The 144,179-nt window shown below is 34.9% G+C and overlaps 3 protein-coding genes across 6 annotated transcripts in view; 1 reads left to right on the top strand and 2 right to left on the bottom strand.

The window, feature by feature from the left end:
• PARPBP (PARP1 binding protein) overlaps nucleotides 1-25,845 on the top strand; it is a 54,256-nt gene extending 28,411 nt beyond the window's left edge. For 2 of the 4 annotated variants that reach the window (XM_032207383.1, XM_032207387.1), the window contains exons 7-11: nucleotides 4,614-4,797; nucleotides 8,769-8,977; nucleotides 12,686-12,767; nucleotides 23,380-23,515; nucleotides 24,189-25,845. In XM_032207383.1, coding sequence (XP_032063274.1) covers nucleotides 4,614-4,797; nucleotides 8,769-8,977; nucleotides 12,686-12,767; nucleotides 23,380-23,515; nucleotides 24,189-24,523 — 946 coding nt within the window. In that variant the 3' untranslated portion in view covers nucleotides 24,524-25,845. The remainder of the gene's footprint in view (nucleotides 1-4,613; nucleotides 4,798-8,768; nucleotides 8,978-12,685; nucleotides 12,768-23,379; nucleotides 23,516-24,188) is intronic. The other 2 variants (XM_032207385.1, XM_032207386.1) reach the window with 2 other exon arrangements.
• On the bottom strand, nucleotides 24,895-26,156 carry PMCH (pro-melanin concentrating hormone). The gene is made up of 3 exons (XM_032207391.1): nucleotides 25,911-26,156; nucleotides 25,209-25,410; nucleotides 24,895-24,944 (listed from the first exon to the last, which is right to left on the bottom strand). The coding sequence occupies exons 1-3, from the start codon at nucleotides 26,154-26,156 to the stop codon at nucleotides 24,895-24,897; spliced, it is 498 nt and encodes a 165-aa protein (XP_032063282.1).
• Nucleotides 26,157-72,532: 46,376 nt separating this feature from the next.
• Nucleotides 72,533-125,751, bottom strand: IGF1 (insulin like growth factor 1). The gene is made up of 4 exons (XM_032196378.1): nucleotides 125,472-125,751; nucleotides 120,966-121,122; nucleotides 84,782-84,963; nucleotides 72,533-73,629 (listed from the first exon to the last, which is right to left on the bottom strand). The coding sequence occupies exons 1-4, from the start codon at nucleotides 125,532-125,534 to the stop codon at nucleotides 73,570-73,572; spliced, it is 462 nt and encodes a 153-aa protein (XP_032052269.1). The 5' UTR covers nucleotides 125,535-125,751; the 3' UTR covers nucleotides 72,533-73,569.
• Nucleotides 125,752-144,179: the final 18,428 nt, after the last annotated feature.

The raw sequence follows: 144,179 nt of genomic DNA, 5'->3' as shown, positions 1-144,179 counted from the left end.
TTAGTGCTGAGGGAAATAAAACAGTTTGGCAAGAAGCATCGGGAGACTTGGCTAGAGTTCTTGTATGCATCTCTGAGGCAGAACTTTCTTCAGCAATGCTCTCTTCTTACCTCTTGACAACTTGCACTGAATGATTTTTTTTTTCCTCTTGAACTTTTCATTCTCTTGTGGTTAGACTGAACTGTGTTTTTTGGAGCAGAGGTACACCACCATCTTTTTTCCTTTTCTCTCTCTCTTTTATTTTTGTAAACTATCCTTTTTAAGATCTGGATGGTTCTTGACCCGTGTGCAGAGAAACTTCACATGGTGACTTTCCTTTGGCTAAGTGCATACGTTGTGCTTGAACTTCTGGAAAGCAAAAGTTTATCTGTTTAACCAAGCCTGCAAATCTAATGTGAACTGAATAATCTTTAATCTGTAAAAGTTCAAGCTGAGAATTGTGTAGAAATATCTGTTTCTGACCTGGAGAAAAGCCAAAAATGTTTCACATGAACTTCAGGGCTTCCAAGTTATTTACCAGGAGTCTTGTTAAGCCAGAATAATCCAAAACAGCAAGGTCTCTGGCACCATTCCCTCCATGTATTTTAACAGAAATCAATATAAACAAACTGGTTTTCCTCTGGTTTAGTCCTTGTTCTTCTCAAGCCCAACCCACTTATTTTATATTTTGGATCATGAATCTAGACAGGCAGAATTTCATTTGATGGAGGTGCTCCCAGCACGAAGAGGAATTCTAGAATTCCACTTCAGAATTTAATGTGTAGAAAACATAGTTGTCTTTGAGTTTGCAAGGTATCCTTTTAGGAGAATTAAGCAGGAGCTAATAAGCGTGGAGGAAGTTGAAAAGTTAGCCATCACCTCACTCTTGGCAAGGGCATGCAGAGTATCAAAGGTGTTGGCATTGCTTTGTGGTTTTTGGCAGAGGTGTGGTTTGCAGCATCATAGATGTATCTACAATTTCTACCACAGGTGCCAATAGTAGTTCAGACTTCAGGATGTATGAATAAATATGGAGTCATTTTGTACAGCCCATGGTATAGTAAAACCAAAACTGTCTGACCTAGATAATGTTAGGCTACACTTAATACGGTGCATTTCTACTTTGATTTGGACTGTAAACCTAACTCTTAAAAATAAATAAATAAAACTAAAACTTTAGTAAGTCTTTTGTTGAAGGCAAGATTTAATGGCCTATATGAGCCAGCAGTGTGCTCAGGTGGCCAAGAAGGCCAACGGCATCCTGGCTTGTATTAGGAACAGCGTGACCAGCAGGGCTAGGGAGGTGATCGTCCCCCTGTACTCAGCTCTGGTGAGGCCGCACCTCGAGTACTGTGTCCAGTTTTGGGCCCCTCGCTACAAGAAGGACATCGAGGTGCTTGAGCGGGTGCAGAGAAGGGCGACGAAGCTGGTGAGGGGCCTGGAGAACAAGTCCTACGAGGAGCGGCTGAGGGAGCTGGGCTTGTTCAGCCTGGAGAAGAGGAGGCTCAGGGGCGACCTTATCGCTCTGTATAGGTACCTCAAGGGAGGCTGTAGCGAGGTGGGGGTTGGCCTGTTCTCCCACGTGCCTGGTGACAGGACGAGGGGGAATGGGTTTAAGTTTAGCCAGGGGAGTTTTAGGCTAGATGTTAGGAAGAACTTCTTCACTGAAAGGGTTGTGAGGCATTGGAACAGGCTGCCCAGGGAAGTGGTGGAGTCACCATCCTTGGAAGTCTTCAAAAGACGTTTAGATGTAGAGCTTAGGGATATGGTTTAGTGGAGGGCTGTTAGCGTTAGGTTGGAGGTTGGACTCGATGACCTTGAGGTCTCTTCCAACCTAGAAAATTCTGTGATTCTGTGATTCTGTGATTCTGTGATATTTTTCATTAGGTTTGGCCATAGTATACAATTATTAGATGTAAAGTAGCTAATGTTTCTTTAATTCCAAAAAAAGAAACTGTAGGTTATTTGGAAAAGGAAGATGGATTACTGCAATAGATCTTGAAGTAGAGAGACTGTAGAGGAAAAAATCGTAGAGCAGAGTTCAGAATGAACAGAATTGCTTTTGGTGCCTGACATACTTCGGTTTTACAAAACTGGTTTAAAAAAAAAAACAACACAACACACACACACACAAAAACCTTCTGACAGGAAATCAGTCTCATAACTGAACTTAGCATCACAAACATCTCTAACTTCATTGGAAAGTTTTTGTCACAAATGTGACTGGAATGCTGGTTTTTTTGCTTGTTTTCATTACATTTTTTGAGAGTCACTGCTGTCACTGAAGAGAATTTACATGTTTTTAAGGATATAAAATTTGAATATACTTCTTCAAAAGAAGGATTCACAAGCACAGGGTCTTGTTTCCAACAGCGATAATAAATTAAATGCCCTGTAAGGACAAAGCACACGTATATGACACTTCCTGAGCGCTGTCTCAATCTCTAATTTCAGTTCAGGTATCTTCTGAACACAGTCTTCTGCCTGTTTTTTTCTGGGAATGAGATTTTTAAAGAATGAATCCTTTGGGCCTCTTGTTATGATGTTATTTCTTCCTTTTTATTACGTGTGTATCAGCTGGTGCTCAAGGGTGAAAGTAACTCTGTAAATGAAAAAGTAAAAGGACAGGGAATCAATGAACACATAAATTAGAGATAAAATAAAGTACAGAGTACCAGATACTGAAAAGGTTGAGAAAACAAACAGAAAGGGAATGAAATCAAAAACCAAGTGTCATGGGAAAATAATGAAGCCCTTAGATATAGGGGATATTAAACAGAAGATAAATGATTGCTTAGTGGGTTGAGGGGAATCTTTATTATAATCAACTTTGTCAGACCGGATGATGTGTTCCTGTTTTGAGTAGGCTGTAGAATTGATGATAAAGTTTCCAAACAGCAAGCAACTTCAAAGAGCTTTGGGAAAGAGATGCATTAGGGTGTAGGTGAGCTGATGATTCTTGCATTGCTTTTTATTTGCCCAAACTCAAGTAATGGTAAAAACATAGTCTCTCACTTAATTTGAATGTTTTACACCTCTGGAGATCTTTTTAGATTTTTTGAAACATTAATTTAATGTTTGAGTTTTGTTGTAATCAATGATTAAAATATAGTCATCATTAGTGTAATTACTGGAAAAAATTAAGCTTTAAGCTCAAGAGATTTAATCTGTCTTTCACTTCCTTATTATCTAATTAAAGTAGTCAAGACAAATTTGGTGTCTTTATATTGTTTGTGATCTCTGAGACAAGATCTGTCATCCCCAACTCATTTGCTTAGCCTGCTTCATAGGCATCATTCGTGGTAGTGGAATCCTATCTTCATATCTCTATATGGCTTTTGCACCTATTCACTACACTTTACACTTGCACACTGAACAATTCACGACTCCTAACACTTAGATTTTCCATTCTTGTGATGTGACTGACTATACTCACTCTTGTTGATTTATTAAGTTTGAGCAGTATTGTTCAGGGCAGCACTTCCAATACCTGAGAGGAAAGATGTGCTTATAAATGGCCAGTGAAGTTCTTGGAATTATAACTGCTTTTCCTCATTCACCAAGTCAGAGATAATTCAAGGCACACTCTTACAAGAGCCTTGGATCCCGTAGCCATTCTGTAGACTCCAAGATCTTTGGGTATTCTTGTGATTATTCCAGAACTGTTTTTTTTTTTTTTGTCGTTTGTTTGTTTTTTGCATACTCAGGATAATACATGTATGCTTTACCTGGGAGCCTGCTATATTTCCATTGTTATAGACATTGTTATATGTCTTGCAAGTCTGAAGACCGAAACATGGTGAAGTTCTCTCTATACTGCCTATTGGATCATCCTCTGTTAATAGCTCAAGAGTTTTGATGGAGAGACCTGGTAGTTCTAATCCAAAAGCAATCCCCAAAGTAGTCTATGCATGCAGTGTGGATGGTTCAAGCTACAGGACAATGAAATAACAAGGAACAGTCTCAACCTATAGTATAGGTGTACTCATAAGATGAGAAGGTGTTTTCCAAAAGAATTGTTGAAATACAGCTCCTATATCCATCATATTAAATTATTTGTATTTTTGATGTTGGATATTGCATAATTAAAATAGTACATTATTTTCTGTAGGTATTTTTTCTCTTGATGAAAAAGAGGATTAATATTGTATGCATTATGGCAAAAAATAATGTTCATCTAGTCTAATTACTATCTACTTAAATGTAATTGAAAGCATGTTGATGTTTTAGAGCACTTCCATGAAGCACAAAACTCTCAAAAACATAATATGATGTTAAATTGGAATCTATGTTCCAGCGAATCATTTTGTTCACACTTAACAGTTTATGAGCAAAACAGAAATTGTAGGTTTAAAGAAAGTACTTTTCTTTGAACTTCATGGAAAAGTTAGTTTTGTATTGCAGCTCAGAGTATTACAAATGCTGAATTCATTACCTTTTCTTATAATCTCTATTTTTCTTAAGCAAGCTATTATGTGTTGGACAATACTACTACACTGCTGTTTGATTTAAAAGATCAAAGCTGTTCTCTGAAGAGTTTTGATTAACTGTGAAGACTGGCTATGTTCAACACTAATAGGTATACTAAAGTGCTGCCAAGATTAATGTGGAGATGACCTCGTGCCTATTTTCAGAATCGCAGGGGGGCGAATTCTGTCAACAGTGAAGATGCATTTGATAAAAGGCCGAAGCAATGGGGATCCTTTCTGTCAGGCAGTAGAGGAAGTTGTACAAGATTTGGATTTGAAGATTAAAAATATTATCGATTCACAACATGAAGTCTTGACTGCCAGCACCACTGGAGTTAGTCCAACACGGGTAATGGGACTTCTTTTGTTCTTCTTACTATTTAACTTTACAAGAAAGCAAATGTCCGTCTCCTGTTTTGTTTCTTTTTATTTTTAAAAGACTTTTATATAGAACATTATCTCTTTTCCTGGTCATTTCTTCTGCGCTGTGGTTTTTAAATTCCTGAAAGACTTATACTTAAGGATTACGGTGTGGATTTCAAAAAGATGTTTTATTTAAACTTCCTACATCAAAATTGTAAATCAAGTACTCTTCAAAATTTAATTTGTTCTTGCAGCAGTTCTGAATGTAAATACTTATAACTATTAAATTTCACTGAAATTTAAAGGCAGTAGAGCTATTATGTTTCCAGGCAAAAACAGTGCTAATGAAAGTGTAATTAAGATTTGAGAACATGTCAATAATTTTGATTAAAATACACAGATTTTAATTAGCTCAGAGTCAAGTATTATTAACGGTAAGAAACTTAAAATAAGGTTAAATACCTTATTTTCTGTACTTTGTATCAACTCAGGTTTATATTAGAATATTTTTTTAATGAAGATGTCAACTACCTGTATTTTATATAACGGTTACTCAAAATATTGTTTAACATCATGTATTTTTGTCTAGGAAACTTTTTGAAACTTCTGGACTTTTTGATTGTGTGTATATTCTTAGTATGCTTTGTATTGTCAAATCACTGGAATTACCCCACAGTAACAGGATTTCTAACAGATTTTTATCAGACTCCCCAATATGCTTTTGCTTCTTAGTAAGAAATAAAATAGCCAGAGACTAGTGAGTAGTTCAATTGGTTTAAATATGTATTTCCACTGAACAGCATCCTCATTTTTCTGAATCTATCATTTCCCATTTTCCCTTTGGTGTCTTTGTGTTTTTCTCTATCTGTGTGATCTGAAAAATTGACCGCCATATTATTTCTCTTTGTCTTCACCTGACTACCTGGATGCTTGATAAATTTTTCTGAAAAGGATTTGGGTTGTATGGCTGTTCTGATAAGACTTCATTTCTTCAGAAAGATTTACCAACAATACCAAAAGTGGTTCATGTTTCTTATTGTTCTGCATAGGTCAAGTTTGTAGTCTAATAAGTGTGTAGAATTGTTTACCAGTATCCTTGTAGGGGCAGAAGATAGATGATTGTATCCTGATGCCAGGAAACATGGAATTACTTAATTCCATTAAGAACAGAATGAAGCTAACATTTTCACAAAATGGGCAACTGCGGGCAGCTTATGAACTTTATGTTAATGTGAGTCTGTGGTTTTATGTTGAAATTTTTCACAATTGTTGGAACAATCTATCTGCTTGTGAATGGGAAGATTCTACTATAGCTCTTCTCTGTGAAGAAACTTGAGTATACAACAGAGGATGATGGGCTTTAAGCTAATCTTTTTCACCATATTCACCACAGTATATCTGTATGCAACATACATGTAGTATAACTGAGAGCTGTCACAGATGACTGTGGTCTGGATATGACCGGTATGCTGGTTGGCTTGAGAAATCTAGTATTCTCTCGAAGCATAGACAAAAGTTAAGCTATTATATCAAATTGCAGACTTTATTGGAGCTTTCTGTAGATGGACATTGTACTAATATAGATTGCCATTGTTGATTTTGAAATGAAAAATTTCCTTAAGTTTTCCAAATGAATTTGAGCCATATAGGAAAACTGGAACATCTGTATAGTTTCATTAAGATCTCAGGACAGCAAAGATTAATACTCTCTGCTGAGCTTTCTATATACCGTTTTGTTTTGTTTAACAAGAATGTTACAATTTTCACAAAACTCATTCTGTATTCAGAATAAGTTATTTTTTTGATTGGGTATTTTTTTTGTATATCAGAGGTTGACTTATTACTTTGAGAACAAATTACATCAGTGCTCAGTTTTCCTGCATATATCTGTTTTATAAGAACGTAGAGCTATAGAAAAAGTCAGTATTTCATGCAGAACGAAGCACAACTTTGTGTTGAAGCCTTCATAAGTGACTAATAGGAATTGTGATTAATTTCTTCCTGAAAAACTCACTGCTGCAAATGGAATCCAGTTGGCATTTCTGGAACTAGACAGAATAGTCTGAAGTAGATAACTGTTACTACCCTTGAAAGATGAATAATAATTTTATTGAAAAATATTTTGAACCATGATTTTTAATAACAAACAAGATTTTTGTGGCAGAGAATGTTGTTTTGCCTAAAGTTCTATTGTATTTGGACAATTGAATTTTAGTCCATGGTAAGTATACCAAGCTATTGTTGTAGTACAACGTGAGATTTTTGAAGGTCATCATTTGGCAGTTAGGAGGTTATGCTATACTCTCAAGATTATTATTATATTTTCTTTGTGTATAATCAGTCAAGCTGATTCCAAACTCATACTTTTTTTATAAAGACAAATTTACCATGACACTCATGACATTTTATAAAAATCTGTGATGTGGTGATGTAATGAAGAAGTTCAGAATAAATTTTGAGGAAATTAAATGTTACTGAAATAAGCCAAATTTGAAAAACCAAGTATAACAACCATTTCTGTAATTGCTATTTCTAGCTATTGATTATAACTTATAGTAACTGACTGACATGTGTTGCTATGGTTTCTTGAAAACTACATACATAATTGATGTAATCAAATAGGCAGAGAAATAGAATTTGATCTTTTCAAGACTGTGTTTAAAAGCAGTTAACTGATTAGATAAATGCAGTTTGTTGCCTGTCCTGTCCTGAACAAAGTCAGGCTACTATATGTTTCTGTGTATTGGTAAATAAGAAAGCCAGTAGTTTTTAAAACCTACTACTGTGTATTTAGCACTAAATTTCCTTACAGAACTCCTAGAAATTTTAAAGAGAAGTGCTGCAAACGTGCAATTCTTGCAGTCCCATTGTGGCTATGAAGTTCTATATCTACCGGCTGTAGTGTTGAACACTTCCAGATGTGGATTATTATTTTCTTTAAGGACTTCTTGATTCTTGTGGAAAACTGAGGAATTCATTCTGTTCCAAACAATAGGGGATTGTGCCTCTTGTCAAATCTTGGTGGAAATCTCACTTTTAACCAACTACTTTTGCAGATTCAGTTACAGGAGCTGGACTTCTCTAGTAAGTTTGTGTGCCCCACAGCACTCAAATTGGTTGTGAGGAAATAATACATTAATTTCTGCTGTATGGTTTCATTACAGATTTGAAAATTTGTGTGACATGCTCTTCAGTGTATGCCTCCAGCTGGCAATGACCTAAACTCTAATAGTTGCTTGGGATGAAGGAGAATCTTCCCTGTAGTCAGGTTACTCCATAAATGCTTCCTGGGAAAGGGGAGGAGATCACAGAATCACAGAATCGTCTAGGTTGGAAGAGACCTCCATGATCACAGAGTCCAACCTCTGACCTAACACTAACCAGACTTCCACTAAACCATATCACTAAGCTCTACATCTAAACGTCTTTTAAAGACCTCCAGGGATGGTGAGTCCACCACTTCCCTGGGCAGCCCGTTCCAATGCCTAACAACCCTTTCGGTAAAGAAGTTCTTCCTAATATCCAACCTAAACCTCCCCTGGAGCAGCTTTAGCCCATTCCCCCTCGTCCTGTCGCCAGGCACGTGGGAGAATAGATGAACACCCACCTCGCTCCAGCATCCTTTAATGTACCTGTAGAGAGCAATAAGGTCACCCCTGAGCCTCCTCTTCTCCAGGCTGAACAATCCCAGCTCCCTCAGCCACTCCTTGTATGACTTGTTCTCCAGACCCCTCATCAGCTTCGTTGCCCTTCTCTGGACTCTCTCGAGCACCTCGATGTCCTTCTTGTAGTGAGGGGCCCAAAACTGAACACAGTACTTGAGGTGCGGCCTCACCAGAGCTGAAAGATTCTCCCGTCTTCTGCTGATACAGGTTACTTTTGGGGCTGATATACTATCTGTGTTTTTTTTTTATTATTTTCTTTCTTTCTTTCTTTTTTTTTTTTTCTTTTCAATAGTATGTTTTCTTTAATTTCATTTACTTTCAGCCAAAGCTGCATTCCATAAACCATGGCACTGTGTATTGTGGCAGAGATACTGTAAAGGTCTTACTAGTTCTTCTGGATGAAGAAGCAGTCAGTGCTCCTACCGAGAACAAAGAATTATTATTATGTGAAGATGAAAACTTAAATATGTTTGGAATCACCTCTGTTTTGACACTCTTCAGGTGAGTAATACAAGGTTTTTGTTTGTTTGTTTGAAGAAAAGATCTTACATTGAGTGACCTAATAAAAAACTGACATTACTTACACTAAGCTAGTGACTAAATTGCAGTCTCTTGTGAGGGTAGGTGTGAAAGGTAAGCGTTCTTAGGACAGTTTCCAGTTCTTGGAAGTATTCTACCTCCTCGTTATTTTCAGCGTGGTTTTGTAATATGGACTTTCTGGGCTATTACCTTTCTGGGCTGCACAAAACCCATAAAGAGTATCCTTTGCAACAAGTCTTCCAAATATTCATCTATATTCTTAAGTTCAAATAATGTGTGTTTGGTAGCTGATTGCATTTATATTCAGTTTGAAGATTCCTCCTTTGTCTAGGTATGGTACAAAAGATTTTTGAATGATATCCTGTTTTCTTCCTACATAGTCATTATTTTGCAGTGAAAATTTTAAAATAGTTAAATAGATTTTCATATCGTGACCCACCAGTCAGGATAGTTTCACACAAAGCATGTTGAAACAAATCCATATGCATGAAGATTTATTGGTAGGGGCTGTAGCTGATAGAATATGGTACTCTGATGGTGAAATTTATTTTGGGGGAAGAATAAAACTGAGAGTGAGAGGATAAGAAATAAAACTCTCCTCAGTTACCAGCCAGGGTTCCCATACAAGCATCTCCTACAATACAGCAGCTGGTTCCCCAGTAATACTTTTCCCATGATAACTATATTGTTTTCATAAGGACCTCCTAAACCCCACTGCTTATTGTACCTGCTTTTTGATGATACTAGCAGTGACTGGAGCATCTACTCATCAGGGCTGGGGCTACACAGCTTTTAAGCTGTGTGCTTACACATTTTTTGGTCCCTTAGCATTAAAAAGAAACAAGAAAAAAAAAAGGCAACCATGAAAGAGTAGGAAAAGTGGGGAATTAGGAGTGTTTCTTATGCTGGTGGACAGCAAAGTTGTCCACCAGCATAAAACATTACGTTCCATGAGAACCCCCTATAGCAACACTATCAGAGTGTGCAGTTGCAAGGTCATGAGGAAAACAGGAAAGGAAGAGAATAACAAGTAATTAGAAAGGAAGAGAATAACAAGAATAACAAATAATGCCACAGAGAAAACTCTGCCCTAGCAGCCTGGGTGAAAAGATGCAGAGCTGTGAGTGGAAAGCAAGCACTAGACTTCCAGATATAAGGCCCTTAGCAATACAGAAGGCAAAGGTCTAAGACACTGTGCAACTCTAGGTTACTGATGTTTTTGTTTGTTTGTTTGTTTTTATATAAGAACTGTATCACCTTTGTCTGTTAGTCCTGAATTGGACAATGGATGATCCTAAATTTAGGACAATTTAAGGGTTCCATTAGATTTATAGTTCCACCTTCTTCACGAAACCAACCAAACAAGCACAGTCTAATAAAATTTAGAAAAAAATAGTTTCATTAATAAAAATTCTGATTAACCCTGTAATATTTTTTTTAATATAGAAGGCAGACTGGAACAACATATTTACATATTTTTCACTGCTCAGATATCTAGAGCTGTGTACATTACTATTGCATTAAGGAACATGTTTAAAATAACCAATATTTAAGTCTCTTATTTTTCCATTATTTCTGATTCAGGAAAATTGATCCACATTTTAACATTTAAAGTTGTTTCATTAAATTGATAAACCCTAACTGGGATGTATTTTTATCAAAATAAAAAGAGCTTAATCTGATTTTAGAATAATGCTCAAGGCCTGACTGAATTCTTCTTCCAAATAAATGTTGCTATTATTCAAAGCTAGGTCTTGATTTGTTTTCTTGAACAACTCTTTTTAATTTAAAATGAAATTAAAACCACCTATATCTGAATAAGAGTGCCTACTGAGTTTCACTTACCACATTTGATTTTTCAGCTAAATTGCCTTTCTTGATTTTTTCTCCAAAAGTTTAAGGCATTTGTTTGACTTGAAATCTTCTTATTGGTGTAAGGAGGTGCTGCTATCTGGAAATTTATATTGTAACCTACACAAAATTATTGTGTTTTCCTTAATATTTCCTAGTGGACAATTTGCTTTAGATTTTATTTTCCAGTGGGCAGTTTTGTGTAGTCATTTTAAGAGAACACTGCTGCTTTCAGATGAAGGCTGAAATTAAATGAGAGCATCTCATTTTTAAAACTTGAACATTTCAGGATTTTTACTTTCTTTGATTTACTGTTTTTTAATAAACTGTGAGATTAAATTAAATGGGTAGATTTATCTGTCTGTTTTGAAATCCTGATAAAAAACACTATTGCTGAAAAGCAGATATTGTGTGTTGTTTAACTGCTTTGTTGGTTTTATTTAACTGGAAAATATATTTTTGTAATTCTGTGGAATACATGAATATTTCAGAAGTGGAAATGTAAGCAATGATGATACATCCTTGATATTTTGGAACATCCAAACCAAGCTGAAGTTTTTCTTACTTAATGAGTCTTTCAGTGTACACCTCAAATATTTTCCCGTCATAAGGACCACATTTCAATCTTCTTGAAAATATTCCTGTTAGGTATGCATTATAGAAGTGCAAATAAAATTTTCTTCTTTTTTGATGTTTTTAGTTCTTATTTTATTTCAAGGCTGCATGCAAGGCAAGTGTGACTAAAGCCAGTCATTATTACTTGCTCATTTTTTTCCTTGCTTTTTTATTTCTATATAGAGAAGGAAAGTTAACATGTTGACCTGGTTCACAAAGCAACAGATCTCTTGGAAACTGATTTTGTAGGTTCTGAAAAGGAAGCTCACATATCCATGCAGTGGAGAAGCAGTGATAATTTAACCAACCACTTATCCTGAGGAAGCATCAGGTGTTGGAAAAGTGGGACACTGAGGATTTTGTCGCTATGGGTTACAAGGAGGGCTCATGAGCCGTAAAAACAGAGTAGATGGGAGCTTGCCAAAGCTACATATCTTGGCAATTTAAATGGCAAATATATTGTAAGGGCATCCAGAAATTTTGCACCACAGAAAAATGGAAATAAAAGAAAGTGAACTAAACACTAAATTTTATTTATGGAATAAATAATAGAATAATTGAATAGAATGAGGTAAATAAATTAAATAAAGAATGAGTTCTTCTGAAACTAAACAACTGTCTTCATATGCACAGGCCTGCCATGAGCTTAAACCGAGAATTATTTACATATGCACAGATTTCTTTTTTTTTCCAAGAGCAAACAAAAGTCCCTCTTATATGCATCATCTTTTTGCATTTTATACCTCAATTTTTTTCATTAACTTATGTACCTATACATATACATACTAGTACTTCACAAGAAGTGAATATACTTAAGAGTACTTCATACACAGAGGTGTATGGTGAAAAGCATGTAAAAAGGAGGAAAGTTATTCTGGATGTCAGCAATATGCTGCTCAAAGACATGGAAGTAGAATGCTAGGTTGGTAACCCACCATTACATTACCAATAACACTGTTGTTGCAGAGCTATTGTAAATTTACTGCAAAAGGATACCAGAAATTGCAACTGTAGGTTTGATTTCATTATGCAGTCTTTAGTTGTCATGGTACATGTAGTTACTCGGGAAGGAAGAAAACAAAGTAAGGTTTGGAGAGAGAAAATGTTTGGCTTTCTGCTTCTGAGGAGCTTGCTATGGTAATTATTTTTCTTAACTAATTGCATGCATATGTTCTGAATACTTGCTATTTCTTTTTAATATAGATCTCCAGCACAGTCTGATGGATCTTCCCCAAAACCTCTTAGACAGCGTATTCAGAAATCTATGGATGAAAAAATAATTAAGGTACTTCATAAGAATCATTATGCACAGACGGATACACTGAAATAATAATGCTAAAATGAGAAGAATAGTGTTAAAAATCTCAAACACTTGTCTGAAAGGTAGTCCATAGCTAAAGAAGTGATTACCTAATAGTTAGTGGCCTAACTCAAACAGTACTGCAATATTAAAATGAAAACATCTAACACTCTGGAAGATAGAGGCTTTAAACTTAAAAATACTTCCTCATGAAGAAGATATCTTAATGGCAATTTGCTGAGTTAGACTATATTTCTTCATTTAACCATCTATGTATGTCAGGACTATGGAATTAAAACAGGTTATGTGAAAGCAAAAATAATGTTGAACATAAGGACCTGATTTCAGTTCTGAAACAATAATTATTTTTCATTATATTTTTTTCAGAACACTTAAAAAAAAACAAACAATCCATGCTATTTTGTAGATGAAATTGAGCATTACAACAATATGTTGATATTGTGAGTGTTTGTAATGAAAAGACCAACTTCAGTGTTTCTGAATATTGCGGGCTTTCTAAAATCGCATTTTACATAGTCTTTTTTTCTCAAAACTGTCAAATGTTAATGTTAGGACTTTGGAAAGAGAGCTTGTATCTTCCACAGGATTTCAACAGAGCGCTAAATGTGAAAGTAGTGACTTAGTATTCTTTACAAACTTTATTCTGACAACAGATGAAAGCACAAATATAATTAGTATGTAGGAAGGCAACAGAGGTTTTATAGGCCATCAGAATTAGTTTTGGAACAGCATAATGAAACATACGTCTCTGCCACTGAAGATGAAGGGAATTTTAATATATTACGTGTATGAGAAATAGAAAGTCATTAAAAAGAATTAAAATGAAAAGTACTGTCAATATTTCCAGCATGTGTTTTAAGCATACTCCAATTCCATACAGACTGTGTTTTTTTTAGAGGGGTAAATAGGAGGACGGGTGGTTTGGATACATGCACTAATTAAGGTGAAATTTAGCTTAAAACTAGTAGGATAACATTTGAAAAGACTGGAGCTGATAAAAAAATCTTCATGATAATTTCGCTATAAATAGCATATTTAAATTGCAGCTCTATTCATCAAATAGCAAAAAAATGTGATATTCTGTTTGCGTAATACATTGAAATAATTTTCTCATCTAAACAGAGGTTTTGTAATTCGATTCATGAACAGCTCTATTCAACATCCAAAATATCTACAATTAATTTATCATGATTTACTGGAAACATACAAAGTTTTTTATACAAATTGTGAAAAATATGAGACTTGAGATTGATTCATATTATGAAATCATTTTCACTTTTTGAAAAATATGTTTTTGCTAATCAAAAACATGAGATTAGCTACCATGGAGAATTGCTGTGCAAATAATAGTTCTCATCAAAAGTCTCTGATATGACAATCTCTTGTGCTGCTTTTGCTGATCCTAACAAGTTTGCTGTGACTTCTATGCCCCTTGTTAACGTAGTACAAGAGTCTATTTTTCTCTAGGACTTTTGTCTTAGCCTTGATTTCACCATGACACTGAATATGCCTGTAGCAATAGAATTAAGTATCTAGTGTTTTTAGCCAATAATTTTTGAGGTCTTTCAATCCACTTCTAAATCCAATTTTGATACTCATAAAGTGCCTATTATAAATGGGGAAGGCTATATTGAAATATAAACTTTTATCTTATAAGATCTTTCATCTTAAGAAAAGCAAAATTAAGAGGGAACAAGCGACATGTCTAAAGTCTATGGTTTGCCCTTCTAGACTTTATTTGGTGTCTTGGACTGTAAAGTTTGCTTATAGTGTTACCTTTTGTAGATTATATATGTGATGGTTGACACTCTTTACATACTTTAGCAATGTGGATGATAAGGTGTGTGTTACTAATGTTAACATAAATGGCCACTTGGATCTACAAAACTAAAGTGTTTCAGAGCAACATTGGGGCTGCTAAACTGACTCTAGTAATTATAAGCATTCTTCATGGCTTTCTTCCAGTGTATCACTATTATATGAGAAAGAAAATGTACAGCTTGGAACTGAGGCCAAATATCTCACAATGTTTTTCCATATTAAAAAAGTGAAAATAAAAATCATACAGTTCAAAATGTAAATAGTCTGTAAATATGTATGAGTATAGACTCAAATTCTTACTCTGGTTGTGATACCTGAATGTTTCACATTGTTTGCAATTGCTCTTTTCTGTGTATCAGCCAAACATTGCCATCCAAACTACATTGTATGCTTGCGAAGTCGACAGTTATTCTCCTGCTATTCTTATGCTCACTTCAGGCTTACTTCTTGCAGTCAACTGAAATTACTGTTGCCAAAACATCTACTGACTTTTCTAACTGAAACTCAGAGATAGTTCACTGCCCTTTGTCATTGATCTCCATTCTCTCACAGAAAATCCTGCTTTCCTTCTTGAAACATTATTCATCTTTTATTTTGTCTTTTCTTGCTTGTCTTTTTACCATTCTAACATTTTTACAGGGTTTCTTCTGCATGTTTTTTCTCCTTTCTTTTCTTCCTTTTATTGTGAAGACTTACAGGATCCTGTCTTTCCCTTTTCTCTTTCTGTACCTTCTTTGTGGAATGATGTATCTACAAACAGAAGTTCAAGTATCATCCTGTTCATAAATCTACACTTAATCTAAGTATATCTTTTGTCAAAACTAAAGATTTTGTAACTTTTTCTATAGCGTCCTGTGAATCAACACCTGTTGATGTTGAAGTGGTATGTCTGTTTGTCTTCATATATTTAACACTGGGGACAGTATCCTTTCTATTACTTTTTTTGTGCCCTAACAGCTCTGGAATGTATTAATTCATAAGCTCTATCCATACATCCAGTCAGCTATAATATATTAAAAATTCATCTTGCTTTTTGACCACGGTGGTATATTTTTCTTGGAATTGATAGATGCAGCTTTGGCCTGTCTTCACTGAGATTGACAACCGAACAGCAAAGTGGCTAGATGCTAAATGCCATTCTTCTGTTTGTGTATCAGTCTATTTCTTTAAGTTGTAGTAGATACAAGCTACTTGGTTTAACCCATCCCAGCCACATTGATTATTTCTGATTTGCTGCCCCGAGATAACTGTTTTTACTTACGTTCAGCCTACAATACTAGTTTTCACTGTTGGTTTGTTAATTTTGAGACTAACTCTTCCAGCTGTCTTGTTTTATATTTTTTCTTATGGCTGAAGAGATTTCCTGTGGATATCTGCAAAACTCATTATCCTCATTTAAAGTTTTTTTAGTACCTTTAAATCAGCCTCTCCTCAATACTTAGCAGTTTTATGTATTGAGATGGATGCCTATTACAGTGACTAATTTGGGTTCCTTTCCTTATGAATCCATATATTTCTTGTCTTAGATTGTAATGTCTCTTGGTAGAAATAATTTTTGTTCTGTCTTTACTGTGCAGCACATAACACAATACGTTCCTTGTCCATAACCACAGATTTCAAGTGTTGTCGTAGTATTTATCACCTTTTTATGCTGAAAGTCAGTTTTCATAATTATTTCATACAACTGTCTGAGAATGTGTACAGGTTGCTTGTAAAATTCACACTTCTAAATTTTATTATGTATGGTGCACTAATTTTAACAATTGACTCAGAAGAGATGCTGTACATATATTCTGAATAAGGAAAGTAGAAACATGATGTTTCTTCTTGTTGTTAGTGATTCTTTTGAGAAATTTCTTATTCAGTGTATGTGATGGTAGTGTTTGTTCCATAAAATTGTCCTAAGGACCCTTTGTCCAGACTGCCTCTGGCATGTGATTAAATTCCTAGTCTATTAACTATAGGATTTGTCCCATAGAAATCTCTTTTTCCATGATATATGAGAGAGGAAGAAAAATTCAGTAGTGAGTACCCAGAGTAGTAGAAAAACACGGTAGCTTGGTTCTGTGCTGAGTCCCATCAAGAAGCATGAATAAAGAAGTTTAGGAAAAACTAGTAAATGAAGGAAGAAAGGGACACTTCACTAAATTAAAAAAATATATAAAAAATAAAAATTATACCCTGTCCTTCTGTAAGAGGAAGTGATTTCTCACATCTGCAGAATTACGCGGAGAACTGCAGATCGATACTATTTAAACCTATGGCATAATATCATGAACATATTTTTAGTATCTAAAAATATGGAGAGTGGAAAAATAAACAGGTAGCTATGAATTGGAATTTGTATTTAAAAATAAGATAAACCTATGATTTTTTCCATTGTACCAAAACCAACTCCTGGCAACAATGAAAGAAACAAGGAAATATTTCATCTTGCAATCATTAAATACTGAAACAGATGCAAAAAGCTCACCTAACTATATGGGCATTTGTATGCCACCACTTTGTCCTTTGAAGAAGGAGAAATTTGGGGAATTAGTGTGTTGTACTTTTTCATTCCCTCCAGCAGAAGTAAGAAAGAGAAATAATAAGAAACTCAATCTTCTCATAGGGTGAAGAAATCAGTTGTGTTTCAAGGTTGCTATCTGTTGTTAAAGGGAAGTGTCTTAATGGGGAGTGGTGTATTGTGGAAGGAGTTATACTTTCATTAATGTAAAACCCCATTATTTGGTTATTGATTTTGCTGAATGCAAGCAGTACTTACTGTTGTGTGATTTTGTTATGCAAGCAGTACTTACTGTTGTGTGAGAGGAATGGAATGACTGTCACAATCATCTCCTTTAATTAGGTTAAAGATCAACTTAAGGCAATAAACAGGTTGTATAATAAAGATTTTAGTCTTTCTTTTGCACCTGAAAAGATTAACTGGAGTTTCAAGCTGTAGGGAAAGTATTATAATAGAGCTAATGAGGTTGGGTGAAGCTGAGAACACTAGCAGTTAAGAAGGAAGGAATTAAAACATATTAGGCTGTGAGTATATAATATGTGAGAGTAACTATTTTATTTTATTTTATTTTATTTTATTTTATTTTATTTTATTTTATTTTATTTTATTTTATTTTATTTTATTTTATTTTATTTTTTAACTCAGGATTGTTTTTGGCCTTTTGGTGCATTGTTTTAGAAATCTTGCTGCATTGTTAACACATTTACTCCACAACAGCTGCAAGAGCTTTCAGTAGTTTGGCATGTTTTTTTTTCTTCCTAATGTAACTGTAGATAACTTTTCCTATATGAGGCACTATTTTCTTCCAATTGGGAACATAACTGTAGTTTTAGTTTTAAAAGAATTTGTGGCTAAAGAACTCTAGCAAATCTTGGCATGTTTTAAGTTCATTGTAATTTTACTGTGTATAGAAATCCTTCCAAAGAAAAAGCTCCACAAAGCAAAAAAATTACAGTCTGCCTTTCTCATGTGACTTGTTCATGCTTATGTAAAATGACTTAATATCTAGCTTCATCCATTTCTGTTATTCTTCATTGCTTAGTTCCCTAAATGCTGTTACTTGAGAAAATTGTTTTTGCCTATTTGTGATTCCAGTAAAAATAAACTGTGACCTGGAAAACCATCAACAGGAAGTTATCAAGAGTTTTCTGTATGCCCACTATAACTGTGAAGAGAAAATTCATAGCAACAGAGAAAATAATCCTGCTTAGGTAGTTCTCTCATCTGTAGTAGCAAGAAATTTTCTGACTGGAATATGAGTATCAGGAACACTAAACTCATTAGTTTCTATGGGTATGAAGTTTGCCAAAAAGATGAGTACCTGGAGGAGAAAGGGGAAGGGGAGACAAAGGTTATGTCTGCACAAAATCCGAAGAAAGTTTTTATTACTTGTGTCGAAAATACCATTTTTGTTTCTACAAGACCCCTAGACTACTTTCCAAGGATCCCTGCCTGTGAATTTTGAGTACTCTCAAAACCCAATAATGATGTGATTTGTGGCTGTTCTCAAATCAGTAGTGAGTTAATTTAGGATAGCAAAAAGCTGGCATAACGTCGCACTAAAAAAAAAAAAAAAAAAAAAAAAAAAAAAAGATGGATTTGGCAAAATCATAGTTTAAGCCATTGCTCCTTGTCCTATCACTGTACTCTCTGACAAGTGTCCCTCCCCAGCTTTCCCCCCTTGAGGGGGGAAAGTTTTTTCCCCCCCTTGCGGGGGGAAAGCTGGGGAGGGACACTTATCAGAGAGTACAGTGATAGGCCCCCGCAAGGTCTCCCCAGAGCCTTCTCTTCTCCAGACTGAACAACCCCAACTCCCTCAGCCAGTCTTCATAGGAGAGGCGCTCCAACCCCTTGATCATCTTTGTGGCCCTCCTCTGGACTCATTGTAATAGGTCCATGCCTTTCTTATAAGGGGACACTAGAGCCAAACACAGCCCTCCAGGTGGGGTCTAATGAGAGCAGATTAGAGGGACAGAATCACCTCCCTCCACCTGCTGGCCATGCTTCTTTTGTTGTAGTCCAGAATACAATTGACTTTCTGGGCTGCAAGCACACATTGTTGGCTCATGCCAAGCTTCTTGTCAACCAACACCCCCCAGGTCCTTCTCATCAGAGCTGCTTTCAATCCATTCTCTGCCCAGCCTGTATTTGTATTTGGGATTGCCCTGACCCAGATGCAGGACCTTGAACTTGGCCTTGTTGAACCTCATGAGGCCCACCTCTCAAGCCTGTCAAGGTCCCTCTGGATAGCACCCCTTCCATGTCTGCCACAACACACAGCTTGGTGTCATTGGCAAACTTGTTGAGGGTGACCTCAGTCCCACTGTCCATGTTACCAACAGTATGAAATGCTTTGCACAAGTCCAGATAGGTGATATCTGTTGCTCTTCCTCTACCTACCAATGCTGCAACCCCGTTGTAGAAGGCCACCAGATTTGTCAGGCACAATCAGTCCTTAGTGAAGCCATGTCGGCTGTCACCAATCATCTCCTTATTTTCCATGTGCCTTAGCGTAGTTTTCAGGAGGATCTGCTCCATGATCTTGCCAGGCACGGAGGTGAGACTGATTGGTCTGTAGTTTCCTGTTTCTTCCTTTTTTCTCTTTTTAAAAATGGGGGTTATGTTTCCCTTCTTCCAGTCAGCAGGAACTTTGCTGAATTGCCACAACTTCTCTAATGTAATAGCAGCTTAATAAGCAATAAAAGCTAGCTATTAGGTAATTAGCTATGAGGAGACTTTTTCATGTTTGTATAACATGATGCTTTGCTTTGGTGAGGACATTTACCATTTATTCTTTTCATTCTCTTCCCTTTGCACTCTCTTTTTTCAATTTACCTTTACTACTTTTTCTCAAATAACAAGGGTAAGGGTGCAGAGAATACATTTTCTCTTCCTTTTTATCTCTCTTTTCCTCTTCCAAATAGTACTCTAATTGTTTGGCTGGAAAATAAAAACATGTGTTTGTTGTTACTGATGTAGGTTTTCAAATTCTATTATGCTATTCCAGTGTATAAAAAACAAATCTCAACATTCTTACTGACTAACTATTGGCAGTACTGTCTGTATGCAGATGGTGGAAGGAGATCTGGAATAGATTATCAACTAACTTTTAGAAATAAATAGAGCATGCACCATTAATATTTTGTATAAATGTGAATGTTTTATGTTGGCATCTCAAGGAATTGAAATGTTCCTTTAGGTACAGAAGTCAAGGTGGGAGAATGTGTTACATATTCTGTTCATTAGGACTACTAACTGACCTACATGTGCTGAACACAGCATGTCTTATATTCTGTTTTACTTTTTTCCCACTGAACAATAGTAACAGTAAACCCCATTATATGAAATGCAACAGAATTTCTTTATCCATATAAGTACAACAATAACATCCTTCTTGCTTGTGAAAAGGAACAGGGACACTGAGTATGAGTTAATTGCACACAACTTATGCGCAACTACTTGATTAGCAAGTTGAGCTCTCAACATCCTTTCACTCTCCCAGAGCTGTGGGTTACTGGGATGGTGACGTGAGTGGAGTTCAGAGAATTTAATGTGCAAAACTTCTCATTTTTAGGGCTATTTCAGGTTGTTGAAAGGCTTCATTTTGTGTTTTTCAATCAAATTCTAAGTTGCTCTTTTTTCTTTAAAAACTTTCCAGAAAAGCTTTACATTTTATTTCAACGCTACACTAGTGCTCTTTTGTTCTGCCTTCAAGCTATTAAAATTTGCTTGTTGCTAACTCAATGTAATGCAGTTGGCAGATATACATTCCTAGACCAGAAGGAAAGTTTGACTGTTTCAACAAGTCTGGTTTTGCACTCCTAATTCATATAAATCCTCTAGGTTAGTAGTAGCATCAGCTGAAACAGTTATATTTGAGCTTTGTATAATGTTTGTAAATGACTAAATGGCATGCAATATGATACAGAATGAAGTTTTGAAGCATATTTCAAGCTTCAGTGCAGTTGAAATGAAGACAGATGAGTTTGTGAAATTTTTCAGTATTTGATCTTTACTTCAGTCCTTTAAAGCCACATATTCTAGTCCCTGCAAACTAAATTAGTAAAGTGTCAGGTGAGAGTGGTAAAAAGAAACCCTGATACCCCGAAAAACAACTGAATTTGTTGTTTATAGAACAGTAACTATCGAGCTTTCTTTGGTATTTTTTTTGTGCTGCATATATTATATCTTCATCAGCTCAGAATAAATTGTAGCTTATTTGCCTTTTGCAATAAGGATATGTGATAGAATTCTGTGCAAGATATTGTTGCATAAATTTTGATTTGTGTCATTTACTGAACAATAATTGAGGATTGAGTGGATTTAGAAGGATTATGATGAAGTATTGAAGAAAAATAGCAAGCCCAGAGGAATTAAAATTATGTTTTAATATTTCTATTAATATTAATTCTTAAACTAAACAAAATTTAAGCCCCTTATATTCTGATTAAAATAATCATATAAATTAGGATGTTAAATTTAATCAAACAAGATTAGAGTTGTTTTTATAATTATTTCAAATTATCTTTCTGATTATTTGGGTATAGTTGCTCTATTCTTCTGTACTGAGTTTATGTGGTAAGGTAGAAGGCCTACGGTTGTGGCTTCTATGAGAAGAGATCAAGAGCTACCCCTATGTTGGTCAGAGCCAGTTCCAGCTGGCTCCAAAAGGGACCCACCACTGGCCAAAACTGAGCCCATCAGTGATGCTGGTGGCACCTCTGTGATGATAACATATTTAAGAAAGGGTAAAAACAAAACAAACAAACAAACAAAACAAAACAAAACAAAGAAGACAAAAAAAAAAAAAAAAAAACACTGAATGGTAGCAGTAAGAAAGGAGTGAGAAAAATGAGAGAAACAGCTCTGCAGACACCAACATCAGTAAAGAAGGAGGAGAAGATGCTCAAGGTGCCAGACTAAAGATTCCCCTACAGCCCATGGCAAAGCTTTAAGTAAGACTACATGGGTCTTATTAAATCAGAAAAAAATGTTTCTTTAAAAACAACAACAATGGCAACAACAAAAACCTGCACTATCGTGGATACTTAGGCTGCATCTCAGTGGTAAAAAGCTGGAGTCTGTTGGTTTATGTGGATAAAAGCAGTATCTGACCAGACTGGCATAAACTGTGACTGAATTTTGTGGATGAAGGCCCCTGTGAAAGGAGGTTTCTGGCAATGTATTCTTTTCTGTTCTGTCTAAATTTGAAATTTTGAGTGTGAACTAAAACGTCTGTAGGGCTGAAACTTGAACTCGAAGAAGAAAAGTGGAGTTGTGTAATGCAAACTTTTAAACCTGAAAAGTAGCTGTAAACTTCCTATTCACCAAATCCAGTCCAAAAAAAAATAGTATTCCTTTTGTGACATTTCTTGCATTTTCTTTTTTTGCTGATATTTCTATTGCATCACTTATGCAGTTCACATTTACTTGAATTTACCTGTGCTATTGTAATTATTAGCTAAAACTCCTAATCCATGCCGTACCTTTCAATATATTTTATATAATTCAGTAGAACTTCAAATGGTAGTGAGGACACAATTTGTCTTGCAGAGTATGTAGAATTTGTGATAAATTGACCAGAAAGTACAAAGCTTGACCCTGAAATTCTAAATGATAGACAAACTGTAGGCTAACCATAAACTGAGGAAGGTTGACTGGGAACCACTGCTTCCAGTAAATATAGATATATTGACTCTATTAAAATTTCTGTACAATTTTTTGTAGATAAACCATATATTTTTATTTGTTTGTGCTATAGAGCTAGGTTACCTGCTTCCAGGACTAGAAGGAAGACATGGACATGCAGAACCAGATACAGCAGCGTTCTTCAATATTGTAGATTTCTGTCAATTTAGGGTGTGTGGGTATGTTTTGCAAATATGGATTTGGGCATAGGCATTCAATATAGAAATGCCTTTATTCTGTGATTAAATGGAAAATCTGAAATTTACTAAAGAAAGATGTGAAATAATACTGTATACTGAAGTTTTAGGTACAAGTATATTGAAGCTTAATTTATATTAGCTGTCATTCTTTTTTCAGTGTTACTGTTGTAAGTATTCTTGAAAGGCTATATACTTTGTAAATGAGTACTTCATATGAACATTTTTGATGTGAGTATACTCATTTTTCTAGTATTTGATCTAAAACTTTCAAGACAGGAGAATGGAAACTTGGTATTTTATTAGTCTTGCAAGTAATGCCTTTTACTTCTATAATAAAGATAATATCAATTACTATTTACAGATGAAGCAATCTTCGATCAAATCTCAGTTTGCATGTACATATAAAAATGAATCGAGTGAGATAAAGGGTCATGGTTTCTTCAACAGTAGCCGAATGTCAACCTATGAACATCCTGCACCAAAGCAACATTTACAAGGTAAATATTTCACAGTTAAGCTGTAGTACAATTGAATAAGTGAATGTGATAGCTAATATTTCAAGCGTTATCAGAGAAGGCTTTAGTAAAACTGAAGTAGAAATATGTTTTCAAGAAAAAATTGACCTCTCATTATTTTGTAAATTGTGTGATGCAAATGCCTTTACATTAAAATTGGAATGCTAATGTTTTAAAAATTTATGTATCTTTGAAACATGTGTATTAGTATTAATGCTATCTTAAAGAAAAAAAAAAGATTTATTCTACACAATATAGTGTAAAATATACACTTTCTTCTTGTATTACGTAAACAAACTACCTGAAATTTATATTTTTGCAATTAAGAAAAGCCACATTTGGGTTACTCCAGTAGAAGCAATATCATATCTGTAATTTCTAGGCTCTTTAAGTATCTTTTCCAATATCTTAAAACTTTAAATACACGTCCCTAATTCAGGTGCCATAACATATTTTTAGCAATATCGTTTTAAAAAGGCAGTGTACTTAACACATAGCAAATGTAACTATAATGACCAGAATAGTTTTTATTTGCTTTATAAAGCAATCATTTTGATTAAAAATCACTTGACAGTACTCTAATAGAAAACAGATGAATAATTCCAGGTAATATTTTTAATTTTTCACATATGTTTTTGGTACTCTTATATGACAGAAGGTATGAATTCATGTCTTGACACACCAGTGCTTGGAACTATTTCTGAAAATGTTCATCAGAATAGAAATTATACAGAAATGGGAAGATTGAGTTGTCGGCCAAGAAACAAGAACTCCAGGAATGAACAGATGGATTTGAATAATGACAAAGTTATCTGTGATGAGGAAAACGAACTATCTTTGCCAAGAAATGCTAAGAAACGTAAGACTTCAAACCACCCTCAGAAGAAATTGGACAGCAAATTTGATGGAAAAGGAAAGAACAACAAAACTGCAAGCAAGAATAAATTGATTGCTGGTCAGGCAAAATTAACTCAATTTTTTCGACTGTAACTTTTTATTTTGACATACATGGTCTGTTGACTCTTTCAGAAGTTGTAAAATTTTGCAAGTAAAGGGTGAAAATCATTAATTGCTTCCCTTTATACTCAAATAAGTGAAAATAGCTTGTGTGTAATATTAGACAAATATTTACAAGTCTGGATTATGCAGAAGTCTTTTATTTTTTTTTTGATTACAGTACAACAGTAGTTACAACTATGTTCTCTTTTTGGTAATGAATTACGTTTCCCTCTACATTGTGATGTAAAAGTATTTTAGATGCATATGTATAGCGACACTAAAGCACAATAACTTTTAATCATGTTAAATTCATAATAAAATGTTTAATCTTTCTCAAAGAAGGTGGTGTAGGTCAGTCATTTTCAGACTTGCCAACAAGGTCGATAGACTCTTCCCAGCATACACCTGAGCACTACAGGAAAAATGTGAAAGTTTAAAACAGCAAAGAACTAGGAGTCTTTACGGCCTCTGGAAATATTGTTAATTTAACAAATGCCTTTCATACACCCAACCAAATACAACAGAAGTAAATTGGAAATGTGGGATTTAATGAGCCCTGACAAATCCCAAATATCCCATGTATTTTCTAAACGAGTTGTTATCAAATGGTGTCAGAGACATTGCACTATACTTTGCTAGAAAAATAATGTGTGTTAAAAAATGAAAATACACTTACTGTCAAAATCTCTCCTTCCTATGGGGAATTTAGCTGAATTTTCTTCATCTGCAGTCTCTCTTTCCTGTATTGATTCAATATTCTGAATTTCAGTGTCAGCTGGAAAAGCCATGGCTCCTTTCAGTGCAAGATAAGGTAGTTGCTTTCTGCCCATGTTGATTGGCATAGCATGACTTAAGAAATCATCTCTGGAGCCTGTACCCTGTTTTAAGAGAAAACAAGAGTAACAGTTTGTCTTGAAAAAGATATAATCAGTTGTGTTGACTTTTTATATTGTCAATACAAGTATTTTATCATTCAATATATCTAAAAGCAAGTAATGACCGGCATTACATCTTTGGCTGAAACAGTTTTATGGAAAAATATACTTTAAAATAATGTCTGTCATATTTGGTGAAGTTGGAAACCTGTTACTTTATATAATGACATACTGAAACATATGCTTTTTACCCATTACTTTTGACTGCGTATTTATCTGTTAAAATCTGATATTATTTATTTTTTTAATTCAACTGCCCAGGTTATGCATTTAAAAAGTTGGAATTAAGTACTTGCAGCTTCTTGAATGTATTATGCTTAGCTGTTGTTTTTTTCCTATATTCACCAGGTTATTGCTTTAAATTATTGTATTTGTCTTATAAAGGGATATAAAGAGAATTTCTGTTTTACACTTAATAAAAAAATGTAAAACTGAAAACTCACAAAAAACTTCGCGTTTCTGTCATCCTCTTCATCCAAAAAGCTTTCTTCAGCCTTATAATGCTTCAGCAAAGGTATGGCTCCTCTCTTTCCAGCTCTATCTCCATTTTGAAGAGTTTTTCCTAGATTGAATGTGGTTAGCAACATATCTTCATCTTCAACCTTTTGCAGAGATTTTGAAACTGAGAGTAGAAATCCTTGAGAAAAGAGAGAGAGAAAGAGTATTAACATATACGATGAGATATACATTCTTAGTTACTTAATGCTTGCATAGAAGTTAAGCAGTTTTCAAGTTCTAAGAAAGCTTTTCAGCTGTAAATTAACATGTTCTCCATCTGTGCCCACTTTATATATGTTACAGAGTGAATGGAAACTACTTCAATTGCTGATGAGTTCTTTTAAATGAGTCATATTAAGGAGTAACCTTTTGTATAATCCTTCTAATCCCATCTATTGTTTAGAACTACTTAAACTTTTCTTTAGTATGGGTAATTTGTTTCATTGTATGTTTTTAGAATAGCATAGATTAGCTCCTTAGAGGGATCAGGGTAGCAAAGTTCACAGAAAACATGGATGTCCATTTGTAGTGTTTATAAAGCTTGGCATCCATTTAAGGCAATTTGAGAAAAGGCAATTTGAGAATTTACATAAGTAAGCAGGACTGTTGTAAAGGTGTGATTTATCGTGGTTTTTGATCAAAAGTGATCTATTAAAGAGCTGGAAAACTTCAAATTTAACAACGTCTTGGACTACTACTGTGTTGGAGCTGAAGTCATTAATTTGTCCATTATGTTTCATTATTCAAAGGAGTCATGTTAGAAATCTTCTTTAATACCTGAGTAATTGTGTGCATTTTCTTTCCAAAAATGGACATTTACCACCTACAAATATAGTCAGATATGCTTGATAGAAAAGTAGAAAGAAACTTCATTTTTATGTTAAAAGTCTTTGAAGTATATCTTTTATTCTGTAGAAGGAAATGCAGGATTTTCTGTATAACATTTTTTTTATTTCATCCGGAAAGCAAATGGGACCAGCTCAAATTTAGCTAATCTCTTTATGTCAATGATTCAAACCACCTATTAATTGACTGTGTGTCTCTGAGTTTGTTCTCATCCCTTAAATTTGTGTTTATTTTAACCTTCAGGGTACTGCATAGAACCAAGCATCCTGCTATTCAAGGCAAACCACTAGAAAGTTGACCAATAAACTGAACAGAAGGGGCACCATTTCCCCCTTGTTTTCATCCCTCACTCTCTGTTTTGCTTTTCATGCTTTTTCTCTGTCATATATTAGCAATATTTTTGTTCTATTAGCAAAAGTGATTTCTTACACTGCTTCTCTTTTTTGTTGTTGTTCTTGTTTTCTGATGGTCTTCCATCAGAAGTACCTGCCACTGATGTGGAGTGAAAGAGAAAGACTGACCAGCCTACAACATATCAGTGGTAGCTGCAAACAAGTATACATTATGTCTTTATACAAACATGAAAAATGAAACCTTCCATTTATATGTCTGAGTGCCAGTCCACATATTTAGTTTCAGGCACACTTTTAAACTACAACTATCTCTTCTTGTTCTTATTAAGAACCTCACAGAGAAGTTGAAGTACAGCCTGGATGAGCGGACAGTGAAGTGGATCTAAAACTAAGTGAATGGCTGAACCCAGAGGGTAGCTGTCAGTGGTGCAAAGTGTAGTTGGAGGCCAGCAACAACTGGAGTACCCCAGGAGTCAATACCGGGTCCAGTCCCGTTTAGCATCTTCGTTAACAATGTGAACAATGGGGTAGAGTGCAGCACCTCAGTAAATTTGCAGCTAACATGAAAGAGAGTGGCTGACTCACCAGAGGGGTTGTTCAGCCAACCAGAGGGATTTTGGACGGCTGGACAGGTGGGCTGACAAAGTAGTCTGTTGGGAAAAATTTGCCCATATGCTGCTTAACATTAATTGAACTGTTCTTTTCTCTGTTTAAAAACAAAGAGACAACCAAAAACTATTCCTTATCTTCCCCCAGCTAAGTTTCTTGTTCTGAAAGACCTTCTGCAAAACTGTCCATTGATGATATGGCGATATGTGTAACAGTTAAGGGACTTTCAATCAATCAGAAAAGTGGAAGGAAAAGATATTCCTCAACGAGTATTGGTTATTGGCTTCTTACTGCAGGAAAAAAAAAAAAAAAAAAAAAAAAAAAAAAAAAAGAGTCATGACTCTGAGCATGCTGCTTAAAAGCTACAGCACTAGTCAAATGTTGAATGGCAAAATTATAAATATTGGCTTTTTGATTACAGCAAATTCGAATAAGGTAGGTTTTTTTTTTAATATTTTTTCTTTTTTTCCTCCTGCTACTAGATTCAACATAAATCTGTAAGCAGAGAAGCTTTTTGGTCTCATAACCCAAGGAGCAACTTTGGACTTCAGAGTATAAAGGAAATACTTACATCCTTTTCTTAGTTTTATTAACCTCAGTCTGCCTTGAGATTGCTTTGCTATGTCTGCCAGGATGCCTGGTGTTTTGCAAGTCTTTTTAGACTATTTGGTTCTCTTCAGTCAACTGTACCTCATCAAGCAAACTGTAGTTTATATAGCCACTTTTGCACTTACGTTTTTATTCTGTAATAAGAGTTTGAATTAGTCTGTTTTGATATACAAACCTGTATTTTTGAGAAAAGCCCCTAATTTGTTCTTTGCTACCTTTATCAATTTCTCTGTGACATTCAGGTCTGCTGGGTACTCTAAAAATATTCCCTTTCTTGAATGCAAGCAGTTCATGAACTCTCCACCATGGGGTTCAGTAGCATCTTTTTATATTGAGTAAAGGGTTTCTCTTTCATTCCGAGGTATCCTGCCAAGCTTGCAATAAGATCTCTCCCTTCTTCCATACAGGCATTGGCTTTTAATAATCACCTAATTTTAAGCTGATTTTATTCTCCTTTTGAAAGAGCTAATAGCTCAATCCAAGCAAGGCAGATAGATTTGGAGTAGGACCTGGGTGGTCCCTAATTGTGTTGTCCCAACCTTTGCCAAATTTCCATCACCCCCCAAGTCCATACAGCACTTTTAGCTAATTTACCTCCAGTTAAAGTCCTTTAGTGCATGAAAGTTTGCTTGTGTGCACTCCTAGCAGTGCTAGCAATCTTAGATGAGAGGTCATCATAGATAGGAATATTTTAAGTCTCCTCTGATCTGAAGAGCCCTTCAGGTGTGTACAGGTCACCTTGTATACATGTGACAGAAAGAATGATGTACTTAATATGGTGATCATGATAACTGAGAAGCAGAGGTGGAAATGTCTGAGCATGGTAATCGTACTCAGAAGTATAGTGCTTAAGATTCTCAAAACAAGAAGAAGCAGTTGTGCATTCCTGTTTCCTGACCCAGACCTGTTCACACCTGTTCAATATCCTTCTGGATAGGCCTGTCTGGATGCCAACCTTGGCAACCTGGTCTGGGGAACCTGCTTTGGCAGGGGGGTTGGACCCAATGATCTCTTGAGGTCCCTTCCAACCCCTACAATTCTATGGTTCTGTGATACAGCACAAAATTACTGTGGATGAGACAGTTAATTTGTCTAACAGAAGGAGCTCCGTTGTAAGCATAATAAAAGAGGCTGAGGAAGACTGCAGTCCCTTTTCTTTGCAGGGTGATGAGTAAATTTCAGGTAAATAAAAACAGAAAACAAACAAACAAACAAACAAAAAAACAGGAGATGCAACTGAAATTCTGAACTGCCTTTGACTTCATGATGTCTTGGGGAAGCCATGAGCCTGGCTATCCTGTGCAAGTCTGCTAGAATTTGTGAAATTTCTACGCTTTACCATTAACATTCATACAGTTTTGACAATGCTGAAATGAGTCACTTGTTTTAGATAACTAGCACTGAGACAGGAGAATTTCTTTAGAAGATTTGCCTTTTGAAAGTGTTGAACCAGCGCTCCTGGAACCATTACTGGATCAAGCCCTGAAAGGGCAGTGAGTACTGTTGCTGATATACAATGATCCTACGACTGACCATGGCTTGGATTTGAGAGCAGGAACACTTCCTCTACTTCCAAATTCATATGAAAGAGATTTAGTTGAGGTAAAAGGACTTTATTACCAATATTGTCACAGGTCTTTTACTTGTCCATAAATTCTACTGAAGGTGTATTTATGTTCCATGCGCGTAACTACAAATTCTTTTAGTGAGCTGAATCCTCTGAGTCTGTTTGCATTAAGAGAGATGATATACTGCTCATGTGGGGCTGTAAGATGAATGAACCCAACTCTGACACAATTGCTTTCCACAGACCAGGTGTATAGTAAATCAGCACTTTGTTAAAAAAAATAATCAAAACACTTGGATCTTCTTTATCTGAAATTTTTATCAATATTGACTTTTGTGTTCTCTTTTATATTTCATTCCCATTTAAAAATAATTTCATTTTCCTGTTTTTTTTTTTTTTTCCTTTTTTTTTTTTTTTTTTCTTCTACTGATATTTTGTTATTATGGCAGAGCATAAGCCTCAGGTTTTAAGAATCTTGGTTCTTGTGAAGCAATAACATTGCATTATGTGTCCACAAAGTATTTTTATAGTGCTTTGGACGCGACGTACATTCTTGAGATATGCTATTTTGTAAGTAATTCCTGAAAAGAACACAAAAGTCAGAGGTGTTTACAAGAAGCTGTGATGCCTAAAGAGAGCACAGAAATGTTCCTATAAACTTCATATGTTAGGCTGAGTCACATACTTAAGGCATGGTTCTGGATTTCTCCTGCTGGGTCTTTTGGTTTTGTTGTTGTGAATTGAAATTCAATACCCACACAGAATCTACCTGGTATTTTTTCTGCTGTTTCCCATTCCAGTTGTTCATACTAACTATTCTGCTGTTTATTCCTGCCATTCATGTGCACATGGTGTCCAGAACCTTACAATATTTGTGATATCTTCATTACAGCTGTAGATTATTATTTCAGTGCTTATGATTGTTATCCAAGATCTAGGATTGGCATTATGTTTTAGTAATCACTGAATCCTTGCAAAACTTTCTCTTGAATATTATCTATGTCAGCAATCTAGCCAAATTGTACCTGTTTCTGTTATCTCAATTACAGTCGGGTCTTTTTCATCCCAAACATATGAACTTTGTATATGATGAATCATGGCTCACAGGCTCTGAGGAAGAGGAGTTGCAGGCTGTTAATCATAGAGTTTCTACACTGCATTACCTTTGTCTTCAGATGAGACTGTGCTACCACTGATATTCAAAAGTACAGCCAGATACTTAAAAAGTTTTCAAGAGTTGCTGCACAGAATGGCAGTCGCACTGGAGATTCCAATGGAAGCTGTCCAGGAGAAATCACATAAGTTTCTGGACATAGTATGCACCTCTATGCCAGCATGCCTTGTAATTCCCATAAATGAGGGCCTCGTGGAGTCAGCCAAATTACTCTGACAGATGTCTGCACCCTTAATATTGACAATCCAGATGAGTGGATTATTGTTATCCTGTGTTTTTAGCAAGCTTTGAACAAGTTTGTAAATACTGGTGCTGGAATTGTTATGTGCAGGAGCAGTCCACTGGACAGGTGAGCAATGTGGTCTACAAAGATCAATACCACAAGATTAAAAAAAAAATACACAAAACTTTAGTTAAATAGAAGCAAAATCAATCTACTTTTAAATTGTCTTGTTCTAGTTTTGAACTAGTGTTGCTTTAATCAGGGATGTTTTTATGGAATTTAGAATTCTTGTTCTGAACTCAAAAATATCAGAAAATTATTTGCAATAATAAAGAATTGTGAAAGATTTGCCTTAGCAAGAGTTACATTTTGTAAAGTCTGGTTCATTTCTTGGCAAGAAATAAAAATGGTTAGCCTAGTATATCCCTGTGTTTAGCATTTGTTTGAACACCAAGGGTCATTTTGCCCAAAGGGAAGCAACATCAGTTGTCTTCTTTGGGAAATGTACTGCTGCAGTTACCTTTGCCAAACATTACTGTTTCAATTTGGTCATTTATTTACATGTCAAATTTTGAATAAAAGTACTGTTTGCAGCTCATATTACTCTGTCTCACCATTTTGGGAGATGCAGTCTGCCATTCACAGTTGAATCCTCACTGATTCATATTCAAAGAATAATTAACTGCTGACAGTACATCCGATTCTCTGAGATGTTATCGGCGCACATCCTATAACATACTCTTTTTTTGTTTGTTTGTTTGTTTGTTTGTTTTTGCTGTCACTGCCTGATGTAGACATTGAATTGTAAGTGACATTGAAAGGAGCAAGAGTTCACTGCCCTTTTTGCTATACATGTATACATGAGGCAGATGAGTACACAGGATAAGCGTGTACTTTTTTCTTTTTCTTTTTTTATTATTTATTTATTTTTAAGTGGAAGTGGTACATATACACAAAGAGTAGAACCAATGTAGGTTACAGCTTTAGCTGGGTGACTCAGTGATGCTTTCTACAGAATGTACATTCTCACTGGATGTATAGCAATTTGCCAGTGTTGTTCTATTTGAGATCTGAACTCAATGGTAGATTTTGTTCCACAGTCTGTTGAATCTTTGTTTACTGTATTGCACTTTAAGCCAGCTTGTCATTCAAAATAACTTGCCTATTGCAAAAAATAATATATATATGTACATATATAAAAATTATACATTAAAAATTCAGCACTGCCTTAATATTAAATAGAAATAATACAAGCTTATAATCTCATCTAGATGTTTGTGTTGTTGTTTTTTTTTTTTTCTTGATCAAAATGAAAGACAGAGATTAATTTTACCATTTTATTACCTCTAGATTTTTGAGAAATGTTTTTCTTGACCAAAATGTGAGGTGGAGATTACTTTTATCCATTGCTTACTCAAAAACCTAATTCCAAATTTTTGGAAACTAGCATTTGAATATTAGAAGTGCTACCATCATTTCAACCACTTCTAAGATAGCTCTCTGTTAGCTATGTTATTTATTTTTATGCAGATCAGACTCCAGCAGAGCTTAGTTGACTTAGAGAAGTGAACACATGGCAGAACTATGTAGAAGAGTTGGAAGTACATTTTAATAAATGGGGCTTACTCTCATTTAAAATTTTACATGGAATCTGTTGTTCTTCAGTAGTTTCTCCTATCCTACTCCCTGTCTGTACTTTCTATTGAGAATTTGAACATAAGAATGGAATATAGCTACAGGAAATACCTTTGACAGTCAGTTTAGAACAAATGATTGTTTCTTCTTCAGTGTCTCACAAATGTGTAAAGTAAAGCAAGACAAAGTAGAACAAGACCTGGTGAGAAAGGCTTCAGGAAACTAACTCTTCAGCCTACATTTCTCTGAACTTTTCAAAGAATGAGATTGAAAGTTTTCTCCACATCCTGCCTTTTATGCATAAAGGAAGACTCATTCCTCTAGCCTTATCAGAATTACTATGAATGCTAACAGTGATGGCATTAATAAGTTCAGCAGCAGCCTGATAAACAAGCAGGATTAGACCAGAAGTTCTGTTGTTCCATTAATAATGTTACAAGAGAAGGGAAATCCATTACATTTGAAAATTTACATGTAAATGCAGATTTTAAATGAATTTGTTTCTTTTCTTGAACATGTTCTTTGACATGTAATATTCTATTACATAGTTTTTCATACGTCAATAATTTTTCTTGAATTTTTTCTGTTCACGTACATATGACAGAGCCAGACATAAATTTGGAGACAGTCTTCTCAATTATTTTTTAAGATAGTATAGTAATGTCATTTGACACAGAACACTTACCATTTTGAACAAGCTGCAATATATATTTGATAATAAAGTAGATAAACTGGAAATTATTTTTGCTTCTGAAATACTACATACACATAATAGTGCTGGTAGAAAGTGTTACAATCTTGAACTTCTAATAATTTAACAGAGTTCATGCTTAGAATTTACTGTTTAATGAAATTTTAACCATTGGATATTTTTCTGAACTGCTAAGATTGGATTCAGTTCAACTGGAAGCTGATTTGCAGTTTCTAAGATATGACTAGCATACAGTCATGAGCAAGAATTGGTTACCACTACCTGTTGATTCAAAGAAGCCATCTGTAATTGCAAATCTTAATTTTAAATAAACATGATAGGCAATTCCTGGCAAAGAAGTCAGGTTTTAAGATAGGATTCTACTGTCAATTCTGTACACTTCTGCCAACTGGAAGGGCAATACAGCAGTGCAGAAGCAGTCCAGAAGACATTTGGAGTGCATTTAAGATGATTTCTTGATATAGGTGAATGAGAAATGATGAAAGGTAACACTGTGGTGGACATAACACCAATATTGTGGAACTCGATTTGAAGGTTTAGGTGGCCTTGACTGTAGTGACCATGAAATGGTAGAGTACAAGATCCTGAGAGAAGACAGCAGGGCAAAGAGGATCACAACTTTTAATTTCAGAACAGCAGACTGGCTTATTTAAGGTTCTGCTTGGAATAAACCCATGGAATGAGGTCCTGGAGAGAAGCAGGGTCTAGGAGAGCTGGGCTACCACCTCTAAGCTCAAGAGCAGTTCATCAGAACGTGCAGAAAAAGTCAACAGTATATGGCAGGAGATCTGCATTGATCAACAAGGAATTCCTGATATAACTCGAACATACTCATGAGTGGAATGGAAGACCTGGGTGATCTGGGAGCACTATAGAGATACTGTCTGAGCATATACAGCTGGGTTAGAAAAGGCAAAGTCCAGTTGGAGCTGAATCTGGTGAGGGGTCTGAAGGGCAAAGATGTGTTTTATAAATTTATTAGCAGCAAAAGGAAGGCTTTGGAAGAAGGAAAAAGACCTTGGGTACCATAAGTATTATAGTACACTATACTATAGTGTGTTATACATAATCACTCATTAAAAACTTGTCCTGTTAACAACTGCCTATGTACATGAGTAGGTCTATGAACCTAGATATGAGAGTGTGACTGGAGCTCCATATTTGATCTTTTATGTAACAAAGTATCTTTAGTGTGAAAAGAAGATTTGTTTTCTAAATTGTAAGGTGATGGGGCAGCTCATTCTCCAAACCGTTTCCAAACATACCAAGAAGAAGAAAATGGCTCACTTCTTGACCATTAGCAAAAGCATTTTTTTATTTAGCAGCTTTGCAGAAAAGCCTCTGCAACCCTAGTGGGTTGACTATAATAACGACTATAAGCAGGAATATGCCCTTGTAAGAAAAAACAACAACATGCCAGGCTACATTAGGTAGAGCATTGTCCGCAGGTCAAGGAAGCGATTCTTCCCTTCTCAGCCATTATGAGGCTACATCTAGAGTAGTGAGTAGAGTATGAAGTTCCAGACTCTCCAGTACAAGACCTTGAACAACATTTTGTAGTTGACCCTGCTTAGAGCAGGGGCTAGACTAAAATATCAGTTAAGGTCCCATCCAACCTAATCTATTCTGTGATTTATAATTCTGAATTAATTTTTACATCTCAGTGGAATCTTATGGTTCCTAAATTAAGTATAAAATTATCTTAACTTTCTTTTAATTCATAGATCCTACTCCAGCAGATGTATATTTAACTTGAATTGTCTCTGATTTATTAGTTCATCTACCAAAGAATCTGGAATAATCAATACAAATGCTTTCTCCAGGATGTAAAAATGAGTGGAAACGAGTTTAATAACAACCTGTAAGTGAGCAAGGAGAGATGGTTTTCTTTCCGATCTTTTCTAATGAATTTTTTTCTTGTTAATTTCCGTAATGAAGAAATCTCTGAATTTAACACTTAGCATAAGTATTTTTAACCTGAAGTGATGAACTTGTTCTTTCTGTCTTGCAAGTCAAAAATATCTGCCATGCAATATCACTGTTTATTGCACAAAAAACTTTTAATCATTAACAACTTTTCTAAACATTGGCATTTGTGATGCCTGTTTCATACACAGTTCTTATGACTTTTAATTCTAAAATATAATTAATGTATTTTACATTAATATACTTAATAAAGTCATAGACCATTTCACAAAATATGTTACTGGACTTTCAAATGTGGAAACTTTATGTTCATTGGTGGCAAGTAATGGAGAGCCACATACACAGCTACAAATATGTAATAGTGAGTCAAAATATTCATTGGCCAGAAATGGTGAAGAGCCATTTTTTTGTTCATATTTAATGAATGTGCAGCAAGTGCATATTTAGTGCATTCCATAGGGTCATTAAGCAGTAAGAGAAACAGAAGTCAGAGAAAATACAGAAAAGTCAACCTATGTGGAATAGGTCCACAGTTCTTGACAATTTGGTACAAAGAATGGGACCTACTTGACTTCTGAATCTGATCTAATTTCTGATTTATGCATAATACGTAACATTGGCTGAAAATGGAATATATATGTTAGAGAAATCATGGATTAATATGTGAAGAACTATATGGTAAGATACAAAGATGTCTGGGGTAGATGCCAAGCTGTCCGTTTGCTTCCTCAAATATATAAGTTTAAAGAAAAAATATTTCATACAATTACAATATTTTAATAGTCTTTCTATAGTCTAGGTGCTTAAGAGCACTAGCATACTGGCCCCTATTTGTCACTCTCATTGCAGCATCATTTCTGATTACATAATCTCTTGAATATTTTTGTAGATGAAGTCATAGGTAATCTTAAAACCCAACAGTGTTTTGGTGTTAGAAAAATGTATCAATTGCAATCATCTGGATTTTTTCCTGTTGTTGAGTTTTCTTTCATAAACAGGCAAACATTTCTAGAATGGTAATGAAATTGTTTATCATCAGCATACTAAAATGGGTGCAAAAGCTAGATAGTTACATATGACATTGATTATATTGAACAAGATTGTCCCTGCAGTATTTGCCACATGATGATTGTGCAAAATCGTGCTTCCGATGACGTACTTGATTGCATTCCTTTAAGTATTTTTTAATTAGAAATAGGCAAGCTCTGCATTTTGCTAGGTATTGTCATTAGCTTTACATATTTCTGTGAGAGCTGTTATGCTTAATGAAAAATTGGTTTTAATTATCAAGAGAAATTTACATAACATTTCCTATCATTTTTAACACTGGCTGGCTACTTCTTTTAATCATTTAGAGATGGGGCTTGCTAAATCATAAACATTTTATCAACCAAAAGAGATCTCTGAACTAAAACTTATAATTAGTCTTAGATTTATACTCATTTTAGGAAACAATAGAATTTGGTCATCAGATAATGAACAAGAATTGTGAAAGTGTAGTAAAATTGACAGCGGGCAGTTTTTATGTCTGAAGTAATTGTTAATTATAGTTTTAAATATAGAAATAGAAATAAGCCATTTATATTGATGATGCATTCCATCATTTATTTTGGAAAGAATGATATATGTTGAACTCAGCTTGCAAATGAAAATGACATGTTTTGTTACGTCTGTGTATGTGCCTGGATATACAATAAATTGAAAACATAATGGGTCTCTGTTGCACAGAAGTTTCATGTGTGGGAGCCAAATCAATCACATTTGTAAGTGGTGTTGATAAATATATTCTGCATATACCATGCGCTACAGTACAAGTGTTTTAAGAATTAAAAAGTCTGAATGCAACTTTCTGCATTCCTTGGTCAGAAAAACAGACTATTTAGATATTCTTTTTCCAAAATTGCTCATAGGTAGAGCAGAGTGAATATAAATGCAGAACACTTCAGGTACTGATCAGAAAAAGCTTTTCATTAAAGCTATGTGTGTAAATGTACACTTAAATGAAAGCATAGTTTTCTTCTAAAGTGTGCTATCTTGGAGTGTTCTGTGACTTGGAAATAGGTCTCATAGAGATCTTTGTATTGGCTTGTTATTTCCAGATTGGCCAGACAATGGAATATCTGATCTTACATGTTAAAATGTCACAAGCTTGAAAATAATAAAATGATGTTGTTGGCATTAGACTGAATAGAACTCAGACCAGTGTCTGAGTATTTGTTCTTTTTTTTTTTTTTTTTTTTTTTTTGGGGGGGTGGGGATTCACATGGAGAAATGTAAAGGTTTCTTTGTCAAGTTATTTATAATACTAATAACAATAAAAATGAAAGGCAGCTTGTTGAAATCCACAAATCCTAGCCATGTTAGTCTTGGCAAGAGGGTGACAAAAAGCAGATAATACAGTCAAAGGTCAGTGATAAATTTTGCTATATGAGATCACCTTTAAGTGTCTGGTAATATTGGATCTTGGAAAAAACTGCCTACTTTTATAAAAAATGAGGAAGACAGCCAGGTATGTATGTAAATATTAATCCTAACTGTGAGCACTCTGGTATGCAAAAGAGCAAAGGGATATGTGTGCTACCCTGCGCAGAAGAACATATGTCTTTGGAGGCTTCCAAGGGAAAAGCCTAGAAGATCACTACAGCCAGCTGGCAAAGATGGAAAGTGTCAAGTCAATAGACTGTAAGATTGGTTTGCAATTTAGAAATGTTTGTAGGTCTTGCTGATGAGGAAAGGTTATGTTATGAAATAAATGTAGCTTTTTCCCTTTCAAGCTGATCATATGATATATCCCATTTGGAAAAGAGTGCTTCTATGTTTTGTTTGTATGAGTAAGAGTGATTCCTTTCATTACTGCTAAATTTTTAGGTTAATTTGTGGCTAATAGTCCTTTCCTGATGTGACCCCTGCATGCTGGACAAAGGAAAGTTCTCTCTATTTATCAATAGTACCTCTTGGCTGCATTTCCTAACATGATTCTTGCAGCTGAAAAGAAGACTCTTCTTTTTTCTTCATCTTCACAAAACTTATTTAATGAATAGTTCATAACATTTGAAAGTATATACCTGAAAAATATGCAAAATCAAATATAATAAATACCTCTTGCATACTGACGTATGGCAGATGAAAAACATTAAAAATAGAAGTCTGTCTGTTTCTGTTATGTTTTAAAAATATAAGTTCTTTTGTCTTCTTCCCCTCCAGAGATTTTTAGCTATCAAAGATCAAATACTGGGCTCTAATCACATCCTCAAATATATGAGTATGATCTTAATCACCTATGCAGTTATTTCTTTTGTTAGTAGATACATTTTTCAATGCTGAATATGTACTGTCAGTCTTGCTTAAATTTGATTGTTAGGAAACCACTGTACAGTTGCAGTTTCTTGCTCTTGATATAGATCCTAATATAGTTCACAAAAGACTCCTGAAAGATTATCTTTCATTAAAGTTTTGTAACTGTCAAAACATCATATTATAAAATGTATATAACATGCTGACCCAAGCCTTTGGTAGTAAAGCAGAGGAAAAAAATATTTCTGCATGTATTTTCTTTAAATTTTATTTTAGGCATTGCGGCCGATTCATTATTTACATAGTGAATCTTGTTCCTAATTCGAACACTTACATGAATGCGTTTATAACTTACTAATGGTGCCTATATGAACCTGTGATTAAACTGAGACTTGCCTACCAAACAAAGAACTGATTTCACACCTATTCCCTGAAGCGTGAAGCCATTTTCCATGAAATTCCAGAGTTGTCTTCCAACTTCAACTCAAGGTTGATTCCTTAGCATTCCTTTCATACATTGTGTAAGCAAAATATGATTAAACAAGATATAGATCCACTGATACTGGAGATAATAAACATGATTGTTTTATAATTTCCAGGCTGACCATGCACCTTAAGAAAGGTACACAATTTAAAAACAAGTTATGTTTACAGGAAAAGGTCACAAATAAATAAGTTTTGTGTAGATGAAGAAAAAAGGAGCCAGTCTTCTTCTCAGCTGCAAGAATAATGTTAGGAAATGCAGGTAAGAGGTACTATTGATAAATAGAGAGAACTGTCCTTTGTCCAGCATGGACAGAATAGTCCTGCACCTTAATCTTTTTTTGCTACCTATTATCACTCCTCCAGTAGTATTACATATTCTATCATTTCTGTATATTTTATATTCAGAATTAGGGTTCTCTCACCAATACAACATGCTTGCATTTATCATAAAAAGTATTGTAGATTCTTTTTAGATTTTAGATTTCTTTTTAGGAAATTATAGAACATATTTTATTCTTTGTTAATGCATTTTCTTGCCCTTCAACTTATTTTCAGTCCTTGAAAATATTCTGAGTTTGCAACAGTGTGGAGAATTTGGCCTTCTAAAATCATGAGGCAGTGAGTAGTAATCCAACTGTGGCAGTTTAAGTTATAAATGGAAAAGTTTGAAAGATGAGCTGGAGCTGCAGTTAGCTAAGACAAAAAAGCTATATCCTATAATCTCATCCTTTTAAGCATCGCTTGCCTGATGTGTAATGGTGATTCGGGATCTGGGTGAGGTAAATAACATTAGTGTAATTATTTAATTATACAACTATTTAATTATATGATTATAATTAAAATAATGATTATAAACTTTATTGTTATTATTATAATTTTTATTATTTATATTATTTTATTATATAATTATTAGTGTAATTTATTCATGGGTTTCATTTGTCACTTTGAGAAAGAAACGTGTTAGTCAAGCACGTAAGAAGAGAGTTCAAATAAAGCCTGTCTGAAGCTTTCACAGGTATACAATTACCACATTTTAACTAGAGCAGCTGTTAAAGTGTGACCTGTCATGTAAAATACACATATATATACAGCCATAAAAATACTTTTTAGTTAAGAATTTATTCTGTGGAAATATGTTTGTGCTAAGTGCTTCTGAATGTGAGAGACTGCTGGTAGCAGGAATGCTATTCATGGAAGATGTGACAAAGCCCTGCTGCAAGTGAGACTTGGTAAATAATCACATTTTCTTCATCCTCTTTTGTAGAATAAAAAGAAAAGTGGATTGGTATCAACAAAGTACTTAGCCCCATTTCTAGTTTAAACGTGTTGACAGTATAGGAAATGATTAACTCAGGCAACTTGTGTTTTGCAGCACTGGACCTGTGTTACTGCCCTGTGTTATGATTACACTGTTCTATTGCCATCAATGCACCTCCAATGTTTTAATGCCAATAAATATCTGCTCATCAACTGCTGTTGCATAATGGGCACAGGTAGTACATTGTAATAGGATGACCAGTAACATTACAACAGCTCTTTCCCAATTCTAGTTTGGTGATTTCATGTGTAATCAGGGAAATTTGCTAAGATTATGGTATTAGATGGCATTTAATTTAACCCCAATTGTGAAAACTATGTTAGTGTAATTCAACTATAATATAACCCTACATTGATTAAAAACAAAAACAAAAACAAAAACAATCAAAAAGTTTCTTTAGAAGCATTCTGGGGAACATCTAATATACATCATCCTACTCAGTTCTTAGTTGTATATCAGGCTAGTTCAATAAACTGATGGGAAGTAAGCATTTGCACAGGAAATCTTTCATGTATTACTATACATGAAAGTATAGTAATTTAGACATTAGTCTAGTAATTACTAATTACTAGACCTAGGTAATTGTTCTACCTGTAGATTATTAATTGAGAAATATACTTGTGGCCTAACATTGTATCTGAATAGAAGCTGCATTTATTACCCTAACCCTATCTGATCTAGAAATATGGGGGAGAAAATTCATGAACTGATAATGATGCTAGTCTTCTTCTACCCCATGGTCAATAGTCTGATAATTTGTATGCAATTTCTTGTTGACATTATATCTTTCAGTTTTCACTGAGTGAAAATAATGCAGCTGATCATGGCTCTTGTGAACATCCTTTCCTATTGTCCCCTTAAGATCATTGTATATAATATAGTGAGATGAAACAAACTTTGAGTTAACTGAGCACAAGAAGGATATTTCACAAGAAATTCACAGTGTTCTCACACAAAAATGGAATGTTAAAATTTCTGACATTCACCTGAGTATTTTTAGCTGACTTCTTATGGAAATAAGATTTAGGCAGCCACACGATGTGTAGATTTTGTAGGACTGTATCGTCAGCTTTTGCTTCTCTGACACTTTCAACCAAATTTGTTCAGGGAGTAGAGGAGAGGTAGGGATGTTCCTATCCGTTTCATTAAAGTAAGTAGCTGGACGAAGAGAGACCCATTAAGTTTCCCAACTGAAGGACAAGTTTATGTCTGAGCTTATACTTTTTTAGACTGCAGGGAATGAATGTGAATGAGAGTTTCACCTACAGGAAAAGCTTCCACTGAAGCTCGTAATAATTACATAAATTTGAAGCAAACTAAGTGTCATTAGTTCCAATAATCATAAAACCATTTATTTGGGTTGAAACTGAATACTAGGTTTGGGGCTGCCCTGCCCTATGGGTTTGTCTCTAGGAAAACCTATGTTTTCTTTCCTGTAGACTTTCTTGAATCTCCTCTCTGCATCCTCTAGGCTAAACAGTCACAGCTATTGCAGCTTTTCCACATAAGAGATATATTCCCATTCCTTAATCATCTTATTAGCCCTTTGTTGGACTCTTTCCAGTATGCCACTGTGTCTCCATTGTACTGGCGAGCTCAAAACTGGACACAATACTCCATATCCATCCTCACCAGCACTGAGTAGAGGCAAAGATCACTTTGGCCTGCTGGCAGCACTCCTCCTAATGCTGTTCCAGAGACCATTAGCCTTCTTTGTGGCAAGGCCACATTGCTGGTGCATGGTCAACTTGCTCGCCACCAGGAGACACGGGTCCTCATTTGTAAAACTGTTTTCAGGCTGTCAACACCCAGCATGGAGTGCATTCCTCACCAGGTACAGGGCTTTGCATTCCTCTTGTGTTGAACTCTGTGAGATTCCTGTCAGCCCATTTCTCCAGCCTGTCAAGTTCCCTTAGAATGGCCACGCAGTCCTCTGGTGTATCACCTGCTCCTTCCAGTTTTGTGTTGTGAGCAGAGTTGCTGAGGGTACATTCTGCCCCATCATCCAGGTCATTAATGAAGATGTTGAAGAGAACTGCACCCAGTATTGATCCCTGGGGTACAAGACTATGTACTGGCCTCAAATTGGACTTTGTACCATTGCTCACCACTTTCTGGGCCCATCTATTCACCCAGTTTTCAATCAACTTTACAGTCTGCTCATCCAGTCAATACATCAGCTGTGAGGATCTTATGGGATCCTTACTAAGTCTGTTATCTACTACTGTCCCTTCATATATGCAGTCTTTTCACCTCAGGCTTGTCAAACATGACTTCCTTCTGATGAAACCATGCTGACTACTCCTGATAACGTTCTCTTTGTTCACATGCCCAGAATTTGTTTCCAGGATTAGTTGTTCCACCACCTTCCCAGGCACAGAAGTGGTAAGTTTCCAGGATCTTCTTTCCTGCCTTTTTTGAAGGTAAGTGATTTTGGTTTCCTACAGTCCTTAGCCACCTATCCTATTTTTCATGACCATTCACAGATTAATGAGAGTGACCTCAAATCATCATCCAGCTCCCTCAGCACATGGGTACTGTGTGGGCCCTGTGAGATTCTGTGTGGGCCCTGTGAGTCCTGTGAGGGTCCATGGACTTATGTATGGCCTGTTTGTTTAAGTATTCTCTAATATGATTCTCTACCACCAAAACTAAGTCTTCGATGTCTCTGCACTACCAGTTGCTCTGTCTCCACTGCTCACAGGGCATTTGCCACCACCCATGAGTCAATAGAGAGACATAGCACTTGCTGCTTTTCTTATTCAGCAGTATCTAAAGCCATCTAGATGGCCTTCACTTCTGCCATCACTACTACCTTCCTCCTTCTAAGCTTTCCCACAACACGACAGGACCCATAAGTGAACAGGGCACATTGCTTCTCATTCTCTGCTACTTTATTATACAGTGTGCCCTCTTGAGCATGCATCACCTCGTCCTCTGGCAACATTCTGAAATCCTTGTCTTCTGGCCAATCCGTGATCAGTTCCAACAGTCCTGGGTAACTAGGATTTCCTATTCAAGCCCACTGTGTAACACTATGTCACTTATTAACCTTTCTCAAACTAAATGGTTGGGTTTCTACAGTTCAGTCTAATGTAAAATCTTGAATTTACTGCATAAATTACATAGTTAATTGTCATAACTATTTTGTCATAATTGCCTGCAAAACAATAATTCAACCTCCTTTACTCTAAGCAAAGTAAAACTTAACTTACACCATAATTCATGCCAACATTATAAACTTAAAGAATTCTTACATTTTGTATATTTCATTGTTATGTTGTTATTTTTATTTAGTAGCATGTATGGGTTTAATATATTGACAACTTTGAGCCTGAAAATTCAAATGTGTTTTGCTGTTGCTCACAGTTAGCTATATTATAAAACAGCAAAGTCCTAAAAATAATAGAAAATGTCCAAAAAAAAGTGTGTGTGCGGTGGGGGGGGGGGGGGGGGGGAGGAGGAGGATTTTTACTGTTCTGTTGATATTTGTTCAAATAAAAATAAAGTATGTTAACTCTGTTAAGTAGTGTACCATATGCAAGAGTGACAATGTTTTCCAAATGTTACATCATACCTATTCAGCATGACAGTAGCTGAATAACTGAATGAAATAAAACTTTGATTGCCATTATTTTAGACTTATGAGGAAGGATGTTTATGGTACTCCTGGAAATGCTGCATTGAATTGCACATATTTTCCAGATTTATATTGGTCTAAGAGAAGTCATTAGCAATTTGCATTTTGAGAGCAGTGTTGGTACAATATGATGTTCTGAGTCACCAAAAGTTTAGTGACATAACAAGTTACTGCCTGAGGGAAAAAATATAGTTTGCTGAGACTACTGCATCTGAATTAGTATATTATGATCAGAGACTTGAATTGACTTTAGACTTGAATCGACTTTTTATGTTTTGTTTTTCAACATATAAATTTAGTGTGGGTAAAAAAAGGTACTGACTGAGACTTTTGAAATGATTCCTCTCTGTCCTTGAACAGACACCAATAATAGGAAAGGCTGTTATAAATCACTGCTGCTGGGTGACCTTGTCTTCTAAAACTAACAAAATTAAAGCCCAGCATGGATTTTATAGATATGGTGGCATTAACATCATAGAGCCCATATATTTGTTGACACTTTTGTATTGTATAATCATGTTATACAATGGTACTGCTTATAGTCGTGTTTCTTCACATTTTATACCAATAGTTGACTAATGTGATATTTTTCATAAGCATAAAAAAAATCATAAACATTTAATGGAGAAAGAATGTTCAATAGTATACCTTTATTTAATTATTTTATTTCTTTATTTCTGGAAAGATCACATGGCTGGAGGACAGATAGAAAAATCTAACATTCAGGTATAGAAATGAGAACTTATAGGATCAACTGATCTAGCTGCCAAAAGGAGACAAGAAGATAGCTTTGTATACTGCTGGGAGGTCCCAACACCTGGTCAAGCCAGCCTTGACATAAACAATTTGAAAGACAAACACACAAACACAACAGCAACAACAAAGTCACTTACAAGAATTTATATTATTCTAGCATCTCGTACAACCTCTTGATGTACTGGTTTCATTTAATAATATTTTTAATTGGTTAAAACACCAAAAACAAACAAAACCATAAACCCTTCAAAAATTCAGTCCTTAATAAACTAGCCTCAATCAGTGTACATTGGGAAGGCCAGAGCTGTTTAAACATAAATTTAGACTGGATCTAAATTGGGCTCCAAATCTATGTGAGTGCGTAATTGTAGTACAAAAATATGTCTTTGGAATTTTTTTAATAAACTCATAGCACTTGGAAGCATAAACTGTGTCTGGCTATTTTGTAGTTAGTAGAATAACCTTATTCTTTTCTTGGAATTTTCTGGATTTCTCTCTGAGTGTGATGCAAAAATACTGGAAAAGATTGCAGGGAGGGGTATAGAATTACCATCACTGACAACCTCTAAGTCATGGCTATATACATAAGTGTATCTTATTTTTCCTTGCTATTGCAATATTGAAATAAGTTTCTAAACCCATGATTTTAAATTGCTTTGAACCGGAGACATTGTTGTCTTTTTTCTGGATGAATGTATAGTTTCGGCAATTCATTAATAAATAATTTACTTAGTAATATTTCATGCCCCAAACAATCAAAATAACAGTTGTTAGAACATGCACCAAGCTACCAAATTTAGTTTCTTGCATTATTTCATTATTCTGATCTGTTCTGATTATTCTGTTCTGTTTTATTCTGATATGTCCTTCTTTGTTTAAGAATACATACCATACAGGCCCAAATCTGTCCTTCAATAAACTTTCCTAAGCACCTTTCCTGATCAATAAACGTGCAAGAATCAGCTATAGGAGTAAACAATTCCAGACATGGTAAGAGTGACTTATATTGAGAGAAAACATAGTTTGATTGAAACGTTGATTTATTTATTTATTTGTTGAAAATGTAGTAGAAAACTTGTGGTTGAAGGAAGTATTTTAGAAAATCTTCAAAAAGAGCATCATAAGAGAAAACCTGCCCTTGACAGATTTTTCTTCCACAGTTATTGTGTGGAACTTTGTCAGCATCCTGGGTAATTCTTTTTCTTTCTTGCTGCTGAGAGTTACTTAGCTTCTGCTGGATGATCTGTTCTGGCTGGAGGCATGGCGACTGTCATGGGGACAAGTGGAGGGCAGGCTCTTCACTCATAGTACATTTGAGAAAGAGTCACATGAAAAAAGCTAATTAAATAAAAGAAAGCAGGTAAATGGTTTAAAAATCTGGGTTCACCTTTTAACCAGCTATTTTACTTTTAGACTTTAGGAAGTAGTCCACTTCCTGGGCAGAGGGCAGCCAGCAAGATGGATTTCATGCTTTGAAATCCTTCAGCTAGTGTTATGTGTAGATGCCAAGATATAGTTTTCCTCAGTGCAGCAAAACCACTTAAGGTCACTAAAGTTTTACTGCACTTCTTATGCCATCAGCAGATGGAAAAAAAAGGTTGTCAGGAAAAGTGGACCTTAAAGTCAAGTGAGTGCTTTCAAAGACTTTCTAGTGCAAACTGAAGTCTGAGTACAGTCCTTACAGCTAAGAGGTGGGAGGAAGTTGTAAAACCTTAAATCTGCCTCAATCTGGTAAAATATGTATCATAGCTGGCAGTGCCTTTGGCCTTGGTTATAATTAATGGATACCTGCAGACTCAGCAAAACTGGTCTTATTTTGGGGAAGCTTATGTGATATCACCTTTCCAAAACATGGCATATGCAGCACAGAGAAGTGATATTTGTCATAGTTAGATAGTCCAGTTGTTGCCTGGCATTTAAGCCCAAAGGGTCACTGATGTCTTGTGGCAGATGTAGTGGATTGAGAGTTAAGTGAAACTGCCCCAGCTTGCTTTCTTTTCTTTCTTTCTTTCTTTCTTTCTTTCTTTCTTTCTTTCTTTCTTTCTTTCTTTCTTTCTTTCTTTCTTTCTTTCTTTTCTTTCTTTTCTTTCTTTCTTTCTTTCTTTCTTTCTTTCTTTCTTTCTTTCTTTCTTTCTTTCTTTCTTTCTTTCTTTCTTTCTTTCTTTCTTTCTTTCTCTTTCTTTTTCTTTCATTTCCTTCCTTCCTTCCTTCCTTCCTTCCTTCCTTCCTTCCTTCCTTCCTTCCTTCCTTCCTTCCTTCCTTCCTTCCTTCCTTTTTTTTTTTTTTGATTTGGCACTCAAGTATTAATTAGAATTGCACTTTGGATCTTAATAAGATTTAAAGATTGTCTGTTTTCAAGATGTCAGTAATCTCAAAACTGCTATTTTTGACAGTGTTGGAAAATTGTTGTTTTTCCCTTTTAACATGCTCGATTCTGCTAAAAAAAAAGTATACCCATTGATTATATTGTTTAGTCGTGCTGCCATTCCCATCAGTTTTGAGTAATATTAACAATGTTAAATATATGTTCAGAAATGAAAAATTCTAATTTGTTTTAACTATGTTTGGAAACATGTTTCATCATTCCAAATTTATAAGTTCTAGATTTCTTCAGAGAATTGTCACATAAAACAGCTGCATAAATTACTGTCTGCATGCTTATCATCGTTGTACAAAGGAGAATTTTGAGAGACTCCATGAAGTAGTTTATTTCAGTATAACTTACTACCCTCTTAAAAGTTGTGTTACTATCAGTGTTAGTGTTTTTGTATAGATTAAATTTGACTCTGAGATTCAATCTTGAAATGGATTATTTCTCCTAAGATGTGTCAACATTCTCTATTTCCTCCAAGATTAGTAAATATTTATTCAGTGCCATGTCAAATTAAGTTCTTAGTCAAGACCAACAACCACTCATGTAAGAATGCTTTTTTTTTTTTTTTCCTTTTTTTTTTTTTCACTCCTCCAATGGAAAAGTGAATTCTTGACTAATAATTGATTGGTATTTGTTTGGTGTTGATACTTTCTATGCAGAAGGAAATATCCATTTTCAATCACATATACATTTTAAGTAAAACTGATGATTCTGTTAAAAGTGAGGAAATTAGCTTTATTGAAAAGTAAGACCTGTAGCTGTCACTGGAAGTTTGTCTCAAGCAGCTGAAGTTGAGGAAATAAAATAACTTTAGTAAATTAACTTAAATTTAAGAAATATGTACTTGGATGTTTTCTGATTGCAATTCTTATTTCCTTTTAGCTAACTGAAAGCTTTATGTAATTTCCAATAACACATGAGATTCAGCTCATATTGTTTGGCCCTTAGCTGGATTTCTTCTAATTTCTTTTCAGTATTAGTCAGAAACCCTGTAGGCTTTTAAAGAGATTTGCAATCTGTACTAGTCATATTATACAGAACAAGAGGAAGAGTCTGTGCTTGGTCTTCTGTTTAACAGGAAGACTGTCTTCAACAGAAGTGCTCCACTGCTATCGCTTCTGCAACATATCATTACAATCAGTATCATTTGTTCTATGCTTTTTCAGCATCTGTGAAGCAGCAGCTGGTTAATGCTTTCTTCTCCATCAAAGTGCTTTCAAGGACATTAGACTAGAAACTTCCAGGAGAATTTTATTAATTTGCAAAACACAGAAATATGAGTATTTCAATGTTGTTTTCAAAATGTAGGTCAAGTAAGATATTAAAAATATTGGGGAAGGCTCATCCCCTATTGGAATGTGTGTGTTGATCAAATATGAAATATCTTGGAAGTAATTAAAATTTCTTCTTATAATCTTGGTGAATCTTCATTATATTGGTAATTTTAATTTTCTTTATAATTTCATTTTATTTTGCTAGGGATACCTAGCAAAATTGGTGCCTTTAAATCTTTATGTCTTATATTAAACACCTTCATTTAATACACTTAAGTCCTGGGATGTACACAGTTTTAACACAAATAGCTCTTCAAACTGAAATCTGGTCACATTCTAGCTGTCTCTAATCATTCTGCAACATTAAGCATGGACAACTCGAACTTAACTGACAGCCAGCAGCCTACATTTTAGTTATCTGAAGCTTGGCAACAAAGTAGAAGAATTTGGATGTTTCAGTTTAGAAGGTGTGATGCTGTAGGAGTGTTCTTTGCTTATCTTTTCTTATGCAATACATGTATATGGGATTCCACTTTTACAGTAAATTATCAATAAATTTCAGTATATCATGAAGAGGTAGCTGCTCTCTTAGATGCTCATCAACTTCTTTTTGGTAACAATTCAACATAACTTTGGGGAATAGAAGATCCCAAATGGTCAACAATGAAATGAAACTTCTTTACGGAGAGGGTTGTGAGGCATTAGAATGTTCTGCCCAGGGAAGTGGTGGAGTCACCATCCCTGGAGGTCTTTAAAAGACATTTAAATGTTGAACTTAGCAATATGGTTTAGTGGAGGACTTGTTAGTGTTAGGTCAGAGGTTGGACTTGATGATCTTGAGGTCTCTTCCAACCTGGACAATTCTGTGATTCTGTGAAATGCTTCCAAATAGGTCAGAAATGATGGTACAGGCTCTATGGTACATAACAGTGTTAGATCATCTGAGTGCTTTGTCCTATTCTTCATTTATTTTAGGCTATCCCATTGCAGATGATGTAAAGAATGACAGTCATTCTGCTAAAATGAAGTATACAGATAAATTGCTTTGATAGTATTTTAAGATGGCCTGTTTGCTGTTTGTTACACCTAGAAATGTATGTGAATTCTTCCTTTCAAAGTTCTTTTTGAATGAGTTTTTTGAATTTAGATGATTTTGGAAAGTGATATAGGATATGTTTTCTGTTTAGATTTTTCCAATTAAAAACATAATGCTAAAATATCTGTAATTTCATTGCCCTTCCTCTAATAAACATAGATTTAAGGAATTAGTTTAATTGGCAGCTGTAGTTTTCCTCAGAGAAGTTATTTTATTTTATTCTGTTGTTACAGGACCATAGAATCACTGAGGTAAGAAGGAACCCTGCTCAAAGCAGGGTAAGCTATAGCACTTTGCTCAGGATCATGTCCAGCTGGATTTGGTTATCTCCAAAAATGATTGATTATGTCCAAGAATGATTTTGATTATCTCAAAGGATTATATTCACTACCTCTCTGGGCAGTTCATTCCAGTGTTTGGCTACCCTTATAGTAGGATGATTTTTGCTACATTTGAGCAGAATTTCCTTTGTTTCACACACCTATTGCCTCTTTGTCTTTCACTAGATACGATTGAAAAGAGACTGTCTCTGTCTTCTTTGCTACTTTGCAGTCTGGTACACTTAGATAAGATTCCCCCTTGAACCTTTCTTCTGGAGGCTGAAGAGTCCCAGCTTGCTCAGCCTTTCCTCATATGTCAGAAATTTGATATATATATATATTTTGATAAATAAGGAAAACATATTTTATAATTGTTAACACAGTTTTAAAGTTTATTCCAACTGCTTTATTGATGTATTTGCATTTTTTATTTTATTTTTTTTTTTTTATACTTATGGAAGAGCTGAACTTAACAAGTTCACTTTCTTCTACTATCCCCACTTATTGAAATATCTCCTGTGTCTACAGAACATCTCTTTAATGTCTAAAGTGAAAGGAAATGTCTTCCCATCAAAAATTTCTCATTATAGTTTGAAAAAAAAAAAAATTTATAGTAAATGCCTGCAGCTGTACTACATTTAAGATGCAGTGGTTGGAACTAACATTGTGGATATTTATTTTAAAACTCTACTCTGCTTTTGATTTTTTCACCACTAGGAGGTGAAAGTGGCCTTTCAAATAATCAGCACTAGTAAAATCTTGTTTTGTTCATTGCGTTTTATATCCTTCCACCATCTTTTTTTTTTTTTTTTTTTTTTTTGAATGGTAATGAGATACGTTTGGTTTTCCTTTTATAATACTTCTTTAGTGTTTGTGGCTCACCCTGTTCACACAATCATTTCCTCTTGTTTGATAATCTTTTCTTCCCTCCCTCAAAATGGCCTAAAAACATTTCCTCTTTTTACCTTTTCCAGCAATTCTGTTTTACTTAAAAATATATATATATATTTAAAAAAAAAAAAATCTTTCACATTGGAAGCCTTATCTCTTTACAGCCAAATGCTTTAAGATCAGGTGAATGCAGGGAACTGAAAGTGTTCAGTAAATGTCAACAGCTGGGGCTATTCAGAATTGCCCCAGGAAACTGGGCTCCCATTTCTTATTAGAAGACTTTGTGAGGACTTCATCTCTAGTTCTTGGACCTCTAAATTTGTTGCTGTTTGTTAATATATAATATGAAAATGCTTTTTTATTTAAGTGTTTTAAAATTCCAGCAAAACCACTGACAGAAGCTATCTATGTTTTTCCCTAATTTTGGTTTTCAGTAACACTGTATCATATTTCTGAGTAGCTTCCCTTCTTCAAAATTGTTGGCCCCTGAACTATTTGTAACTTCTCAGGATAAATGTTCGCCTATCATATTAAATGCTGCAAGTTTGCATTCTTAACTGCCATCCTCTCTGCACTTTCAACAGATAAAGGTCTGTGAGTGACAAGAAATATAACCTCAAGTGAAAAGGACCAGGCAAAAGGCATTACATGGGGCTTGCATATAGTAGCAAGTGCTAAATCTTAAGATTTTTACTGTGTCTTTAATTCAGCTGCTTCCTTAGGAGATGTCTCATTCTGGTCAAGCATCTTAGAATTTCGTCCTGCAGAAATAGGTAAGAAAATAGGTTTTCAGACTATTTCTTGCAAGTTTATACACCCACAAATTAAAACACTTAAGAAATGATAGAAAAAATATTTTTTTAATTGGAGTATGCCTTAAAAGTTTTATTATATTATGCAAATTGCAGTATATATAAAAAAAAGATACATTATGAAATAAATCACGGCGTTGTGATTTTCTAAGTATTCAGAATTAGGGATACCGCATCCTCATTTTTTTTCTTGTTGATTTGAAAATGCAGATACGTGAATTTTATCTCATTTTATTGTTGGTACGTTCCCCTGCATTCTAAAAGTAACTGAAATGAGGCCAGTTAACTGTATCCATTACATGCCTTGTCATGGGATACAGCAAGGATAAAATAATGTAAAAATAACTTTTTGTCTTCTCATTCTTGATTCAAATGTAAAATATTTACGTAAAATATTTACCAGTTCATTAGAATTTATCTTCTTTCTTACTTTTACTTTTTTTTTTTTTTTTTTTTCAGCAATTGCTCCTATTTTCTGAAGAATTGGAAGTAAAAGTCTCAAGCACACAAGAACAACTATTTTTTGCCAAGTCTCTTAAAGTCCATAGTGTCTCTCCACCCTTTGGTGGACTCTCTTGTCATTACTTTTTTTTTTTTTTTTTTTTTTTAAATTTATAGTAGTTTTATAAGAATGAAGAAGATTACCAGGTTTTAATTAAGCAAATTTAGGTATGGCTATAGTGGTGGTTTTTACGTAAATTATTGGATTCTGCTATTTGATGTTCTTCATATGAAATTTGAAATAGCACTTTTTTAACATAGTCTTATTTTCAAAAAACACTTAAGTAAATGGTTAAATTCCTTTTTTTTTTTTTTTTTTTTTTTTTTTTTTTACCCCCCCTTTTTCTTTTGCCTATGTGTTTATGAGCTTTGCTAATGCGGGGAATGTGATGATAGTATTATTCATATAATTTCTTTTGTCAGCTACACAGTTCTCCAGATCTGTCTTGCATCAATCACGCTGAGCCAAAATCTGTGATTTCTAATAAGTAAAGTTCTTGACTGTACAAGAAGTTTTGCTCAATTTAAGACCTGAAGCGTTTGGCCTGTATTTTTTCCTGTATTAAAGAACCTCATCATGTTTACATGAAGTAAACCCAGTATTCTTTTCTTTTCTACTGGTTTTCCTTTCCAGGATCCCGTTTCCTCTAAGACACCTGGCATGTAAAATTGGCTGACAGGAGTTTTGCAGAGTGCATGAGCCTTGGAATGAAACTCCAAAGCTCAGTGCCATATCATGAGTGTGTTTTTCATAATGTCGGGAAGGATGAATTTCCAGTTTATTCTTGTGCACAGACTCAAGATTTTTCTTTTAACGGTGCCTTGACCAGTTGTCATGTGTAGGATATAAATCTCTAATTGGTAATGTAGACAGAGCAATCACTTGTTCAAATATTCAGTCTCAAAACAATACCCCAAAACTGAAATGGTTGCTTTTTTCTCTGAACTGAATGACATGAATGCATTCAGAATTACTGCAGTAGATTTTTTCCACAGTTATGTTTATACTTACCTGTTATAAGTTTGGTGGACTGTAGAAATGCTTGCTTTGCAGAATAATAATAATATCTTTTTTGTAAAACTAACAAAACCAAACTGCAGTCAACCAAAGGACATTCTTTACTTTCATTAGTATCAAAAGTTCCCATTGATCATGTTAGATTTTGCATAGGGTTCTTATGCAGGCTTATAGCTGGGCTATTTTTAGTTTTCTATTAGAAAAAATGTGCATTTGAAATATTCAGAGCTGCTGTCACCTAATGTACATTGCACATCCGAGTGGTATTATTCTGTTAGTCAGACTTGCATCACATTTGAGCTGTCATACATTCAGCTATACTGAAGTCAGGGAGCTGCAGCTCCTATCAAAACTCTCTTGAGGTTCTGTGTCTGTCATATTAGACATTCAGGTGAGTGCCAAATTCAGTGAAGCTAACGGAGCTGAATATATTGAGGCTACAATTGCTGCAACAAATTAAGTGAAGTAAAGCTACAGAGCAAGTGGGAGTAGAGGGTGGAGGGGACCAAAATAAGAAGGCAGAGCTGTAAGCAAGCAAGCAAGCAAAGAAGAATTTGTTCAAATCAATGAGGAGAGGAACCAAATGTGGAGTGCTTAAGCTTCCTTCGACATAGTCTGGTCAGTCATCCCTGGTATATACTTTCCCCATGCATCAGTTTCTCCCTGATATCACTGTACCTCTTTCTTGCTCACAGCAACCTGACATTTTCTATTATTTAGTTTCCCACTCCACTGGTTTATTTCACTTTCCTTTCCTGTCTGGTTTTCCTTTATTCTACATTATGCAAAAATTAAAAAGCTTTTGGCTGCTTCACATCCATTGGATCTCCAAGGGGAGAAACAAGATGATTTTTTTCCAATCGACAACAAATGTAACAGTGAAGTACCCTTCTAGCTGCAAATATATTTACTCTGGTGCTGTAATAAGTGTGTTTAAACTTTTAGGATTTCTATTGCTATGAAGGTGAAGAACTTGCATTGATTTCTGTGTTATTGAAAGGTGACAAGCACTTAAAAACAGTATTTTAGAGACCAGAACTTTTTGCATGCTGAGCGTAGACTTGAGTGCTTTCTGAGAATTTGCACTGGTGACTGAACCCAAATTAATATTTGCCATAGAAAAAAAACTGAATGAAGCTGAAATCTGTGCCTCTTTCAAATTTCAGCTACAGCTTCAGCACAAAGAAAATTGTTCCTTGTTTGTCAGATATAAATTAAGGCTTACTATGTTACATTTCACTACAGTTCAGAGGAACATTTTTTAAAGATTTGAAGAAAGTTAATGTACAGTTCCTGGTATGTTGTTTTAATTAGCATATAACGTATCTTCATCAGGAAACTGTATAAGTAGTTGAATAAATCTTGTTTGCTAAAGATGATTTTTTTTTTTTTTTTTTTTTATTGTATCATTAAATCTATGTGTAAAGTATTAGAAGACATTTTTTCTTCAGTGTGGTCTTTTTGTATTAGTATGTGAGAAATTCCTCGGTGGAGGAGTTATAATTTTGGATCCAAAGCATCATGCTACACAAGTGATGAGGCTTTCTAAATTGCTATATCAGGAGGCTTGTCATGATTTCTCCATCCTAGATTTTGTGCTAATAGGAAGGTTAAGCAATAATATTTAAAATAGTTGTCATGTTTTTCTCAAACTTTGAGTAGATACTTACAAAGTAATTTATCATTTCGAGAGTACCAGAGAACATATTCTCACATATCAAGTGAGTTTTTTGTAAATTTGGAATCAGTACAACTGTAAAAACTAATCAGATGGCAGGCCACGATCCTGTGAGATTCACAGAGGACGTAAGAATTTTAACAGGATATAGCCTATGGCTGGCTTGATGTATAAAGGAATTAGAAAACATTTACCATCAACAGCTAAAAGCTATGATAATCATCTTCCATACATATGTTGTAGATTTTAAAAGATTTGTCTCATTTAATTGTAGACATTTAGATGTTCGTGCTGCTTCTGTTGACAGTAAAAAGAAGAATCTCAGTGGGAAAGTTCATCCTATGTACAGCAGGACAAAATGATGATACTTTCAGAGACTTTTTAGGCATCTTCTATTGCGTACAGAGAAGGTCTGGAAAGTGAAATTATCAATGCTGACATGTAGGTGAAAGGTATAAGTTTGAATTCACAGAGGAGAAAGATGGAAATTTCTTGTAAATTCCTCTCTCTATTTTCTCTCTAGTGAGTCAAGTAGATGCTAATGTAAAGCTAAAAATTTTTGTTAGCAGAAATGGATCCTAATATAGAAATCAGAAATTACTTCAGTCTCCCATAGTGTCTCAAATTCTAGAGTTGGAGGTGTACATTTTCTAATATGGATGACCAAAATTACTACTTTAAACCCAGAGCTTTAATTAGGCATTTAGAGATTTCCCTGGATCTGCAGCATTCGTCTTTGAGTTCACATTATGAATTAGCTCCTCTGCATGATCTAGAACATCAAAATGAGATTTTTAAAACTTCTTTTTTATCACCTGAAAATGATGATTTGTCAGTACATAAACTACACACATAATACTTCATGTCAAAACATTTTTTTTGAATGACAAATTAAATTCTTGAAATGTTCCATACTATATTTTCCATATGTAAGATTGGGGCAGTAGTCTGATTTTTATTTATTTTATTTATTTATTTATTTTAAGTAAGAAAATGTGCACTATAATTTTTTTCTTATGAATCTGATCTTCTTCAGATTTTGAATTTAATGTGAGACAAAGTTTTCCTTCAGTCAATAATCAGACGCTTACATGTTTTTACGTTGCTTTCTCCCTAACACAATATGTAAACAGACAAGTCACTTTCAGGGCTTTAAAATGATCAAAATCTTATTCCTTTTCTGAGGAAAGTGCATGATAAATAATTGACACATGAATTTTGTGTATCATCTTTTTCCTGTTCAAAAACTGTCCAAGACTCATTTGATTAAGCATAAAAAACCTTTGTGAATGCCAGTAAGAATATGGATGAATATTCAGTTTTTTGTTATTTCTGTTTGTTTCTTGATACATTATTACATTGTCTGTTAGTCCTCTTACTTGAATATAGGTTTATTCTCCATAGACTTAAGGAGTTGTTTTCATGCTGGGATTTTTTTAAGCATTTAGTTTTTCAATTAAAGTTGGAAACTTTAGTCAGATAGTAATTTAGTGCATACTTTTTAGAGACTGTTTGTCTGTTGCAGCCTTCTCTTTTCTCCTTCATAATTACATTGCAAAACTTACCAACCATGTTGTGATTAGAAGAGGGATCTCAGCAGTGATTCACAAAGTATTTGTTTGTTATCTTCTTGAATTAGCCTGTTTTTCTGGTTTTGACTGTTTTAAAGCTTTTACCCTTTTGCTGAATGGTAATATCTATAGTGTAGCCCTACTGAAAGAACAAGTGTTGAGAAATATGGGGTAGGTGCCGATTCCTCCCAATTCAATGTCACTTGTCTGCTTACATGATGTAAATTCTTATTATCTAGCCATTGATTTCTCAAGAGATTATTAAAGAGAGATACCAAGCCCCTTTACCACCTCTTGTGGTAGCTGAGTGTTTTACCAGGAGACCAATGAGGCTATGTTTTTGCAGAAGAGTAATAAAAGTTAACCTGCTCAGGAATATCTGCATAACCTAGATTTCAGTCCAAAGAGCTGCAAAGAAGAGTTTACAGTGTTCAAAAAAGAACAATGACTCTTTTTGTTTGGAGGACTTTTTAAGAAGTCTGTGATAAATGAAGATTAACACTATGTAGTGCTTTCAATGTGACTTCCACAATAATGTCAGAACACTAGTTTTGGAGCCTCCACCAATTGGAGACTTCCAGGCCTAACTTTAAAATTGGTATGCTGAAAGTTGCATAAATATATTCCATATATATATAGACATGATGTGCTTACATAACACTATGTTCAAATGAATGTAATGGCTTAATTTTTCTTTGAAGTTACTGTGAAAAGTATGGGTTAACTTTATCTAAGTATTTTAGTACACAGGTTAAACTCTTTATTGACAAAGATGAATCAGTGGCTTCAAGCTACTGAAACACAATATAATATTAAAGAAGAAGGTAGCAAATTTATGTGTATGAAGTAGCATTGTCCCATAATGTATAATAGATAATCTGTATGTAACTAGAAAAGGATAAAAGGATGTCATAAACATTTCAAAGGCCTTGATATTACCTCCTATTGATTTTAGTAAGTTTATCATCAGAGCTATCTTACATATGAGGCTTTATTTCCCAAGTCTAGAATAATAGAATACCTGTAAGAAGATACTTGTTTTTAACAGACTTGGAATTCTCAAATGCTGCACTTGGTTCTGTTATATTTTTGAACAAATTAACTAGAATTTTGTCCTTCACTTTCCTCTGATGCAAAATGAAGATAATTCTGCTTCATTTTCTTCTGAAAAACAATCTGAGATGTTCCTTAAGTAGAAAGAATTATTCATTCATGATCTCATAACGTAATTATCTGTACTAGTTGCTGTCATTTTTTTTTATGTTATGTTCAAATTATATGGCATACCACCTTGATAATAAGTTCAGTCTTCAGTAATCTGAGGCACCACATGACACATTTCTAAACTGAGAGTTTTAGAGGGGCTTTCATCGTAGGGTATTATGTAATTACTGTTATGTTTCAGCTTTTACAATTTTGCACGTGGTCTTTCAGTTTTCTGAAACTTTTGAGGTTAACATTTTTCCTTCTTTTTCTTTTTTTTTTTTTCCCTCTTTTCTCTTCCCATGTACTATCTCTAGTTATATGTAACTAGATTATGTAACTACATTAGGGATTATGTTTTCATGTAATGTCCTTTTAAAATAGAAGGGATACAGCACTGGCTATTTTCTTCTCATTGCTTTTATTGCCAGGCCTTAGTTCTTTACAGTCATGGTCCATGAAAGTTTGAAATGTGTACACTTAAACTGGACAAGTAATAGCCATTCCTGTGTTAGGGGGCAAGCTGGATAGGAAAGAATCCTCCCTATTATTAGAAATTCTTGAAGAATGTTTTTATCCAAATTTTGAACAGAATATTTTAGAGTGGGATAGACATTCCAAATGCAAGTTACATTTGATTTGTTGCATTGTTGACCTGATAGATTTATGAACCTTTCAAAGTTTTATCTTACATTACATTTTTACCAGCTTTTTGTGCAGTGCAATATCCCTCACCTACATAAGCTTGTGCTTATGTAAGTCCATGTAATTCTAAAAAACTGGTAAATTTTACAGTTGCTTGAATTAATCTCCCCAAAATTCAGAATCTGTTAATCAGTAAGAAAACAGGATCAGGTTAATGGGCTTATGTTTTCATGTAATGTCCTTTTAAAATAGAAGGAACACAGCACTGGCTATTTTCTTCTCATTGCTTTTATTGCCAGGCCTTAGCTCTTTACAGTCATGGTCCATGAAAGTTTGAAATGTTTTCATAATACAAAAATATTGTCACTTTCAATTTGTTAACTAGATACTCTTGGGTACAAGAACTTTATGAGCTTGCCTGAAGTAATGAGAAATTTGTGGTGGAAAAAGAGCAAAACCCTTTATAACTTCATGAAGTGTTCATATCCCAAAACTCCAGCAATTTTCAGGAATACTGTTCCAGATCTTATTAGCTGATTGCCCTCAAAGAAAAGGTATGTGTGCTTGCTTTTGCCACACACTGTAGAGAGAATGGGAAAAATCCTGTGCAATTGAAGGTAGTAAGACCTGTGGACCACTTGTACTATGCAGGTAGTTAAGAAAAAGTGGAGAATATATTTGTGAAGAGGATGGAAGGAAAACACTGTGCCTTCTTGCTCTGGTAATTTTCCTTTGCCAGCAGGGAAGTTGAAGTTAGAGGTAGCTGGAAGTAGTTTTAAGTGATGATAATGCTAGGAGTATCTAAATCAAAGTAAATTCTTAGATGCTCTTGATTGTTACCATTTCAAATGCTTGAGAGAATTTAAGGAACAACAATAACAAATCAGAAAGAAATCAAAGATCCTGGAGAGGCACCATAGTGGCATGGGTTAAACACTGATAATCAGGGTACCAGGGTCAATCTGATACTTGGAGGCTGAATGATACTGGGGAAGTTGTTCTGTCCAACCAAAACAGAATTAAAACGTTGCCATTCATTTCCGCCATTTGAGGATTCTTTGGAAATTTTCAGCTTTAACTGAATAAATTATTGTTTTTATCTGCTGCTGGGAAGCTTGAAGGAGTAGTGAGCACCGCAAAGGGGAGGACAAAGCTTCTTCCTCATGACCTAGACTTACTGTCTCACGCAGAAGCCAGATAGCATGGAAAATACTCTCTCGAGAGATTCTCTGTATGTATAATTACTAGAGCAAAAGGGATGGGGAAAGAATGTTTGGCACTAACAAGTTTTTGTACAAAGAAACATGCGCAGTCATGAATCAACATTTGAAAAAGAGAGAAATAAGGTGCTTACAGTACCAATGAATGCTTGAGATGTGCCCAAAGGGATGGTTTTAAAAGAAGATACATAATAAATTACATTTTCTGAGGTAATAAATTGCCAATACATTGGAAAAGTGCTTTCAGATGAAACATTAACTACACACTTACAGAATATTCTTATCTCAGATATATTGTATTAGCTAAATGGGATTATAAGGTATCTTCTTGGAGGTTAACTTTAATAAATGGCATTGGCAGCTGCTTCATTAAGACAGTTACCTGAAAATCATACTTTGTCAAAAAATCCAGCTGTGTAAAAAAATTAAGTCTGTCCGTTTTTAGGAGGCAGTGCAAAAACCTTTCCCTGTAAAAATCCTCTTTCAAAAAACAGAGGAAATACATGGAATAGATGTTTTTTGCATTAGATAAGAGAACAGAAAAAAGGAAGAAGTAAAGGAACAGGGAAAAGAAGTAGGGCAGCATACATAAGAATGATAACTAGGAAAACAAAATCAAATCAAGGATTTTACACCCTGACATGGCAAAGAATTGAAAGTTATGTGAAATATAGGAAGCATGAAGTTTATACTTTGTTATTAATTTGAAATGCATACAGCAATTTAAAGTCCTTAAAAAAAATGAGGCTTAAATATGCCTCTTATTAAATATGATTGAAAAACCTTAGTGAAGGAATTAAAAAGAGAAGCAAGAGAGAGCAAAAGCATAAAGAATAAAATACAATTGCATAGGTTTCTGTTGAAGTAGCTAAAGGCATATCATGCATTAATGAATAAATATATACCTGTATAATATAATAGATTATATTATAGATATCTATTATATTATAATAGATAAAATATAGGAGTAGACTTACAATACATGACATGGAAAAATACTCATGAAGGTATCATTATAATTTTCATAATATAGGTTTTATTAAGGAGAAACATTGATTTAAATGACAAAATTGCTTGTCTCACTGAAGTCCTTGTGTAGTGATAGGGTTAGTACACTGCAAGTTCAGCTATTAAGTTATCTTGTATCTGTGGTTACAGACAGCATGGACACTGACATAGAAAGAGCATAAAGTGAAACTTTATGGAGGAGGAGATGCTCTAATATTAACTGAAGCTGTTGGTGTTTTGGCTGGCATATCAAAAAACAGTCTGTATTTGACCTAAGTTAAAAAACTGCATAAAAAATTCATGCTATTTGGATAGAAAAAGAACAGCAGGAAAAGTGTTTAACAGTAAGTTGTATTTGCAGAAAAAGCTAATTCAGGTGTTTTGTCTGAAGTCAATTGATTGTTTATTGATTACTGAAACAATAATGGGATGTGCTTAATAAAACAGTATAGGACTGTGTTCAGCATGCTAAATTACCAAAAAATTTACTGACTAATTTGGCTTTAAGAGCCAGGAATGAGTTATGTCTACTAAAAAATATTTGAAGCTGGGAAGTACCAGCAATGATAATGATATACAGATGAAGATCTGCAGGAAAGGCAAAAATAATATAAAGTCTTTTCAGAAAACCAAGGATTGGAAGAACATGAATTTAAGAAATGTATGTCTTTAGCACAGTGTGAATAAAGATTCTGAAGTCAAGAGTATGCAAACATAGGTAACAGACCAATGTAATGTGAACTAGAATACAAATTTTGGATGTGATGGTAACATAAACTATTTGAAAGAATTAAAGAAAATAGATATCTAAATCGACAACACCTAGGCCAAAATTGGACAAAAATCAAGAACTTTCTTTGAGCTTATTAATGGAGGAAAAAATAAATTTCCCTGCTCTATATGCTTTTAACATAAAAGACCTAGAAGTGATTAACAGTATTGTGATGTGTTGTACTTCCCTCACCTGTAATCCAAAGTAGGAGCTGGATACCATCCTGTATAAAGTTTTAAGTCTTCAAAGCCTTGATCTTATTAAGTCTTTAAGCCTTGATCTTACTGAGAGGCTCAGGAAATGCTTAACGCTTTAAATGCTTTTAATGCTTATCAGGAACCCCAAAAATGCTGACATTGTTTGTGTTTTTTTTTTTTTCTTTTTTTTTTTTTTTTTCCAAAATTGCAAGATAATTGCAATATGTGTAGAAGGGAAATCTGATTTGATTCCATTTTCAGCCTGAAGGGTTTGACACACTTCTTGACATAGTTGACATAGTGCCCAACTCTGGGCAGACTTAACCAGCTTTTTTTTTTTTTTTTTTTGGAAGGGACCCCGAAGAGCACCTAGTTCCAATCCCCCTGCCATGGGCAGGGATGCCACCCACTAGATCAGGTTACCCAGGGCCTCCTCCATCATGGTCTTGAACACCTCCAGGGATGGGGCATCCACAGCTTCCCCGGGCAGCCTGTGCCAGTGCCTTTTCCTGCTTCTATTGAAGCAGGTCACTATGTAGCAAGAATACATGTATGATATATGGAAGAGAAGGGAAAAAAATAATACAAACAAAAGCAAAAAGACTGAATAAATCCTAGAGAATAGAGTACATGCTGAGAAGGAAAGTCTTGTGGGGCCTGGTGGCTGGTGCAAAGACAGTGCATTTTAATTGAAATGGTTAATTTAATTTATGGTAAATTTAATTTAATTGAAATGGTTGTTGTATTAAAGGTTAAGACCAAACACTCCACAAACAAACAAAACTAAGCCCATGGTAATCTGGAAATCCTGCTTTCATCTTTGTTTTATCTCAGTTTGACTAATGCTTCTCTTCCTGTTCTAATCAGTTGCTTCTCTACATTTTGGTTGTCAAAATATAGACATGACATTTGACTTCTTTTCAGAAAGACTGCATAAAATCTGTGTACCACTGATATGTAGCACACCATGTGCAAGCTGTTACAAATGTTAATAGCTCTGTCACCCTCTCAGTTGGTAAAACATACTTCTCAGAGGTAGCTACTTTTCACTGAGATGAAAGGTTTAGAATCATTACTAATCAACATAATCTAGATATTTAACAGAGATATAGTAAGTAAAAACATAAATTCTTAAGCCACAATTAAGGTAATTTATGTATAAAGATATTTTAAACCAAACAACACTAAGACAGTAAAGGAAAAAAAACTCAAGTAGCTGAATAAACTCTCCCAAGGAAAAAAAAAAATATCAGTTTAAATTTACATACACAATATCGACTTTATACTAGTAAAATATGAATTTCTTCCATGACATTTTAAACAGCTGCTATTGATAGTCCTAATTCTTACTAAGCTTCCGGAAGTCCTCTTGCCTCTAAGTAGCAATTGATTTGTAGATTGATTTTTATCCTTAGCTGTGATCCAAAACCAGTTTCAATTTCAGGAGATAAATAAGATAATTCCCCAGTAAGCCAATAACCAAACCTGGTTAATCTGCAAGAGCTCTTTAATCAAATGTTCTATAAATTAAACTACCTGCATCTGAGGAAATGTACGATTGAAGAAAAGAGCTGGCCACTAAGGCTTTGATTTGTGTGAGCTATTAGTCATTGCTTCAACATTTTCTTAATCCCTGTGGAGTGTTTTTATTTTGGTTATGTTAACATTGCCATACAGTCATATTTATTAACAAGTACATGCTGTTCATGCAGGATTGGAAACTTGTGGTAATGTATGCAATACATACATTTAAAAATTTTTTAATTTGTGATTAAGTTTATATACAGATGGATTTTTAAATTGTTTCTTAGCCATGTTGCCAAATCTACAAGTTGCTGTGGCCTCTGTATCTCGTTATCAGACAGCAAGAATTAAAATACGTTTATTATTGTTGGGTGAATATTTTTTAACTGAAATCTCCATACGTTTCTCAAGTACTATGAAAGACGATGTGGGTTTAAAAATTATTGGCTGTGAATATTTGAATATAAAATAGAGAATTTTGTGTGAAAGGTATTACTTTAGGGGTTGTGGACTTACAGAATGTGTACTTAGATAATAGGACAGCTACTGTGTCAGTAGGGTAACAATATAAGAATATGGGAAATCAGAGTGAAGATAAGATAGGGAAAGCAGTCCTGGAAACTGTTTCACACTGTAACCAAACTGAATGTCCAGGGAAAAACACTAGAAGAAGGCAATATGTAGTGAAACTTTCCTACCCTTGATTTTTTTATAATTCAGGGACTTCCTGAGCCAGAGGCTTTTTTTTTTTTTTTTGTGTGTGTGTCTTATTTGCATTTGTAGTGGTTAGGCTGTCCACAAGCCTCCCAGAACCATGAGTCTACTAGCAGAATATCTGTGGGTGAAACATTGCCCACAACAAAAGAAGGAAGACAGAATTATGGAGTACTTAAGCCAAATGGAGATACCCAAGCACTTGTGGCAGATGGGATACATACAAGGGAGTTATGTAGTATTGTTGTGAGGTTGCTCTCCATCATATTAGAAAGGTCATGGCACTTGTGGGAGACATTTGATGACTGAAAAAAGAAAAATGCAAATATTGCACCCATCTGAGACAACCAAGACCTGGGGAGCTCAGGTTGGCGTCAGTCCCAGGGAAAGTTACAGAAAAAATCTTGGAAGCTGTTTTCAAGCACATGAAGGATATGAAGATGACTGGGAACAGGTAGCATTTATCAAGGCAACATGATTGCTTTAATATTGCCATAAACTTAGTGTTCTTACAGTTTACCCCTTTTCTGTCTAGGCAAATTTGAATAGCATGGGCCCTGGAAACAGATAGCAGCAGGATTACACATACGGTCCCCCTCCACCACTGACTGGCCAGTTTTCCTACTTTCTTTCTCTCTCTGTCTCTCCCCCTATCCCTCTCTTTTTAAGTTAGTAGTGTGCATATATGAACTTATATGAATATCCCTCTCATTCCATGACAGCTTAGTGTTTATAAAATCTTTTGAGGCAGGACCTCATTTACAAGTATTTTTTAAACCCAAGATCACTCTGCATGCTTGTTCTTTCTTCTACAGAACTCCCAGCAGATTTGAGGCATAACTTCACAACAATCATCTTCATTTTTCTGCAAGATGCCATATAATATTTATTCACATACCTCCAGATTACATTCTTGAGAACAACTGAACTGACAGAGTTATAAGGCATACTTTAGTACCCCCTTGGAAATCTTTGAAAGATTCAGTATATGTTACCTAGTTCTCATATATCAAGGAGCTTTTGAGTAAGTGGCTATGTACCAGTGTTCAGATACCAGTTTGTTCCTGTTCATTCATGACCTTTCATTTTGCCTATAGATTCCATAATTCCTTCTGGTGACACTTTATTTTTTCAAGGCTCTTGAGCCACCATTTAACTTTCTATGTCAGTTCTATCTTGGTAGTGAAGCCTGATCATTCTGTTAGGTGTGTCCTGGTTTTGGTGTATTTTGAGAATTGAAATGTCAGAGATGTCAGAAAAGAAAAAAGAAAACTAAATTACTGCAAAATCTATGTGGTGGAGGAATTTTCAAGACATTTTTTATTAACCATAATCCTTTATTAGACCTCACAGAGGTGTAAGCTATACATACAAATACATTAGAAAGATACCCTCTTAACAGTAATGCTTCACATTTTGGACCTGATACCAAGAGGGCTTCAAACATTTCAGTACATTCTACAAACCAAAGGGTGCATTAGCCTTTATGTATACAGAGTGACAAAGCCCTTTACTGAAATCAAAGTAGATAAAAGTGAAAATCAGTCAACTACCTCTTCCAACCTTTACCTACCATAAAAGCATATAAAAGCCTTTAAAAGCATGAATACACTATTATTTATGGAGCAGAGTTTAGTGTTGTAGACAGCTTGTAGAGAGAGGGGAAGAGAGTCATCAAGATGGCATTACATGAACTGCAAACTAGCAAAAATTCTTGATTTTTTTTATATTTGTACATATTAGGAGCTCTGTTTTTTTGATTTATTGGTCATTACTAGAAAAGCTTTTAAGTGCTAAATGGGGAGAATAGCGCAACAAAGACATTGTTGAGGTATTTGGGGGATTCTGCAACACAATGATGTTACATACACAGTATGAAATATTATTTGTCATCAAGTAGTGACATTGTATTATGAGTAAGCACAAGAAAATAAAAAAGAAAGAATAAATCCAGTTAGAACTTTAATAGAGAGTTTAAATTGGTTTTAGTTAATGAACACTTAACACTTGTCACTGTTTGGTGATAATGACTTGAAATGTTAATAGTAGCATTATTCAGTAGTGAAATCAGAAATTCATGTATCCACATTCATGCTTGCATCATGGAAACCCCAGTTTTAGTCAGGATACCAGCTGAAGCCCAACAGTGAAGAAAGTGGGGATAGTTAATATTTCTATTTGGAAGGGTTACGTCCAGAAAAATAAGTGCTATTGGTCTGTTCATTTAGCACTTTTGCATGTCTTATGCAAATAATTTGGTAGGAGAAAAAGCCCATGTATGATATGATTATCAGCAGCAGGTGGTGCTGCTTCTTCTAGTTTAATTGTTTCCTAAAATCCTGAGGATTGATAAACATGTTTAATATTCAACCCAAAGATTCCAAGCATTAAGAAACTAAAATGGCACAATCACATTCTGATAAAAGCAACATGAAATATCAGACTACAGATAAAGTCGTTCAGAATATTATGAAGTATCAGTATGCTTTCAGTGGAGCACTTTATGACTTGTTTGGTGAGACAATTTAATCAGGCAACTATTATGATTATACAACTTTAACAATATATATTTTTTTCATCTTGCACTGGATTTCTATAGAATTCATTCAAACTAATTCTGTAGAAATGTTTATGAATCAAAAGGTAAGTTTTATCTACTGTATCATGCAGTGTAGCTTGCATGTGCTTTATTATATTCAAACTTGTCTCTAAGTGGAAATAGTGAAGAGTATTATATTTCTTATATAGTATTTATTTCAAGTTGATTTGAAATTCTAATCTAAAATTAAAAAAAAATAATAATAAAAAAGGAAAACAAAAAAAAAGTGGAATTCATCCTGTGCATGAAATAAGGCCATTGTGCCTTACATTGATAGCACTTTAGTCTACTGGTCTTGGATTCTTTGCCTTTGATCATTACTGAAGTGGACTTTTTCATACCACAAAATTGGTTAATGACAATAAACCAGGAAAAATGGAACATTCATTTGATTTTAAAATGTACAAAGTTACATATTTCACTACAAAACACAAATTTCATGAAATCAATTGTAATTATAGTTATCTGGTTAAACCTTTCTTTAACACAAGAGTACATGAAGCATGATCCTATTTACCAAGATAGAAGGCAGTTGTTTTTGTTCATCAGGTATTTTGTTGTTGCTTCTCAAGCAATGAGATGGTAGTAACGAATGTAAAATACAGTAAGGTAGAATGTCTTTGATTTAATTAAAAAAATGGTTCATACCTTTAAAAGGTGAAAAACTAAAATAAAATATCAACCAACCATATTTATGCTGTTTCTTAAGAACATCTATCAAGTGTGAATGTAAATATTGTAAATGGGTGTATATAATATTTGTTTGTGGGAAAGAATGTTTAGCAGCAGAAGTATGTTCATGATTTTATGACTATTGTGAGCCAAGGTGGCAAAATAAAAAGTTATTGAAGAGATATCAAAATAGTTACAAAAATTTGAATACAGGAATTTACAGTACTAAGTCTTTTCCACTTCTCAAATATTTAAGGGTAATACAGGGAGACATGTTCTACTTACAAAGAGTATCTAACTGACAACTAAATAATTGAAGTCATGTTATTAAATGTCAGAAATCTTCATTCTTCTCTGTTTGTATTACCCATTATTCTTACTTTGAAGGGATGCTTATACTTCAATAATCTCACTTAACAGAAGTCATCTTGAGAAGAATGAAATAAAATTCCTAAGTCTATATTTTCAAAATAAAGTACTCAGAGTTTGTATTTTACATCCATACTCAAACAGATTAATAGATTTGCATTATGACAGCAGAGAAGTGTCTTAAAATCAGGTGTGAAAAACAAATATAGGATCTAACTTGTGACACCCATATTAAGCAATGTTCTTCTCTTCTAAAATTAGATTCCAATTGGATTATTGAATATAATCCATAAGTAATGTGTAAAAAACAATAAATTCAACTTCTGCATGAGAGGAAAAAGAGGAAAAGCATAATAGACATGCACACACACATGCACATACATTATAACAATTTATATATATATACATATATATAAATATACATATATATATATACACACATACACACACATTTTATGCAACTAATGTAAGATTTCCTAATGTAATATATGCATCAGAGAGGTCCTTCTTGTTTTGGTCTCTGCTAGACTGGTATCTCTTTACTGTACTATATGTAATCAAGTTTCAGATATTCTTATAACACCCTTCATGTAAAAAAAAAAACAAAACAAAACAAAAAAAAAAAACACAAAACATTTATATATCAGATACTGTGCGTTTGGACAGTTTAAGTCCAGTAGAATATTACAATGCCGTGACAAGCAAAATGTATAGTGTAAGTTTAGAATGAGTAAAACCTTTGTGTTAATGACATTTTTCCTCTTTTAAAACTGAATCTTAATCCAGTTACTTTTTGTAATGCTACTTCCACACATGAATTGGATAATTAGTAATCTCATGAAGGCAAATTCTTTATTTTTTGTGGATTGTATCCAAGTGGAAAAATCTTAATCACTTGAAGGCCTCATCTCCTCCTCCCTACCCCTGCCCCCCAAAATCAAAACAAAGTGAAGCAAAGCAAAACACCCCCCCTAAACAAACAGACAAACTATAAAACTTATTTTGCAATAGTGTTTTAACAAGATTTGCTGGGGGAGGGAGGAATTAATGTTGGTTTTGTATAGAAGTTTGGCATTTGGAAGGCTTGTTTTTACTGAACAGTATCCTTAAAAGAGGGACCAGTATAGGTTGAGTCCCCAAATAAATTATTACTATTCCTTTTCAGACTAAAAATAAAACATTTTAAATATATTGATTATACCTTCATCAGAACATCAGTATTCTATCTAGCCTATAGGTTCCAAGAATCTCTATTTGGGCTTAACTTACTATCATTTAAAACAAAACAAAACAAAACAATGAAATGTGTAATTTTGCACATTAAGATGTTCATAGTGACCACATAAACTTAAAAAAAAAATAAAATTCACAGACTGTTAGCCATATATTTCAACTTTTTCTCACAATTTGAAACTGGTGAGAATTAAAAATAACATCAGTTTCACGTTAGGAACATTTTGTTCTTCATTCCTTGTCAACATCAAATGCATTTCTTTGTCCTATTTTTTTTTAAAGAATATTTACTTTTGGGGGCATGCGATAAATGAGAAGGTAATCAAGTATAAAGAAAAACTTGTGCTCAATGAAAATCTTGACTGTATCATGCCACTGACTTTAAGCCAAACTCAAAACTGATTTCAGTCTAGAGTGTGGCTTAAAAATCTTTGGTACAATACAGGATATCCAGTAATCTGAACAGGCTTTCATTCATATCCATTGTTCCCTGACTTTAAATGCTTTTCTTCATCTGTATTTCAGACTTGGAGTAAAGATTCAGAACTGCATTTCAAGTCTATGAATTTTTGTGGCATTTTGACTTTTATTCCTGCCCCATTTCCATTACTTTAAGATTTCTTTGCCATTTTCAAGTGATAAAAAGTTGAAAAGTTATGGCTAGTTGTATTTCTATTTTAATAACCATATCTATATAATTGTAATTTTCATACATTAAAAAAATATTTATGCTTTCTTTTATATTTTAGTCAAGTACTTTCTTAAACAAAACAATAGCACCACTTTGGCATTTTTGGCCAAATCAGTAAAAGGTAAAGCAAATATGCATACGCTTTTCTGAACTTGTCTTATCATGCACTTGCTTGTTAAAACAGAGCCGAGAAGACACGGTGCTTGCTTGGCCTAAAGTCTTCCTTAATCAACATCCTTGATGCTAACTCAAAAAGCAGTTTATGGCGCAACTGGAAACTACTTATTAATGGAATTTACTTCTGTAAAGAAAGCTTACCACTAATTTACTTGTTTATCTTAGAAAAGGTATTGGGAATGTAATCTGTCTCAGAAAAAATATAGCTACTTTACTGTATGTACAGGGACCAAAAGCAGTATCCCATTATTCGATTTTCTTTTCTTTCATTAAATGGTACAAATAAGACTCATACAGGTCTTTCACACACGTGTACGTGTACATTTACAGGAGAATATAGAATTTATTCACTTGCCATTGAAACACTTAATGATTAATTATGGTTACTATGGAGACAAGGCTCATATTTTGCTATCTTGATGAAAAAGATATATTAACTTCAGTGGGTTTAGATGTGAAATCCATTTTGATCTAACTGAAAATAATGAAGTTTAATTCACTTTTTTTTAAAAAAAAAAAAAAAACTTCTGCACTTTAGCAACATTCTGTGTAATAATTGGAGTTTTATGTCAATTCTAGAATGCAAAAATCTGTGACTTCTGTCATGTGTTTTACATGACATGGAAGGATGGCCAGTGGGATTTTCTTTATCACTTAAGTGATTTATGAGAATAAATTGTATCCAGTGGGAGCCCTGTTCCTAAATAACTGGAGTGCTTTTGAAAATCCAGCTGAACCCATCAATTTCTCTAATTAAGAAGTTTTTCAAGTCAGACTACTTGTACATTTGGGAGGGAGATGTTTTGGCTCATGTTTCAACTTCTTTAAGTAGCGGATTTATTGAGCTTATTAAGCTCATGCAGCCCTTTTCTTTCACACTGATTGGTATATCATGTGCTCACTGCCATATGACTGGAGAATTCTCATGCAAGTATGCATTTTCCATCTATGCATTCTCACTTCTACAGTGGTAGATTTAGTCTCCATTTTGTGACTTTTTATTTTTTATCTTCTAGCAATGCCAAGTGTTGGTTTTGAAGTTTCGTTTGAAGCTATTCATTATTTGTTGTTGTTTCCTTCAATAATTGTAATTTGTTTAGATGGTTGTCAAATTCTGATGTCAGGTATTGCTATGAAAGACATTCTCAATGGAGATACATGATGTCATGAATGTGATTGCATGAATCTCAGGATGAGAACAAAATTTGGATTAATTTACAGGAATTAAATGGCAAATAGCTATAGCTATTCAGAAAATCTTCTTAACATTGCATAAGCAAAAAGTTACCTATGAAGAAATTTTCCACCACAGAGATCTGAAAATTGCTTTTTGTGCTCATGGCTTTCCTCCCTCCTCCTCATAGAACTTCAGAACAGGTAGGGACAGAAGGAGTCAAGATACACAAAATGGAAGTATGTATTATGTTTGTGACTTCAAAATAATGTCTTATTCTTAGAATGCGTTTAAGAATTCTTAACAGCTATTGAAATTAAAACCACTTCCCTCTCCATCCCTCCCACCAAAAAAAAAAAGTCTGTTAAGAGCTGTGATAGGTATCAGAATTGTTACCTCCTTGTATTGAATTGGTAGTAAATAATTTAGGTTACCTTTCCCACCTACTTCTCTGTACCTTCTTCCTTTTTTCAACATACCTATCTCAGTCAGTGACAGCTGTGGCAGATTCTTTTTATTCATTTACTGTTCTGCTTTTACAATGTGATAGCAGCCTATTGTGCATATAAACATGCATTTCACAGAAAGTAGAGGGCTTAAAGAATTACACAGGAATACATTGCACTTTTCTTGGAAAAAATATGAAACCCAGATTTCCTAAGGGAATAAAATGGGAACAAGCAAATAATTTGTTAGACTTTTAAGACCTAAATTTCCTATATGTTTCACAAGAAACTATTAAAGAGCTGTAAAACATACAACCTACAGAAATTCTTCTCATTTGTATTTTAATCAATTCGGTTGTCTACTCCCTTGCATGTAGTAGAAGGTTAGGCAAGTTTGAGCCTTTGAAGAGAAATATTGCCTTTACAGATCTGATCTAACATCTCCCTAATTGCTTCCTTTATACATTATTCTCTATGCCTTCTTTAGAGCTGACCAAGGGATTCTTCTTCCCTTGTCTGAGCTTGCTTGCATGCAGGGTGGTGAGATGGAAGAAGTCATGTGGAGCCATGCACAGGATGGAGCCATGCATTCTTCCCTGCTTCCTCTTCCTTTCTCACATACAGATTTTTGTTGTTCACCCTGGAACACTGTTGGCTATCTATCCACCTTTATTGCATGGCTAATCTAGCACTGAATTGATTTACAAAAGTGGGGCATAGGAAATAGTACTATTCAAGTTAGAAACAGTACATTACATGCCAAGGTTTTATGACAGAGATTATCTGGAAATATGTATGTGTCTCCTGTAAGAATGCATGAAATGCTAGCTTAAGTAGCAGTCTGAAGGACGTTATGGTTCATGTCTTCTTGAAGACTTTCAACACTGTAATTTTGTGATTAGATTAGCTTTTTCTGATTTACAGAGAGATGCAGTGGCCTAATTAACAGTCAATTCAGTCACATCAGATTTTGGGAAGAACTGAAATGGTAAAGAACATGATTAACCTTCTGTTACTTTTGAAGAGAATGATGGTATTTGAGAAAGATTTAGGCCCTGGCACACTACACTTTGAAGTCATTTGAGGACTGTTTTATCATCTTCTCTGACCCTAGTCATCTATAATTCTGTTCATATTCTGTTCATATAACTGTAAGAGAAAACACTATTATTTAAACATCTAAAAGGAAAAAAGCAAAATATCTTTTTTTTTTTTTTTTTTTTTTTTTTTTTTTTAAGACGGGAAAGTTATTTTCATATTGGAATCTAAAGCCATTTTAGTTCATTTAAATGAACATTCTTAAAACTATTTTGTTTTTTATTCTTTGGCTTCATATTTCCATATTTGCTTTTACCTATTACCGTTTTGGCCAGACCCTTTCATATAACAAACTATAAAATAGCACCGTTGTACTATAAAACAGAGATTTTTACATACTGTTTGATATATGTGTATTATTGATATGCTAAATTTTACATACTGCATTATATGGAGGAAAAAAGAAGTTACCTATACTGTTGCAAATAATTACCTGGAAGAATCATTAATGGTTTGAGAGCCTATGTATGCTTTAACTGCTTTTAAAATCTTTTGTCTCACAAATTGCAATTAACTGCATCTTTGCAAGAGAAAGAAAAATAAAACTGTATTAAAACAAATGTATCTATAACCCATATTCTGTCAAAATGCCACAGATGGAATTAATGGATGTTTAAAACTGTATATGTTACCTTACTGCTGCTGTTACTGGGAATGTCAAACTGTGCAAATATGAAGGGGTAGACAAACAATGTTATCAGACACTGTAAAACAAACAGCCTGTTGCTTGTATAGAAGTGCAAATAAAAAAAAACACCACTTAGACAAGGCTGATGAATGACTCCAGCAGCCAGTGTTCATAGGTTAATTTAGTGCAATTGGATCCATCAAAGGCCCATAAATTTGTAGGCTTTTGAGGGGCACAGGACTTTAAGAGATTTTGTGCAGGACATTTAAAACAGGTTAACAAACAGTAATATATCAACCACAGAATATGTTAGCTCTGGGCTGGTTAAAATGTTCTGTTCTCTAAAAGACTTAATATTGGAATGTTTAGTTGCATTGTTCACTGGGAGAATGCCCATTGGTTGAGAATGCATCAAGCTTTTTAAACCATAGTTGTTTTTTTTTTTTTTTTTTTTTTTTTTTAAGTCTTCTGATGTTTAACAAATAATTTATTTACAGCAAAGTATCCTGCAGATGGCACATTCATTCTTCATTCTTGTGGATGGCATGTTCTTACATTCTGTAGTTTCTGTTTCCTGTGTTCCCTCTACTTGTATTCTTCAAATGCACTTCCTGAAGATGTAAAAGAAAAGAAAAAAAAAAATTATTCCAGATGGGTTTAAATATTCTGTATTCTGAATGACCACACAACATAGATTAGTGAGAAAACAGTTATCCTGGTTATCTTGAATGCAATGCTGGAGTTATTAGAGCCCTTCTGCCAGTTCACAGAGAACTTGACGATACAAAATTTCTGTACTCTCATTTCCCCATTCTTCTAGGCATAAACATCTTGATTGCTGTCATTGTTGATTTGAGTAGTTACAACATTAACTATATTTTGCATAGTAAGGGTATACAGAGAAACCTTACCATACCGAAACTGTTACTTTGGAGCATTATGGAAGAGGAAATCTCTTCATACTGGAATATGGATGGGCTTAGATATGCAGTAGGTACCAAAAATTTTCTTTCTTTTAGAACAACGATATTTGAAAAAGGAGGATGCATAGAGGCCAGGGAAGTTTAAATTTGCAACTACAGGATTTATGGATCCTCCTGGGCTTTGGTACCTAGTGAGTAGAGGTTTTCAAAATTGCTGAGTGGGACTGTTACCTACATGTTGCATAAGCTGCATATTAGATGTGTAAGGTTTCTGTTGGATAAGGCCTTTAGTGGGGTAAAAAGTGTGGGTTCACTGCAGGATCTGCAGCCAAATCAGTTGTATTTTCATAACCAGAGAGATGTGTCAGGCAAATCAAGAGGGCTTTGGAATGAACAATGCCCTCATTTCACTCTTTCCATACACAGGCCAGGTTCCAGAAGCACTGAACATTGCGATATACATCTTTTGGTTTGATTTTCTCATTTACCATTGTCCTGGTTTCAGTTAGAACAGAATTAATTTTCTTCCTAGTAGCTGGTGGAATGCTGTGTTTTGGCTTAGGATGAGAAGAGTGCTGATAACACCCCGATGTTTTAATTGTTGCAGAGCAGTGCTTATACCAAGCCAAGGACATCTCAGCCTTTCGCTCTGTCCTGCCAAAAGGCAGGCTGGGGGTGCAGTAAGAGCTGTGAGGGGACAGACCCAGGACAGGTGACCCAAACTAGCCAAAGGGGTATTCCATACCATCTGACGTCATGCTAAACAATATATAGGGGTGGGTAGCCGGGGGGAGGGGGCCGGACTGCTCAGGGTTAGGCTGGGCATCGGTCAGCGGGTGGTGAGCAATTGCATTGTGCATCACTTGTTTGTACATATTATTATTACTTTCCTATTATCACCATTGTATCATTATTATTATTATTGTTATTATTATTTTGTTATTATTATTTTCCTGTCTTATTAAACTGTCTTTATCTCAACTCACGGGCTTCACTTTCCATTTCTCTCCCCCGTCCCAGAGGGGGAGGGGGGAGGGTGAGCGAACGGCTGCGTGGTATTTAGCTGCCGGCCGGGTTAAACCACGACAACCATGCTGGTAAATACTAGCTGGACTCAAATCTTTTCCCATTCTGTACCAGACTAGAGGCAGAATTAGCAAGTGACTCTCCATATTTATAGTCCTCATCAGAAGTAAAATTTTTGGTTAACAGAAATTATTAAAAGTCTGTTGTCCTTAAAAAAAAAAAAAAAAGACATACATAAAAAATCTCCCTGAGAAAGGCTTGTTTGTGTTGCTCTACCACTGTATTGTCTTCTATTTTAGCTGTAGAAAAAGAAATGTAATCTCCTCTAAACTTTTAAAAGTGTTGGAAATATTATCTGCTTTTCCAATAGACAGAAGGAAAATGGGAGCTGATTTAGTGCATTACGGTAGCTTGTTTTTGTTGTTTTTTAATGATTTCCTATATACAATATTCTATATACAAGTTTTCCATTGGCTTGTGGTGTCTATTAAACTTAAAATAAATCATAAACTGACAAAGGATCACAAAACTTAAGCTCGCATACAGCTTCTTGATTGTCACTGGCTTTAAATAGTGTTCTAATGGGTATGAGTTAAATTACTATTTTTAGAATATAAAGCCAAACCAAACTAAACCAACAAAACCAACAAGCACTATATTAATCATACCACCAACAAGTAATAACATTGAGCCAAACTAAAAATTATCATCACTGACAAGCCAAATCTGTTAATAATAAAGTATTCATAACGAAGAAATTTCTTTGTTGGAAATCTGTTATTGTAGATGTTCTTATCCCAAAATCCAACACTAAATGAGAAAGAGATGAATCATCTAGTCACTGTTTCTGTGATCAGTTCAATAGGATATGGGCTTGGGCTTGTCTTCATCAAATTTTACTTCTAGCATTATGGAATAATTTTCTTAGGATGGGTTGAATATAGAAACAAAAACTTCAACAGAACTCTGCTTATCCAAAAATTATCATTATTATCCCCCTTCCTCCCCCCTCCCACATACAAACACACACACACACACATTGTTGTTTGGTCACTTGTTTCTCTTCCAGTTTTTCTAAAACTACCCTTCTGTCTTTAGTTTTCCCTAATTTGTACCTTAGTTTTCACCTTGAAGCACTCATTCTGGATGAACCCTTCAATTTTCACTGATTTTCACTTAAAGCATCATTGCAGCACTTCCAATGAGTCTTACACTGCTAAGGATCCTGCCTTATGCTACAATGGTTTGTTTAACATTTTTTTCAATGATCTACGTGACAGGATCAAGTGCAACCTCGGTAAGTTTGCTGACAACACCAAGGTGGGTAGAAATGTTGATCTGTTTGAGGGTAGGAAGTCTCTGCAGAGGGATCTGGATAGGCTGGATAAATTGGTCAAGTCTATTGGCATGACATTAAACTAGAGTAAGTGCTGAGTACTGCGTGAGTGACTGGAAAGCTGCTCAGCAGAAAAGGACTTGGGGGTGCTGGTCGATGGCCATCTGAGCATGAGGCAGCAGTGTGCTGAGGTGGCCAGGAAGGCCAGTGGTGTCCTGGCCTGCAACAGCAATAGCATGGACAGCAAGACTAGGGAGGTGTTTGTCCCCCTGAACTTGCCACCGGTGAGACTGCATTTCAGATAATGTCTTCAGTTTTGGGCCCCTCACCACAAGAAGGATACTGGCTTGCTCAAGCATATGCAGAGAAGAGCAACAAAGCTGGTGAAGGGACTAGAAAACAGGAGTTGTGAGGGGTGGCTGAGGGAGCTGGGACTGCTTAGAGAAGCAAAGGATGATGGGAGAGGCCATCATTCTCTACAACTACCCGAAAAGAGGCTGCAGCAAGGAGGTGTCTATTTTCTCAGGTGACAAGTGAGAGGACGTGAGGAAATGGCCTCAAATTGTGCAAGGGGAGGTTTAGAATGGATATTAGAAAGAACTTCTTTATGGAGAGGGTGATCAAGCACTGGAAAGGGATGACAAGGAAGGTAGTGGAGTCCCTGTCCCTCGAGGTATATAAGAGAGGTATGGATGTGGTACCAAGGGACATAGTTTAGTGATGGGACTCCGTAGGTCAGACTGATGGTTCAACTTGTTGATCTGGGTGGTCTTTTCCAAACTAGATGATTCTATGATTCTAAGTGTTTATCTCATAACAATGCACTAAGAAGATGGTAATTCCTTGACTCATCTGCCTTGTTCTTTCCTCATAGTGACAAAGCAAAATAGCCTTATCACTGCTGGCCCTAGGTTCTCCCTTTTGAGGAAAGCTCACCAGGATACAGGAAAAGAATTATAAACTACATGCTATTTGAAAAAAAGTGATATATTCTTAAAGGCTGCACACTCATGATCTATAAGAAGGAAATTGAGAACCTTATTATAAAACAACAGCTATTTTGCATCTAAGCGATAAATTCTCTCTGATAATGTTTTCTGACTTCAAAATGGCTTAACCATTGAAATAACGCAAATACCATGACGCAGCAGGGTTTCAGCTGTGGCATGTAGGTGGCAAAAGAGCTGTCATAACACACAGGGTAGCTTTGAAATAGAGGGGAGATTGTAGTTTGCTTTTAGAGTAGTTAATCTCCTGGAATCAATGTTTTGATCCATAAATACATAGAAGTGGCACTGTTGGTGGTAGCATTAACATGCATGCAGGAAAGTCCTTTGACACATCTAACATATTTTTTCAAAGTACACAATGTTGAGACTATTGAAAACAAGTGTGAATGCCTGAATCAGGATTTTAAATTTGCATTTACTCTGCTATAGAAAATTGTGCCTTATTTCTCTAGTCTTTGAAAAAGAAATTAAAAATAAATTAATGATCATGTCCTCTGGTCTGATATTTAGATCTGGACAAAGACAGTAAGCATGTTAAGATGTCAGTTGCAAAACGTCAACTTTGCATAAGTGTTTGTGAACAGACTTTAAGCCTACCACCTTAAACATGGATTTTTGGAGACAGTGCAGCATTAACATTAGGATAACGACTGCCCCACTGACAATGAAGGTCATTTAACTAAGATGAAGGTTACTGGGAAGCATACAGTATCAATCCTATACTATTAGAACGGACTTTCAAACCTCATATTGGCATTAAAAGCCAATCTCTTGCTTTATTGATAATAGATGTGAGGTATAATGTTTGTAGTTTTATTTAAGATATGATATCTTAGCAGTGAGCAAAGGTCGATCTGAAAGCTTTTTAGTTTTGTGGGCAGTGTGGTCAATAACAAAATAATAAGACTAAAGTAAGCAATGTGTGGAAATAATTTTCTGAAGTGAAAAAGGCCAAATTCTGCTTTCAATTTTTTTTTTTTGAAATTACTGAAGTGAAGAAGCCAACTTCTATCTGCTATACCTAAAGCTTCCCTCACTGTCTTTGATGTACAACAAATTAGGATTTGCCGTTGTGCATATTTTGGTCTGTAAATGTACCTGTGAGTTGATAGAGAGCCAATTACAGAAGATACTGGCAATCTTAGAAAGAATAATGTGAAATAATGCAATATGCTTTCTATTTTCTTAATGACATTTTCATAAAGTAAAAATATTAACATATTTGCCCCTCTCTCTCAGTTCTGCTTACTATTTATTTAAATTTGATGATTAGATAAAATCTGAAAGGATTTTAGCTAGTATCTGATCTTTTGAGAGAATCCAGTTCCTGTTGGTACTTCGTTGATAATACATTTATGTGTATTTTCCACAAATAAGGCTTAAAGAAGGATAAGGAATAAAAATTTGAGGAAGACCAAAATTATATCATGAGGTATGCCTCTTTGGTCTTTTTGCTTAGGGTGCAAGGTAATGGCATGAAATTACCTGAAATTACTTTGTTTTGTTTTGTTTTGTTTTGTTTTTCTTTCCTTCTTCTTTATTTACTGGATTTAACCAGCCTTTGCAGTATTGACTTCATGTGTTAATTCTCAAAGTATCTTGTAGTCTTATTGGTAAGAACTTTTTGCCACTGGTTTTATGACACTGCTTAATTCCAATTCACAGTCTTCCTTTATACACACAATTATTGTGGAAATAGCTTGATTTCCTTTTCTTGAACAGAGAACAGTTGTTTTTCAAAGTTCTGTTCACCAGTTTTCCAAACTGCTGTTAAAACTCATTTCACTTAAGGATAAATAGACTCAAAAAAATATATATTTTTTTAGCATTTCTCAGAAAATAGAATAATGAAAGAAAGAAAAGCTAGATGAAACCATGTACATTGAAGATAAAATATTAATTCTCCTTCTTGTTCCTCTTTCACACAGCTTAAAATACAAGACATAAACTTAGTGTAAAAATAGATTAAACCATTACTCTGCCTTCCAGTTCAAAACCTGAAAGTTTCTCCCTCTTCCTTACTCCTGCCTCACTAGCTGATACAAATACATCAGTATTTGCTCATTAAATGAGATTCTAATCTGAAAACAAGGTCAGCAATTGCTCTCATAGTTTTAGGAGGAAGAAAAAATCTTGATCTATAATGTGCTTTGGTTTTACACCTATTCTCTTTGTTAAAAGTTCAGGAACATCTCTCTTAGTTTTAGAAATGTGCTGACATATGATTAACGTGTGTCCTCTTTATGAATGTTTGTTTATATATATAACTAACTGCATATATAACTAACTGCAACAGAGGTAGATTTTTATAATGGATTTGTAATATGCAGTTGATTTCCTATTTTTAACCATTCTGGTGAGATGAATAGTTAGTATGTATCTAAGTATCTTATTTTTAACACTAACAATTCTAACAAAGCTTTTAAAAGAGAATTCAAGTAATGAGCAAATGAACAAAGCAAGCTTTGGATAAACTGAATTCATGAGTAATCATTTAATGACTGAAAAAGACATCCTGGAAATTGTTTGGATTATTCAATCAAATGTTCACATTTCCCTTATTCTTTAAAAGAATAAGGAATTACTTGCTGGATTCTGATCCTGCTAAATTTTGCTATTTGTTTAAATATGCAAATATTTTCATAAATATTATTTCTATGGAATTTTAACTGTTTGGTTTACTGGGATCTTGTTTTTGAATACTATCATAATTAATGATAAGTTCACCTTATCATTAATAATTAATTCACCTTAATTCACTACACTAAGTAGTTCACCTTAAAAAAGGTGAACTACTGAATTTCAGTAGCTTTGGTTAGAAGCAAAAGGGATTTTAAAGTGATATTAAATTCTCTGAAATTCAAGGTATTGTGGAGGCTTAAAATAGTTTAATGAAGGTCAATTAAACAAAAAATAAAATAAAAATAGAGCTTTAGTAAACCAAAAAGCTTTATTTTGAGATTAAAATGTTTTCCTTTGGAAAAAAAAAAATCAATTCTAGCAGTTCCATTGTGAAAAATCTGACTTTTGCTTTTCAAAACATTTTTTTTTTAATTCAATGTAATAATGAGACATAGAAAAAATCATGAATATTAGTAATATAAAGTATATAAATCAAATTAAATAAACAAAAGAAAAGAAAAGTCTTTATGGCCTTGGCCTTAGCATTGCAGTGGAATGTAAGATAATTCTATTTCCCTTCCCTAAACAGTCCAGAACAGTTGACCTGAACATTTTTAATTTATTATTTTTTTCACTCTGAACACTAAAGTGAAAATCAAGTTAAATTACTTAACTTTTCTTTAAAAACTTATTGGAGAAACCAATTTCATTACTTCTAGTTCTTACATATTTTATGCCATTTCTGTATTTCTGGACAGCTGCTGTTGTACTGAGGACTCTCAATGATCAGGGCAACATATTCTAGAACACAGAGTATGTTGAATGGAGATTATAGGGATAGAGCCTATTCTGTTTTACCATTGCAGCTCACATTCAGAAGAGAACCAACAGATATAAACAGCTTACTAAGTCTTAGCCAGCTGTGTTGGTTTTGCATAATTGCTGTTGCAGATATGATTGTTACATCTACATATGATGGCTACTGAAAAAAAAACTATTTTTACATTTTCTTATTGACCAACCATTGTCCAGTTGCCACCAAAAATTAGAAAATAACATCTCTTCTGTTTCAGCTTCAGAGCATTTAAAAGCAGAGCTGCTACTTCACTATGGACTATCATGTTCCCCAGCTTGTATCAGTTGTTAATTTGAAGGCTCAAAATGCATTTCAAATTGCAATATTTTTTTTTTTCATTACGCACAGCTGCTGACCCAGGCAGGTTTGGTGACCCCTGTAGGCTACGACTCAAAGAGCATAAAATATTTCTGGGAGTAGTGGAGATACTTCTTTTGAAGTAGGGCACACATGCTCTAGTGAGAGTTTGGTATCCTTTAGATAGACGTCTGAGAAGGATGTTTGACTGCTGGGCACTAACAAAAACTACATATTTCTGTAGTTCACAACTTCCTTAAGGCCCATAGTGCTGAAATCCAGCTGGAAAGATAATCTGAGTTATCCCATCTGTTCACTAGAGACTTTGGAGTGGTTAGCCTGTAGCTATAGCATTGTGCTCTGAAGCATACTTCATTTCTCTGTGCAAGCAATTATGCATGTCTGGTGCATTCATTGGCTGCCCCAGTTTAAGGTAATTTTGGTGTAGGCTGACTGTGAAAGAGCAATTACAGAGATGGTGGAAGCTGGCTATCTAAATTAGGATAGAGTTAAGGTTGGATATGTGCTCTATTGTTTACAGCAGCTGTGGCAATAACAAAGTGCTTCTAAATACTTTATTTTTATTTTTGGTGAATAAGTGAAGCATGTTTTGTGCAATATGTATATTAATTATTTGGTTTTTAGTTTTCAATATACCTATATATTTATTTGTGAATAAAGGTCTTAGAACAGGAGAGATAACAACCCTGTAGAGAAAGAAATATTTTGTTTGTTAGCTACAAACAAACAAAACTCTACACACACAGTCTCTGTAATTGGATTAAATCTGTTTTTTGATGCTGGCCTTACATCAGCAAATAGGCATTTGGGGATTCCCAGGCCACAATAATCATTCAGTGCCTACCCCTCATCACTGAGATTTGCGTGTGTAGTGTAGTACATTTGTTCGTAATGAAATGACTAAAGATCAGCATCAATATGACTTATAAACAGAAGAACAACCCTCCTCTACTGAAATAAGTTTACTGAGGTTCTACCAAATTATACATAGGAGGAATGATCTGTTCAAGGACTTAAGAAGCTAGGCCGTCTATAAAAACACTTAAACCAAAGCCAAAATCCATGATTTTTCTATTAAAATGGATTATGAGCAGATGCCAAATAAAAACTACATTGGAAGCATGAAAGGCAAGAAAACCTGATCGTGTACAAAATCTGAGATGTTCTGTGTGACAGAACATATTATATGGTTCAGTTAATCCTGCCTTAAATGCTATACTGAAATAAGAAAATGCAGAGACCACATATACATATATTATCTTACATATATAATTCTCTATATATATTATAAGATTTATGCCTTATGTATAAGATAATATTCACAGAGAAAATATTCTAAAGCAGAAAAAAAATTGTTCAGCTTGGAAAAATAATTTGTCTTTGGTATTTTGTTGTTGTTGTTAAAATCAGTAAATATCAATGTTATGAATCAGCTAAATATAATATATATAAAAATATATACTTTTATATATTTATATATAATATATACAATATAATATATATAATATAATATATATTATATATTATATTGTGTGTATATATATATATTTATATATGTAAATAATATAATACTGGGGGAACCTATCCAAAAAAAATCATGGCATTGTCTTTCTTTAATGGAGGCCTGTACACGGCAAAAAGCAAAATGAAAGAAAAAACAATTATTTGAGAATATGTATTAGAGCCTTTTCACATAGTTTTTTCTTAATGCATTGTTTCATTTAACTATATATTCCTTATTTACCATAAATCTGAATTATACTTCCTCCTACTGCTTCTGTATTTTTTATTTCCTCAATCTAATTTTACCCATGAACAGAGCTTAAGGATTTTTTTTTTTCCCATCAGATTTCTATTATTTTATTGCCAATTTCCCTTCAAGAAGCACTTATAATTTTTCTGCTTCTGTTCACCTCTCTCCTTTTCCTGTTTTAGGAAAAAAATAGTTTTCCTGAAAACTATTAGTTTTCTTTAATGTGAATTTTTGTCTAGTTTTGTTTTCTCTCCCCTTACCTCAAAATTCTGTGTTTTATGTGTGATGCAACATGGTTTATTCAGTCCTTCAACATTTCTCACTTTTTGAGCCTTTAATCTAATTAATTTTCTTTTATTTTCCTCTGCTCTACATTGCTTTTTAGTGTCCCTTTCACCTCTTGTCTTCTCTCCTTTTCATTTCCTGGATGCTTTTTTTCTGCATCTAAGTTGTCTCAATTACTACATACTCACTCTTATTTTTTCCCACATACAGTTCCCTTTTGAACACCCCCTTCTCTGCTGCTGCTCAAATATGCAAGGCCTTTCTTCTGACCTTTCTAGTTCATAAGGAAAATATTTCCCTGTCTGTCCTTTTACCAAAAAAGAAAAAGACATCTGTCTAAAGAATGGCATAATTCTTAGCCCTCCATGGAAAGTGTTATGTTAGTGGTATCTATCAGAGGGCTAACAGGTATCTCCTCTCCTTTCACTTGGCGTTACAGAATTTTTTACCAATCACCAAAGTAACAAGTATGGGAGGAAACACGGAGATTACTGGCCAAGCTTGTTTTCATCTTTCTTTTCGTCTTTCTTTTTCCACAAGACTTAGATATCTGTGTGCCCAGATAGGAATAAACCACAGGGTTTTCTTGTCCATTTTTGAGCTCTACCTGATGTAGACTTCACTTGTTGTCATGTGAGTCTTTTGAGATACTCATGTCTGAGGCGATACTTCCCAAGAAGAAGCATATAGAAATTCCTTTAAAAGGTTTAACACTCTTGAGGAAGAGGTGAAATGGATTCCCTTTTATAGATTAGTTTATATAAAAGAAATGGATGCTGGAACTATTACAACTGTGAACAAAAATAAAATATGTCACTGGAGGCAGAAGATGACAGATAATATGTAAAACAGATACTCAGAACTCAAATGGAAGAGACAGTTGGGAGAGAGCTTAATGGTAGCCTATTCTAAGATCTGTTACCTAAACTACAGGTTCTGTTGAAGATAAATGAGATTTAACTACATATATGTACAGTATCTAATACAGCAAGGTGAAATATCTGGATACACTGAACTCCAGAACTATACAAATTGTACCAATGAATATTTGAAGTGCTTGGAGAACATACATTTTTATCATTAAATAGTTAAAATTAAGAATGTAATGAATGTAATTCATTTAGTTCAGGTACATAAAAAAAATAAAAACTCAAAATTATGATGAAAGAAAAAAAATAAGATTGTTCATTTACACAATGAAATGAATAACAGAAGCACTTATGACCACTCATTCTACCTCTTCCTTAGAAAGAAGGATGAGTGAGTAGTTTGTGGATAGATGAGTATATAAACACTCAGTTTGATTTCTTTTTGACACTCAGTTTGATTTCTTTTTGAAGGAATTTTTAGGTGCTATTTATGATTGGATTATGGGAGTAGTTGTCAGTTAATACCCAGAAACAGGATAAGCTCTCATAATTACTAGCTTAGCAAATCCACTTTTTTATTCTAAGAGGTGAGATAGAACACTTCATCTCCTCCTTATTTCCTACCATGTATTTTTTTCCAAAAATACACTAATTGTTATTGTCCCTAGCAGGTAGAACACATCAGTTGTTTGCTACATTATCAGCCTTGACACAATTTTCCTTCCCTAAAATAGATAGAGCATTTTATTTTTTGGCCTGGCCTACCTTCTGTGCTTTTGGCATATCAGTGTGGCGCTGAGCACGTACAGAGCGTGCAGACTTAGGTGGCTTTATTGGAGCACAGTACATCTCCAGCCTCCTCAGGTCACAACTCTGGAAGCAGCATTCATCCACTATTCCCTTGTGGTGTAAGCGTCTACTGCTGGATCCATACCCTGTAGGCTTACCTATTCAAAACACAAATGGAAAGTTTTTATGTTAGAAAGAAAATGCAAAGATCTCAGCAGCATTCATATTAAGTTGCATTATTTTAACTGAATCACCAATGACAGTTGTAGAGGCTGCCTGTGTGTATCTGCTCTAAAACAATGTCCTTAGATACAGCTTCCAAAGATATTCCTGGAAATGGCCAGCTTGGATCTTTGTCTATGGATAGCTGCTATTTAAGCATTTGAGCAAACTTACATCTTCTTAGAAGAGTATTATTAAAACATTTTCTTGAACTGTCTTGGCATTGAAAATTGAGAGGAAGGAAGCTGTAATCTGGCAGTTAGAAGCCTTGCAAAGGGAATTTACTTTTTAGCTTTTGGATGAAATCTAATTATTGAGCTGATTGAGGTAGCTAGTGTTTAAAGATTATGCCTGTGCAGTAGGCAAGTATTTTCTATTGAAAAAGGCTTCATTGAGCCACTATATGAAGAGAGAGTATGCTCCAAAGGGGAAATAAATATTGTATACAACTGCATAGGGTCTAAGATCTGCAAGCTCAAAAACTAATGGGAAACAGGAAATGAGGTAACTCAGTAACTAATGATATGCAGCAAAAATAGGGTGATGGTTGATGGAACAGATACAGACAGTGTTTAATATTATATAGCTTTACACAAGATGGAAAATTGGACTGACATAACATGATTGTTCCTGTGTTTTGTGTTTTTACAGGGCATCTGTGGGAAATACTTGTTTTGTTTTTTTTTTAATTGCATTTTTCACTCAGCTACAGTAAAGGGTGACATTTTCATTTACAGAACTGTCAAACTGTCTTTTCTCTCTCTCTCTCTCTCTTTTTTTTTCTTTTCCCTGGGATTTCTGATTTCTTTAGTAACTAGAGATTTCACTGCCATACTATGCAAAGATTACACACCCATTATTTCCTGGACACGTTTGAATAAAACCCAGTTGGATGTGTGGTTGTTCTATTATATGAGAAATGAATGAACAGTAAATTCACACATGCACACACACACACACACAAAGCAGTTGCTGACTTACTACATCTATTTTTAAATTCTGGTAGAATTTGGTTTCAGACAGTAAAATTCTGAAAAGATTAAATGTTTTGTTTTGACATTTTCAGCATTAAATGTTTCCATTTAGAGACGATACACATTGGATAAAACTCCAAAATATGGAAAAAAGGAAAGAATATTTCACCAAAAGCCAAGAAAAATGAAATAACTTGATTCAGTCAGCTCAATCATTTTCTTTTTCTTTCTTTCTTTCTTTCTTTCTTTCTTTCTTTCTTTCTTTCTTTCTTTCTTTCTTTCTTTCTTTCTTTCTTTCTTTCTTTCTTTCTTTCTTTCTCTCTTTCTCTCTTTCTCTCTTTCTCTCTTTCTCTCTTTCTCTCTTTCTCTCTTTCTCTCTCTCTTTCTCTCTTTCTCTCTTTCTCTCTTTCTCTTTCGTTCTTTCTTTCTTTCTTTCTTTCTTTCTTTCTTTCTTTCTTTCTTTCTTTTTTTCTTTTTTTCTTTCTCTCTTTCTCTCTCTTTCTCTCTCTCTCTCTCTCTTCCTTCCTTCCTTCCTTCCTTCCTTCCTTCCTTCCTTCCTTCCTTCCTTCCTTCCTTCCTTCCTTCCCTCTCTTTCTTCCCTTTCACTTCTTTCTTTCTTTCTTCCCTTCATTTTTATCATTGTGACTAAAATCTATTTAAATCTATTATTTACAGGGTTTGGCAAGGAATTCAGTTTTAAGAAATTACTCAAGCTAAATAAAGGAAAAGAGCAAATCAACAAAGATGGAAATTCAGTTTCTCTTTGAGAAATTCTTGCCTCTTATGCTTATACAGCAAATTCTAGATTAATATCCATGTACCTGGTCTGCAGTTGTCAATTTGAAGACAACAACTGCATTTTGCAATTCTCTGTGATTAAAACATATGTCCACTGACAAAGAACCCTTGAGGCCTCAGTACATCCGTAAATGAAAAGACCTCTAGTGGTAAAGTATGTCTAACATTTTAGCCAGCAGTACAGTCAGCTAAGAACTAACTATCCCCATGAGCTTTGTAAACCCAGACAATAGGTTTTTAAATGTCTTTTTCCAGGGACTATAAATTAAACAAAAAGAAAAACATGCTTACTTGGTATATTGCAATCCACTGAGGACCTCTATACTGTACATTGTCTGCTACATAATTTGTTTCATAAGACTAAAGAGAATAGCAAGCCAGGAGTAGATTACGGTAATATTTTGATTTGTGTGTGTGCATTGTTTTCTGTGTATCACTGGAAAGATACAGAGTTGGTGGTTTCTGTTTTTGTTGTTGTTTGTTTGTTTGTTTGTTTTGGTGTCTTTTTTGTTTTGTTTTGTTTTCCAGACCATTTTCACTCACTGAGTTATAAGTTACAAGTTTTTCCCTGGAAATATTTCTAAAGCCTATTAATCTGATTCTCATAGCCTAACACTTTTGAAATTCAGCAGTCGTGATAAAATCTGGAGTGTCATTACTGTGTTGGATACCCGGAGCTCTTCAACATTTTGTCTTACTCCCATTTAAAACATGGAAGGGCAAATTCTGTTCCTGTATATGAAGGTGTAACTTCTCTTAATAGATCCAGCTGAACTGGCATGAACTGTTGATTAGTTAAGCTCACCTTTCTTTTCTCAGTCTACCAATTTGTCTTAAACAAATACATCGTACAAGCAGATCAAGGGAGGTGATTGTTCCCCTCTATTCTGCCATCATGAGGCCCCACCTGGAGTACTGCATTTTGTTCTGGGACCCCCAGAACAAAAAAGATGTAGACCTGTTAAAGTGAGTCCAGGAGAGGGCCACAAAGATGATTAGAGGGCTGGAGCACCACCACTCCTATGAAGAAAGGCTGAGAGAGCTGGGGATGTTCAGCCTGGAGAAGAGAAAGCTCTGGCCACTGCACTGTGGCCTTTCAGTACTTAAAGGGGTCTAACAGAAAGGATGGAGAGGGACTCTTCTCAGATAAATGATAGGGCAAGGGGGAATGGTCTTAAACCTTTAAAGGAGAATAGATTTGTATTAGATATTCAAAATTCTTCACTGTAGGGGTAGTGAGGCACTGGAACAGGTTGCCAAGAGAAGTTGTGGATGTCCCATCCCTGGAGGTGTTCAAGGCCAGGTTGGATGGGGCCTTGGTCAACATGATCAAGTGGGTAGCAGGCATCCCTGTCTGTGGCAGGGGGCTTGAAACTATTTGATCTTTGAGGTCCCTTCTAACCCAAGCCATTCTATGATTCTATGATTTTTCTTTTGAATGGTATTTCACATAAGCTAACAGGCATTTAGGTTTAGTTGATCCCTTGACATGCTGTAATCATGTGTTTACTATTATCATCCCATGACTGATAATAGTAAAAATAAAGAGAGACAGATTATTTATTAGTTTCAACTGGCTTTCCATGATCTTTCTACCTAGAAAACTGTCAAGCCAATAGCATATTTTAGGATTAATATTATTTTGCACTTTTAAGAATCACACAGATGTCAGATCCTCATGACATTCATAATAGATAGACAATGTTATCAGTGACAAAATTTAAAGTCAATAAGACGAAATATCTGTGCTAAGAACTTCCACAGGTTAACAACACAACTTGATAGTAGAAGTCTTTCTTCCATGAGTTGCTAGACTCTAACTTGCAAAGTCATTTTGTAAAACAAGTGTTCTTGTTCTTTACTGAAGCCAATTATTTACTCTATAGAGCACTTACTAGGGTAATTTTTCTTAGTGGTATATTTTGGTCAGCATGTTCCTCTAGGAAGAAATATTGGCTGATAGCAGCATATTTATGGGATCCATTTGTATAAGGAAGGTTTATAATGGGAAAAATGAAAGGAAATGTAAAATTTCAAAAGTCTCAAAAATTTGTTACCTCCTTTGTTATTTATCATTGTTAACATTTAGCATTTAAATAAGCCAAAGATGAACTGGTTGGTAGAGGTGATTTTTTTTGGAAAGTCCTTCATCCTTTTTAATAATCAGTAGTTCTTCCCAATTTGTCCATGCCAAGCCTATACTTACACAATTTTACCCGTATTTTGCCATTTTAAATTTTGCTCAATTATGTATTCTGATGCATTCTTTCCTTAATTATTTATTTATTTTTTTTTTTTACTGAAGGCATATGAAAAAAAGCAGTGATATGCAATGGGATATATAGCATTCTGTGAGTGTATCAGTATTGTTTGTATTGTGAAATCTATGACCTTCTGGTAAATATGGTCGTTTTCACAGCAATACATTTGATTTGACTACACATGAAGTAGAGGAACTATGGGATGTACTGTAGCTTTAATAATATATCTCATTCATTTGTGTATCATGTCTTCCCATCCACATTTATTTTTCTTCCCAAACTTTAAAAAGTCCTAAGTTTTATTCACATCTAGCTACTGACCTGTGTGATCATATGCAATTTATTTTACCCTTCAGTATCTGAATGCAACTGTTTATAAAGTTGATAAAATACTTGAATAGCCCATGAAGCATTACCTGCCTTATTTAGTAATCAGTAGCAACATTCCTCCCGTGTAATTGTATGTTTAAATAGTTAATGCAGATCCTGAATTTTAGAATCTTTCAGGTAAAATTTCAGCATACTTCAAAATTATTTTTACTTTAGCCAGACCAAAGACAAGTTCTTCTTTATGACAGAATGTTCATTTTATCAAGAAGGATATAATGTCCTACAGCAGTTTTAAAAACCTCTATGGAAAATGTAATGAGTTTGGAATTAAATCACTAACACATCAGTGACGTGGTCAGCAATGAAACACCATTTATTTATAGACTGAAATATTCATGTATTGCATGGCGTACTAGCTACTCATCCTTCATTAAAAGAATAATATAAGTATTGTGAAGTTAAATGATATTATTTAACTTTCCCTTTAAAAAAGTTTTCCTAAGGTTTTTGAAAGACCTACCTAATCAAATATCCTTAAATTCTGTAGGAAATAGAAACTGATATTATCTGAAGTGCTGTATAGCAGGTAAATAAAGTGAATAGAAATTAATAGGAAAAAATGATTATTTTTCAGTAATCATTATTCTGGGCTGTACTTTTCAGAAGTGTCTAGTGCCTACATTAATTTAAGATCAATACATTTGAAATTACTGCTGTCCTCTTACGTGCTGCTGTGTATATCATTACTACAGGCAAAGATGAGATCAAGAATTACAAGTAATTACTATCACTTCTGCAAGTATTATTGGTACTCTGCTCATCTTCTTCTCGAAGGACTACAGGATCAAAATGGTCCCAGCTGATCATTATCAAAGTATGTATGCAGATCTAAGAAAATGTTCAAGCTCCTGCACAGTTAGTTGGGCACATATTCAACATTAAGAACACGTCTGAGTGATCTCCTACACAGGGACTAATTTAACTAACAACTTAATCTGTAGACCGAAATCCATATGAATAAATAAATGGCTATGTGTTCTGCACATTTTATATCAGTATTCTATTCCTTAATTTTTGATGATACTGCTTTAAAATACTGACTGATTCGTCTGTGTCAATATACTGGGCACCCATATAGCTCATTCTCATCCTTCTGACACAGTTTCATTGCTGCCTTCCAGCTGTTATCAAAAAGTTCCTTATATTTACTCAACCTTCAAAGTGCTGCCTGTGGACATATAACAGTCCTAGGCATTCCTTTTTGCTGATGTACACTGATTTCCTTGGAGGTTTCTTTCCTTTTTTGTCAGTTGCAGGCTCAAAAGAGGTCTCATATCATGTAGGTCAAAGTTTACTTAATAGATTTTTTGGCTCTCATTTAATCTACTGTACCAAATATGTGAATGTTTCTTTCCATGTGCTACAAGCAGATACAAAGTTTAGTCACACTGTTCTGAAGTTCACTGAAAGCAGGCCAAGTTCCAGAATTCCAATAGTTAAACAGCTGGCTTCTATACTAACAGCACTTCCCTTTAAATAATGCAAAGCCAGTGGAGTAATTCAGTAGGGCTGGTTTATGCTTGATTTCTTTGTTTTCTTCCCACCCCCCAACTCCAAATATTTCATTGATGCTACCATTGCTTCTGCTAGACTGATGGCCTCAATGTTAGAAGCACTGGTGTAGGTGGACTATAAAAGTTTCAATTGTCAAACTACCTAGACATTCTTTAGAGAATTAAAATCTACTGTTGTAACGCTAGCATGAGGAAATGACATGAGAAACAGCCCAGAATAAACACAAAACTAAACTATTTTTAGAGGACTCTAGAAAGAACTGTGGTATTGTGTCCTCGAGGTTTTATGTGACTCTTTATATGTGCTGTACATAGTGTCTTTTTCAGCCCAGGAGTAGAACTCAAGAATGCTGTTTAGACTGTAATTCAGAAAAATATAATAAATCTGAGAAAGAGTGAACCATATTCCTAACCTACTAATAGAGTCAACATTTGGTTATAACTGCAGCTTTTAAAGTAACATGAAAGGCTATTGACCTACTAGTGTACAGTGATCTTGTGAGGATTTTCTTTTTGACCAGAGAATCTCGATATGTTTCTTATCAGGGTAATATAATTTGTACAATTTTGAAGCACTGACAGCAGTTTTGGGGTGTTTCTGTAAGTGATCCTCCAAAGTGGTGTGATGACAAACTCTTTTTCTCATTTACCAGTATGTCTAATTTGTAGCCTACAATATCTGTATGTATATAGGCATACTGAGGGGCAGTAGGTCAGCCAGAGAGAATTTGTCCATGCCTGAACAACGACGAGGCTCTCTACTGCTATATTGCAATGTAGAACTACAACATCTTGTACACTGGATCCAGGCTGGGAGCTGGTGGCTTGAAGTATTTTTGACTTCCAGGTAGTGTCGGCCTTTTAGTGGCAAATAGGGATGCTGAGTTTGCCATTCATTTTACCCAGTTTCACTATCTGAAAATTAGGGGTCTAGTTTAAGGTAGTCAACAGGCAGGTACGTCTGAGTGGCTTAGTCTGTTTTAGATGCATTACTCAAAATTAATTGTCCTCTGAAAGACCCTGTGTTCTTTCTTTGACTAGATATAAAGCTACCTGATCTTCTCTTAGAGTATACACATAACCTCTAGGTAACTGAAGTCAAACAAGATGATTTCCATTGCAAGTGTTTTGTCCTAAATCACAAAATATGCTGCTGATGGAGTATGAATCCATTTCCATTTCCATTTTAGCAATTAAATATGATGACCCATATTTGTTCCAAAAAGCATTCCATCCAGTCTGCCATTTAATCATGTATCTCCATGCCTCTTTTACTATGTTTTGTACAGTAAGGCTAGTATCCTTCCCTATAGTGCATTATAAATAAATGTGTATGCAAAATATGTGTGTTGATATCACTTTTAATCTCCTCACGATCTTAGACAAATGATTTAATATTATATCAGGAATACTTCTTGAGAGTACTCTGGAATTTCAAATCAGTATTTGGAAAATTATGAGTCAATGTTCAATCAGTGGGAAATGCCTTTATTTTGATTCTTCTATGAAGTATTGAAACAAACATACAAGCAAGCAAAAAACAAATCTTATGACCTGTTGTAAAGTGCCTTAACAGAAATACCTTATGATTTCAACTTTGCAAAGTCGGAAATCTGATTTTCATGTAAATAAGTTGCATGTATTTTGAAGCTACAATATTTAATATTTAGCTTCCATTTTCCTTCAATGTTTTGTCAGTGCCAAAAAAATAATTATGCTTAGACTGATTTTTGTTTGTATTCATCAAAATAAGCATATATTAGCATTTATAAATGCTCAATGAATGGATGATCTAGCTCTGAAGTCTAATTTAATATGCATGAGAATAGAGGATAAGCTTTATCAGTATGCACAAGTAAAATCTTCATGAAAGCGTATGCACTTGTTAATAGTGAGATATTGCAAGAGAGCTACTGCTTTGTAGAATGCTGGATCGCACTAATTACTGAGTCAAGAAGGCAAGAAGATCTTTACTTGCTGTTAAGGTCCTTGTCCTTTAAAATACCAGGCAAGTAAGACAGGCAAAGCATAGGCGCTCATTTAATACTCCTCTATAAGAGAAATCTATTAAGTCTTGACTTAATTACTCAAGGAGAATTTTCCCTGAGTAATTAACATTTATAAGCTGCACCTTATAAAAAACTGAAAACTCTTTAACATTTCAAGTGGTGAATAAAACAACTATTTCACTTTTGTAAAGTTCGTTACCCAACAAATGTAGATTTATCCCAAAAGGTGTCTTAATTTTAAATTTGTGTTTCTTTGTTTACCAGGTAGTCTGTTACACAGTAGGAGAAGGCTGATTTTTCATTTAGAAATACTCTTTCAGAAACATTTTTTTCTTCATTGTATATTAAATTGAAAAATAAAAATAAATAATAATAATAATAAAAATAAAAATCCTCTTTGCCTAAACTTATTTCTGAGGTACAGCACTTGTAACAATTTACTCTTACATGCAGCTGCACCGTACTTTGCCCTCTTTATGGAACTGCTGCTTTGGAGGCCATGAAGCACACTAAGCATATGATAGAGCCATTATGCTTCCTTCACACAGTAGTTCCTAAGCCAGTTGCAACGTGTGAAGAGAAAGACCTATAGTTTTTTGAGTATTGCACTGGGATATGAAATGGAAATTTTAGAGTTTAGAATTCTTTTGAGGGAAAAAAAAAAAAAAAAAGAGCAGAAAGAGTGGGAAACAATATAATGTATTATTTTACACCAATTCAGTGCTCTAGAGGGTGAAAACCTTGCCAACCTAGCACAATTTACAAGCCTACGTCAGATTCCAGGGCTGGAAAGTGCCAGATGCTGCCAAAAAATATATACTTTGGCAAGGGAAATGCTTTCTGGACAGAAATTCACTACTGCAAGAATGGGCAGGTTTATCGAGGTTTAGGACAAGATAATTAGAAACCAGTAGGTCATTGCTACATTTGGATATTTCCCACTATAGTGCATCCAGGAGGACAACAGTAATACAGTCATCCATCCATAATGAGAACACGTTCTTTCTTTTTCTTGTATATGCTCTCACAATAAATAACTACTGCTTACCATTGTGTGTGGTAGAAGGATGATCAATCATGTTATGACCTTCCATGCCTTCCTTATCTCATAGCCAATGTAAAATTCTGATTTATTTGGATTGTCAAATGAATAAAAATGCAAAAAGTGTAATTGGGTGAAATTCTAGCATCAATGAAGTCATTGGGAAATCTTTTAGTGCAGCCAGGATTATGAATCAGGTGCCAGAAGCTACTTATATAGAACCTGATCCAAAATCTATTAAAATCAATGAAAGACTTCCACTGCCCCTAGTGGGCTTGGCGTCAAGCTGATAATGAACAATTGCTTGCTTTGCCTTCCAATCTTACAGTTTAGTTCATCTTAGTGGCATCTGGAGATATTTGCATGGAGTGGATGTGATGTGATTCCCTGAAGGAGGTAAGAACAAAAGAATCCTGATGTACAACGTGAAACTGAATGACTGTTTCCCGGAGTTAATCCTTCTGACTGCATAACAAACAATACAATATTTTGCAGTGTGTAACCAGGATTTTATCAAGGTACTTGTTCTCAGCTGTATTCTGGGAAATGAAAGAATATAATAAACGACAAACATGGCACTCTTATTCCTGCATCAACTAGTTAGAGGGAGAAAGTTTGAATGGCTGTTGCATAATACTGAAATTAAATCTGTCTTCTCTATCTTTCACTGTATCCATGGGTGCAGCTATTGTCACACATTACAATTTCTATTTCTACTTATATGACAGTCGTCCTTCCAGGGTGTAAGCAATTAGGAGGAGGCCACTGTTATCTAATCTATTATAGAGACAGATGTTTACGTTTTTCTTTCCCTTGTTAGAAAAAATATGACACCAGAAAAGAGGGAGAAAGAAGAAACTAGGAAGGGCATGGCTCACTTCTCACTCACACAAGGTTTGTATTTGTCTAATACAGTTAACTTCAGCAGATTTACTCCAATATGTGCTCAGTTCTGGAGCTATAGGCTCTGTTTACTGAGATCTGATATCATTGTGAAGGGCTTTGTCAGCAAGAAGCATCCAACCTTGTACACTACTCTATGCAGCAATCGAGAATAAGAAATAATCAAGATTCAGCTTTGTACTTGTGCAGTAATTTGGAAAGTATTGTCTGAGTCTTGTTTAGACTTTCAGTAATTGAACCTTTCTCTAGAAGCCAGAAGCATTCATTACTTAAAAAAAAAAAATAAGCACAGGTAAGATGACAATGTTTTTTATGACAGTTAAGCATGTAGTTTTCTTATGGCCAACATTGCAAATGTGAAAACTTATATCTAATGGTCTGCTACTTTTGGGCTATTGGGATACTTTTACTCATGAAGGTTGAATTTCAAGGTTCCTGATTACCGAGAACAAATTAACCACTGCATTCTGAAGGGGAATTAAGACAGAAAGATTAAGAGTTAGATTCTTTTATCTTCACTGATGTTAAACAGTACTTTATCCTAAATAAAGAGAGCTCTTTGCACAGAAAGATACTACTTAGTTTCAGGAATATTTATGGAATCTAGCTATCAATTATTTGCACGGGAGAAAGCTGTGACAGTGCCAGGAACTGAACCTACATCAACTTAAGCACTAGGCCAATGTCTTAACCATATACCTGTCTTCCATTAACCTTACTTTTGACTTGTTCGGTCATGAAAAAATCTAATCTTGAAAGAAAGCATTCTTTTGAGGTCATGATGCTCCTGTTAACTTGTCTAATGAGATAAAAGAAAAAGTGAAACTTTCCAGTGATGTACATAGTCATTAGGGAGTGAGGATGAAGTCACTGGGGTGAGAGAAGGACAGTGAGTTGTATCTGGAAACAACAGCTAGCTAAATCTAGCTGAAATATACTACTATGCTTGATTCACCTTTCACTCACACTGATTTTCTACCAGTTGTAGCTCCATTTTTTTTGTTAGTGATTTAATACTGCAATAGGAGCTAGGAGGATAAGTTCCACTGACAGAGACATAAAGAAAAAGAAGGCAGTGCTGACTAATAAATGAAACTACTCTTATTCTCCTTGACAACCAAGCACACCTTCTTATTACTGAAGACATGCAGAGAGATCATAATCAAAGTAATGTTGATATAGTGCAGGCAGAAATTGGTTCCAGGATAGCATCTTATACACCAAAACTACAGTTTCTGTAGGATCATTGAAGATAGAAGGGCTTATAGGCAGTAAAGTTTTATACTGCAAACAGGCAGTAATCCTATCAAGGAATCATGTTCAGCAGAAAATAAGTGGGGTGAATAAGTTACAGTGGTATAGTCTTTTTAATTTATCTTATCATTACACTAATATGTAAGCTTAGTAGTGACTGTAAATGTTAACATTTTTAGGTGTGCTTCAGTCTAGAGAATCATTCTTCCCAACGTGGCCAGTGACTTTGCATGTCATTATGTCCAGTTCACATTGAGCATATTTCTGTTCAGGAGCTATGGTTTTCTTGGAAAAAAATAACATACAAAAACCCACAAAACTTGTCTTATGCTTACTTGGCCAGTGGAGGGCCTACATGGTATCACAGAAAATGAAAAAGTAGAATCAAGTGAATGTCATGAAGTATATTTCTAAAGAATCTTTTATTCCTGTATTGTTCATTAGAAATTACAGCCATTTTTAATTCTCAAGCATTTAACACCTATAGTTTAAAATGCTACTAGATCTCAAAGCATGATGGATTTTGAATAAAGTTGTTGATTCTCTGGAAACAGATTTTGAGTTGTGCCTGAAAGTATTTCTTGGATATAGACATCAGTATTAAGGCCTTTTCAAATATTTTTGTTGAGTCTTTAGATATTTAATTTTGCATTTGCAAGTTATTAGCTGTATTTGAAATTAATAATCTAGTATTCAAATATGACATTAAGAGTCAAGCAGTACACAGCAAATTGGATTTTGGGCATACTCTGTTGGTACCCAAAACTTTACTTAATAAGATCATAAATATTTTCAAACACCTCTTCTTAAGTAGTTAATTGTAGTTAGTTCTACAATTAAATCTAATATTGATATATACCAAATCAAATAGCTAGAAACAATACTTCCACACCAAAAAAAATATACTCCCTGCAATATCTTTTTTGCTTCTTCTGTCTAATTTCTTACAACTAAAGGAATGGGCTAGTGTCCAGAGGAGGTTAAGTCATTTTCAACTGTAACAGACACACATCTACTAAGCTTTTTTATTTTTTAATAACACATTCAAATTAATTTTATCATTAGGCACTAAAATTTCATAACAAAACAGAATAATCTCTAATATATGTTTCCTCTGACTGTGCCTCCTGAAATCGCTATTGTGTAATTGTGATAATACTTGCAATCTCCTGCACTTTTAGCATTTATACACTCAGAGTGTGGTTGCAGAGGCTGACAGCATGGTGTTTCTCTCTCTTAGTCATTTCGTATCAAAACTGCTTAGAGTTCTTTCCATTCAGAGTAATTTTTGGATAAAATACGACTGTTGCTCTCACAGAAACTTTGGTCAAAATGTATACTAAATGAAAGTTTTCTGTGGTTTGGGAAAGTTGGATTAATTTTTTCCCCTTGTTTTTCATTTTACATTCCTCTGAACTCCTTTTTCCTAGCCAGAAAAGGAGGTGCCGAAATAACCTAAAGAGGCTGTGCAGCCTGGCTGGAAGAGAGAAGAGAAGTTCAGCAAGTTTAGTGAGAGCGGCTGTTCCTGTGAGATTTCCAGCTGAAGGGCCTTAACCAGGATGACACTAATTCTGCAGATCTCATTCTCCTCATTTGTGAAACTCAGAAAAGTTTCAGGTTAGCATCCAGGATAAAATGATAATTGGAAGTAAAATGAAGTCAATTTCACAGTTACATTTGTCTAAAATGAGTCTGTTTTCTCTCCTCAGCTTCTAAATGATTGTCTAAACTGCATCTCTTGTGATTTTGCTTAATTATATGCAATCTCTCCTCATCTGTCATTTGCTTATGCTTCTCATACATTCCATCTCGTCTTCTTTGTAATATCACTTAATAACTTTTCTAATGAATTTCCTAAATTCATTCCAGCATTCTAGGTATCTTTGTTTATGCCTCTAGCAGTTAGACAGCAGGTCATTAAATAAGTTGTTATCAATTTAAACTTCATAATTGTTTTAACTTCCCATCCAGCATCATAAAACTGCTATGCAGTCAACTGTGATCACTCTAAAGATTAAAACTACAAAAATAAACTACTGCATAAAGCTTTCTCTATACTACTTAAAAGCAAAATTTTTTTGTAGAACAGATAAATTTAACATATATCACATTTAGAATTAGTGACAATGAAATACAGTGAACATAAGTGTCATCCTTGCTGTGTGTGTTTGTTTTTTTTTTTCTTTATTTTTCCTAATCTTAGTGATACAAAGTATAAACCAAAAGTCTGGTGCAGGAAATAGCTGCATAGCATTGACCTGGATGAGACTGAATCTCTCTCTCTCTCTACTTGTCTGTCTTTTGTTGTGTGCATGACTGATCTTTTGCCAGCAGCTGCTATGCAGCTTTTGCATAGAATACCACTGGTACTACTGTGGTGTGTGTTGCCCCAGTAATGGCTTTTTGTGTTTTCAGCTGTATATAAAATGAGAATATTGCATGAATTATATGCTGTGGTGACATATATATAGAATTGTTTCTATGTCATAGGAGATAGAGAGATGGAGCCGTTGTAATGGAGTAGTATCGCTAGCCGATAGATCTGATCACTGGAATTTCCTGGGTATTAATTATATTCTAGAGCGCACTGATTAGACCTTCAGAAGATTTGTGTGATTGGCACAGAAGACATAAAATTTACCCTGGTATTGAGGGTCTACAAAAAGGCTTCCTATCCTTCAAATGCATTGTGAAAATAGTTCTTGATGTGAAGGTGTAATAAAAAATCGAAGCAAAACTGACAGGGACCGTTGTTTACTTCTGTATCGTTCTCAAGGTTTTGTAATATTTCACTTCGACTAGCGTTGGCCATGTGAACCTCTGGTCCCTAAACGTTAAGGGCCAGGAGATTTGACACTCGTTGCACCTGCAGGCCCTCGTGTGGGGCTGGAAGGCCGGAGGCTGGCAGTGGCCTTGCTGCGGGCGGCCGGGCGGCGCTAGGGGGCTCCGGCGCCATTCGGTAGCCGCCACCCGCGGCTGCAAAGGGAAGGGCACAGAGAAGGGGAAAGAGGAAGGGAAGGAGAAGGAGAAAGGAAAAGGGAAGGTGAAGGCCCAGTATAAGGCTGTGCCCGAGCTGCAGATACGCTGCGGCCTTATGGGTAGTGTGAGAGTGGCCTGTTGAAACTCAGCCTTATCCTCCTCACCACCGGGGTGTTAAGAAGAGAAACACTAGGGAGATGCTGCTGAGCAAAGGGGAGTCAGGATTCATTCCCTGATCTGTTTATAGGTACAGATGGGAATGGTAAATGCCATATTCAATCCAGCTGGCAAACTGGAACATGACTTGAACTTTTCTTGAACATGTCTTGAACACTTCCCAGAATCATGTTCACTAAGATTTCTGGAGGCTATTAATAATCAAATAAACTTGTCTTTGTATTGTTCAAGTGGCAGAGCTACTTTAATTCAAGTAGTGGGACCAGTACTTTTACACACTGAAGTAAACGCTTGTGCTACCACTGCACCTTACAACAGTTTTCCTGTCAGTATTTGGATCTTGTACTGCAGTTGCTCAAGTAACAGACAAGAAGTAGAAAGTGAGAAGAAAGATAAACTGTTAGAGGAAGGCAGCCCCCTGTGATAAATCCTCCTTTTTAGATTGGATCATTCCGATCATTTTTATTTGTAAATATAGTTCTGGAATTTGAAAAATGAGTTGGTAGGGTATATTTGCAAATCAGGAAGTGCAACACTTCTCAAATATCTGTCCTGCATGCTGTCCTTTGACCTCCTTTCTAAATTATTAATAGCTTCTTAATTGTCTATGCAGAAATCCCTTATTATTAATCAGGGTAGGCTTTCTTAATTTCTAGTTTAAATGAAATATTATGGTGGAAAATCATCAAATGTACAGACAAAATATATCAATGTGGTATAGCTCGGTAACCTTTTATGAGCTTTTGAAATAAATGAACCATAGCCTGTGCAACTGCTTGTGTGGTAAACACTGTTGTCCATTCAAGTAATGATACCAGAAATTGTTCCCCAAACATAGAGTTATGTTGATATTTTAAAATACTGCTACTGATCTCCACAGCTTAAGCACTTAAGCTCTACCCTGCTCTTTGTCAGCTTCATGCTTGGGAAATGTCACTGGAGTGACAGCTGGTGGAGTGAAGGCAAAGAGCAGAGAGGAAGTGCTGAAAAATGCTTGGAACAAATCGTTGTTATTGAGAGAAAAGATACTGGAAATACAGAAAGCAGTATATGGCTTAAAATCCACCCTATGGATGTGTAAAAGAAAGGACTAGATGTAATGAAACATATCTGCACAGTGTGTGGTATATTTAACAGAACTCCTTGCCATTCTTCAATTACAGCAGCAACAAGGAAGATTATCCTTTTCCCTACTCCAGGATGACGTCACTGTACTGATAAGTAGGACTTAGGAAAGGTTTATGTTCTTAGCACTAGAATTAAAATATATAATGCTCCTTTTAATATCATAATTTCTAGATCTACCAACTTTCAATGTTTTATCTTGCGAGATCATTAGGAAATTCAGAAATCATTTCTCTTTGGTTTGAGAGAAGCAGAGAGGGGTGATCTAAGGATAAATACACTCTCTGTTAGTGTGCTACCATACCTCTGTATCGCATCCGGCAACTATCCACAATGTTTCAAACTAATATGCTGTAAAATTGCTAAGAAGAGAAGTCTTTAAAAATTCATACATATTAACATTTCAATGTTGAACCTGGTAGTAATTACTGAGTATTATATTTGTTTCCTAATAGAACAGACGTTCTTAATTTATTATTTCACATTGTAATTTTTCTCATTAGACACCATACTGGCTGAATGAATGATAAAATGAATAATAAAATATCAGTGATAGGACACTTGTTCTTTCCTTTTATTCCAAAGAAACTAGACATTGTTGCACCATGTCCCATATCTTGCTTAGATTCACTTTGATTCATTTCCTAAGAAAAATTGCTGAAACCTTTCCAGATTTCTTCATGGACCATTTGTTCATTATTGTCTCAGTGCTCTGAGACAACTATATAAAATCATACTTAGTGGATGTAGAAGAAAAAAAATAATTAAGGGTTAGTTCTTCTGGGTATGGCATCTGGTATGGCTCAAGCTGGAATCAGCGAGGGGCAGCCCACTCCCTAAGGAACAATTTGTACTGTCATATTGCACAAAGAGTGTGTAAGTGTTTGAAAATCAAATATTTCTGCAAAAGAAAACTAAATATCCCACAACACTATCAACAACTGAGCAGCAGAACGCTGCTCAGGATAAAGTCTGGTAATCATAGACATAAATTATGACTGTTTGGCACCATAACATTGCTAGTGACACTAATAGTTGGAGCAGGTAGCAACACCTAAACCTCAGTTTGCCTGAAGCTTTCTAATACTAATCTCCACAACTTTGAGTTGTTATAATTTAACCAAACCTAACTGTCTGGGTTTCAAAGTTTTTACATTGTGCATTTTTGATAGGATTTTCAGGTTTTTGTTGTTCTTCTTGTAAAGGATGGGAGAAAGAAAGGTGTAGCTAAAACCACTGAGTAGTTTCTGACAATAAGATTAGAAGAATGCTGATATTAAAAATTAACCTCTTCTTATTTGAAGTGCATGGCTGTTTTATTGAATAACCCTTGTACTTCCAGGACGTTAAGGTGGAATTTAGGGAGGAAGCAATAAGAAAATTACTCTGTTTCAGATATGTGCACTTAGGTTCTGCACCTAAAAACTGCAGATTTCCAAGGTTCTGAGTTACTTATCAGTAGAGTTAGGTGTACAGATATAAGTATAGGTATTTATCAATTCAGTCTAAGTATCAGTTCAATTCTCTGAAGAGCTGGGCTAATGCAAGAAGTTTTGTTTTTATACCTCCCTCATGATAATTTCAAGGCATTATCATCTGGCAACTCTTCTGTTAGAATGGCTGCCATCATTCATTACTGCTACCATAATTATAGCAGCGGTCTGATCCAGACTTTTCTCCATCAGGGTGTTGAGGTGAGGTTTCTCTTAAAAACATTCTTTCTTGGTCTGTGTTGAGATTAAAAAAAAAGATGTAGCTACTTTGAGGTTAGGTGGACTGGTATGGGCACTTCTAAAAAGATCCTGCACAGTCTGCTTCACAGTCTGCACTAATCAGGACTGCAAGACTGGTACTTATATAGCTATTCACCGACGTGCAATTGCTAGTACACAGCGCAATCACTGCCCAACCCAGAAAAATTGGATGCAGTTGCATGTGCTGTGCGTTTGTTAGAGGAGAACTGTCCTTGAAACCTGGTTCAAACATGATTCACTCTCAAAGGAATCAAAGTCCTAGTTCAGGTAAGGTAGCTTCCAAATACAGAACTTTAATAGTAACTTTTAAAGGCCCCTCTGTCTTAATTTACATTTTGTTCTGATCCATCATTATTACCTCTTTTTGGAAAAAAAATTTCTATCTTGCTTGATACAGTTTTCTCTTACTGCTAATTCTTGCCTTCATTTCTTCTGCACACAATTCTTATGTACAAAGACTGCTTTTAAAATAAATACACTACAGTATTGACTGCTTTAATTGAATAATGGAGATATCAAAGCTCAGACAATGGCTTTTTTTTTTTTTCCCCCATCATTTTTGCCTTCAGAAATACTGAAACCTTTTGAGCAGAGTTTCTATAAAATTCAAAAGAGTAAAACTCTCAAATAATTTTCCTAAATCAAAAATATTTTGCAATTCTGAAAAAATAATACCTTCAAAAGTTAATTAACACAATATTGACCGAGATCTAACAAATAGCCTACTTACAGAGAAGTCACTGACTTCAGGGAAGTTAACCTGTTGGGAATATTGATAGAAACAGGGCTAGGAAAAGAGCATGCAAGGCAAGTGGGCTCTACTCTGAGGCAACTCCTGGTTTATTGCCTCATCTCTGTGTTAGTATTGGCAGAATGTTGTGGAGAATGAAAAGAAATTGCTTAGTAGGCTTTACCACTTTACTGAGAGGATGGGAAGAAAGTTGTGTGAAAGTGGAATGTGTGGGGAATTAGAGTGACAGCACACTGTTTTGTCACTGGCAGATGTCTGCTGGGCTTTACCATTTTATTCGGGTGGTACAGTTCAGTAGTTATGACACATCCAGGAAGAAAAACAGAAAATGGGAGCTGGAAGCCTGGAGAAAATTGAATGATGATGACTCAGAACTTACACCCCGAAGTAAAATGAAGATTGAAACACCACACCAATTTGCTTAGCAGAGTAATCTGAAGCACACATGAAGAAATGAGCTTCCGATTTATTGAAGCTTTGCACCGATCTTCAGATGAAAGGGGTAATATTAGAAAGCTAGAGTTAAGGTGAAAGGCAAGGATGATTGCAGATAAATTGCAATCTGAGCTTATGTTTTTACTGCCATTCTCTTTTCAGTAAGCTCTTTTTGTTCCATGTGTCGTCAGCCCTGCATCTGCTTCTGCTGAAATCCAAGGAAAAGTCTTTCAGTGCCTAGAAGTGTTATGGTTTGCTTGTTTGGGTAGGAGAATTGGTCTCCTGTAGCCTATGAACCTTGTGCTATATACTTGCAATAGGCAGTGGGGCCTTCTGGGGTGATCTACTTAACTTGCCATGAAGTTTTATGTAACTGTTACAGTGTTGTTTAAAAAAGGTTTCAGGGATTCTCTGCAGTAGTATGGCATACATTAACTTCTGACTTGAAAGCAGTAGCCAATTTTTATCCCTTATGTAAACAGATACATTTTTACTGTATTTACTGAACTGTCTTTCTATGTGTGATAAACTATTACCTGAAATTTGTTACCTTCACTGTAATGTGGCATTTTGCTTAACATTTTAACACTTCTAGTGGTTGAGTTATATAAGGGTAAGTGTCTAAAAAAGTAGTACTTGGATGGATCTGAATGGTTACCTTAATGAGTGGATTTTAAAACATTTGAAAGGTGAATAAACATCATTGCCTCATTTTCACACATGGTGAAAGTAAGACAAATACAGATAAAACACTTTGGTCAAGGTTTTTTAAGTTAGCTAGTGCTAGAGCTAGAAATAGCTATGGCCCTCCCATCTGCTTTATTTTTTATCTGCTGCCTATCTAGAGGAGTGCTGTCCTCTGAAGTATAAAAGGTGAGAGACAGCTTACACCAACTAGGCATTTAGTATTCAGAATTCCTACTTCTGGATTCATGGATTGCATAGAAAGGGACTATGTTCACTGTAATAGTATACTCCTGGACATTTCAACATCTCACTGCTTATTGTTATGGGCGCAAAATTGATAAATATTTTTTCTGTACTTACAAGAAATTGGTTAGCAACAAAAAGATCATCTAATGTAGCATATGAAGAAGTCAAGTGAATGCAGGTTTTATACTGGAAGTAATCTGTGTCCAGAAATCTTTTGAACTTTACATAGCAGTTACTCCCGAGTCTTGAAAGACCATATGGTTATTTATTTATTTAGTGTCACTAGAGAAATTCAGGTCCTTTTGCTAAGTTCATGCTAAAGAAACTCTAATTCAGTCTCTCCCAGGTGATGGTGTTGTAAGAGGCACGTTGTCCCTTATCTTGTTAAACCATAGTCTCAAAACTCATTGAATATTGTGCAGCATTAGTAAGTAATGTACAGTAAGCCTTTATTTCATATATTTATATGTCATAGAGAAAGACAATACCAGTGGTCTCCTATGTGGATCATCAAGAGGGCAGTGGATACATAACACCTCCACTGATGACTGTGGTCACACAGGGTCAATGAGTCCAACAGAGTGTCTCTGAAAAACAGTCCCAATATACTGATGTTCGAGAAGGAAAGGTAGTACAGGTAACACCAGATACTGCCTGCCACATGTCACTGGAAGCAAAGAACATGTTGTTTCCTTTACTAATACCTGGCAGCACTGAAGTCTGTTTATCAGCAGCCACTTGGCAATGAAAACTGTGCCCGGTCAGTGCTTTGCTGATGCCCTTCAGAGCTTCTGCCCTGGAATTTCTGCAGCCTACGGGAATTAGGTGATTTCCATTGCTGCAATGGCAGCAGAAGGAGGCTCTTGATGCTTTTGAAAGGTTTGAAGAAAAGGAGAGGAGGATTCTTAGTGTCTGTTCTCCATTGTTTGTGGTGGTGGAGCCTAACGTATACTAGGCTAAGTTGGCCATTTACTCATACCATTTGCTCAGCACTTTGGGAGCTTGATGCTGTTTGTTTCTGTGTGCATTTAGGTGCACTTTGGCCTACTTGTAGTGTAAAAGCCCAAGCTTATTGTTGTCCATTAAAATGATCAGTTGTACTGGTGATTCCTGTCTGACTCTAAGCTTCCAGTGTTGATGTTGGCTTAACAAGCTTTACATTCTCTTTCTCTCTTCTAAAAAATATAAAGAGCTCATGTTTCAAATAAATCTCCCAAATTGTACACTATTTAACATCTGACTGTTGAGGTTTTAAGCTGCTGAATGCTCGCATAATGCATTTTAGAAAGTGACTTTGAGTTATGAGGTTATGAGTTACACAACAACATGATGTCAGCCTTCTGACTGGAGTCATGGTATTTAGCAATGCTGCTTGGACAGGAAAGTTCACACACAGAAGCCTGTCCAACAGTTCTAAGAATTTTATATCTTTTGAAGTATTCAATGTATTTCTTTACGTGTTAAAGCACTGGCCTTCCAAACCCTTGTTTTTGTTTTCCAGTAATCTCAGTGAACTTGGGGTCATTGGATTGCTTGCTTTCTCACTGGCTGCACTGAAATCAAACAGCCATCAGCTAAATTACTAGAGTTCAAGCGTGTCTAAAATGAATTCAAAGCAGTGCTTTAAAATAGCATTATGGCTCCTCTTTCTGCATGGCATGAGGATACAATGTAAACTGAAGAAGTAGAGGTGGTTCAGATAAAAGGTGTATTTTCTCTACTGACTCAAAATAAGAAGAATGTGACTTTCAGATTTCAACTGCCTGACTCAAAATAAGGACAATGTGACTTTCAGATTTCAACTGCCTATTTCAGCTGTAATATTTCTGTGAGTGTAGTTGTTTCACTAAACAAATAAAAAAAAATAAAAATATCTACTGTTGATACAGAATTAGGTCTTAGTTTTTCTAGCTATCTTTTTCCATCTGTTGAAACTGTACAGAACCAGCAAAATGAATACTTTAACAAAATCTTATAAATCTTTTAAATCTATACTGGCAATATAGCAGTAATATACTATCAGTTCCTTTGTCTGAAAAAAAAAAAAGTCAAGTCAAGGACAGTTAGGATGGACTTAACCAACAAAATCGTATTTATCTGTTTAGGTTGTTCAGTTTTTGGAGTGCTCATCATCCAGTGTGGGGAAAGCAGGAAGAAAGAGCAAATTGTCACACAAAGTGGATTTTTTTTTTTTTTTTCAAGTTACTGTCCATTACCAGCAAAACTTGGTATATGAAAAACATTTTATTCTTATAGCTGCTGTTGAGAAATGCACTGGTAGTCTCTGCTAATATCTACACAATAAAATTACTTGAATGAATTCACATCTGATTGGTAGTTTCAGTAGACATTCCATGAATGGATAAGCCTAGTTGATGTTGTCACTACTGAAGATAGAAAGTTACTTATTCCAGCTAAAGGCTTAGAGTGTAACTCTGAGAGTTTACACAATGACAGCACACTATGAATTTTTGTGAACAACCATTGGGCTTTTCTCTACCAAATTGCATCAGATGAATTACATAGCTGAAAAGGAAAATTAAAAATTTTTTTATATATTATTTCTTGTATTGTTTATCATGTATTCATCTAAAATCAGATCTCTAGACCAAGAGATTTCAATCAGTTAAAATTTTAAATGATTTTGCACTGAATTATTTTTATCACCAGCCACTTGGCAATGAAAACTGTTCCTGGTCAGTGCTTGCTGATGCCCTGCACAGTGTCTGGCATTTCTGCAACTCAGAAATGAGGTAATTTCTGTTGCTACAATGGCAGCAGGAAGAGGCTCATGACACTTTGGAAGGGTGTTTAGGTTTGAATAAAATTAGAGGAAGATTTGGTTGCTTTTGATTCCAGCTCTCTTGTCAAAAATGCTTTGTTAGTTCAGGTAAGATAGAGCATATTTCCCCTATATAAAGGGACACTACTATGTGACTGTATCTCTAGGTTAAATTCACTGACATTTGTATTCTGTTTTGAACATACAGAGCATGAGCAGAAATTTTATAATTACTTTGCAAAATGGATCCTTGCCATTTCCAATTGGATGTGCAATTAATAGACCAAAAACCTTATAAATGCTCGGATAAACAGGTAATTTCCTGAGAAATTGTGAGATATAATATATTTATCTGAGTACAACAATCAAATACTTCTGCGATAAGCACTCTAGAAGAGTTTATGAGGAAAATATTAATTGTTTTATCTGTACTATTTGGATCCTGGAAATCACTAGGGCACAAGACCAGCCATTACCTAATGAAAACATAATAAATATTTGAATGGTTCTCCCGAGAATCACGCATCCTCTGTAACTATGAACACATTTATTTTTATTTTTTATTAAAAAGACTGTAGTCCTTTAATGACAGGCTATAACATTAAACTGATTTGCCTGTGGACATGTAAAGTGACAAAATTAAGGCTAACATCTCCTGATTTTAAGGGATTCATAGGACCAGTTTCAGTCATTAACTTTTTCATTAAACTCTTCTGTTTGAGTTACAGCAGATATTAAAAAATGCATTTAATTCATTCACTCCTGCATTAGTTATGGTTACACAAGCAAATACCTTTTCATAAAAAAAGGTGGATTCTCCTAGTCCTTATGCTACACTGTATATAGAATTACTGTAATAAATTTAGATGCTGTCAGATGCTGTCACTGAAGTGGAAACTAAGTCTAAGTCAGAAGTATGTGGAATTCCAAAATATGACCTCTTGTGAACATAAATCCTAAAGAATTTTGTAAGATTTAATTATAGTTTTCAGTTTAGAAGACAAAGCAAACAACAAAATATGAATTATCTCCAAGTTCATGTAATGATAATTGTTTTTCTCATGTTCATTCCCATACTGTTTGTGATCCACATTCAGTCTTTGGCATCTTGGAAATGAGGTTAGTAGAAAGGTAGCATTTATTGTCCCTATTAACCACAGTCAGTTCCAGAATGCCTCTTAGAATATTTATTCAGATTCAGCCTTCATTATTTTTAGCTCACTTGGGAAATTATTAGCTTTCATCTGATGCTTCACGTACTTATGCTAGAAATAAGAAGATTTCATACTAAGCGTATTAGTATGTTTCACGTCAGAGAGGAAGCTAAGTCATTATGCCAATTCTTATTTTAAAGGGCTTTTAATAGTGATAGCTTTTTCACAAGCATTCAATAAGGTCCATAAGCAAAATTTAAAGAAGTGGCTAAGGACCCTGACTCCTATTTCCAAAGACACTGAAGAGATCAAAAACACAGGTATTTGCCTAGGAGGAGTCTAAAAAAAATTGTCTAGGGCCATCTATTACAGATTTTTGTGGAAGTTAGACACAATTTCCCTTGAAAATCTCTCAAGTGTCCATTTGCATCTTGAGTGCCTAAAAAACATTGAAAATCTGCTTCATCTGCCTTTGGAAGCCTCCAAGGTCTCACTGACTTTTCATGAGACTCGCACTCATTTTTGAAAATAGATCAACACTTCTAAAAAGTTAGGCCTTAATCTTTTAGATGTATGCACCTAGCTGCCACAAAACCCACACCAATTTAGGCATCTCAGCAAGCACTAATACATGAAGAACTGGTATTTTTTAATAATTTATGCCATGCATGAATGGTAAACGAACTTTAAAATTACACTATGATCCTCTCATGCTGATTTGAAAGAATGTTAAATATAAGTTTTTGTGTGTGTGTGTATTTGCCCTCTTCCCATCAGGCACAAGGAGTGTCTATTGATCACATAAGAAAAACCCTATTTGTTATATTATATACAGAGGGGAAAATATCAAAAGTTCAACTGGTAGTTCCTAGGAAAACAGATGACTGGTTTGAATACAGTCAAGGGAAAATATTTGTGGTGCAATGGTGCTTATGGCCAAAAGACTTAGGAAAATCAATGATCAATGTTTTCTTTAGTGAACATGGATAATTCCTCAAATTAACTCACACTATCCTCAATGCATTGAGCCAAAGCCAATTAAGTCAGCAGATACCCTTGAGTTAGTATACATTGATTCTTGACTGTGGATTGTGAAGTGAAGAAAACCCTGGACAAGGCCAGCCTAGATTATTAGCATCACATACTAAATAAAATAAATAAATAAAAATAAAAAAGGTTTCTTAAATTTAAAAAATATATATATTTTATTTTTGAAGATCCATTTCCCCAAACCAACATCTGGACTTGGACATCAGAATTTTGGAAACAATGTATGAGTAAGTTGTCACTATTTTTTCCCTCTTTGATAATGTATTTCTTCCTTTATTATACTATATAACACCTTTTCCTTGACAAGTTCTTTTCTCTGTGAACTGCAAATATACACTTTTTAGATACTATATCTCTGAAACAAACAAACAAACAAACAAAAAACAAACAAACTGGGGCACTCCCACCTATTTCATAATTCAAAGACAGTTCAGTTAACTCATTTGGTGATTTGATTCTTTTTTCGTTTAATTTATTTATTTATTTATTTATTTATTTATGGTTATTTGATTCTATTTGTCCAAAGAAGGGCTAAGGCCTAAGGCTTACTAAGGGCCTAGAGGGGGCCCTTATGAGGAGTGGCTGAGGTCACTTGGCCTGTTCAGCCTGGAAAAGAGGTGGCTGAGGGGAGACCTCATCGCAGTCTACAGCTTCCTCACGAGGGGGAGTGGAGGGGCAGGCGCTGATCTATTCTCTTTAGTGACCAGTGACAGGACCCGTGGGAATGGTGTCAAGCTGAGGCATGGGAGGGTCAGGCTGGATATCAGGAAGAGGTTCTTCACTGAGAAGGTTGTTGTGCACTGGAACAAGCTCCCCAGGGAAGAAGTCACTGCACCAAGCCTGTTGGAGCTTAAAAAGTGTTTGGACTGTGCTTTTAGTCATGTGGTCTGAAGTTTTGGGTAGAACTGTATGGTGTCAGGAGTTGGACTTGACAATCCTTATGGGTCCCTTCCAGCTCAGGATATTCTATGATTCTATGGTTCTTGATTGGGGCTTAATGTCTAATTTATTCAAAAATATCAGAGTATAAGTTTATATTTAAAAGGAGCAGCAGACAATAATAATAATATCACCACTTATAATTTCTGCTCATTTTATTAGGCTTCATCTTGATGATAATAGGAAATAGTTGTCTCTTACAGTATCAACTGCTACTGCTTTCAAAAACTAAAGTACAGTGACTATGTAATAAAATTATAGTAGATCACTTAAAGCCACTGGAAGTAGTTGTAGAATTTTATTCCATTGTTTGTAAAAAGAAAAGTAAGAGTCAAATTACATTAAAATATATTCCTACTGTTTTTTGAAATATTATACTGTTTAGACCCCTACACTTTCTGAAATAATTGTATCTTGGTATAGCTATATTTTCTATTGTATCTAATTCCTTACATAAAGGCAGAATTTTAGAAGTGTATGGAAAACATTCATACGAGTATTTCATTACAAGATCAACCTTCATGATTTTTAGATCTGGAAGTCCTGTTCACATAATTGCGAAGTGAGAGAACAATGTGGAAACACTATCTTCATTTCTACTCATTTTCCCTCAAGCCAGACTAACTGGTACAATGCATATTATTAAGGCTACCCTGAAATAAATTAAATTGTATACCTATTTTTTCATACCAAATATAAATCATCCTCTCTGTTTGTTTATTTGTTTTTGTCCTGTTCTCTGAATGTCTTAAAATAATACAAGTTGACAGTTTCTCAAGATCTAAACAACCTGAAGTACAACTCCTACCCTCATTGCTAGTTTGGAAATTTTAACTTTAAAGAAGGTCATGGAATGCAATTATCTCTGGAGTGATTCTATACTGTTCTTCTGTTGCCTTGGATGAAGAGAGTAACTCAAGCAAGAAAGGTAGAAGAACGTTCGTGTTCTTAATTCAACTCGGTGGATGTCTAACTTACTTAGGCAAAGTTCTATCTTATTAATTTCAGTCATGTATTTTCTTTTATAGCTAAGCTCAATATGTCATCAGTAGCTATTGTTTAAATCTTCAGATTGCTTTATCACTGAGAATCTCAAAACAGTACTTGAACACCATTCTGTGTTCTTTCTCCATCATGGTACTTTATGGCACAGCACTCTAATGGAGAAATTGCACCATTAAAGACCTACAGTTTTCATGTTTAGATGTCACTCTAGGTTTTAAATATTATTATTGTCTGAATGTCTTAGAAAACTGCTAGGCCACATATATGCACAGGACAAAGAATGGATTAGTGTGAATAGGCTGTGATAGGCTTTTCCTTTTTACTGTATCAGAGTAGAGTACAGTCTCCAGCAGAATTCACACTTAGTCAAATTAATGACTTGGTAGTTCTTAAAGGAGGCCAAAGGTGCAAGCCTAACCTGTGTTACCTTCATGAAGTACATTCTGTGTCACTGCTGAATTTTATTATAGCATGGTAGCTAAAATGAGCTTGGGATTTGCTTTGATCTAAAATCTGGTCCATATGAGTATACCCCTATCTCCACTTCAGAGTTTGGTGATGTGTGGCTTTAAATAGATTAATTCCACCAAATGTAGGCTCTTAATGGAGGGTCCTTATTCAGTTAACTAATTTAAGGATGCAGTTACTATAGCTCATTTACTTAATTTAGCAGAGAAGAACAGGTATGTTCTATGGCATATCTATAACTTACAGAAAGCTCTGAAAGTTTCAAACTCCTTTCACAGACTAGAATAGGCTTGAGTGGGTTCCTAACTCTGATATCTAATTTAAAAGCCTAAAAGCAGATGGAGTGAATGTGAACCAGGATCTCCTCATGTGTATTGGACCAAGCTCTTGATCCCTCAAAAAAAATCTTGATCCCTCAAAAATTTTCAGTATGTATGTTGATAAATGACAATTAAATGTTTGTCACCAACTGTCTAGAAAGAACTAAATTTAAAATAAACTTCTGTCTGAAAAGTGAAAGAAACAATACAATCATCAATATAAAATACAAATGAGAGGTTTTCTAATTCCTTTGTCCTTCTCCATATGAATCACAGAGGAATAACATCACCTATTCTTGCTACATTTCTATCCTCCCTTTAAAAGCAAAAAAAAAAAAAAAGTCAGAAGGAACTTCATTTTGCTGAATGTAAAAATGTAAATAGGGTCATAATGCAAATGGTTTCGGCAATATCTCTGTTTTCATTCGGTGCCCATTGCTTTAGTGTATAATGCCATAAGCAATTAGAAAAAAAAAAAAAAAAAACAACAACAACAACAACAACAAAAAACAACATAAGTGTTCTAAAATCAAGTATGGATGGTGTTTTTGTGTTTAATCTTAGCTATATATTTCAGGAATAAACATGTCTTTTATTCAGGGCATGTATTTGCCAATAATACATCTGATTAAACTAGGAAAATTAGACATACTATCAGTAGCTTGCTCCCAAATTACACAAGAAGAAATTAGATACATTTTCAGTAGCTTGCTCTCAAATCTCTTCAGTCTATGAGTCACCAGATTCTTCCTGCCAAACTAAATATGTCTGTGAAAGGCTGGAAACTTTAATGGAAAGAAACATAAAACTTGAAATACGTAGGAAAAACTAAGTTTTTTCATGGAAGACCTGTTGACTAGTAATTCAGGAATTCAGGGGATGTAGAAACAAATTATTACATCTTACTTGACTACGGAAGTTTCAAGGTATAAAGTGTATTCATTTTAAACTTGCAATGTTAACCTGAAATAGATGTCCTTATTAGCTTTCATGTAACCTAAAGTAATCAATGAAGAGTTACAAAAAGAAGCTATAAAAATTTCATTGTAATAGTAGAAGCTTTTATCCAGTCATTTTTAGGTGTCTGAGCTAAAAGAAATCTTCAGTATAGTTAATGCAAGTCTGAAAAAATCTCTTTAAAAATATTATTTTAAATACTGACTTGTGAAATACAGAGTTTGTGAGTGTAATTTAAGATTTTGTCCATTGCCTTAGTAGGAGATGGCTGTTAATGAAAATTCAGATGAAGTCAAAACAATTTTCAGTGGTATTTACTTTCCTTAGAAGCTGCTGTTTATAGTGGCTGGGGTGTTACTTTGGAGATAGAAATAGTTACTAGGTATTGTTAGAATATTTATTTTCTGAAATAAAACCATTTTGTTCACAGAGCTGAGCTGAATCAGAATGGTCTGAGCCAACCCCTTCTTTTTTCTGCTTACTCAGCCTTGTACACATTTCTTTTCATCACACAAAAACACAATATAAACAAATATTTGTATACCAAAAAAGTCATATAGTTTCAGATTTGGGTGTGGGCCATAGGTTTCTAAAGGTAGTGCTTTAACAGGACACTCATTCCCTACTTCTACAGCTTTATGGGAACATAAGGAAATGAAAAGGTCTGCTGTTTGCAGATAGCAAACCCCACAGCATTCTCTTACTCCACAACAATTGCATTTCATAGACGGGAAATCTGAGATCACAGCTGAATTTCAAAAATAAGATTGTAAATAGATAAATGTGCCGTAGACTCAGAAATAAGAAAGATGAGCCCTAACAGGTATAACTTTGTGTTGTTTCTATGATATATGGAAGCTGATCAGTTTTAATTAGGAAAAGATTTGGTGTGAGGTAAGCAAACAACTTACATGCTGTCTTTTAAGAGCAAGAACATTGAAAACACATTAAAGCTGACTGTACATTGGATTCAATCAGAAAATACAGCAAGTGTCTAAGACTTGTGTCTGCTTCAGATTTTGTAGGAATTTAAGTTTACTAAAGGAATTCAAAGCAGTTCTCTAAGGAATTCCAAAACACTTTTCCAGGAATTGGCATTGGAGAGGCAATCAGAAATTTAACCTACAAATCGCTCGGATAAAATTGACAAGATAAGCTCACCTGTGTAATTTGTTTAATTCTTAACGATGCTGAAACAAATATAGCATTTTAATTTTCTTACTTTTTGCTTATAGTAAGAAAAGCAATTTATACTATTATTCTGAAACTTGTGTGTTAGGCAGTGTCTAAGGTGCCTTTTGATTGAAGTAAGCAACTTTTACTGACAGTGACAATGTAGAATTTTCTATAAGTTGGTTACATAAGGGTCAGCATACATTGTGCCTCTTCAAAGGCTATGGATGTGTTAAAATTCTTGTTTTCAGAACCTCATTTACTAAAGCAAACATGAAATGTGTCTGTCAGTTAAACAAACGACCAAGTACTTGGGCTGTATCTTGTGCAGTAACTTTACATGAAACATAACAGCAAAAAAAAAAAGAAAAAAAAAAAAAGTATGAAGTGAAGGCCTTTTCTTCCTCTTGACGTGGAAGATCCTGCAGTTATTAACAGGGATAAATTAACATAAAATCTTCAACTAGCATACATCTGTAGTATTGCTTTCTTTAGTCTAAATTTTTAGAATGAGAAATTAATTAACCATTGGTTACTGCTTTCATGTGTTGTCATATTTTTCATCAAGTTAAGCTTGTAACATGTGGAACTGTTGACATTTGGGTACGGTTTTATAAATAAGTTCAGGGGCATCTTTTTTCAGCAAAGCTCTGAAATGAAAATGGCTTTAAGTCTCTACTTCATTTTCAGTGATGTGAGAGAGTTTGGAACAGATGTATAAAAGCTGAAGTGCTGAATAAGCTTTAGAGAAATGGCTGTATGAACTTCCTTCTTTGAATGAGTACTCTGTATAGATTGCCCTAGATGCTGAAGTAGTTAATGCAAAAGGTTTTAATTAAGAGACTGTGGTTCTGGTAAAGTGAATAATTTGCTTCGTGACAGTTCCTGCTGTTGATCAAATATTGAAAATGTGTTATTAATACCAGGACAAATGAAGAGGTCCATATGAAAAGGTTTTGGCCAATTACATAAAGTATATGCCAGAATTGGAGTCAGTGAAGGGTTTTTCTTGGTATTTAAGATTCAGTGGAAAAGTAAGAGGGGCAGCTATGCCAAGAATTAATGCTGATCTTGCCAAGTGCTTCTTTGAGTGACTTTATCCAACATGAGACTAAACATTGTATTAAATATGCATATAGCTAACAGCAGTTAAGGAATCAAATGTCAAATAACAGCTTTCTGCTATTTGAGACCAAATTTGAAACTTGGTCTACTGCATAGATAAACACAAACGTCATAAAATGCATTAGCATCTCCTATGTCTAACAGCTAATAAGGATACGTAAATTTAATGTCTGGAGGACCTGTACTTATTTGGTTTGGTAGTAGGGACTTCTTGCTTCAGTATGAAATTTTGATCAATGGTTTGCTTCCGCTCAGTTCATTTAATATTATTACTGCAGTCCCCTAATGAAATCCTTGGGGACTAGAGAAGAACCAGCTGTAGAGGAAACCTGAATGTAGAGACTAACTTTTGTCTGTTTTGGAGGCTAAATATTCCCAGACTCCCTCTCTGATGTATGGAAAGAGTAGGTGGAACCTCTCTCTCTGTTGTTACAGGGGTTGCTTAAGATTAACGCTTCCTAGCCTTTCTTAATGCAGTAAAAAAGGACAAAATTCTTTTAAAGACTGGCATATTTCCCAAGAATTTCCTCAATTTTACAGGGGGGAAAAAAGCAAACATGTCAGTTATTTGACTATACAGCGATTATCACTCTGGATGCCACAGCCACAGACTTGTGTCAATAACCGTGCCTGTATTTCTGGTTCCTTGAGCAGTTACCCTCTGGACCTGGCTAAAGCCAGCCTTAGTTCCTTTCCAGACTACAGCTTTCCTGTAAGACATAAAGAACCTGGGGATAAAAATTGAGGAATACATCGAAGTCTTCCATGTTCACAAGATTTGGACATGGATGGGGCACATAGCCAGATTAAGGAACTTAAAAACATTCTCAGATCTTCCTGCGTGAACATGGCCAGGATGATTAGCATTTCTTTGCAGAGTTTTGTAAGACTGTCACTGAAACTGTAGACTATGTCTACTGCAACTTTTCAGCACTCCACTTCTGGGCTGGTAATATTAACATTCCTTTCAATCAGGGACACACAGAGGAGCTAATGACTCATAGTTCCTACAGGTATGGAGTAGTTAAAGAACTGAGTGCCATGCCATCTCTTGTAATTACAATGATAGGTTTGACAAGCCTAGAAACTTTAATAACATCTTAAAAGCAGACTTCCCAACATAAACAAGAAGTAGTTAAAGGGAAATGGAAGAAGCAACAAGATTGCCTGTTGCTAGGCCCCTTATTTCCTCCTCTGTAAGGCAGCAGTTCCTCTATAGATATGTTAGTTCTACAAAGCAGTAAGATTCCACAACGACTCTAATTGCTCAAAGTTATGTTCACTGTCTTTTCCTGATTTCTGATTATTATAACTGAGTACTTTTATGCTGCTCACAGTTGGGAATATCCCCAAGGATGCTGCACAGTTATGATTGTCTTAGTGTTACTAATAAGTAGTAAAAATATGTCCAGGTTCATCCTCAAAGCAGTTGACACTGTGAGCCTTATTCTTATTCCAGAAAAGCCTGTGTCTTTTATGAGATTCGTACTTGTATGTATGGAAGCATGTGCCAGGTTATTCTTCACAATCTGAAGAGTATCAGAGGAACTAGATGGTGTCAGGTATCTAAATTCAGCTCTTCCTTTTCTATGCAAGTAGTGCTTCAGGGGATGCTCTTTAAGCCCAAACTGTTTTTTTTTTCATTTTTTAACATTTTTTTTTTAATTCATGAAATTGATACTCTGTCCAATTGCTTCAAATAACTATTGCTATCTAAGCTGGCCTTTAGAAATTAAAATGATGAAAAATATCCAAAGAAATAAGAAATCTAATTCTTTATTGGCATTCACATATACTGTTAGCTAAAGTAGTATCCATTTAGGGGGAAAGGAAAATGCATATTTTCAAAGGAGAAATAACTGGATAAAAAAAAGAATATAGCATTTGCTCCTTAGAGCTAACTACACTTACTGTCTTTTCTCAGGAAACAACATGAGCTAGAATGAATGACTGTCTATCAAATTCAACTTGTATGAAGAAAAAATATCTTTTAACCTCTTTTTTGATTAACATATAAAGTAAATTCTTGTGATAAGACTAGACTACTCAAGCAAAATTTGACCCCTTCCTGAGCTATCTTTTCTGTATGTTTTCTGTAATCTGTACTTTCAGTTTTTCCTGTAATCTGTACTTTCAGTTTTTCCTACACTCTTTGCCTTCAGCATTTATATATTTTTTTTTTTGTAATAACATGTTAATGCCTTTCTAGGCATTAACATTCAAATGAACATGGCAGGCATCCCACTTTGTTTCATGACTGTTAAATCCAGTTTTTGATATTGAAGGAGCATTAACTGAGAAGAGTTGTGTCTAAGTGTAGCCACTTGTTTTCTTTTGGAGGTTCAGCTACAAGGAACAGCAAGCTGTGGCCAGGATCCCTGTTGGTTGGCTTTTCCTAACATAAGCTAGTGCATGGGAACTTTAATGACAGAAGTTCTACTAGAGAGATGTTGCTAGATAGGTGGCAACAAAACTTCTCTTCACTGGTGAATCCTGTGAGGGGGAAGAAGCTGTCCAAGAAATAGCCAGTGCTGGCTGGAGTTAATTGTGACCAAGAGAAAAAGCAGATGTTCTGTTTTGGGTTTTCTGCAGTGTCCTCCCCTAAATACTCCTTGCTAGTCCCTTAAAAAATACTACTTGCTAGTCCACCATAAAAAACAGGAGTGATAGAAACAGCTTTTGACTTCCAGTTGAAGTCAATAATTGTCTTTGTGTTTGGGAGGCAGCTGGGGCATCTTTTCAAAATCTGTGAAGAATTTCCTAGCTAGGAAAGTTAGTTTTCATGGGCAGAGTAGACTATATAAAGAAAAAAAAATCTTTTAATCCTAGCACTAGATGTAGTCTTGTGGTTGTGGAGTACAGAGTTTCAACATAACGTAACACAATTAATTCTTCTCTGTTTCCACCCACAACTCCCAAAGAATAGTCAGAAGCTTTGACCTTGAATCTGAACCAGGAGTTCCACCTCACCCAAAAGGTATTCTTTATGTTTGGAGTCTCTAGTGAAGAAAACCTTCTCTCACAGCTATTTCCTGAGTGAGTTAAAGGCAAACATAACCATTGATTATACTTTATATAAAGGAACAAGAGAATGAGAATAGAAGGCTTAAAATGCAATTTAAATTGACATGCACTTCACTGTAAAAGAAAAAGGTTCACTGGATTTTTACTTCTACAAATGATGTAGTCTTTTTTAAAGTATCATGAAACAGAGAAACATTTATAGCTTCCAGTAATATGTTGTATATGGAGTATATTTGGTTAAAAAACTTGCTATCCTCACAACAGTGTTACTGGACTTACTTTTCTATAGTTCTATATTTTAGATTAAGATTTAACAAATAAGAGGATAAAGGCTAAAACAGATTAAATGACTACTTTGTGAATCAGAAGTAGAGTCAGGCATGAGGCACACATTACTTAGCACCCAACAACTTTGCATTAACTTCATAAAATTCCCATGGAATCTTGTGATTGTATTCTGTTAAATACAAGACTTTCCTAAAACACGGTGGTCATTCATTTGTAAAATCTTCCATAGGCATCCGTACCAAATAAGGTAAAACTTCTTGGTGTCAACGATTGTATTAATTTCAATTGAAAACTCAGAAGGTAGGCACACACCACAGAAAACTAGAGTGCCTTTACTGATGCCAAACAAAACTCAGCATTGGAGGGGTTATGAACTCCTTTAAAACTTCAGAAACCCACCTTCTTTCAAGTAAGGGTCATCTAGCTCAGGGAATGTAGAGATGTGAAACAAGTTGTGTAAGTTTAGAACAACTGAGTTTGAAAACAAAGAGAGTGTTTGCTGATAATTAACATTTCACAATTTTTCATCTAGAGGAACACAAAGAGTATACAATTGTCAGGTTGTTTGGCAGTGCTGGGCATTTTTGCAGTAAGCAAGTGTGATAGTTCTCTGAACAAGTGGCAAACATTTTGCCAGGAGACAAATAACTGGAAAAACATCTAAGATACATGCACAGTTAAAAAAATGCTCTTCTGTTCTAACAATATATTGTTTCATTGTTTTCTGGTGTAGGAACAAGAAGGGGAGAAGAAAGTCTTCCATTACATTCCTTCTAACTACAAAAAGAAAGTATATGTAGGCTATTCAAATAGCCCATTAGCAGTAACTCAGCTGCTGATAAATGTAACAGATTATGGTGTTCAAATGAACAAATAAAGAACTGGTGAAAAATGTATGTTGCTTTATGAGAGATTCTAGTATATTTGATATTGTGTACAGCATCAGCATGCTAAGTTAAGCAGCACTGAAGAGCAGATGCTGATTTCTGATAGCTAACACATTGAATACAGAAAAGAAGGGTTCTTTAATGAATTACTGTGCATATACAAAACTAAGGCTCCCAGTTTCAAAGGGTAAACTTTAATAGAAAGTCTGAAAAAGAAAGTGAAAAAGTTAGCAACTTGTTTTGTAGAGACTATCTGGATTTTCTGTAAATTGAAGGTCCAAGAATCTGGATTTCCTTAATTCTATTTTTATTGCAAGCAAGGAGAAAAATCTTGAAAGCAATAACTCCATGAGTAGAAATGAATACGGATGGTGTGTGGGGAAACTGATCAGAAAAACAAAAGTGGTATCTTGGAAGGCAAGAATTATTAGGATGAAATGAGGATTGAAAAAGGTGGTGTTTTTTTATTTGTTTGTTTGTTTATTTGTTTTGAAGGGGAACTGAAGTCCTGAAAGACAGATAACTTTGGACAAGAATAACCAGTTATACCATATTGTTAGGAGTAAACACTAGCATCAGAGGCTCTAAAAGCACAAGTTCGTACATGTTTCGAATAAGTATATTCATGAATGAGTTAAATGAATGAGCTACATGTTTCATTAATTGTATGATATATGAATAAAAAATAGCAGATAATTAGAAATAGATTTTCATTATTTATGAATTGTGTACTTCTTGATTTTGATAACACTTGTAAGAAGCTACTAAGAGCTTTGCACAATCTAAAATGCAACAAAGGAAAAGGATTGTGACATTTACTTTCCAAGTATAGGTCTTGCTCCAAAAAGTTATTCAAATACTAATATATCCACACTATTAAAGACTTTATCTATCATCTCTAGTGGAATTATTCTTTATTATCTCATCATGAGTGCATTTTACTTCACCTGTGCTTAACTGATATAGAATGTGGATACTTGGATGCAGTATCATTCCACTTACTGCCTTCCAGCTTTTCATTTTTCAAACCAGATGTTGAAGCTTAGTGTGTTTTAATATGATACAATGTGTACTTAAACTGTTTACAAGTCATCTGACATAATAGGTACATGCAGTTCTGCCTCATGAATATCTTGGGTCTAGTGTGTCCTTTTATTCCCTTAATTTCAGTGGCAGGTCAGCAGAAAGCAGTAACATAGCAGGTGGGATAGCAGCAGGTGGGAAGCAGTTAAAAACAATGACATGTCTGAAAAGTAAAATGAATCAAAATCTCATTGAGATTGATCATGACACCTCTGTTCTTTACTGAGTCTTCATTGTCATTGAAGACTTGGGCATCTCTGAGATAGAGGATACTAGTGACACTTGGTAGCTTGGTTTGATAATTCCTATGTTTGCTTAGAGCAGTTACAAACTCTAACGGATTTCATGGAAAAACTTAGGAGTTGAACGAAAAGGTTGACTTACTGAAGTAAAAGCCTCTGTCTCCACATACGAACTGAAGAGCATCAACCAGCTCAGCACCACACAGCGTTTCTGGGCCAGCAGCAACGGAACTGGTTAAGGTAAGCAAACACAGGCCAAGGTAGAAGAAATGAATGTAGGACATAGTATGCATCTTCACCTGCCAAGGAACAAAAGTACTGTGTCAGAGTTTCCCAATAGATTCCTAAAGAAAATTACTCCTGCACCCTTGGGAGTTGAGAATGCATATTTACTGTAATTTGTTAGACAATAAACACAGTATAAGGGTAGGCCTCACCATGAGGTTGCAACTCTACACATTCTAGAATATACATTTTGCAAACTGATGACTTACGTTACTGAGTAGTCTTGGTTCACATTCACAGGCAGTTAGAAAATGTTGTAGGAACTATGATTTATGCTCTTGCCAAAGGAGGATATGGAATAGTATATATTCCAGGCAAAGGGATCTGGGAAGGTACTAGGATAAGGAAGACTAGACAACCTTGAGTTGTTTTGTTTGGGTCCAGGTAGTCTAAGAGGGAATATGACAGCTGTCTGCCAATGTACTAGGGGATGTGGAAGTGGTATGTGACAGACAAGTTATTTAAACTTAAAAAACAGCACTGGAATAAGAATAAATGCCTGTAAATAACATGGAAGGAAATCTGGCCCAAGAGGAAGAGGTTTTTTAATTATTAGAACTCTGTGTTTCTCCAGACACCTTAAAAATGAAAATAATGAGCACAAAAGGAAAGACATTTTAAGGTAGAGCTTGCTAAAGTTACAGAAGAGGTCATGTGGGACCTTCCAGAGGAGGGGACCAGACTGAATGATTCTTCCTGTCCTCTGTTACTAGCAAGTATACATTTGGAAGCATTCAAGAAATTAAGAGCAGAACTAGTTAAGGACTTTTATTTGTATTTGATAGAAACAGGTATACTTTCACTGTCTGCTTAGGACAGGTTTGGCTGTGAGGTGTGAACACAGGTGATGATTTTTTTCTCACTTGCATTTGGTTACAAACTGTTCTTTTCCTGGACTTATGATTGAAGAAGGGTCAATCCTTAGTGGGTGTAAATGTACACCATTCCATTTTTCTACTTCCTTTTGTATCAATGTATATCAACATGTCAAATAAGATAGCATTTTTCAAATAGTAGGAAAATATATTTCTATTTAGTATCAAGACAGTGAAGAATGTGCTTAATGCATATTCTGAACTGATTTAGGTCATTTGCCAAAAATGTTAGTTTTAAAGAGTGTAAATCTGCATTTAATTTCACTCTATTGCGAGGCTGATGTTAGTATTGCAGTCAGGTAAGAAGTTGCAAATCATTATTGCTTGGCTTAAAATTGACTTGTATTAGTAGACAAGTGCAAAGAACTGGGATAAAGTGATCAATCTCCTGAAGTTTCTTTCAGGGTTTCGGGGACTCTTTCCCTGATTTTTTTTCACTAAACTTTTGAAAAATTGATGAAACTATCTTTTGTCTGTTCATATAAAAGTTGATTCAGTGAGGTATTGAGCTTTCTCTAGTTTAAGTCAATAATTTTCAAGATTTTTTTTTTTCTTGGCAAGGGATCTTAGCATCTTGCTGGATGAGTCCCCTATTCCAACTTAAGTCGAAGCTGAATAAGAGAAAAATTAGGAAGTCAGAATGTATCCCTCTTTTTTCATGATAATATTTCCACTGTGAAAATAATGAGCAAATCTAATCTCAGGATATATCATAAAAAGAAAGAATAATTATTTTCCCATTCACAACAGTCGTTAGACAACTTTGCCATGGGAAGAAAAAAATAAGAAAAAAGTTTTAATGCATGGACATGACTTCAATGACAGATGGAAGAAGGTTAGATGAATGAATAATGATAACACACAACATTATTTCCTGTAATGATTCCATATCTTAACAACATCAATTTCTTTTTTCCCTTGCCATATTTTTTAATTTTTAAGATGAATGTGATGCACCTGCAGTTTAAGATGGTTCCCAGTTCCTAGTTCTGAGGAGGTAAAGCAGAAAACTGTTTAGCACACAGGCTCAGAAGGCTGAAAGACATTACAAATACAAGAACATTATGTATTTAACAGTTTGTTCTTGTATAACATTTGGTCCAGAAATAAACATAAATCTTAGACATTTAACAATTTTGTATTTTTTTAAGTCTTTTCAGCTGGGTTACATTTTAAGATAAATATCAGCACTGAGCTACAACAAAACAGATTATCAACTGTTTTTCCTTTAGTGGAGGCCAAAAAGGCTGCACAGTATAAACCACAGAGAATTTCTACACTTTATCCTCAAATTTAAAAGCAGTCAAGAACTTGCAAACAAGTAAAAACTTTTTATTGGGGGGGGGGGGGGGGGGTAGACACACATGTTTCTACAGCTCAATCTTTCTTTAAAAAATAAAATAATTAAGTGCTGTTTCATCAAAACTAATTCCAAAACATAGTTTAAGACTTTAACTTTACCTCATCATTTTAATTAAACATAACATTAGTTGATTCAATATGTTTGTGGTAAAATCACAGTTCCCATTATGTCTGAGGGGAATATTCTTAAGAAAATACAAAGTTGTAATCCAATATTGCTTCAGGTCCTTTGCAAACAGGCAGAGTACTTGCAGTGTCCCAAGTCTAACTAGAAAGTTGAGAGTTTAAAAAGAAAATGCATTGGCATGTGGGTGGGGTTTATTGAAGAATCTAATTACATTTGGAAATTGAATACAGGTTCAGGATGAGCCTGGTTAAGCACTTCTTTTAGTTGCATAGAATGACTGACCATATTTTCACAGCTGGAATTTCCTCTTTTTTTAGTAAAATAACCAGCTTTTGCTGCATTCCTCTTTTAATAGTCCAGAAGAGTGGCACCACAGAGGAATGTCATATATGAACACTCTACATCTCTTTTGCATCTTAATTCTTATATGCAAGTCCACTTCTTAGTACAAACTATCATTTGGCACAAGTTGTGCATAAGGATTCTTCACATCCCTGGTCATTTTAATAGCATATAAGGACACACGCAATAATTATAAATATCTAGAAGTGGGCAACATTTTTATGTATATGCTATAGAAAAAATCAGGTTATATTCATATTGATATGAAGCTGTTGGATCTAATTATTAAGTCGTAGTAAGACAAGTAACTAGTATGTAGTAATAGTGTTCACTAGCAATTATTACATATTTATAAATCATATGTACTTCAGAATGGATCAAGGTTTAAATACTGCTAACTTTGATTTAAAAAAATCAGGGCTACATCTTAACCTAAATCAATATGTTCCCCTGCTTCCAAGGAAGCTTGGCAGGAAGCACTAGCTGAGGAACCAGCATATTACTTTTATATCTCTTAATGCTTTGCTAATAACCTTAAAAAAAGTCATCTTCACCTTTCAAGTACATTGGAAAGGATGCCTGTTTGTACATTAAGAGAATGGTTTAATCCATTGCAATTACAGACCTGCTCTTCTAAATCACATTAAGGAATGGGGTAAGTGTCTTTAAGTGTAAGACATTCTAAAAAAAAATAATTAGGCCCTAAGCAATTAAAAGAGAAGAACTCTGTTAACTGCATAAGGGTGCTTACAAACCACTAAAGAAAATAATAATAATAAAAAAAAGTTCTTGAAGAATATAAATTTGCTGATAATGGAAAGTTGAACTAGGGCCAACTGAGAGAAACAGAGGTCAATGCACCTTCTGAAGCCAAATTTACCTAACGACAGCTTATATTAATGAGTAGAAATTCTAGGGTCATAACATGAAACTTCATATGCAAACTTTCCTGAAGCAGCCCTCCCTACAAGGGAAAACTTGGAGAAGAACATGTAGAAGAATTTCCATTTTCTTTATATACAGTTGCTTAAGCTATACAAATATGCAAGGTCAGCAAGAGTTGCAGCTGGGTTCTAATGTAGAAAACAAACAGAACTTCAAATTTACTTTTAATTTATGAAAGAAAAAAAATAATAAAAAAATCCAAAGTAAATGCAACAATACTGCCAGAAAATTGCTGCAAGGACAACATCACTTAAAAGTTTCAGTGTCAAAACATGAAGATTTTATTTATAATTGTGTATATTAAAACTGCAGAAACTTAACATGTGTACAATGCCTATTTTCCTATAAAAACCTGCACCTGCAGAAAATAGCTAAAAGTTCTTGTCCAAAAGCATTAATTAACAATATAGACAATGATGTAATTGGACCCTTTAATAATGACATAACTGAAACATTGTGAAGTTCTCTGAATAGAAGTGACATTTAAGACATATATCTGCAATAGTTTACCCTTACAGTTATCTATGTAATTGCAACTATTACATACAGCCATTTTCCAGATCACATAAAATTGCATGTTCAGCAATTTATAAATAATTCTCAGTACTAAAATAATGTTATTGAAAAGTGCAGAATACTCTTCAAACCAGAAGCAGACAATACACAGTAAAATAAAACTAAAAAATTATTTGAAATAGTAATAAAGATTTACCTTCAAGAAATCACAAAAGCAGCACTTAACTAATTGTGTTGAAAGACTGTTGATTTTTTCCATTGCTTCTTAAAAGTGCAAAGTCTGGAAATGAATTTGTTAGCAGTAATGATGAGAAAAAAGAAATCCAGAGAGATGTGAGATGTTGAGAGCAATGTCACATTTCAATATTGAGGACTTTATTCCATTGCGCAGGCTCTATCTGCTCTGATTTTAGCAGTGACAGTGAGATTTAGCAAACAGAAGAGGGATTTAGAGAAAATCCTCACATTTATCTACATTACACAGACACTGTAGACAGGAAACAGCTGGGGGAGCATTTGCCTTCTCTCTCTCTCCCTCTTCTGGCAAAGTTACCGAGTAAGGACTTTTTTGGGCATGGTGACAAATAACATCATACCTTTGCATTTTAAAACTAGAGCACAGAAGCATATTTTTTTCCCTTTAAAAGAATGTGAATTAGTGACTGAGGGGTTAGCAGACAAAAAAAGCTTATGCTGCCACGAAAAATAAGAAAATGTATTCTGGTTAACTTTCCAATGGCTATGTGTATATTTGTATTTTTGTGTGCGTGTCTGCATTTCAAATACACAAAAACTTACATAGGTAAGGGCATTGTTTGTATACCTTTGCATTCCTCCCTCCATCTCTACATGTTTTATTTGTGCACAGAGACACAGATATTTTATTTATTTATTTTAACATAGTCAACATAACAGAGTCAATCTACTATTTTTTTACTGCATATTTACGTTATTAAACTTGGCACGCCTATATGCTGAGTAACAATTAAACCCTCCAACTCTCTGTGCTATTAACCCTAAAATAACAGCTTGCAATTTGCTAAAAGTAAAATAATTGTTGAGCACTACTTGTAAATAGGGCAAAATTGCTTTGTGATTTTTTAGCACCCACACAGAAGACATATAATTTCCTAGAATTTACAGTACGATGAATGTAGTAAAACAAGAAGTACAGCTTCAAGGGCTTCTATGACTTTTATTTTAAATGTTCTGTTGTAATTATAAAGTGATTTCCTCCCCTTTTAGTAGTCATCTTCATAGTTACTCTTGATTATTTAAGTGACTCTGGAAAAGAGAGAATTCAAACTAACTTACTTTGTTAGTTCTGTAATACCTAACTTTTGCCTTTTTATTTTTCCTCAATTATGAGTATATTATAAATAACACCAGCTGGCCAGCAACATGCTCTCACGGGTTATGATGTCATTCAAATCCCTCAACTGTGTTAGTGGCTTGCAATGTGCTCCAAGCCAGCTGTTTTTCTATTTATAATGTATGCTTGCATTTCAATGCTTAGCTATTGAGAATAAAGTTGTGATGCTGTTTTATGGATACAATTTGTACTTGTTAGCCTTTGATTTTGGAAGACGGCATTTTAAAAGTAGAGGATTAAATAAGACTGCAGCCAAATACATGTCACAGACAGTTGCATGTTGAGGTGCTAGCTGTACTCTATTATTGAAAATAACAATTGAGATCATATTGGCCTAGGTCCACTCTCAGTTTTCAGATCCACCTTGAACTATATGGTACTTGCCAGGCAGAAAGGACACGCTTAGTTATTAGTGTCCTCTACAAATGGCTAATACTCAGCTCTGTGTATTTTTAGGCTGTGTATGGTTAGCTAAGCTGATTGCTCTTTGGAAGGGGTTTCCTCTAATGTAGTATAATGGTAGAATCACTGGGGGCTTTGAGGAAAGTTTGTTTAGTTGAGGTAATACCAACTACAATTTCAAGTATTCTAACACACATTTGTACTGCAGGCCCTCTGTTTTAATATCTTGGTTTAGAGTTCATTGAACTCCATACATGTTCTACACGTACCTTGAGGATACCCAATGTAACTCACAGCACATGTATCATTTATTTCACCAGCCTATAGGAGAATGTGGGAAGTACATACTACAGAGGGGTGCAGGTAATTCTTGCTTTTTCTTTTGAAATAACAGAAGGAATCCACACATTTATCAATTCCCCACTGTGTAAGCTTCAAACCCTCATTTCACTGCTTTTTGTTTCTCTCAGGTTTTACTACACCTGTCTTGGTCATGACAGCAGCACGCAGTAGAAGATGGAACTTTTGGCTTTCATGGTAGCCAAAGAATCGTGTTGTCTATACATAACTGTTGATCCTGTTTCTTCCCAAGAAGCCATTCTGAACTCCAAACCCTCATTCTAGCCATCCAATCTCACTTTCCAAAGCACTTCACTTCTGTCAATTAGTTGTTGTTTTAAAGTGATACTGTGAAAAGATGGGAAAAGAGAATACTTTCCAGATTTTTGGTAGTAATTTTTTAGATAGTCAGCTCAGTGCTTTTCTTCATGGGCCATTCCATTTTTATTATTTAGTTAGTTAGTTAGTTAGTTAGTTATTTTCTAGAGAATGAAACATAAAAATGCTCACAAAATATAATCAGCTCACAAAAATAAAATAAAATAAAATAAAATAAAATAAAATAAAATAAAATAAAATAAAATAAAATAAAATAAAATAAAATAAAATAAAATAAAATAAAATAAAATAAAACGGAACGGGTATAGTTATTCGATATCAAAAGGCATGGATATCTTTGGCTTCTTAACTATAGCTCGTAGCGATCTAATATCCATAAAGATTTATGAAGTATGTGAGATAATCAGATATTTAGGAGTTTATATGTTTATATGTTTATATGTTCTCATTCTCATCTTTTGCACTTTAATACTCCTATGATTCCATTAACATGGTGTAACTCTGTAATGCTCATTTTTTAGTCTTTCCAGGGAGAACTATGTTTTATACAAGACAGCTAACAAAACTGTAATTAATCAATTACCTGAATTAATACATTATGCCTTTTAAAATTCTTCCTTAAAAGGTAGGAACATTGCCACAATGCCTGAAAAATCCAAACTATAGTAAGTCAGCCAGCATGACATCCTCTTGCACTTTCCTGTATTGGATAAATGTTACCTACATCCAGTTATTTGCTATCTGTAACAGTTGTTTCTCTTATTATATTGGGATTATAAATCTTCTGGAACTAAGATAGAATCGATACTACCTTTTTAGGGCTAAGAGCATGGGGGAAGACAAGATGAAAGAAGACAATTAGCACAGTGGTTGGTGAAGAGATGTTCTTTATTATATGAATATAGCAGTGATAATATCATCTTTTATTATGTTGTTTTAAAAGTATTCATCCTGGGCAGAATAGACACAAATGCAATGAGATACAGTGAAGAGGTTTTTGATCCATATTGAATGCCGTGGTAATGTGTCCCCTGTTCCTCCCAAAAGGCAGAAGACCCTTGTGCAGGAATGATGTCTTATCAGTCTTCCCTTAGCCTACTGACTGGCTACTGAATTCAGTTCACCAGGTTAATGGGAACTGTGTATGTTATATATATTTATATATATATATGTTTAACTTTTTGAGGTCCCAATCATGATGCTAAGCACTAAAGGCAGTATTCGCATAAACCTAGGCATTTACTGTCATTTTGAGTGTTGTGGGATATTCTGCATGTCTTCCAGCTTCCACTACAGAAGGATGTGTATTTCCCTGAGGTCTCTGTGTCATATCTGCTGATCCCATGTAGATTTCTTGGATACTCTGGATCATCTCAGATGGCCTTCAACACCTGTGTTTAGGTAACTGAACCCCACAAGGCGGCCTTATTTTGGCATGCTGATCTGAGATTCTTGTAAGTGCAGTCTTTGGCCTGAGTATTACCTTTGGCTTCTTCATAAATAGGGACACGATGTCTTCTGTTATTTACTATTTTTGTGATCCATTTCTGAAGAGGTTTTAAAGTGGAGAATGTAACATTTCACTGAATTTCGGCATGATGTGAATGTATTTTCCTTATTCTTTGCTTAGCCTCCAACTTAAGGCCTTTTGGTTTGGAGCTGTCTCTTTTTATTTGCTTCATAAATCATCTTGCTTGCTTTTGGATAAGATAGAATGTTATTTACAGTGTTAGTATTATTTCCTGAAACACACAAATGATTGTTTAGCTCTTACAGTCTCTAGTGAATTATTTGTAAAATATTATGTTTGCTATTGGAGAAGTTTAGCTTTCTTTTCTAGGAAACAACTGTGGAGAAAGGGGTGAAAGGGAGTATTTTATGAATATGGAATGTTGCACTGAAGTTAGTGATAAGCCAGGTATATGGTGGAAAAATCCTTTCATCCAGTTAAAAGAAAATAGGAATTCGAGAAATGAATTATTCTCATAATTCATTTGAGCTAAGTAAATGTATAAAAACAAAACAAACAAACAAAAAAACTTTTTCTTCTGGTAGCCTAAGTAGCATCATCACTACATGAAAAGCGAGGTACAAATTTGATGGGCAGAATGAAGGTGTGCAATTTCAGCCATCATTACATTGGCAATATTGAAGGCAGACTAAGGAGAACAGCAGTGCCTTGAAAAGAATTTTCTCTTTAGGACAAAACAGGGAATGTGGAAGTTTCATGATTTAATGAGGATCAAGTAAATTGAAACCTTTTATATTCATAGATCAAGAAAAACGTGTTTTAAGAAGAGCATGGATGTGTGAGTCCAGAATTTCTGTTTATGAGTTACTACTTACGAGTAATAGCAGAAACAATTGGTGTTAAGAACAGTCAAAATTAACACATGGGTCATCTGTGAACTGAAATATTGAGTACTATGATAATTTTAATTTATCATATAAATTATTGTGTATATACACTATTATGTATATTGTTTGCACAATTTAAATACTTAAATTTATAAAATAGTGGAAGTAACACTTATTATTACTAAGTGGCATGAGATGATGTATAGCTATGACTGGCAAAACGAAAATACAAAATATGAAAATTAATGTAAAGTAAACAAAACTAGAAAGCCCAAACAAAATGTGTTTCAACATTTTTGAAAGCATATTTTTTATTTTTATTTTTTTTTAATTTTCTGTTTTGTGGGAAATTTTGAAATAGTTTTTTCTGATTCAGAATAACCAGAATACCAGAATTTTCCATTAAACTGGAAATTCCCAGTTCCAGCCGTCTGTATTCTGGCTCTCCTTTTCCCAATGTTAAGCACTGAATAGAACATCTTTGCTCCAAAAAGTTGCTTTTTTTTTTTTTATTTCTAAAGGAAGCAAAAAGTCAGATTTAACAAAGAAATAAAATTGGGAAATATGACTGCATAAGCACTATGCTTGCATACAGAGAAAGAAGGCAAAACAAGTGAGAATTACGATAGCCTGGGATGTGTGTGTGTGTAGCTTCCTGGTAGATGAAGGATGATTTGCACTGCCACTTATATGTCTCTGTCACCCAGAGAAAAATGCATGGCCGTAGATATTTCTTTCATTTCCTAAACATTTACCCCCACATTTAGATGAATTGTGAAGACATACTTGTTTTTCCTGAGTCATCACAAGGGTGTATCTGTTGATCATACATTTTTATAAAATAAAGCCTAGCAGATATATTTAATGGTGTTAAATATGCACGTGACTTCTAATGTCTGTGTGTGATGTTTTTTTGATTTTTTTTTTCCTGCTTCAGAAAGGACTATAAAGAGAACAAACTGAATATTGTAAATTTTATTGCAGGTAGATTGCATATTTCCCTACATATCAGATGGTATGAGAACATGGCAAAAATACCTGTACATTTTATCTTGACCTGAAGAGATCTTTCATAAATAACAATAAGGAATACTTTACGTCTATACCTTTCTTGCAAGCAAACACCACTTAGAGATGAAATAAGATGTCTCTAAACAAAAAACTACCATTCACTTAGTCCATTTTTAATTTATTTAAATTACATTTATTCTGGCTTTTAGTGAGTTGCTTAGGACTGTTTCTTCTGTGTTCAGTTTTCTTCACTCCCATGATTTACTACACACAAGTGGCTTATCTCATAAAATTTATACAGTGTTTTGTGGACTGAAGCCAGTATGTTCTGCATCTTCAAAGACTAAGCCCCCTTATAGACTTTTTTTTTTTTTTCTTCAAATAGAAAATAAAGATACATCGGTCACCTCTAATTTGACCTATTAGCTAAAATGATCCTCAGGTTTATTTTTATCAAAACATTAAGAGCTAATGAAAAATTAACAGAAACCCATAAATAACTTCACCTAATTATAACTTTCAGATTTTGATCAACTCTGCTTTCATTAAGAAACTACTGAATAATTTATTTAACTATTGAGCTACTGAAATTGCTGAAATTCTAATGACTGTAAGAAAGAACTCACAGAATGACAGAATTGCCACAAATAAAAGCTATGTTGATTCTTACTGATGTGTGCCTCACAGTAATAAAGAGCTAACCACTGCCATTTAAAGCTTTGACTTCAATCTATATGGTAGCCATAGCATATACCGACTATCTCTGCAACTGTTACTGCATTGTATGCAGTATTTTCTCATCAAACAACCAAATCACAATTCCTTTCCGTCTTTCCAAAAAAATTCTAAAAAACAGAGTATGTTGGACTGTAGCAGAATTAGACTCTGCATTTAGCAAAATAGAAGGAGTGCATCTACCTTAACTCATGCATGGATTTTATGATTCTGAATAACCGCTTAGTAAGTGTAATGTATTTTTCACCCCTTTATTTTCATCAGCTTTGATTCATTATTTTGTCATTGGTTATAATTTTAGTTTTTCTCAATAGTGATGGTTGCTTAGGCCATTGAGACCATTTTTGTCTGTGGTCTCAGATTTCAATGAATCCTGCACATGAATGCATTAAAACAAATGAAAATGCTTCTTTGATATCTAATAGATCTTGAATATGACTGTGTTGAACTTGGCTCATATTATCATTTGCACCCCTGCATTACTGTATTACCTTAAGCCACTTGAGCCATCACTCCAATCGGTTCTCTATTTTCCCATCTGTAAAATAGGATCAGCAGTTCTGAAATGCTTTGTGATGTGCTTTGAAGCTTGTAGACAGAAAACAGAGCAAACCATGCTATGAATTTTTTGAAAAACATCATGGTGGCCAGAACAACACATCTGTATATTTATAGGAAGTGAAAGTTGCTGCATAGCCCTGCACATATTATGTCTCTGTCATCTTCCAAAAGAGTTAAGCACGGCTGGAAGAATTCCCAACAGATGCTTCCTTTTACTTATTTTCTTATTTTTCCTTTTACACTCTTCACAAGTGTTCTTGTCAAAGACCTTATTTGACAATTTTTTTTCTGAAATAATTTATTGTTTATTATATTATACTAACACTACTTTATTCCTTGTCAGGTATAGGCAACAATTTAGTAAATAAATTTTAGTCCACACATCTGATTTATAGAATAGTGTCCTGATTCTCAGGCTTATTGGTAAGAAACTTTGTTTTCAGTTCCTCAGCCTGCCTATGGGTTGAGCCATGCCCCTGTAAAGGAAAAAAAAAAAAAAAGAAAAAAGAAAAAAAAAAAAAAAAAAAAAAGCAAAGAGGCTACTGCCTCTTAGATTGCTTTCTAGTGGTAGCAGCATTGGTTGGCTTCTTTTGATGGTAATAGGTGGTTACCATTTAAGATTGGCAAGATTTCTTTGAATCTTACTTAACCTTTCCAAAATATTTAATCTAGTTTCCTTTTCTTAAAAAAAGGAAACTAATCTTTTAAAAAAATTTAAAAAATCTTAAAAAAAAAAAAAATTCACAAATCCAAAATGTTTTGTCACATCCAAAAACACACACAAAAAAGTAAGAAAACAAGCTTTATCATGCTCTGTAGGCAAGCTCTGTAAGAAGTATCAAGGGATAGAAGTTTAGATGTTGGAGATAAATGAGACTCATAAGTGAACTGACTTCATTTTTTAGTATTTTAATTGTTGGTGTGTTTTTTTTTTTGTTTGTTTGTTTGTTTTTTCAGAAAAGATTGAGAGAGGGAGTACACTTACTTATCTATTTACTTAACTATATCTGTTATCTATTTAAACAGGACTTTTATTTTTCACTACTTTCATTTTACAGCTATCACATCTTCAATCCTTATTTTTCTTGCATGCCTTTTTGTTACATAGGACATTTTATAGATCAAAGATTATTATTGTTTTTATAGAGAAGTGTTTAAAATCTTTCTTTTTATGGGCAACAACATCATTATAATAAAGTACTTAATATTGGTGCAATTTTGAGAGGCTTCCAAATATCAGTGTTTGAAATTAATTCCTTCAAGAGTTGAAAACTGTAGCAGTCTGAGTAGCAGATTTTATCATTGGAATGACAATCTTTACTTGATGTTTAAATCAATACATTTTTTCTTTATTTTTGTATTTCTATTTCTATTATTTTGTTTCTTGACAGAAAGGAAAATATACATATAAGCATTCTGTCTACCTATACATTGTACTGATTGTGTTTTTTTTTTATAGTTCTCTGTCATTTCGTGAATGCTTCAGATTTTTACCAAACCCAATAAAGGTGGATGATATAAGTAGACATTTCAACAGCATTGAGTCCTATCTAGTGGTGGTGACAAACACTGCTGATAATCTGTCAGTTCTCAGTTTATGAATTTTTTAATATTATCTGCTTTTCTTTACATGTGAAGTGGTTAGGCTGTGTTTCTATAACACCAGATCTATATACTAATGGGTCATGTAGAAATACAAGTCTGAGCCACATCAGCTGTGGATGTAAGATCACATTTTAGCTGAACAAGGCAGAGCAGATTCAGTGTTGATTTGGTTTGTGCTGGGTGCAGAAGGAGACATGATATTTTATTCTTCATAGCAGTAGAGGGGTGCCAGCAATTCTTACATGAGCTGGCATAAAGACTGCAGGTACAAAACTGTCAAAACTTAAGCAAATTTTAACAGGCACAGTGAAGTTTGTTTGAAGCTTTGTGTCGTGTAAGCTTGGAATATTTTTGTATAGTATTACAGCAGTAACACCAAATATACTAATCAATGAACCATGGACATTATAGCAAGATTGAAACATACTGTCTTAGAATGCATTGCTTTTTTGTAGTTTAAAATTTATCTTTCAATCCTTCTTGCAGAAGATTAATTACAGTGCTCTCATATGCTTGTTAAGTTTCTGTTTCTTGTATTCTACTCTTTTTGTTGTGAAAGATTAAAAACTGATCATCTTTATTTTCTGCTATTCTTATTCTATAAACATATATTGTTTATATGGCAACAAAAGTGTGCTAGATTCTTTTCTGTCTACTTTTTGTTATGATTGGTACATATGAATCTATTTGTATTTTAATACACATAAAACACTATGTTCAATGTAAAACATTATGTTCATTTTTTTTTACTGATACTTCTGGAACAAGATTTGTTTGTTTTGCCAGTATTTCTTCCATTGAAAACATTGCTACTATATAAAAATTACATCCTTTACCCTCTAACTTAAAAAGAGGGATTTTACTGTTGAAAAATCAAGCACATTATATGAAAAAAAAATAAAAAATCTACTGTTGCACCTGAGCCCTTTAATCACTCCTCACTGTTCATTCAGTTTCTTCCCTGAAGAAGAGAGGATTTATTTGGGGGAAATATTATGTGGTCATGTAATTACAGGTTAATAAGAGGCTGGAATCAAGGCAATATGAGCAGCCACATGTTTGGCATTGCCCAGACCACTTTCCAGTCTTGCTAAACATCCATCTGAACAGCAAAGATGCCATTTCTTGGGCTTTGAGAATGAAATTCACTCCTTTTGCTCATGCTTCATTCTCCATGCCACAAAATTACCATTTAGTACAATTCTTATTGCTTCTCCATCACTGCACATGGCATATAGTGCCCAAAGACATGAAAAATAGTCTGTGGAAAACTGGCCTGTGGCAACATCAGTGATGCTGGTTCTGGAGGCTATGCTTGCACTTCACAGAGCAGGCAACCTCGACAGTGCCTTTCTTTGGAAACCACAGCAAGGAAGAGTACATACTCAATTCTTGACTAAAGACTCAGGGTGTGTACAAGATGTGCATCTGAACTTGGGAGCTTAGATGTACTTCTCAGTTTCACTGTCCATGCGTAGTCTCAGGAACCTCAATGACTAAACATTGTCCGGGAAACAGACTCGTGTATTCTCACACAGCTCAGCCTTCCAATTGACTGAGGCATGCATTATATGACCTTGTATGTTAAAAGATTTGAAGTGATCCAGATGCACTGTGTACTAACTTGTACTTGTACTTGCTAACTACTACTGGATTTTTGTGGCTGTCAGGTGGGTTGAGAAGTTATCACTCCAAACACATAAAATCCTTTCAGAGTTCAGAAGCCACATGGCCTTTGGCTATAGTATCACTATAAATGATGAACTAACTGAGGTGTTTTTGTGATTTACCTGGGATGTTCTGCTAAGAATACCTGTTTGTTGAAATAAATGGTTTAGATGATACAGTTATTCTCCATAAAGGTGTGTAGGGATACACTGGTGCCAAAAAAGCAGGTTTGTAACAGATGTTAGTGATAGATCCTAGGTCCCTGATTTTATCCCTGCAGTTACAGATGTCTATGTTTTTCTTTCCTTCCTGTATTGTAGTGATACACCATGCTGTGCATAGTAAAAACAGCTGTCACTTTCCACTGGGGCTTTAGACAAGGAGACATTTTTAACATCCTTATAGAGCCTTCAAGACACATACTGATTATGATTATTTATTGATTTATTTCAAAATTAATGTAGTCTGTTTTTAATTTTAATCATATATGTTACCCTTTTAAAGGCAGTGTTTGAATAATAGGAACAACAGAAGGATTTAATGTAAAAAAAAAAAAAAAAAAAAAAAAAAAAAAAATAAAAAGAAAAATAAAAAATAAAAAAAAAAAAAAAAAAAAAGAAGAAAAAAAAATAAAAGATTTTGTCTTCATCCAAGCTGATTTGTGGCTTACTACCTACAGACCTGTAAATATACTTACATATTTGCTTAAATACCATTCAGTGTGATAAGGGAAACTAAATCTATCCTCAAATTAACTACAAGAATTGGTAAATCATCTTAAATTTAATGAAAATATTCTCAAAATCATGTTTTAAAATACAGTATCTTAAATATACACGATGTGAACATTTCAGTTGATTCATGTGTTATAAGAACCAGCTGAAGTTCATGATGTAACCATGTTAACACTTTTTAATAGCTTTTTGAGAACACAACACAATTGTGTTAATGATAATCAGTTAAAGACTCTATTTGTTCCAGATGTTACTTTCCTAAGGGGAAGAAAGAAAAAAAAAAAAAAAAAAAAAAAAGATTAAATAAAAGAAAAAGAAAAAGAATTTCTTCTGTGTCCCTGTTTAATATCAGCTACCCAAAAAGTCCCAATGTAAACCTAATCTCTTTTTTTAGATAACATACTAGTAAGCCATAGCTTGATTTGAATAAGTGAATAGAATTGTGAAAGAAACAGAGATGCCTAGAAAAGCATTTTCTTTTTTTCTGGCATGGGTCTTTAGTTCCCAGTGGCCTACAGTCCCACACCACAAAATCACTATAATTGGCATGGCTGGCAACTTATTCTCTCATTGTCAAACAGATCCTTTACAGTAAATTTGTAGGAACTCTGAAATTGAGTTAATACCAAAAGTATAAAAAGGAAAAAAGAAAGCAAGCCACACACAGATTCAAGTGTACCATCACATACTGATTTTTGATAAAGCATAAAATTAAGTGACCTATATTAACAACAACAAAAATATTTGTTAGTTGCTTATATTTAAGAGGTTTCTCCAAGAGAAACTTAATATTCAGTGCCTCACTGCCAACATGGGTATGTTTTACTAGACTTACGTTAGATAGACATGTCCCAACTTGTTCAAAATATTAAATAACTGCACATTGGTTATAACTTCAGGAAAAAAATCAAGGTCTTGCAAGGTGATGAAACATGATTTATACTTATATATATGTGTGTGTGTATATATATATATGCATGTGTTATAGTAGTAGCTGGGAATTATTTTCAATCATTACAATAGGCTGGAGGAAATATCTTTTTCTTGGACTTTACCTCCCTTCACAGTCTAGGAAAAGTTATGATGGCCCAGAAGCTCTCCTGCACTAAAGCAAGCTCAAAAAACAAAGTTATTAATGCATCCTAGATTTCTACAGTTATGTAGCTCCTCTAAAATGTTCCAGAGAATCTCCCCAGTAAGGATAGCTCAGGGAGGGGACATGTAAAAGGCTGCAGTGGCTATCACATGATTCTCAATCATTCATGTTCACGGGATGTCCTTGGGATACAGTCTTTTGTAACATCTCTTGTAAGGATACTTGCTCTCTTCTTTGCTCTACATGTATATCACTCTCTATGGTCTGCCATGCTGCCTTTCGTTAGGGAGCCTTCTCAGTGCTTCCCTTCAACATTGTCATTGATTTTTCTGTGACTACATGATAGGAAAGGAGCAAGCGAGGAAGCAGGATGCTCCAAGGAAGGAGGTGAACCTACTGCCCAGAGACAAAGAAACACCATTCTGCCTTCTGCATGTATGGTCACTGGATCTTGAGTACTGTGTCCCTATGGCCAGTGCTCATTCTAGTCTTAGCTTCTCTTTGCCACACCAAGATCATATCTGGGTAACTGGGTAACAGCATTTACTCAGTTCTGCCCAACTGTGTCTTGGTCATTCTGGGCATTCATTGTGAGCATCCTTTGTAATATTATACAATGAGACTGCAAGGAATTTAGCTCCATGGAATGGCTTCCCTCATTCTGTTGAGTTTTCCTCTGGTTCACTTAAAGCACAGAGACATTGCCTATGAAGCAGGTGGATTGGCCATGTGGAGAGAGCTATAAGGATCATTCAGAACTATGGAGTTCTTGAAAAAGCCTGTCAGGAGAGCGTGGACTGCCACTCTTTATTCCAACCCAGTGAAGATCTTGACCTTGGTAGACACAAAATAAGGGAAGTTTAGCATCTTTATCAACATATATTGGTCATTAGAACAAAATAATAGATTATCTTCATAAACAGCAAAAACAGGTTTCGTAGTTAAGTGTAAAAGTAATTTCTGCTCTCCAATTTAAGCAGATTGTATTAGACTTACATGAAGAGAGGGAGGCTTAAAAAGTAGTGAACCCTTCATGACAGATCTAATGACAGATTTTTTTCCTCTGTTGTAAAACTAGAAAACTACCAATAACCAGAAGGTGTTTATGGCCAATACAGTCAGAATCTACATGAAAAGGCTATCCATATTAATTTCATTCAGACTAGATATTGAACTTTTTATGGAAATAGTGCCCTTCAAGGGCTACCTTGTTTGGATGCTTTCACAGTGTTAATGACTTTTTGCAAGTTGATGAGGGAAAAAAGAAAATTGAATATGGGTGAGATAATGATAAGGGTTTTCAAAGCATGTAAGAAAAAAAAAAAAAAAAAAAGTCCAATAAGAGCATCATGGGCTTCTGGAAGAACAATAGATGAAAAGTGAGTGACTTCTCAATTGTACAGGTTGTTGACTTCTCCACTGTGTGTTCATTAAAAAATGCCCAACATCATGGTTTCTATATCCTACTGCAAATACATCCTGCCTTACATAAACAACAACAAAACAACAAATGAACAAACAAACAAGCAAAAAGCAACAACAAACTCAGGAGTCAAGGAAGAGTTACTTCTCCATGTCTGTAAGTCACCCTTTGGGAAACCTGTACCTAGCAATCACTTTACTGTTCAGTGTTGAAGATGTTCTGGATGCCTCCCCCTCTTCTTGGTCAGGTGGGTAAAATCACTCACCCGGACTCCCCATTTTTTTTATATATAGAACTACAGCAAACAGGTGAGCTGATTGGATGGGCACAGCTGAGTGCTTAATCATATTAACAGTCTATACTGACTATTTACTTTTTCTGAATGGTGATCTTATCTGCCAAGACTGCCCTTGTGGCTTAGTGGGAAGAGGACTGTGGCTATATAGATAGGAGTGATGTTCCACTGTCATTATCTGCAAAGGCATCCTCAGGATAGACCTTGGTATCTGCCTCATTACATTTCTCCTCCCAGGGAATGATGAAGTCCACTTCCTCATGCTTATCTCTGGGGACCTGATTATGCCCTTCTCCCTGTTGTGAATGTGTTGTATCCAAAGGATAAATGCCTGCCTTATGAGTTTGGTCTGTTCAGCAGGGTTTCTGAAGGGCTGTATCTTGTGTAGAGGCAAGGGTGTTAGGCAGTCTGATACGACATTGTAACGGGACCAGCTAGCCTTTGTGATTTGATGCTTTTGGAATAAAGACTGGAGAGCAGAACATCTTAGCTGTGTAAGGAACTCAGAGTATGCTGGAGGACAGCTCTCTTAAGATTTATTTCTTCCCATTAAAAGTGCAATGCTCTCAGTTCGACATAAAGGAGATTTAAAGTGCCAGACAATGTGGGCAGTCGGAGAATTTGGTCTTGAGTGTGCTGCTGAAACTCCAACAAGACAAACTGTAACTGCAACACAGCAGTTGACTCGACTCGTTCTGGCCGTAGCCCTGGCATGGCTGTTTTAACGTGTGCCAAGCTGATTATAGTCTGCAGGAGACTATGTGCCAATTGAGAATTGCTGGAAGGCAGGCCAACATCAAAACAGTTAGAGGGTAAACTGCTTGTTGACTTTGTGAGTGACTTCTGGGAAGACGGGCAGCCTCTGGCAGCCTCTGAAATTGTTGAGAATGGAAGGAAGTAGTGTCCTCTCAGAAATGCAGTTTGGGGTGGTTATGAGAAAAATAACCCTTGTTTCTCTTTGAGAAGAGAGTTGTGGGAAAGATAGAGTGAGTTCATAGACTTGCTGTGGGGGAAGGGAATGAAGAAACTTGCTGGTTTAGTTAGGAAATGAGTTAGTTTTTCCTTGCTCACTCCAGTTCCATCCAGAGGATTGGGGCCCTATATGAGCCAATGAAGTCAGGGTGGTTTGGAATAGATTGTGCTTCCTTGGCTACAACTAGATAAGCCAAGAAAGGAAGGTTTTTATGTCCACAAATTTAGTAAAAATGGGCACATATCATGCAGATACCCTTTGACTTAATTCTTTCTGCAGGTAGTAGGTTGACCAATGCACCTCATTTGTTCATTGCCAGTCTTCTTAATAGGGTATGAAATTCATAAGCTCTAGCTGTATTTCTTGGCCTCATTCTGTGCTTAAAAGTGTTACAGATGAAGCAGGAGGTGATAGGTAAACTTGTGGCACTTAAATCCAGGCACTTATTCAATATGAAATGTACTTTGTTCATTAAATCAATCTCTCTCTGAGTATTTTTCCTTCTGCCCTCAATTCTCGGTATCACTACAACTGAAAGTTGTAGTGTCTGCATGTTTTTAAAATAAACAGAAAAATCCTTGATGGTGCTGGACTAGATGTTCCTGATAACATGTTGCCAACAGAAAAGTTCTCATCCTTGAAGAAAGTTTTTCAAGTGGTCATGACACTCTCAATCATGTAAGCTTCTCTTCAGAACAGACATTCAGTGCCCTCAAATGACTCTTCAGACTTGGCTTAGAAACAGGCTGACACAAAAGGGGCTAATTAACACACACATTTTCATGTGGAGGAATCTGTTTCCAAACAGATTTTTACCAGCAATATAGCTGACGAGCTGAATCTGCTAGGGTTGTTTCTTCCGTCCAATTTGAATGAAAATGGAAACAAGGGATAGGAGAGACATTTCATTCCAGTGATGATACAGACATGATGAATTCCTCTGAGCTGAACTTATGTCATGTTAAATTTCTACTTAAACAAACCAAGGCATAAATTATTAGATGAAACAATTTAAAATATAGATGAATGTTGCATGTGCTACGTACATTGTCACAGAAAATGTCTTAGATATTCTTTCTAGAGAAGAGGCAGAAAGGTGGCCCTGCATTATATCACTGGCTTAGAATCATGAAGGCAACAAAAAAATTTCATTTCTGCCATAGACTTCATATCTGTAGACTTCATTCTGTATAGACTTCACATTCCTCTGTTTCACATCATAATAGTGATTGCAGTAGTACAGCCCTGCTCTGCACAGAGGCTTACGGCAGCATGCACACCTGTCCTGGCAATCTTGAAAGAACAGTGAGACAAAAGTGGTGAATTTGGTAGAATACAGAAATCAAATACCAGTAATACCAGTGCCTCCACCCTCTCACACCCCCCACATGCTGTTTAGGAGCTGTCATCCCTAACTTGCAGGGCCTCAGGTTCTCCTACTTACTTTCAGATGTTCCCTGTCCTGCTGGGATTGATTCTGAACCAATCACTATTTTACTGTCATCATTATGGGAAATTATATATGCCTCTCTTCCCACCACAGCAACAACTACCAAGTGTTAATAGCTAATTGCTCCAGACTAATCCACTGCAAACACCCTTGTATCTGGCTGGGTATTGTAGTGGCTGTTAGTAAAGGGCTCTGAAGATAAGAACAGATTTTCACATGTTTTAGTGCATCACAAGGAGTCCATTGTAACATTGTGCCCTTTGGATTAACATTAGAGAAATGTTGGTGGGTTTTTGTGGTTGGTTTTTTTTTTTTTTTTGGTTTCATTTTTTTTTCAGTTTATCAAAGGAAAATTAAAGTTATTTAGACATCAGTTACATTACATCTGAGCTTTTAATCATACTGACAAGAACAGATAAAGAATTTGAGCTGAAGAATGTTTTTATAGACTTAATGTTGGATTGCTGGTATTTAACTCTGGGTAAGCTACTGATTTTTAAAGGGGAGAGTTTTATCTCACCAAAGATATATACTTCTGTATCATTTCAGTTTAAAATATTCTATCCCATCTATATCTATATATTCACCCCATATGGCAGACTGGATATTTTTTTCTCTAATTCCAAAGACTATTAAACAATTTTCTATAAATGGCTCATTCAGAAATCAGCTTGTTTTGCATCCATCAACACAAGAAACTCAAACACAGGTTTAGGGGAGAAAAAAAATGCTGGTTCTCAGTTACACTGCCTGGGTAGTCTTATTCCATATGGAACTCTATTTGCAGCATTACCAAATATTAACATATTGAAACCTATTATGAATGGGTACTGGCCCAACTCCCAGAAAAACCCTTAAGAAAGTCTTAATGAAAAAAATGCCAAATGTGAAGCTTCTCTATATGAAAATAAGAAAATGCTAGGTGAAAACAATATGCATACAAAAGTCAATCTCATTTGTAAGTAAATTACTGTACAGTTATTTGGGATTATAGGCTTTTCCACATCTGACCAATAGAAAAATGAACAAGCAAGTTAAAGGTCTAGAAAAAAGCATGCTGGACAAACAGATGGTGGTAATTATAAGACTATGGCAAGCTATCAACAGTGTAGATGTTACTTTCAGTTTGGAGCCAAAGGGACAGGAGGCAGTTAAAAAAATGCTCTGCAGAGAAGGAGTAGGAAATAGCTGTGAATATACTAACTTAAAGGGCCACCTTAAAAACAGAATTAGGAATAAGTAAAGAGCATACAAGGAATAGAAAATATATACATCCAAAAAAAAAGAAAAAAAGCACACTCTTAGAGGCAGAAGTATAGGAATAGATTGAGAGTTGTCCAAAGCCAAGCTTTATCTGATATTACTAAAAACAAAACAAAACAAAACAAAACAAGAAACCACCACCAACAACAAAACAACAACAACAACAACAAAAAACACAACACTTACCAAATTCTTATCTAACTCTTCTCTTTTACTGTTCCTATAGTGGTCTTGTTGAATTTTTTTTTCTTTCTTGCCATGTCATTTTCTCTTTTCTCCTCTTCAATTTGCAGTGCAGCAAATATTTTTGTAACTGTAGTTCTCCTGTGATTTGTGTTCTTTTTTTTTTTTTTTTTTTTTTTTTTTTTTTTCTGACTACTGTGTACTGCCATGCATTGTCAGCTTCCTTGCCTCCTTTAAGATAAATTCTTCTTTTCATTGCTGTACTAACTGCAACAAGCCGGAGTATTTGAGATGGTGAATTTCAGGTGTAAATTGGTATACAAAAGCTTTTCCTTGGAAATGACTTGCTTCTAATTAAACAATACTTTGTCCAGTCATTGAAAGCCATAGGTGACATCTTGTGCCAGCAAAAGTATTCAGAATTAATATTAAGAGTCTAAAGTCCAAAGCCCAATGGAATATAGATCTGTATGTCATGGCCACTGAAGAAGTGATAACTGAAATACTGAGATGTGGAATCAGTGGTGTAATTAGCCTAGGAAGAAGGACAGTAAGGATTGTACTTTTATGCTGCTTTAAAATAGTGCAGTACAGTACTTCAAAAATAACATGAAAGAAAAACTCAGAACAAACATGACTGGTTCTTTATATAACAGCATAGGTATTCGCTGGAATTCTAACATTTATGTTTTTTGAACAGGCTCATCCATTTGATATTTCTCATGGTCTTTACTCAACAGAATATTTTAGTCAGTAAACAGATATCATTAAATAGCTGTCAGGACTGGAATTACTCCTCTTTAAGTTTCCATCCAACTTTTGGTCCAGTGATGTAAGATGTAGTAAGGGTAGGAAGAGATTTAAGTAGTTTGCTCTTTCAGGAAGAATATTTTTTTAATGTGTGAACTCTTAAAAATGTAAGCAAGAGTGACCAGTCCTAGGCCCTGGAGAATCTATAAGATGACTGTTGTTCCCTCATTCAGAACCAAAGAAAATGATAGTGAGAGAAGGCCAATACTCATCTGTACAAGAAAAGGGGAAGGGCAATGAAAGAGACTACAACCTGTCACTAAGTCTCATCTTAAGCAGCTGATGCA

Source organism: Aythya fuligula, chromosome 1 (assembly GCF_009819795.1).
Source record: "Aythya fuligula isolate bAytFul2 chromosome 1, bAytFul2.pri, whole genome shotgun sequence".
NCBI lineage: Eukaryota > Metazoa > Chordata > Aves > Anseriformes > Anatidae > Aythya > Aythya fuligula.
Note: the sequence above shows the minus strand (reverse complement) of the source record. Positions and strands in the feature narration are given on the sequence as shown.

Bases quoted from the DNA above. Each gene is read 5' to 3' on its own strand.
- PMCH (XM_032207391.1), bottom strand. From the start codon at position 26,156: ATGTATATCTCATCGTATATGTTAATACTCTTTCTCTCTCTCTTTTCT. The intron at 25,411-25,910 runs GTGAGTTTTCAG...CTCTTAAAACAG, and splicing joins ACAGAAACGCGAAGTTTTTT to GGTACAGGCTCCAGAGATGA. The intron at 24,945-25,208 runs GTAAGTGTATTT...TTTTTCCTGTAG, and splicing joins AGGAAGGAGAGATTTTGACA to TGCTCAGGTGTATGCTGGGA.
- IGF1 (XM_032196378.1), bottom strand. From the start codon at position 125,534: ATGGAAAAAATCAACAGTCTTTCAACACAATTAGTTAAGTGCTGCTTT. The intron at 121,123-125,471 runs GTAAATCTTTAT...GTTCCTTGGCAG, and splicing joins GCTTTTGTGATTTCTTGAAG to GTGAAGATGCATACTATGTC. The intron at 73,630-84,781 runs GTAGGCCAGGCC...TTACATCTTCAG, and splicing joins ATATGCCAAAAGCACAGAAG to GAAGTGCATTTGAAGAATAC.